At 36.8% G+C, this 144179-nt stretch overlaps 2 protein-coding genes across 6 annotated transcripts in view; both read left to right on the top strand.

Moving 5' to 3' along the window:
• Window positions 1–53724: 53724 nt before the first annotated feature.
• ITPRID2 (ITPR interacting domain containing 2) lies at window positions 53725–90953 on the top strand. Of its 4 annotated transcripts, none has more exons than XM_028122741.2 (18): window positions 53725–54062; window positions 54422–54467; window positions 57419–57468; window positions 58286–58342; window positions 60076–60115; window positions 60202–60300; window positions 61482–61690; window positions 62578–63278; window positions 70109–70181; window positions 74155–74243; window positions 75600–76811; window positions 79503–79580; window positions 79660–79787; window positions 80176–80326; window positions 81387–81452; window positions 82369–82833; window positions 89012–89129; window positions 89855–89944. In XM_028122741.2, the coding sequence occupies exons 1-17, from the start codon at window positions 53852–53854 to the stop codon at window positions 89114–89116; spliced, it is 3780 nt and encodes a 1259-aa protein (XP_027978542.1). In that variant the 5' UTR covers window positions 53725–53851; the 3' UTR covers window positions 89117–89129; window positions 89855–89944. The 4 variants fall into 4 exon arrangements, with proteins under 4 accessions (XP_027978542.1, XP_027978545.1, XP_027978561.1 ...); XM_028122744.2 differs by having other exon boundaries at window positions 53768–54062; window positions 81387–81440; XM_028122760.2 differs by lacking the exon at window positions 89012–89129 and having other exon boundaries at window positions 53768–54062; window positions 89855–90953.
• A 48773-nt stretch (window positions 90954–139726) lies between these two features.
• PPP1R1C (protein phosphatase 1 regulatory inhibitor subunit 1C) overlaps window positions 139727–144179 on the top strand; it is a 119784-nt gene continuing 115331 nt past the window's right edge. The window contains exons 1-2 of one of the 2 annotated variants that reach the window (XM_028125532.2): window positions 139727–139966; window positions 141667–141727. In XM_028125532.2, the coding sequence (XP_027981333.2) occupies window positions 139886–139966; window positions 141667–141727 (142 nt within the window). In that variant the 5' untranslated portion in view covers window positions 139727–139885. Of the gene's footprint in view, window positions 139967–141645; window positions 141728–144179 lie in introns of both variants that reach the window. The other variant, XM_088022095.1, reaches the window with a different exon arrangement.

Genomic DNA, 144179 nt, shown 5'->3' with positions numbered 1-144179 from the left:
TATCTATGACTTCTACATATTTTTGTGGAACAGTGCTGACTTTATTTAAATGCTAGTGTTTCTCATGTAAATCATTTTTCAGCATTATACTTGAATTAGAAATAGGGGTACCCAAAAGTTACTAATAAATGCCATATATCATGCTATGCTATGCTTTTGTGCTGGTAGCACTGAACTTTGAGGACTTTTTCAGAGTTATGGAAGGAAATTTACTCTGTGAGTTAGACCATCATAGAATTTGTGATAAAGAATTCACATTTCCCACTACAGTATGCAGCATTGCTTTTTTTTAAAAAAATATTTTATTTATTTATTTGACAGAGAGAGAGAGAGCACAAGTAGGCAGAATGTCAGGCAGAGGGGGAGGGAGAAGCAGGCTCTCTGCTGAGCAGGGAGCCCAACGTAGGGCTCAATCCCAGGACCCTGGGATCCTGACCTGAGCCAAAGGCAGACGCTCAACCAACTGAGCCACCCAGGCGCCCGTCAGCACTACTTTTATATTACATGTAATCTTCTGTGAAGAGAGACACCAGACTGATATTTTACAGAGTATTTCTGTTATAATCTCCAGAGTTCAGCACTTTTAAACAAATATTGTCCTTTTAAGGTTTTTTTTTGTTTGTTTGTTTTGCAGATTTCATAGGTTAATTTCCCCTGTGCCAAAATTTGTTATTTCAAGATACTGAGGCAAACAAGACTGTCAGAAATAAAAAACAAGGGTTGCACTGTCATGTACAGAGCAGATAATAGTAAATATCGACCTGAGTAGCTGAATCTAATCCCTCTGAGGAAAACTGGTTCATTTGGCCTCTTAAGTAATTTTGACTTTTTTCCTAGCAGAGAGAGGGCATGGGATTTTGATTGAGGGGAGATGCATAACAGATTTACCTCAGGTTAAACTTGCCTTTCAAACTGGAGAGGATCAGGTGGAGTCTTTATGGCCCACTCTGGCAGGACTGTGTTTACAGCAAATACTCAAAAGCATACATTTCCTCTCAAATATTAGTATTTGCAGCTACTGGTTAAAAACACATCCAAAGGAATGTCAAACACTGAAGCAAATGGTCCATACATTTTCAGAATATAAGAGGAAAGGCTTGTGAATCTTTTAATAATTGTATTGCATGTAATAAAATGTCTTGAAAAGTTCTTCAGAATTTCTGTTTCTCTATGCCTATGGTTAAACTAAGTCAATGTATTTCATGAGTGCATTTTTCATAAAGGTAAAGAAACATCTCACTTTTTAAATAAACGTGTGTTTTCTTTTATTAGTGAAAGGGCATACAACAGTCCTAAATATTAGACATATTAGATAGTAAATGAGGATTAATCTATTAAAAAGGAAAAAATAGTTTTATATTAAATGCCTCAAGAACATTTTTTTTACATTACTTCAGATTTTTACATAAGAATTATATAGGATTTTTGAACTCCTAACTTTGAAAAAGACCTTGGAAATTATTTAGTTCATGAATACTAATAACAACAACAAGGATGTTAATAACATAACTAACCTTTGAGCACTTACCATCTTCTGGCCACTGTTTTAAGAAGCTTTACATATGTAATCTTGGTCAATCCTCACAACAATCCTACTATGTGAATGTTATTAAATTCATTTGACAGAAAAGAGAACTGAGACACAAAATGTTTAACAAATCTGCCAAAGGTCATAGAGCTAGCAAGGGGAATAGTACTAAAGCTGAAGAAACACTTGTAAAATTATCCCAGCCCAGTCTATCCATGGAAAGTGAACACAGCTGTCAAGAGTATGATTTGAAGGTGCCAGAAGTTCTGCCTAAATACATCACCTTCAACAGTATACAACACTGCTTCAAAGTCCCACCAACGGAAAAGTGCTCTATGCAAAGATAATGCCTCCCAAAGGATATAGTTTAAAAATAATACCCAAAAAGAATTGCCTGTTAATGATAGCAAGATAAGGTAGACACCTTTTAGAGAGACCTGGATGATAAAAGGAGAAAAAAGAAAATAAAAGAGCTGTTGAAGTTAAACACTATAATATATACTCTTGGTCAATCCCAGCAAGGTGAAGGAGGGGGGATAAAGACAAAATTCAAGCAATTTGGCTTTGGTTGGATATGGAAATTATCCATCTTTAGCTATCTTCTCATTTGGGAAATAGAATCATACCGATAGTTAAACTTTTGCTATTTGTAATGGTAAAGTTTAAGAGCAAAAATTATCTGTGTATAACTTGTATTTTCCTCACCACTTGCCTTTTTTTTAGGAGGGGAGGGACAGAGGGCAAGGGAAAGAATCTTTTTTTTTTCCTTTCTTTAAATTTTTATTGTTATGTTAATCACCATACATTACATTATTAGTTTTTGATGTAGTGTTCCATGATTCATTGTTTGTGCATAACACCCAGTGCTCCACGCAGAACGTGCCCTCTTTAATACCTATCACCAGGCTAACCCATCCCCCCACCCCCCTCCCCTCTAGAACCCTCAGTTTGTTTTTCAGAGTCCATCATCTCTCATGGTTCTTCTCCCCCTCTGATTTACTCCCTTTCATTCTTCCCCTCCTGCTATCTTCTTCTTTTTTCTTTACATATATTGCATTATTTGTTTCAGAGGTATAGATCTGTGATTCAACAGTCTTGCACAATTCACAGCATTCACCATAGCACATACCCTCCCCACTCTCTATCAGCCAGCCACCCCATCCCTCCCACCCCCCCACCACTCCAGCAACCCTCAGTTTGTTTCCTGAGATTAACAATTCCTCATATCAGTGAGGTCATATGATACATGTCTTTCTCTGATTGACTTATTTCACTAAGCATAACACCCTCCAGTTCCATCCACGTCGTTGCAAATGGCAAGATCTCATTCCTTTTGATGGCTGCATAATATTCCATTGTGTATATATACCACATCTTCTTTATCCATTCATCTGTCGAGGGAGAGAGAGAATCTTAAGCAGATCCATGCCCAGTGCGGAGCCCAACACGGGGCTCAATCTCAAGACCATGAGATCATAGCCTGAGTGGAAATCAAGAGTTGGATGCTTAATCAACTGAGCCACTTAAGCACTTGCTTTTTTGAACAGACATTCTTACATAGGGGTCCCATATATGGATTCCTTCTGATACATGAAATTCCCAATACATATGTAAGAATGCACAGTGCCCTAAGAAGATTGTCCAAATTCTCATAAGTATATATGAACCCCTTCAAAACAGTTACTGTAGCACAAAATCAATCTAGCCCAGCTGCACTTCTTATATATCACCTAAAATTTATGCCTGCTGGGGGTGGTCTTTAACAGCTAAGAGAATATAACATACAACTGCTTTGAATTATGTATCCTAATGAACATCCGGGGCTACACTGAAGCTGGCATTTTAGAAAGTAAAATATGGTACACAAGATGAACAAGAGCAGGGTGACATTACATGCCACTGCTTTGCTAAAACTGTCTTTCCGGTTTTCATTGTGTTTCTGCAATAGCAGATGCAGCTATTCAGGATTGGGTTTTTTTTTTAATTTTATTTATTTATTTGACAGAGAGACACAGAGAGAGCAGGAACACAAGCAGGGGGAGTGGGAGAGGGAAAAGCAGGCTTCCCCCTGAGCAGGGAGCCCGATGTGGGGCTCGATCCCAGGACCCTGGGATCTATGACCTGAGCTGAAGGCAGACGCTTAACGACTGAGCCACCCAGGCGCCCAGGATTGGGGTTTTAAGTAAATAATATGCAACAAGGAAGTGAGACAGGTATGTCAATGAAAGGTCTTAGGAAAGGGTAAGGCAATTGGAATGGGCAGTCAATTAAAAATGCTTTTCAAAATGAACAAACTGATCCAACTTTCTTGGTGAGCTATTACCAAATTCTTGTGAGTTCTTAAAATATTTTCTTTACTCTGTGTTTAACAACAAATGTGGGCCAATTGCTGTGAGTTAATTGAAAAGGATTGTTTTCTAGTTGCCAAGAAACGGTGCTTTCTTACATTATGCAGGCCATTATGTGCACAGATCAAGCTTCCTGATTTTTCTTTGAGGGTTTAAGAATATAGGCTGCCGTGATTTAGTTGTCCCTTGAGGAGAGGAGCACAAATCAAGAAGGCTTTTAGGGGTGTTGTTCCATTTCAATTGACCAGGTAAGATTTGGATTTGAAAGTGCTACCTTCTTCCTAATGCTTCACTTTTCCTAAATCATTTAAATGCTTTTATGTTGAGTGAATGAGTGGATCTAAAATGATGATTTTTGATACTTGGGATAGTTTCATGTAAAATCATGCTAAGTTGATTTTCTTCCAGCTGAAGTTTCTGAGAAAAAAAAAGGTAGAAGTAATAATAGACAGCTGTGAGACTGGCTCTAGAGTTGGTTTCTTGATTTCAGAGTAGTAAATCCATGAAAACCAAGAAGTTGTGAGTGTGTTTAGGGTTGAAGTATTAAAATCATTGCTATGGCAGCGAATATCATTATCTCTGGAGAAAAGATTTCAAATCTTATTGACTTGTTTCAACTGAGAAATGGGTTTTATATTTGTTAACTTAAAAGGAAGACTTGTTGATTTTATTCATAATGTGGTTACTTGTCTCTTAAAACCACATATATGTTCATTATCCCTTTCTGTTGGCTATTTCCTTCATAATTTTGTCTTAAAGATGAAGATAAAATCAGAGTCTTTGTACTTAATACTACTACTAACAGGTTTGCTACAAACAAAAAAGTCACCCTTCTTCCTCAGGAAGGAAAATCACATTTCTTGATTCAAAGTCACTTGTTCCCAGGCTCACCAATATAGTGCTCACAGTGGGTAATAATGTGGGACAAGGGCTGGGAAAGGACTCTGGAAGTCGAGTTTCTTGGGTCAAATCATCCTCCCATTCATACTTTCATAGAGTTAGGTTGAACTCTGCAATCCCATGAGCTTACACTTAAAACTTCAGAGTTCATGTGGAACTATACATTGAAAACAAGTTGATTGGCAAATTTGCAAAGTTGAGTGCTGTTATTAATCCTTTCTTTCATCTCTCCCATGGTTCTATGTTTCCTGGGAATATATTTCCTTTACAAAGAAGATCATCAAAATGGATACAAGTCAGATCAAATATTTGTTGTCTCATTAAGTAAATTTCCATTTGTTCAGAGTTTGAAGACACCTGAGTATAAATATGACCTGTGTAATATGAACCCTAGTTGATGCTGGAAAAAAATCATTGCAGCATGCCTTTACCTGATAATATGATTTGGGTTTTCCACAACTGAACCAATACTCTGGCAAGGAAATTATTATGTGGAATAATGTCGATGAAGTGATCCTTAAATATGACATGCGATCCATCCATTTATTTTTAACTTGCCAAAATGGAGTCTCCTTTCTTGAATTCCTATACATTTTTTTTCAATTAACTAAAATAGTTACTGTATTATCAGCTATCACAAATTTTCATTACACTCTATTTTTTAATTTATATAGTAGTGAAATTGAAACAGCGCTTTAAATGCATAGTTTGCAGTTATGTATACTTGGTGTGATTTATTACCATTTTTTGTTGGAACTGCATTTGTTTTCAGGTGAGATGTAATTAAACAATTCTGTTCTAGTTTACATTCCTTTCTTTGCCTTGTCAAATAGTGCTCTGTGCCCTGAAAATACACTTTTGATATTATTGGTGCCATGGTGCTTAAAAAATCTGTACTGGTAAAGTTTTTGCTCAGTCTTTTTTTGCAATTATTGACGCAAGATGACAGGTGATTATGTGCGATGGGTGGAGTGGAGCAAAAGTCAGACTGATACAGTATCTTTTTTTTTAAGATTTTATTTATTTATTTGAGGGAGAGAGAATGAGAGAGAGCACAAGAGGGAAGAGGGTCAGAGGGAGAAGCAGACTCCCTGCTGAGCAGGGAGTCCGATGTGGGACTCGATCCCGGGACTCCAGGATCATGACCTGAGCCGAAGGCAGTCGTTTAACCAACTGAGCCACCCAGGCGCCCCTGATACAGTATCTTATGGGCAGATTTCTTCCCACATTTAGCACACCATTTGTCAGTATAACAGAGTGATTGTGATATTAATAAAGTAACTGTAAAGAAAACATTTAACAGTATAACCAAAAATCTTGACTTTATTTCTGAATGGTATTTTTAAAATTAGGCAAATATTAACGATGTTGATTTACTTCTCTGTGGATTAAGAGGGTTTTTTTTTTTGTTTTTTTTGGGATTAAGAGTTTTGCCAAAAAAATGATGTTCATCTAGGTTGGGATAGAAATCAGTCTATAAAATTTTATTCAACCTTAAATTGAGAAGACACTGAATTCAATGGTAGTTTATAGATCACAGTGACTGAAATACCACAAAATGATAGGCGTTTAAGGGCATTTATTGATTAGTGAATCTAATGGCTTTGAAACTTTATTTTTTGGACTCCTAGAGATTCCTAAAAGCATTGGATGAAAGTGTGAAGGTGGGGAGAATGGCTAGCTGATAGTGTAGGGGAAATAAACGGTCTTAGCAACCAGCCATGCTCTTCTAGTTTGTCCACAAGAATATATACGGCCTAAGACTATTTGAAACACTTCATGACAGTCATGATACACTGTATTTCTAGCATTACCCTGATGTACAAGAAACCTGGTCAAGTATGAGATTAATTTGACATATCTCATTTATAATGAACTCAAGAAAGTTTTTGGCAGCCATTTCTTCTATTGCAGGCACTTAACATTTCTTTCATTCTAGAAATATTTCAGGGATCTTTATTAATCAGCTTATCAATTTCTTTAACACTACTTGTTTTTATTTTTTGAAAACTGGGATTATTTATTTCATGGTCCTACTGTTAAACATCATTTCAAGAATTCCTAAACACATTGTGCTTTTGATTACTAATTTTCCCATACACTTATGATACGAAATTTGCCTAACTTCAGGAATTCAGAATAATACATAAAGTAGTAAAGTGCTTTCTTATTCTCTTCTTACCTAAAAATGGTCTCTTTATAATACTAGAAAATTGTTTTCAGAATGGAGAAGACACATGCAAAATATTTTAGTAATTTTAATTGTCCTACTGTTTATACATAATCAGCACCAAACTTTACCTTGCTCTCATAAGGCACTAGGAATATTCCTTTCTTTTGTCCTTAAAGTTTTTGTTAAAACAGATTTTTAACTTCTCAGCTGTAATGATATGATTTTGAACAACTCTTACAAGTTCCTTTTTTTGCTTAGAAATATTTCTAAAACCTGAGAATGCTTCCTCTCTTTTCCTTCCTTTTGAGCCGTTCTCAATTTGGCAATGTCTGAAGATATTTTTTGGTCACTGCGACAAAGGGGGTAAGGTACTCAGGATCTGGTGGATGGAGGACAAGGATGCTGCTAAACATCCTAAAATGCACAGACACTCCCTACAGCAAAGAAGTATGGGATTCCAAATGACAATAATGCTGAGATTGAGAAGCCCTGCTTTATAGGTCTCACCTACCTTATTGTGGCTAAATGCATGATGACAGGTTAGAATTTTTGTTTTCAGAACATCTTGAAATCCCATGTGCCTTCTTCATTCCTCTTATTTATCATATTGGCCTATAGGATGACACTTAATTTTTAATTGAACTTTCCGAACTCTGCTGTGTAAAGCGTAGGAATCATGATCCGACTGGATTGTCCACTTTTCTTTTCCTTTCTTATGACCAGTACCAAAATGACAATGGTCACATTATTGTTAAGCCCATGTTCTATCCACATTACTGAACTAATTAAAACTATGTTTTAATTACTTGTAGAGTATTTCCCTCATTGCTTCTACTCATGGATAAGGAAGGCTTCATTAAGGCAAGACAATAATATTTTCTGTTTACTTGCTGTGTTCCTGATTTTGTGTCCAAAGTCGCTTTTCAACAAACATCCATTCATTCTATAGATATTTATTCAGTACCTATCTTGTTCCAGAAACAGTTTTATGTTGGAAAATCAGTAGTGAATACGATACCAACCCTACTTTTGTACTTATGTTGCAGTGGATCTGAAGATCTCAAATCCCTTTTCCTTCAACCATCTTTGATCTTGGTCTGTTCTATATTAAAAAACAAAACAACAGCAGCAGAATCTGGTGCATTATAAATGGTTGTGAAAGTTTGTTCATACTTTTTTTTTTTTTTTTTTTTTGCAGGTAAACCCTGGTTCTTGGAAACTGCTAAGAACCTTTTCATTAATTTTTGAACTTCACTTTCTGGCAAATGTCTCTATTTTTAACTTGCTTGTACATTCCATAGAACACTGACTTTGAAGTAAATTTTGAATGAAGGAAAATAGAATATTTGGTGAGTTGAAATAATGTTAATGAGAATAGTCAATCTGGCATTTAGGGGGAAAAGACATAAAAATAAAGACGGAAAATTGTGAGAGGAAAGAGGCCAGTCACACCTGAAGTTTATTTTATTTGCTATGCCAAGAAAAATGGTTAAAGGAAAGAAAAGAAAAGAAAAAGAAAAACAGGAGAAAAGGAAAAGAGCAGTAATGTACCTTTCCAGTATAAATGTGACTTGGAATAATTTTTTTCTTGTGGTGAATCCTTTAGAATTCCTTACCAGTTTTATAGTTTATTCCTCAGTGGTCATTGATGAAATTATTGGTTTCTTCTTTAGATAGGGAATGAGAAGCTTCATTTAAGCAATGTAATACATTAATATTCTGATCTCAATATTTCTTTTGATTTTATTTTATAGTTTCTTTCCCTCCCTAATGCTTGTTAGCGTGTGCAAAATTATTTTCTTAGGTTTTGCAGGACTTAAAAAGTTATACTAAGTCTCATGTACTCGCTCTCTCTCATTCTCACTCTCTCAAAATAAATAAATAAATCTTTAAAAAAAGTTATACTAATATGTGAAAATGTGAAAAAAAGGATTTGATGCTCTAAAATTCTCAGACTTTGGGGGCACCTGGGTGGCTCAGTCGTTAAGCGTCTGCCTTCGGCTCAGGTCATGGTCCCAGGGTCCTGGGATCGAGCCCCACATCGGACTCCCTGCTCTGTGGGAAGCTTGCTTCTCCCTCTCCCACCCCCCCTGCTAGTGTTCCCTCTCTTGCTGTGTCTCTCTCTGTCAAATAAATAAATAAAATCTTAAAATAAAATTCTCAGACTTCGTAAACCTATCAGTTTTTAAGTAATCATTTAACTTATTAAGATGTTTACTGAGGTGCCTGGGTGGCTCAGTCCTTTAAGTGTCTGACTCTTGATTTTGGCTCAGGTCATGATTCCGGGTTCCTCAGGTACCCCCAGAGCTCAGAGGGAAGTCTGCTTGAGGATTCTCTCTCTCCGTCTGCCCTTCCCCCTGCTCATGCTCTCTGTCTCTCTCTCTCTAATAAATAATCTTTAAAAAATTATGTTTATCAAAAACTGTGATTTCTCCTTCCTCTTTCATTTAAATATAAATTGAGACCTTACCCAACTAAGGAGTTATTTGTGTAAGAAATTCTGAAGAAAAATATAGATGTGGCTACAAAAAGTGTTTTTAAATTATGTAAGTGTATTTTCTGGAGTTTACTAAAAAATGAGAGAAATTCTAATACTATGGCTTATAACTGGTTTTCTAGAATGAATTTGAGGAAAAAACTGAATTTTATCTTAATGGTACTGACCGATGGCAGTGAAATGGCCTTTGTTGTGTGAGCAAAACAAAGAGGAGTCTTTTCTTCTTTGTTCAAGGACAGGCTTTGCCATCTATCAGTGGTCTGATGCAGGCAAGTTACTTAGGCTCCAAGAACCTAGATTGCCTCAACTGTGAACTGAGTAAAAATATTGATCTCACAGTGTCATTATGGAATCCAAATGAGATAACACAGTTTAGTACTTGTCACAGAGCAATTACATAACAGTAAGCGTTCCCCCTTCTTGATCACTTCAGTCAGTCCTAGACTATCCTAATTCATTTCATAGAAAAGATTCTAATGGAATTTTAAAGATCGTCTAGTGTGCTACCCATCTGATGCTTGTTTATATAATATTCCTCTAGTCACTAGCCTATACTTTCATAATGCCAATAAAATAAGTGTTACTTCTGACAGCAATAGACAGTTATAAATGTTATGTTGAAACATATGAAATTGACACTTTTATAGGTCTGCCATAATTTGATTATGCTAGAATGTAAATGCAGTTCCATTAGCTGTTAAAAAAATTATAAAAAGACACAATTTAAAAAATAATATAATCAGTAAGAGCCTTGAACAGGGGTTGACAAACTAATCTGTGGGCCAAATCCAGCCTGTTATGTTTTTGTACTGCCCATGGGGTAAGAACTGTTTTAACATTTTTAAACAGTTGATAAAAATCAAAAGCAGGATAATACTTTGTGACTCGTGAAAATTATACTAAATTCAAATTTCAGTGACCATAAATAAAATTTTGGGGGGAACAAACCACTCTTGCCCATTTACATATTGTCTTAGGCTGCTTTTGTTCTGGAAAGACAGAGCTGAATTGTTGCAATGGCCTTCATGGCTTGGAAAACATAAAATATTTATTTATTACCTGGCCCTTTAGAGAAAAGGTTTGATGACCCCTGTCCAAGAGTCAAACTGCCTACATTTGCATGCTAGAGCCACCACTTCTTATGACTTATCTAAGTTACCTAATCTTAGTGAGCCTTAGTTTACACATTTTAAAATAGGCACGCTACTAGTATTTTTACCCCACAGGATAATTATGAGTGCCTGGTACATGATATAAATGTTATATAAATGTTAATTTTCTTCCCGGGTGCCATTGTAAATGGGAATAACAACTTACAGAAGCTTGAAAAGCACAGATGGGGGATAGTCGTTGCCTCATTATATCTTAACCTAACAACAGTCCTCAGCATTCTGTAGATGTTCATGTTAGAAAGTAACCACTTACTCATATAAATGATTTTAATATTTACATCTCCTTCATACCACATGGACCATTTCAAGTTAAAAATATTTAAGTTTCTAAATTTGCAAGTGCTAAGCTGTAAAATAGAGACTGTTTTCTCCCTGGGACAATGAACATCTGCTGAACTAATTTGTCCAACGGAGCATTTGCCTCTGCTGGCCTTTTTTTTTTTTTTTTTAATGGAAAAAAAGATCATTGTTTAACTTCAACTCTTCTCATCTTCTAAACCAAGAAACAGTTTCTCTTGGGACTAGATGTTTCTAAGATTTGGAAAAGTAAAGGGGCCTCAGCTTTTTATTTACTTCTTCCTATTTTCAAGTAAGGGTAAGTAGAATTTTACTTAGAGTGCCATATTCTTTTTTCCTTCTTATTTAAATATTGTTTGAAAGACCACAGGTTTTCTAGTTGACTTAAGATTTCTGAAGTGAATTGTGCTCTGCAGCCCTTTCTGAGAGAGACTGGGAGGTGGGGTGATGGTTATCCCTCAGCAGAGAAAGGGTCAAGTTTTAAATTAGAAAGACTTTTAAGAAATAGCTCAGATCTATTACTTTTTGTATACAAAGTCAGAAGGATCTGGAGGGAAGATGATCCAAAATCTTGGAAGAAAAATAAAATGCTCCCAAAGCTAAAATCCAATACCATCCTAGAGAGAATGGATGGTTTTAGTAGAACTGCTGATAAACTTCAAGTCTAAGACTTATCAGGCAGGTTACCTCTCCAGCTTTTCTACAGCAGTTTCCCTGGGGAAAGATGAAGAGAGGACACTTCAAACAGTCAGCTTTATAATGCTGTACTTAAGAAGTCAGTGAATAATTAGAGTTCTCTGGTTAAACCAGCTTGAATTAAAGGTGCTTCTTTTGTTTCCTTACTTTAAAGTCCTCTAGTACTCTAAAGTACTCTAGTCCCTGGGGGTTACGCCAAGAGCAATGAGTCATATCTGAAATGAGGAAGGGAAGGTGTTGTCAAATTTCATGTTGATTCATAAGAATATGCATGAAGGGTTGTTCATGTATTTCAGTGGGGCAGGAAGGCACAAGGGGTGACCAGAGAATCAAATGTTTGAGGATGGAAGAGTTTCTATTTGCTATGAAAGATTTAAGAAATTTGTTGTTTTCAAGTGGAATGGATTCTATCATATATAAATTATTCCTGATTTTTTTTGTTTTCTAATTACTATCTTTGCTTATTATATAGTCAAGTATGAGAGAGAGAAAGAGAAAGTAACTGTTCAGCTACCAAGTCAAAAATATTTTGCCACCTGCTCTGTATTTTGCCAGCCAGTTAAAATCTTTAGCATTCTTTGGTACGAAGCCTGAAGATGCTTGTGGGTGGAGGGAAATTTTCCTCTGTTGGAATCTTTTGGATGATAGTCAAATACTTCTGTAATTTCCTTCACCATTTTTAGCTACTGTTGGCATCATTTATTTCAAGTATGCCTCTGGAATGTCAAGAAGATGCCAGATATTATTTTGAATGCTGTATTTTAATATTATAAGAAGCTAAAGTTGTTCCTAGAGACTTCAGAAATAAAGGTAGGGTGCTTCTTATCTTTTAGTAAAATAGAAAACTTTAATTAAGGACCAAAGAGAACTTTTGGTCCATCTCCTACCTATGAAAGTAGATTAGAAAGGAATTTTTATCCTTTGGCTACAGGCAGTAACAGATTTACCCGTTGGGAGTTGGGGAAGGAATTGAGTGCAAGGAAAACCAGAACCTAGACTTATCACTTAAGTTATCAAATGGTCCAATGTTTGATCCAAAGCCTAATGACTTCATTTGAGTTGTTTTTCCTGGATATGGGCATTTGAACCTCCTCATTTAAACCTTTCAGAATAATGATTCTAGCAATACTCTGAAATAAACATTCTATAGTTATTTCCCCAGTTGAATAAGTCTATAATTAGAAAGCCTATCATTGCTAGCTAGTCAAATTCCTTGAAACAAGCATATGAGGTTTGTTTTGCTGGCACCAATAGGGAAAGAATGATAGAGCAGGGAGAGACCTCATGAGATCATCTAATCCATACTAAAATCATTCAAATACATGGTTCTTTAGTCAAAGGTTTCCCAGGGATTTGTTATACCAGCAATTGGAGTCTGACTAGGCCTCTAACAAGAAAGAGGCTTGCTTGCTTTTCTGATCAAGAATCATTGCAATATCAAACAAAGGATAAATTCTTTTCTAAGAAGCTTATGACTAATTCAGGTCTCTACAAGCATTCCAGGAACAAGATTCTTTTTGGTTACCAAGATCGTAAATGTGATTTTGGCCCAGAGGCTTAAAAACTAAAGCACATATGCTGTGTCTCACTTGTTCTGTGGGCCATTTTTCTTTTTATTCCTATGCCTTCATTCCTGTGATTTCCGCCGCCCCCCCCAATCCTTGTTATATTGAGAAACAAGTACAAGTATTTTTAGCTGGTTTACCTGAATTAATCTCTTATCAGGCTAACCTATTTGAACTAACAACCACAAAAAAAACAATTAACAGAGAAAACTCTATATTTTCCAGCTTCTATCCCATTATTTTTAGCTTTGTATTCTTGGGCAAGTCATTTAAATTCTCTGGGCCTCAGTTTCTTTTTCTGTATTAAATAAGAACATGAGTCTTGATTACTGAAAGAGTCTTTTAGCTCCAACACTCTATAATGCAATCTATCATAAAGCAAAATTGTGACCTTTAGCATGAAGAAAGGACAGTGGGAGGGAAACATGTTAGGAATTTTTTCTCATTTCTCCCACTCCATAAATGCTGCAAATGGCTGAAGTCAGTGACTGAAAACTTTAGTAGGTATATTAATTTGGGTAAAGTTTCACCCAAAGCTTATGTATTTAAAGCTGAGAGGAGAGAAATTCTAAACTATGATCTTTTATTTTTCCCATTTTAGATCAGTTTCAAGACATATTTCTTTTTAACACTACTTTGTTAAAATCCTCCAAAAAAAAAGTCCAAAGTACACTCTAGGAAGAAAATATTGCTAAAAATTGACTTTTAATTATTTCCTTCCATACGTACAAATAGAATCTTTTCTCTTAGAGCTAATTTTTTTTAAGATTTTATTTATTTATTTATTTTAAAAGATTTTATTTATTTATTTGAGAAAGAGAGAATGAGAGCTAGAGAGCACAAGAGGGAAGAGGGTCAGAGGGAGAAGCAGACTCCCCACTGAGCAGGGAGCCCGATGTGGGACTCGATCCCGGGACTCCAGGATCATGACCCGAGCCGAAGGCAGTTGCTTAACCAACTGAGCCACCCAGGCACCCTTAGAGCTAAAATTTTATCAATGGCTTTGAGTGTAGGGAAAAGAAGAGAATATTTTATTGATAAACCTCATATTGCTGTTTTTGAGATTTCTCCAAATGTCAGACAGAACTATGGCTATGAGATAACTATTGGAAAGTTCTGATAATAAAATACCCAATTTTGGTTAGACAATTAACAGACTAGGAAAAGGAGCTAATATAAAAGAACTAGCTATATTTCATTTCCTGAATTTTTATGTCTATAAACAAACATTTTGTCCACTTCCCATTTTGTGAAGCTATTGCAGAAATTTCCTGCCATCACAAATCTTAGAGATAGTGAGTTTTACTTAAAAGTTGTGTGTGGAAAGCCTAATAAATTTATGCTAATGTAGACTTGGTTGCATGTGAATGATCTAGGAGCACATCTTTTCTATTAGATGATGCTAGGAATCAGCCTTGGTGACACATTAAATCTCTCAAAGGTAATACTTGATTTTAACTGTCATCTACTTAGTATGTCAGGCTGATGAAGTTTAGGTTAGCTCAGTGACACCATTAAGCATTATTAACTATTACAAATAATTGTACATGGACAGATAATAGCTCCGAGAATAGCTGGTAACCAATTATAGTGTTCATGTTTGTATTTTTCTATCACTGCTGAAAAGATAAATAAATTTAAATTTTTCTACAGAATCTATTAAACCTGATTGTGCAAAGTTAAAAAGTGTATCCATATTACAGAACCAATATAATTTTATACCTTTTGTGGATAGATATACAAATTCGGAGGACATTCTAAAACAGTGTCTGTGGCTTTCAACTTTAAAAACCCCTCAATCTGCCAGTTTGTTTTTATGGTATGTTCTACTAGCTCTTATTTGAAAATTAAAAATATACTTCAGATTGTATTGATCTCAATAGGAAGAGAAAACAATCTATTTTTCATTAGAATTCCCAGGAGTAACCACAGTAAGAGCCAGTGAGTTGGTAAATACAATAATGTCTCTGTGGAAATCAGGAATGAAGAACATATTTTTAACAAGATTAACCGTGATGATAATTTCCAGGTACATCATTTATTTTTTAAATTGTCCTGCTTCAAGGAAGCCTCTCTGGAAAATAATTCAAGCAATAACAAAACAGACTTTAAAACATTAGATAAGACATTCAATATATTTTCTTCAAAATATATTTCACTGACTTGGTATATATTCCAAGTAAGAAGGCATTAGTTTTATACTTGGATTTTCGACATTTTCATTAGTTGAGAAGTCCAAATTAAGAAAAACCTATACCTTGCTGAAGTACTAAGAAGAGTCATAAGACTGAAAATTGTCCAGTATTATTTTCTACTCCAGACAATAGTATTTTGTGTGTTTCAACACTCAGCTCTTCCACCTAATTGGTACATTATACAGATAATAGGTCTTTTAATATTTTGAACCACTAGATGTATGTCAAACGTAACCTATGTTCACAAATAGGAGAATACTTTCAGTTTTGCATAGAAATGAAGGATGAGGAAATTCAGGAGTTAGATTTCTGAAAAGACCATTTAAAAGATTTTCATTGAGGTATTTACCCATGTATTAGCTGCCTGGTAGCCCTAGTCATTCAGTTTGCTCAGAGTTGTCTTGTCCTACAATAGTTGACTAGAAGTGGCCCCACTTCTGCCCCTGCCCTGGGTCTCACATATAATTTTCTGGTTTCCCCTCCTACCACCCCCACCTCCCATCCCACTTTCCAGTAGATGTGGTGAAGGTCATGGGGTACATCCTCCCTACTTTACTTCTTGTTCTCAGTTCCTACTATTGCTAGAGTATGCCTTTTACATCCTTCCTCTCCTAGCTATCTTTAAAAGAAAAAAAAAGATTTATTTGAGAGAATGAGAGTGCGTAAGCATGGGGTGGGGGAGAGGGCAGAGGGAGAGGGAGAGGGAAGAGAATCTCAAGCAGACTCCCCACTGAGCACAGAGTCCAAAATGGGGCTCCATCCTGCGACTCTGAGATCATGACCTGAGCCAAAATCAAGAGTCAGATGCTTAACCTACTGAGTTATCTGCCGACCCACCCACATACAGGTTTTATAGCACGTTCTACATTTTGAAGGCTATTCAGCCAGCAGAGTATTAAGCTCTGAAGAGCCTTGAGAAGAAACCTGGGATTTGTTCCCATGTTCTCCCTATTCCCTCCTGACCATATCCAAATCCCGAAACCTGTTGATTCTATTTAAAACACCTCACTACCCTAATTCAAACCAGCATTGATTTTGTTTTTGTTTTTACCAGATCAGTCTAATAGCCTCCTAATCTATTGTTGGGAGGAAACATTATCCTCTATCAATTTAGGTCCATGTGATTGGGGGCCTATGAATTAATTGATAATAGATTAACAGGAGAAAAATTTATTTTCACATGCATATGGGAGCACCCCACAAGAAGTGGTTCCCTGAATCGATAGGTGTAAGAGTTTATCTACCAGCTTAATAAAGGAAGGTGAGTTTAGGGCTTCAAAAGATGGAAGGTTCTGACGAGACTTGCTTACACAATTTTTTGGAATGTCCCAGTGCCCAAGGCCACTTGTCTCCCTGACTCAAGGCTTCCCTGGAGAGGAGGTTTTGGTAGCTGACTCTCATAAAGCCCTGCTTTAGTCATATAAGGGTAGTGTAGATAAGATTTCTTTGTGCAGATGTTTTCACTTTGAAGTAATCTTCATACCATCTCGGTGGGTTATTGGTCCCTACACCATGTCCCTACATTCAGTCTTGTTTCCACAAATCTGTTCTCTCCACTGTAGCCAGAATGGTATTTCTAAAATACCTGATCATGACACTCCCTTTCTTCAAAACACTTTGGTGGCTTTTCACTGCCAAGGATTATGATTTATAATCCTAGATTTACCACTTGCCTACTAAAGCTTAAAGAACAAAAGAATAAAATGGTCTAAGTCTAGGCTATGTGGTCAGAGTTTATTTACAAGGTAGGAAAGCTAAAGCAAGGTGGATGAATGATATACAAAAATATTAATCTTTAGTGCCATCCCACATTTTAGATCTATGTTTCTCAGATTTTATTTCTAAAATCAGTGCTTTAGGCAGTATGCCAGGTACCAGATCTTTTTCTCTTCCCTTCAATTTTAATTAACATTTCATTCCTTTTAGGTCCTTATTGAAATGCTTGGCTAACTAAGTTCATAAGCTTATTCTTATGAGTGTTAATAAGTTAATGCACTATGCATTTCCACATACAGTGTTTCTATTTTAATAAGTTCCTTCATGACTTATTCCACAAGATGACCTATAAAAGGCATTTCAGATCCTGAAGCAATAAGCTAGGGAGAACACTAGCAAATGGGCTTTTGAGCACCTCTTAACTCCAGATTCTTGCTCTGCCTATGAATAGAAGTGGCCCTGAAGGGAAGAATTCCATTGCCTTCGTATGATCTGCACCTGTCCGACATGGGTTTCCTGCCACTCCGTGTGACCCTATTGTGTAGCCCAACTTAAGGTGATATTTTGCTATATAGCTATGCTTCATACTTATGTTGTTGGGTTTGTTTTATTTTTGCTTTATTTAAATATAATTTACATGCCATTAAATTCACCCATTTAAAGTGTACTGTTGAGTTATTTTTAGCTATTCTAGGTTGTGCGACCATCAGCACTATCTAATTTTCAAGCATTCTCATCATCCCAAAACAAACCCTGTACATCAGGGGTCATTCCCCATTCCCATTCCCACTACCCCAACCTAGCATAAGGTAATACATAATCTATTTTCTGGCTCTATAGATTTGTGTTTTCTGGATTTTTCATACACATGGAATCATACGCTATGTGACCTTTTGTGACAGGCTTCTTTCACCTAGCATAATGTTTTCAAGATTCATGCATGTTGTAGTATGAATCTTGTAGTACTTCATTCCTTTTTATTTCTTTTTTTTTTTAAAGATTTTATTTATTTATTTGAGAGAGAGAGAATGAGAGATAGAGAGCACGAGAGGGAAGAGGGTCAGAGGGAGAAGCAGACTCCCCGCCGAGCAGGGAGCCTGATGTGGGACTCGATCCCGGGACTCCAGGATCATGACCTGGGCCGAAAGCAGTCGCTTAACCAACTGAGCCACCCAGGCTCCCCATTCCTTTTTATTTCTGAATAGTATTCCATTATGTGGATGTACCACCACTGTTTATCTATTCATCAGTTGATGAACACTTGGGTTATTTCTACTTTTTGTCTATTGTGAATACGCTGCTATGAGTATTGGCATACAAGTTTTTGTGTGGATATGTTTCAGTTTTCTTGGGTATATATCTTGTTGTGGAATTGCTGGGTCATATGGTAATTTTGGGGAACTGCCAAACTGTTTCAAAAGTGGCTTACCAGTTTATATTCCCATCAGTAATATATTAGGATTCCAATTTCTCCAGGTCTTCACCAACACTTGTTATTGCCATACTAGTGAATGTGGAGTAGTCTCTCATTATGGGTTTGATTTCCCTTTCCTTAATCACTAAAGCTGTTGATCACCCTTTCATGTGGTTATTATATATCTTCTTTAGAGAAATATCTATTCTAATCCTTTGCCTATTTTTAATTGTGTTACTTGTCTTTTTATTATTCAGTTGTAAGAGTTCTTTATATCTGGATATAAGTTTTTTGTCAGAATCATGATTTACAAATATTTTCTCCCATTCTATTGGATGTCTATTTACTTTTTTGTTGGTTTCTTTTGAAGCACAAAATTTTTTAAGTTTGAGGAAGTCCAATTTGCTTATTGTTTTGAAATTGTATCCAAGATAATATTGCCTAGCCCAAGGTGACAAAGGTTTACTTTTCTATTTTCTTCTAAGAGTTTTATAATTTTAGCTTTTAAGTGTAGGTCTAGGATCCATTTTGTTTTTGTTTTTTTTTTAAGACTTTTTTTTATTTATTCATGAGAGACAGAGGAGGAGAGAGAGAGAGGGAGAGAGAGAAGCAGAGGGAGAAGCAGGCTGCCAAGGAGCAGGGAACCCAATGCGGGACTCGATCCCAGGACCTTGGGATCATGACCTGAGCCGAAGGCAGATGCTTAACCATCTGAGCCACCCAGGCACCCCTAGGATCCATTTTGAATTAATTTTTGCAGATGGTGTGAGGTAGGTATCTAACTTTATTCTTCCTCATATAGATATCCAGTTATCATCCCAGCACCATTTGTTGAAATTGCATATGCTTTTAAACCATACCTGGTAAGCTTTTCAGTTAGCAGTTACATTACCTATCTGTCACTGAGTATCTAGTAAGCAAATTCAACCTTGAGAAGCTTCAGGTACCAGTATTTGGTTCTATAGATTTGTATACACTATACATCTCTTCTTGCTTCTGAATAATTTGTGAGTTTTGTTCTGTTGAATATTTGAGGTGTCTAGATGTATTTCTCTTTCCCAAAGTAAATATATCATTTACTACATTTAAGGTTAAAGTGAGTGTGAACAGTTACAAGTAATTAAACTTGACCTACAAAGAGCTAGCAATTATCCATTCATTTCCTCATGAAAAATTTATTGAGTACCTACTATACTATGTGCCATGGATATAATGCTGGGAATATAGTAATGAACAAAACATAGTCCTTGTCCTTAAGGAACATATTTTAGGGAGAAGAAGCAAAAAAAAAAAAAAAGTTACACTGCTAGATATATAACATGTGAGCTGTTGACACATGTTTAGGAGAACATTAAATTAAAAATATATTAAAAAATTAAAAGTATAAGCAAAGAAAGAGGGAGAGAGTGATGCATAAAGAGGTTGCTAGTTTATAAAGAGTGGTCAGAGGTCTCTTTGATTAAAGCAACATTTCATCAGAACCCAGAAGGTTGCAAGGAGCCCTTTATGCAGATTGCTAAGCAAGAGTGTTCTCCGCAGTGGGAATAGCAAGTGCAAGTGACCTGAGGGGGAACATGGTTGGCTGAGCTCAAATTCTTCCTGTGCCTCTGTATTTCTAGTGCAAACAGCATTATTTCTGTACATATCCCACTTGCACCATACTTTCTTTTCTAAAAATAATTTGCCACCAAGGATTGTACATTATACCATACCTAAGACGATTCAGTTTGAACAATGTTTCAAAACTAGATAAATTTAAGAGTAAGGCAAAAACAACAAAGGAAACAAAGCATTTTCCTACATTACATTTTGCCACCTGCTGAAACACTATTTCTGATGTTGAAACTTCGTTTCAATTCAACAAACTTAACTGGATCCCTGTGGTGATGTTTCCCAAATCATGATTTGTTTGGGCCATATTTGTGGTTCAGAGCTTTCACTAGGGACTTGACAATGGGTTCGAGCAGTTAAAGACAGTCAGGCCTTAGTAATGTATGGTAACATGTTTGCATTCTGACAATCCAGAATGTAATGAATGCCACTGGGATGACTCAAGTCCAAGGAGCTGTATGTTGAAGAATCTGTAGGGCTTATGAACAGCCCACCTTCAGCGTCATTGTCTATGACACACTGGGTGTGTATCATGGGTCAGTCCATCACTTATGCCACATATAACTAGGATAATTCAATGACTCACTGGAGTTAATATTAGAAAATCAGTTGTTGTTGCCTATATATTATGTTCCCACTAAATATCAATATCCAAAGAAGATATACTTGCCATGAAAATTTCAATGCATTTTACAACCAATTACTTTTCTTTAAAAGTCATCCCTTTTCAGGAGTAATGCCCTGAAAATTAATGCCCCAGCCTTACTGTATTCCTCCTTGCCCATTTTTGTGATCTCTGTTTCAGATCACCCTAGGCAGTTTGCAAATCTTAAGTGGACTGGATATGTGAAAGCAAGATGCTTTAATACCTTCAATATTTAAACTTGTAATATTCTAGAAGGCTCCAAATTAAATTAAAAAGCAATCAGGAAATGCCCTTTTGTCTTTTCACAAAATATATTCAATTCCTACCCACTGCCTAAGGTAAAATAATCCTTCTTGCCCCTGAACTCACATTAAAACCTTTTTCTCTTGCTTAGCATTTCTTATGTCTTATTTTGCACACTGTATTATACATACATCCCTAGACTACCATCACCTCGGAGCATATCCTAGGGTTGTAGAGAATTCTTAATAAATATTTAGTATTTATTACTAAGTACTACTTATCTCCTTATCTCCCTAAGTATTAGGGAGAGAAGTATTCAGAGTGATCCCATGGTGTTCAACTTTGTTTTTATTTTGGTTTTTTAATTTTGTTTGTTTAGTTTGTGTGACTTTGGTTTAAAAAAAAAATCAGGAGAGGAAGAGTGGGAAGAAAAGTTTAAAGTGTATTATTCCTTTAGGGATATTTTTTTCTTTGGTTTTACCTACCCTGTGGTCAGAAATAGAATACAACCTTAAAAAAAAGTTTATATTGAGTTCTAATGGCTATTTCTTTTAAATGTGGCTGGAATGATGGCCTTTAAAGGGTGTTACCAGATTAAATCTGCCAAGTAAGGAAGGTGGAGCTGTGTGGGAAAGAGGCTTTGTTTAATCAGGTTGTATAATGTTTTGCTGAGACATGTTGGGAAAAGCAATCCAAGGTAATGTGGACTTAGTAAGAAATCACAGTCTGAAGCACACCTTATAAAATTTAGGGATCTTTTGCCATCCTCTTGGAAATTCATATACCAGAAATGCTAGGGAAAATTAACACTATTTAATATATACATACAGTCCCTTCCCTAACATTTGTGGGATTTGAAAAAGAGTGTAAGTAGAAGCCCATGTACAACATATCCAGTTATAAATTGTGGTGATATCTGTAAGTAAAGTGTGTTCTATCCTCCCACCTTAAAAAATATACCTTCAGGCGAAGTTCAAACTTAAAACTGTTGGAAACCTTTGAGTTTCATGTTTAAATAGTGGAACTCCTGGGAGAGTCTGCTTGAAAGCCCACAGCCCAGTCTCCCTTCTCTTCCCATTCCCAGCTCCATCCCACAAGATGAGAGGTCTGAAGACAAGGCTAGAGATCTCAAGATTATGCACATGCCCAGATCAACCCACATATCCATGTCTGATCCGCTACAAACGGCTGCTGCTTGGGCTTCCCTCAAGCCTTGGGGTGTTTCATACAGATGGAACAATCCATGCATGGAAACAGTCCTGGGGTTAGAAGCTGAAGCAGGCTTATGGCCATTTGGGTGGGAAGTTCTGGTCTTGTGCAAAGATCTATAGTTAGAAGATGTGCAGAGAGGTTCTCTGAAGCCCCAGGCCCAGAGAACAGAAACCCCTCTTGCTGTATGTGTGTATGTGTGTATGTATATATGTGTTGCCTATATATTTTTAAAGATATAGAAAATACAACATGCAATCATGTATCCATTATCTAAGAGAGAGGTATAACTCTGTGGACGATCTAAAAGGATGAGCAATATATCATTTGTCACTGGTGCACTACAGTGATTAGTAAACTATGGATATCTACATACTTCAAATAAATCATTCCAATTATAAATTAATGAGATTGCAGTCCCTCTTAGAAGGGCCTGGGAAACTGTCAAGTTTCCTTCATCTATGTATTGAAGGATCAACTTCATTTCACTCCTTACTAAGCTGCTCTGCACTGTGGGAAAATGAAGAATATTATCTCCTGCTGAGCAGAGCCTAGCAGGGGGCTGACATGGGGATGCTTCCTTCATTTAAGTGTCTCCTACCCTCATTGGTGGTTTCACATTTCTTCCTTTGAGTGCCCTCGCTCTTCTTGTTTGCATTTTGGAAGGGGTTTTTCTTGAAACTTTATAACCCTTTAACCTGTGAGATGCCAGTTATCTTTGGCAATGAGAGAAATGAAGCTCAATCTTTAGCCTTTGAACAAAAAGTATTGAAGTCCTAACTATATTTACTTTTGTGATACAGTGATATTTGAAAGGAGATAATTAAGAAAATGTAGCATACAAATAAGAAAAAATTACTTTTTATGTGTAATTGTGGCTTTTAATTTTTTAAAAAGATTCTGTTCCAGCTAGCATCTGTATTTTGGAAGTAGAGAAGTCAAAGACTTGAGTGTAGGTAATAGGAGAAGCCATGAAGGAATCCAAGATGCAGTTAAGTATTTCTTAGTAAAATGAATCAGGTGTTTGAGCAGATATTATAAATACATGTATGTGAACTATTTAGGTTGTATACTACATTTAATAGTGTTGGATAACTTGAAGTGGTAAATTTAATTTGTAGTGATCTCATTCTCCAGAATCTGTGATGAGTCAAGATATTTTACTGATATTTTAAGGGATCCACACCTTGGATCATGATCATTGTAACCGTTTGTGGGTTTCCTTATTACCCAACTATGTTCCCCAACATTTTATTACTTTGGGAAGAAGAAAGTGGGTAATTGGCATATGTAAACAAACAAAGGAAACAAGCAAGAGTGCCAGCTCCTTGGGGACAAGAACATCTCACTGGCTCACCACCCTGTTTCCAGAACCTAGAATCCAGAATGGCCCATAGCAGTGTCCTCAGTAAGTTTTTGTTGGCTGACAAAAGAATAAGTGAATTAATGGAAGTCATTTATATCAAGCCCAGGGATTAGTGTTTTGTATATAGTATGGCATTAAATCTGCTGTTACAGGCAAATAAAATGTGAATCGATGAGATAACAAGATAACACAGCTTGTGAAATGATGGACTCACCTACCAACAACTGACATTTTATTATTTCTATTCCCTCATAATATTTGTGTGTATCATAAATTTAAATCTTGTTAGCTTTAATGCATAAAGAGAATATAATACATATATATAGTCAGTAGCCTCCTTTCAAGATTACCAGCATAGTTTAAAATATAGAAGTCAGTCATCTATGACCTAAAATGGCAAAAATCTGCACCAAGTGATCCTGGTTCCTCTGCTTCACTGAGAAGCAGAATTCCCAGGCTGACTTCTGACCTCTCTCTGGTAACAATCAACAACAGGGCCTGTCATGGCCACACAGAGCAGCAAGAACAAAGTGTTACCTGTTCTTCAGAATCTTTCTTTCCAATTTGCTCTGACTTCCCGGACTCTGGGCCTTGGTTACCTAGAATGATGGCCTTTGCCAGCTGTGCTTGGCCTTACCTGACTTCCCTGGACTCCAGCCTAAAATATAACAACTCTGTGCCCCTCCCAGCTTTGTGTCTACCTCCCATGGCCTTCCTGAAGCTCTCAAACTATGGTAGCTGCCAAAATCTACCTGGCTAGTTAGACTCCTCTGCGTATTCTCTTCGCTTGCATAACCTCATAACCACCCAAGCATTGAACTGCAGAAAACCTTAGGAGTCCTAAAAAATAATTAGAAAATAAATTAGCTCTTATTCTAAATGGTCTTCTCTGTTATTGTATTATAATACTTAAGTGGGTCTTCCCTTTGTTTAGATAGGCCTGAGAGAAGAACCTTCAGGAAGAGTATCAGGAGACCATTTTCTTTTATCTACAGGTGTCTGACATTTGCAAAGGGTTTGGTGTGTGTATGTGTGTACGTGTGTAATGTATATCAGATCAACTTTGGGTTGTTTTGCTAAGGTGTTGTTAAATGTTAGTTTGAACTGATACCAAATGGTCCTGTGAAAAACAAAACGAAATCTGAACTGATGAAAACCAAACAAACCCAAATCAGATACTCTTCCTTCTATTAGCAATAAGCATCTTTACATGGGATGAGATAGTGATGGCCACAGTTTAAAGAGCACAGTTTTTTTTTAAAGAAAAGTCACATTTTTAATGTCTTTAAGGACTGGTTTTATTTGTCAAGGACAGAGATAGGGAGAAAATATTAACAGGCTTTCCCTAACAAAAACTTTTGAGCTAATGGTATCTAGACTGTCTCACTGTAAAAGGAGGTATACTCAAAAAATATTGATTCTTAAAGATGAATTGTATTAATCATTGAAACCATGTCAAAGTCCTTATGGGAAAGATAAAATATTTTCTAATTTTTAACCTGTGAAACCAAACATCAGGCAGGTAAAATCAGAGAAGTTGTTCAACAGATCTAATTAGTTTTAATCACTGGTTATTAAATACTTGATTAAAATTTTGCTTACCAAGACTCAGTTTGGAATAGTAGAAAATGTTAATTTCAGAATGTCTTAGATTTGGGGCACCTGGGTGGCTCAGTGGGTTAAGCGTCTGCCTTTGGCTCAGATCATGATCTCTGGGTCCTGGGATCTAGCCTCATGTTGGGCTCTCTCCCTGTAGGCAGTCTGCTTCTCCCTCTCAGTCTCCCCTCACCCCCTGCTTGTGCTCTCTCTCTCTCTCTCTCAAATAGATAAATAAAATCTTAAAAAAAAAAGTCTCAGATACTACTTGCATGTTGTAACCAGATTGGTTTACACAGAAAAAACATAGTTTTAGAACATATCACAGCTAAAATGGCATTTGGGAGTTTTGTGAATTCGGGTGAAGGTGGTATGGCTTATAAAATAAGCAGGGCACTGGGAACAAGAATGACACTTGATTTCTGGTTCTAGCTTTGCCAGTAATTAGTTTGGTGAGCTTGGGCAGGTCTTTTGACCTCCTTTGGCCTTAAATGTTTTTCACTGTAAAGGAGGAGCTAGGCTCTGATTCCTAAGGTTCATTAAAGCTATGAAATCATGTGATTTTTTTCTAGAAGTTTCTAACAAAATACACATTGCTTTTTTACTTATTTCTGGGCCCATCGTAAAGGTATTACTGGACCTTATCCAGTCACAGCTTCGGCAAACAATACAGCCACAGAAAAGCTACTTGCGTCACTTGATTTTATTTTTTAATGTTCAAACAATACCTGGCAAATAAAGAAAGGTTCTTGAATTGTGGCTGGCACAACGATACATGGCTAGCTGCACAGAGAATTTAAGCAAACTATACATATTGTCAGGGTGTAGATCGTAGGTAAGGGCTGATCTGCAATTACCTGCATTTGTGAACCAAACAAATGTTGTAAATTGTGGGTGTGGGGCATATGCAAAAAGCCCAACTGTATAAAACAGTTTCTTTATGCATATATCCAGTTTTGTTATTTTAGCACAGTTTCCACTCTCCTACTCATTGGCTTTTCCGCTAGAATGCACACATACTCAGCAACTTTTTCTAGCCTTCCCCACTCCTAGTCTTCTATTGCATTTACCACCACAGTCTACACTTTATTCTTTACACTCTTTCATTTCTGTGGCATTACCCAACCTTGTACCTTGGCTTTCACTCTTCTCTCCACATTAAATTTAGGTGTAATATGAGATATATTCCCAGACCCTCTGCTCTTCTGTATTGGGTCTTGCTCCCTTAGAGTTTTCTTGACTAATTGTCACTAATGTGTGGACAGCTCCAAAATAAACATCTTTATTTTTTTATCACTTTTGTACAGTTTAAAACTAACTGCCCACTGACTATATTCTCATATATTCATTCTCTAGACAGAGTACATACAATGAGAGGACTATTTTAGGGCCATTGGAGTATTTGAGAAATCATTTTTTAAATATGTCCTTTCTAGGAAGAAGTGTTACAATGATATGTCTCAATACTTACTTGGTATTTTTAAAAGAATTCTCCATTTTTTATAGAACTAAATTAGATGTCCTATTTTTAAAGAGTTAATGACTCATGTTTTTGATGATTTAGAAATTACTTAGGAGAAAAATAATTTTAATAAGAGGTTTTTAGACTGTATTAATTTTCTTTTTTTAAAATTTAATTTAATTTTTATTTATTTATTTGACAGAGAGCACGCACAAGCGGGGGGAGCAGCAGAGGCAGAGGGAGAAGTAGGCCCCCCTCTGAGCAGGGAGCCCAATGTGGGGCTTGATCCCAGGACCCTGGGATCATGACCTGAGCTGAAGGCAGATGCTTAACTGACTGAGCCACCCAGGCGTCCCAAGACTGTATTAATTTTCAACTCAATCTTGCTTTTGTCTGAAAAATCAAAGATACAGATATAGCGCCATTATATGAAACACATCTGCAGTCGGATTACTCGCTTCTGTCTTCTTTTCTTGTCCAGCACCCTGAACCACTTTTCATGCCTGCTGCCCAAATCAGCTCTCCCCATCTCTGTTTATATTATCTTTTGGTCACTCAGCCTTAAAGCAGAGAAAAGATGGCTTTTTCCTTTCCCTCCTGCCTGGACTCCTGTATCCTGTCAGGTTGTACGTGGATTCTTCACCCTATTTTTCAAAAGCGCCCCTCTGCATTCCCTCTGCCCCTCTGCAAGTGAGAAACCTACATATGCCATGTTGCAACAGTCGTAAGTTCAGCCTCAATTCCTAAGTCCCTTCCAAGTCCCTCCTGACCCCTGCCAGCTGAATCTTTGTGAAGTGTTTTACAACATACTGTTCTATCATAAGTAGCTCTCCAATGACTACAGCATGACCTCTCCAATGACCTTCACATTCAAGACCACAACTGTCTGATCTCTTTAAGAAAAGTTGAACTGCCATTTTGAAAGGAAGAGGGGTTGTTTAGAACTGAGAACTTTAATGTAAGGGGAGTTTGGATTCTTAGCACAGTTTGTATGTTTGTTTAATCTCCTATCTGCAGGTCTGTTGGGAGATAATCTCTCTCTGCAAACAGAAATAAGAATCAACAACTGTGGAAATAGATTTTTAGAACAAATACATTGACAAAAGGAATAATAAGAGCAGAAAGTAGAGGGATTTGGCTTCCTGCCTGAGTGAGCCTGGGGCCTCCTAGACATACTAGGATAATTTGGGAGCCTAAGGGGATAATAATTTAAATGAGAACATTTAGTATCAAGGTCCAACTAGAAGTAAAGCAAGAATTTAATGCATTTGTATATTAAGGCCTATGATAAAAACTAATGGGTTAAGAAAACTGCGATTATTCTAAATATTTGATATTGCTCTTCAAATTGGAATAAAATACACATTTTAAGAAAGAATTGTTCTAATTACAATCCTTTCTGAATTTACACAATTTTCTTTAAATAGAAAACAAAAGTACTGCCTTGTGAGACTTGCTGAAAGTTGAAAATACATGAAGATCATCAAAATACAATATCCTTATATGTAGTAGAACTAGAAACAAAGTGAAATGCAGTTTAGAATGAATGAGTGCTCTGGAGTCAGACTGCCCAGGTTCAAATCCTGGTTATGCTCTTATTCTGAGTATTTGTGGGCAAGTTACTTAATCTTTCTATGTTTCAGTTTCTTTAACTGTAAAATATGAATGATAACATTACTTGCCTCATAGGGTTGTACAGAGGAATAAATGATAATACATGTAAAGTGCTTACAAAAGGTATCAATTTGAGCACTTCCTAACAACCCTGCAAAGTATTACATGTATTTATAGATGATGAAACTGAACCATAGAGAGATTGATACCTGCTGAAAGTAACGCTGCTACCAAGCCCTACAGCCTTAGCAAGTCCAAGATCTTCACTCTATCTCCAGAATGCCTTCTTGCTTTTGTGTTGCTGGAGATATGATAATGGATACTGGCCCCGTCTTCAAGATAACACTTTAAATAGAAAAACAAGAAGTGAATGGACAATTCTGCAAAGCTGATCCGGAAGCATGGGTAAAAGGGTATTTAATGAGCCTGGAAGGGCTGGGGATGCCTCCCATAGAAGGTTACTAGCTAAACCAGGTCTTGAAGTGTGGGCGAGAATCAGATCAGGGCTTGGGTGTGCTAAGCAAAGGAAACAACAGGCAAAAGAGTGGAGAGGATGTTCTGCATGCAAGGACACAGAACGTTTGGTATTTACAGGAGGTCAGGTAGGCTGGAATGTAGAACCTGGGGTAGAGCAGGGGCCTGATTTTAAGGGAATAAAGTTGAAGCAGTTCTCTTCTACTAGCCATGAAAATACAAGTCAAGAAGAGGCTGCACAAATGCTTGTACACAATGATGTACACACTGGCCCCAAATAATCAGTATCCTTAGATGTATAAGCTGGTACTCATTAACTGTGAGGCATAGGTCCAAGTCCTCTTAAATATAATGTATGCCCCAGGCCTGGGGAGGTCAGATGTGCCTATAGGTAGTGCATACTTTTAAGGAAAATCACCTCATTAACAATTGAGAGAAATCACCCCTCCTTCCTTCTTCCAGGTATTCTTTCTTAAGGAAACTTATGTATATTAGAATTATATGTTCAAATTCCTTTGTTTCTAATGGGAAACCATCTCCCCAACATCCTGCTTAAAAAATAATATTTTTAGTGTTTTAATCTAACCATTTTCACGGCAGTAGATAATCTATAGGTTACATTCAATGCCTTGTGGGTAAGCTACAGAGAAGTGTTGGTTTAAGGGCCTCCTTACACTCTATTCCTAACTAGATTATCTCAAGATAATAGTGGGTTTCAATAGTGCAAGCTTATTACTTAAAACCATTTATCGGGCGCCTGGGTGGCTCAGTTGGTTAAGCGACTGCCTTCGGCTCAGGTCATGATCCTGGAGTCCCGGAATCGAGTCCCGCAATGGGCTCCTTGCTCAGCAGTGAGTCTGCTTCTCCCTCGGACCCTCCCCCCTCTCATGCTCTCTCTCTCTATCTCATTCTCTCTCTCAAATAAATAAATAAAATCTTTAAAAAAAAAACCACTTATGAAGAAGTAATTAAAATATAAGCTAGCTGAGCACCCTAGGAAATTTTAGCACAGTACCTTCCTTATGCTAAAAGACAATTTTGTCCTTCTCTTGCCTCGCTGGATAGTTTCTAGAAAAGTTATTTGTATGGTGCCACCATGTTGAGAAACCATATATCTTAACAAGGTTAATATCAGTGACAGTAGAACTCCTTTCAGTGTAGTCTTTAATGCAATTTAACCAGTAAAGTATGAGGACATGCCAGGTACTGCATTAAGCACTAGGAATTACTGTGAGTATTCATTTTATATGTATAAAAATATAGTTTCCATGATGTAATATGATAAGTACTAATTTAGAAGTATGCATCATATCCATATCAGATTTGAGAATCAAGAGGGAATATCCCCAGACCTGGAGAAAAAAATGAACCAATTTGGTAATATTTTTTTTTCTCTAGAACCTGGGTGTGGACGGTTAATTCAATTTATATAGGTCAGAAAAACATCTCATTAGTACTAACTTGTCTAGTGTTCATAATTCAAATGAGTGATAATGTTACTGGAATTGCTAGTTCCCTTATCTTTCAAAACACCCGGTCTCCCTTGTAAGTGTTCTAAAAATGCAAATTATGTAACATGTACCTGCTTAACTAGAATTATTTCCCTATATTATGTAATATATCATAAAATATTTTTAAAGTCAAGTCACTACCTAGTGACTTGATAGTCAATACCTAGATAGTATTTCTAAGAACACTTAATGTGGCTATCACAATTTATATAAATTAAAATACTTTTGAGACTGAAAGCTGCAAAAAATATTTCTCTAAAACAAGTACTTTTTTGTTACCTATGAAGCAGAAAAGTTTTAGTGTGAATCTGAACTATTTGTCACTGTAATTTGAATTATTTAATCTATTATGGATAACTTATTATGGATACCTCACAATTCTTTTAATTAATTAATTAATTAATTTTTTTGATGTAGTGTTCCATGATTCATTGTTTGCGTATAACACCCAGTGCTCCATTCAATACATGCCCTCTTTAATACCCATCACCAGGCTAACCCATCCCCCTCCCCCCCTCCCCTCTAGAACCCTCAGTTTGTTTCTCAGAGTCCATAGTCTCTCATGGTTCATCTCCCCCTCCGATTTCCCCTCCTTCATTTTTCCCTTCCTACTATCTTCTTTTTCTTTTTAACATATAATGTATTATTTGTTTCAGAGGTACAGGTCTGTGGTTCAACAGGCTTACACAATTCACAGTGCTCACCATAGCACATACCCTCCCCAATGTCTATCACCCAGCCACCGCATCCCTCCCACCCCCCACCACTCCAGCAACCCTGTTTCCTGAGATTAAGAATTCCTCATATCAGTGAGGTCATATGATACATGTCTTTCTCTGATTGACTTATTTCACTTAGCATAATACCCTCTAGTTACATCTATGTCATTGCAAATGGCAAGATTTCGTGTTTTTTTGATGGCTGCATAATATTCCATTGTGTATATATATATATATATATATATATATATATATATATATATATATCACAGCTTCTTTATCCATTCATCTGTTGATGGACATCTTGGCTCTTTCCATAGTTTAGCTATTGTGGACATTGCTGGTATAAACTGTGGGGTGCACATATCCCTTCGGATCACTACATTTGATACCTCACAATTCTTAATCTGAACAGTCTTCACATTAAAATAATTTAAAGGAACGTCCTTTGTCTAGCCTGTGTTAGAACTCACATTTCCCAATTTACTAGGAGAATTTCGGTTTTAGTATTTTCTCAGCTTTTTCATGTGAAGGTAACATGAGCTTCCATTGTCAGCCATGTTGTTACTGTCACTCCTTTAACTCATTTCTTCCTTTCCTAACATCCTTAACCCAATAATCACATGGCAGTGACTCTGATTTTATAGTAAATTAGTGAGATTGTTGGATATTTAAAAAATTAGCACCTTCCTATTTTTCATGTGTAGAGGAAAATAAATGATATTGGCTTCATGTATTTGAAAATATACCAATTAGTTTCAAACAAATTTCCTATTTATGATAGAATAAACTATACAGAAGAGCATAAATAATAATAAATATTTTATGTTTTATATTATTATATATTTATTACATTTATTAGATACAATATTATAATATTGAGATATTTCCAAATCTCACATTAGAAACATGAAATAATTTTTACCCACTGTAATATTAGAAAGGCATCCTGATACATTTGAAGGTAGATAATACCCATTTTAGCTGTGAATAGTTTAACATCTCAGTTTATAGTCCTACTGCCTTTCACTTACAGATAGAAATACTTCTAGTTTTCCCCCCAGCTTTATTGAGATATAGTTGGCATATAACATGTATAAGTTTAAGGTGTAAGACATGTTGAATTGAAATATTTATACATTGCAAAATGATTACCACCAGTGGTGTTAGCTAACACCTCCATCACATCACATAATTACCATTTCTTTTTTGTGGTAAAAACATGTAAGATCTACTCACTTAGCAGCTTGCAAGTATAATACAGAATTATAAGCTGTAATCATCATGCTATAAAATAATTTCCAGAACTTATCCATCTTTAACTGGAAGTTTGTACCCTTTAACCAATACTTCTAGTTTTTAAAGTGCTTTCCCGTGTATCTGATCCTCAAAAATCTCAACATATAAAAATATGTTATATGTAACATATAACATATTAATAACAACCATATATACAATTACAATACATATAATATATAATATCTAGAGAGAGTGGGAAATGTAGTTCAAAATCATCTTCGTTAAACAGAGAAAATGTAAAAAGTTCATATGTTCTACAACTAGTCAGTAAACTATGGCCCAGAGGCCAAATCTGACCTACCACCTATTCTTGAAAATAAAGTTTTATTGAAAGATAGCACTACTCATTCATTTACGTATTGCTATGGCTGTTTTTGTGATACATGGCAGAATTAAGTAGTGACAGACCATTAGGCTCAAAAAGCCTAAAACATTTACTAATCTGGCCTCTTAACAACAACAAAAAGTCTGACCCTGTTGTGCAGTAATTTGTCCTTAAAAACCATAAAGAACTAATTTTAAACTGTTTTTCTCATTTTATGATGTCAAATTTAATAGTATGTAATACATCATATGTACATTTTCTGTGAGAAATCTGAGTACCATGAGAGGTGAAATATAGAATTTCACAGCATTTAGTGTTACTATTTTGTTTTATAATATAGGAAGGAGCATATCAAAATATTTATTCTTACAGTAAAGTAGTAGGGAAGTTTTGTTTTATTGATGTGACTAGCATGAATTCAGAAAGGAACAAAAAGTCTCCTCTTAAAGTAGAACTAATATAGTTCTAATTTAGTATAACATGCAGTTCCATTCCTACCAACATTTAAGATTAGCTTGTACTTAGCTAGCTCTTAATAGAAGCAAATACTAAATAATTCTTAAAGCCTTAAAATATGCACTAAGGCTTATTGAACCTTACTTTTGAACATTATTTCCTATTAGGGAGTTTTACACTTGAGTACAAATATCTGGCTCTTTTCTTTAGAAACATCCTCCTTGGACAAGATGTGCTATAATTCTATTATATGTAATATAAAATTGTACCAATGATAATAGATTCTCACCAGTTCTACATACAGGTGAATTAAATATAGATTTTCTGGAAGACATACATAACTTCAAACTATTGCCTGCCCCTTGATTTTCTACTCTTAAGATATTTGACTTTAGAGAAACTAAAACCCAGACTTCCCTTTATTAGTGCTAGAAATTTTAGGGCAATTTAATTTGGAGAATAAAATAAAGAACTGATGTAGATAAATGAAACACAAATGTATAGTAAATTTAGAGATTGTTTTTTTAAAATGAAACTATATTTTAACTGTCAGAATGCTTTGCTTTTAGTTTTTATTTTGAAGTATTTGAACTATTGAAAAATAATGAGATCTTTTCCTTAAAGACCCCAAATTCAACATTTTTCTAAAAAGGCTTATGCAACCAACTTTCAAGTGTCTTTTTATGACCGTACTATAATTCTTGCAGGCCTTATCAATAGTAAGAGCTTAATGGGTGGCTTCTAGCCCAAAAACTCATTCTATATCTTCTGAGCATTACCTTTATTTACTCATTTTTCCTTATTTTGCTTAATTAAACCAAATAAAAACATTGATGACCTACTAAATTCAAGGCATGAATACAGTTTGAAAGAAAATCTTACTTGACATTCTCCGTTAGTTTGGTGCTAGACACTTTTTCCTCAAAATCTGGTCAATAGGGACAAGGTTGAATAGAGCCAAGATAAAGAATTGTAGTTTATTTGTCCAGTTTCTTCTTCTACATCAGTGGTTTCAATAGCTTTCTAGCAAGTTCCCTTTAAGAAGAAACACAGTGTCATAATAGACATAAAATCTCAATTGCTAAGTATTCGATAAATGTTCCTTTTTTTATTTTTCCCTTATCTTACTTCTTTATCCTTCCCTTCTACTTCAGGCTTTCTCAAATCAAAATCACTATTCTCACCCTTGCCAGGCTTCCCCCCTCCCCCAATAATAGTGCTTTTAAAGCTGGCTGATGTTGGTTCTGCAGAAGGAGGGAAACAAAGTATGACTAGGAGTCTCTCACTGCTTCTCCAGGCAAAAAAAAATTCTCCTTTGATTCATCTCAGACCTCATTTGCTTTTTGACATTTCTTTAAGTGGTATGTTAAAACACTGGCTGGTGTCAGGCGCCTGGGTGGCTCAGTTGGTTAAGCGACTGCCTTCAGCTCAGGTCATGATCCTGGAGTCCCGGGATCGAGTCCCACCTCGGGCTTCCTGCTCAGCAGGGAGTCTGCTTCTCCCTCTGACCCTCTTCCCTCTCATGCTTCTATCTCTCATTCTCTCTCTCTCTCAAATAAATAAATAAAATCTTAAAAAAAAAAAACACTGGCTGGTGTCACTAAAATGATAATTATACTGTAGTTCCACATTATGATCTTCATTAGTTTACAAGTTCCTGAGTATCAGAAACAAAATCTCAGTACTCAATTCCTATCTGGGTCAGAGTACAACATAACTATTTATTGAATGAATAAAAAGGTGCATGGACTGAATGATTCTTTTTTTTTTTTTAAAGATTTTATTTATTTGACAGAGACACAGCAAGAGAGGGAACACAAGCAGGGGGAGTGGGAGAGGGAGAAGCAGGTTTCCCGCGGAGCGGGAAGCCCCATGCGGGGCTCAATCCCAGGACCCTGGGATCATGCCGAAGACAGACGCTTAACAAATGAGCCACCCAGGTGCCCCCGACTGAATGATTCTTGATTTAACTGTATTTAAAATTTTATGTAACGTTTTAGTAATGAGGGCACTGTGGTAAAAACAAACTAAATTTTCAATAACTTGTCTAAATATACTACCTTTATTTGCAAAGTTTAATTCACTAGAACTAACTTTATTTAACAATATTTCTAAAATTATATGTCTATATACATACATATACACATACACACATACACATGAGTTAAATGGGTTTTTTTAATTGAGATTTTCATGTTATAAATCTAATTTGTAAAATGAAAAATTTTGGCAGAAAGATTAGTAGCATCAAAAACTGTTTTGATTAAGCCAAACTGACAGGTAAGGGACTTTTATGTTGATAGCTGAGTCAAGTTTATCTGCTGGGGAAGCCAGGAGTTCTTAAAAAATTATAGACAGCAGTTAGATTTAAGTACTCTGCAGTTAAAAGCAGCCACAGTTTATTTAACAGGTTGCTTGGAATCAAATAGTACTTACTGTTTTGGTATTTTGCCTGACTTTTTCCATTTATGAATGAATCAGTGCCTCATAGAAATAGTTTTAAAATATAGTCAAAATAAAATGTCCCAAGTTCACCAATATATTTTATTAACTAGAATGATAGTACTCTTTAATGGTATTTTCCTGATACTGAGTTTGTGTATTTCTTCACACATTCTGTAAATGAACACCCATCAAAACAAATATCTATGATATTTATACCAGATTGTTTCTGCGTAGGAACACTATGTTACACTGCTTGCTTTCTTGAAGGAAACAAAAGATTAGAAGTTGTGAATGTTGAATACAAACTTTGGTTTCTTTTTTTGAAATGCTACCTCAAACTAGAATTTTCAAAAGTGAAATTTACTGATAATAATACAAAGCAGAATCTAGGTAAACCAAAAAAAAAAAAAAAAGTTCAAATCTATAACCAACCTTCAGTACTAATTTTTATCAAACATCAACCAATTTTTATCCTAAGAAAATATCTAAAAGTATGACCCAATACAACAATAGAACACCAAAATAGGCATGAATTTTTTTTCATTTGTTTTGAGTGTGGTGCTTTGTAATTTCTATGAATGGTCTCTGAAGATCAAGTTCATTGTTTTTGTTTTTAAAGATTTTATTTATTTATTTGACAGAGAGAGACACAGTGAGAGAGGGAACACAAGCAGGGAGAGTGGGAGAGGGAGAAGCAGGCTTCCCCCTGAGCAGGGAGCCCTATACAGGGCTAGATCCCAGGACCCTGGGATCATGACCTGAGCCTACGGCCAACACTTAACGACTGAGCCACCCAGGTGCCCCGATCAAGTTCACTGTTTTTAAGGTTGAGGAAAGGACTTGCTAAAGCTGAACAGAGACAAGATGGCAGAGCCAAGGCCAGGGTTTCTGCAGTTTCTACAAAGGGCCTCCAGAGTTTCTCCAAGGAGCCACAAGAGCCACTGGTGAGGCTGTGGAAGGGTTAGGCAGGTAGTACACTCAAGTTCCCCTTACACACTGCAATCTCTTTAACAAGAGTTGCTCAGTTAGCATCTCTTTGACATATTTGAAATTCTGGGTAAGAATGAGATTAAAAAGAAAAGAAGAATTCTGTTCCTAAAAAAATAAATGTGAAAACCACTGTATTATCTCATGCACCACGGGAAGAAAAGAGGGGGCATATTATGGGGACCCAAATTTGAAATGATGTCCCTGTTAGTAACTACTGTGAGAAACACCTAGAAATTGCATTTCAAAATAAGGGAAAAGGGGTTCTGAATATAGTTTCTGTACAATAAAACTTTTATTATTTTTCTTTTTTTATATACCTTGGTTATTGACATGATGGTTCTAGAAGTTTGCATCCTACAGAAATGAACAATGAATAAACAAAGTTTGGTAGAGGAACTTCCAATGTGTTTCAGAATACAAGGGCAGGTGGAACCTACAGAAAAACATAAGAATAAGCTAACAGAAATCAGAATGATGAAATGCTGTATGGACATATTGACAGTAAGAGCACCATATGGGCAAAACACTCAAAAAAGTTTTCTGGAAATGAGGTGCTCAAGTAAGAGTAGAGATAAAGGAAATGACATTCCTGGTGCAGGGAACAACAGAGCTGAGGAGGGGAAAGCATGTTTATTGAAGAGAAAGATCCAAATGGAGAGGAGTGTTTGTGTCCGTGATATATAAGCTTGAATTGGTAAAATGGGGTTATTTTGAAGAAGTACTTTGAAGGCAATAGAAGAGGACACTGAATTTAAAGTATGCAAAAGCGGCAATGGGTACTACCTTTGGTACTCAACAAGTGTTTTAGAGCTAATAAGCTGGCAATGTATTCGGCAAGGCACTTTTCTGTAGTGTCTTAAATTACTGGTGGTGGAAGTATCAAAAGATGCTAGACTGTCTTCATAGATTTATTTTAAAGATTTATTTATTTGAGAGAGAGAGTTTGTGTGTGTGCATGCAAGGGGAGGAGGGGCAAAAGGAGAAAATCTTCAAGCTGACTCACCGGTCAGTGTAGAGCTCCACCCAGGGTTTGATCTCATGACTCATGAGGTCATGACCTGAGCCGAAACCAAGAGTTGGACACTTAACTGACTGAGCTACCTAGGCACTCCTGTGTTCATAGATTAAAATCACATACGCAACAATGGACACACACAGACATTTTATACTTTTGCAATTGTGCTGGCAAAAAAAAAATAAAAAGTAACTTAGGCATACACCATGACCTAATCTACCTCTTGTGCATCAGATTTATATATGACATATAGTTTTTAGTTTTTATCATACTTTTTTTTTTTGAGAGAGAGTGCACATGATCAGGTGGGGGAGGGAGGGGAAGAACAGAGGGAGAGGGAGAAAGAATCCCAAGCAGACTCCATGCCCATGCAGGGCTGGATCCCACGACCCTGAGATCATGACCTGAGCTGAAATCAAGAGTCAGATGCTTAACCGACTGTGCCACCAGGGCGCCCCTATCATCCCCCCTCTTTTTAAAGATTTTATTTATTTGAGAGAGAGTGAGAGAGTGAGCATAAGCAGGAGTGGGGGAGAGGCAGAGGGAGAGGGAGAAGCAGACTCCCCCCTGAGCAGGATGCACAATGTGGGGCTCAATCACAGGACCCTGAGATCATGACCTGAGCTGAAGGCAGCCACTCAACCAACTGAGTCACCTAGGCACCCCCCTATCATCCCTTTTTAAAGCATCTGGAAAATAAGAAATTTTGCTTGATAGTAAATGCTCTGGGTTTGAGAAATATTTGAAATAGTCTCTCCTAGGGTAGTGTAGAAATATTTGTATACATTAGAAAAATAATGGATATTATTAGACAATTAAAATTGAGGAAAGAACGTTCTTAGGAAAATTTGAATTAAACGACTCTGGAGAGGGCGCCTGCGTGGCTCAGTTGGTTAAGCGACTGCCTCCGGCTCAGGTCATGATCCTGGAGTCCTGGGATCGAGTCCCACATCGGGCTCCCCCTGCTCTATGGGGAGCCTGCTTCTCCCTCTGCCTCTGCCTGCCACTCCCCCTGCTTGTGCTCACTCTGTCTCTCCCTCTCTATGTCAAATAAATAAATAAAATATTAAAAAAAAATGACTCTGGAGAAGTGTTCTTTTCCATTTATAGCTTTTCTTTCTGTTTCTTCACTATGCAAGATGTGGAGACAAAATTTTACCTAGTATATTAAAATAAGTAATATAAAAAAGTAATCAATGAACTGGAAACATCCTTCCAAAGTCAACTCAATAAATGGTCTTTAGAAAGAGTTTATAGTATGATTATTAATTTTTAGGGGAAAACATAAACCATTTTTTAAAGTAATACATCCTAAAAAAATAAAAAGAATAAAAGTAATATATCCTGTATATACATAAAATAAATCTCAAATGAAAATTATCTCACAAAAAAAGATTTTTAAACTTCTAAATATGTTTTTTCAATCTCTAGTGTCTTCAGACCACCCAGCTGAAATGTTACATGTTTCCTCCCCTCCTTTCTTTTTCTTTTCCCAAGTTCATTGTGGAGGTCTATGGCTATGCATGCACACACATGCCATGGTTTTCCTTTCTAAAATCTGGTACAGAGAAAAAAAATTTTTTTAAAGATTTTGTTTATTTGACAGAGAGAGAGAATGAGAGAGAGAAAGAGCACATGAGAGCGGGGAGGGCCAGAGGGAGAAGCAGACTCACTGCTGAGCAGGGAGCCCGATCTCCGGGACTCGATCCCGGGACTCCAGGATCATGACCTGAGCCGAAGGAAGCCGCTTAACTGACTGAGCCACCCAGGTGCCCCGAAAATTATTTTTTTAAGGAGCAAATTTTTTTCCTTCTTGGGAGTTACCTGTTTTTGCTGGATAAATACTGTGATATGCTTGTTGAGAGGTGTGCATAGGAAGTCTGTCAGTAGATATGCTTGAGTGAGAATACTGGTAACTGGACAGTATTCTAAAATGAATGGCTTCTATAACTGCAGTGTTTTTGTTTTTCTTAGAAAGCAGGCTTGCAAGGAGAGCTGAACTGCATTTGAATAAGACTCTTAGGAGAGGGAGGAGAGGAGAGTGGTGAGATGGCTGGTTTCAGATCAGAACATAGTTTTGAAGAGTACTGATATGCCAGATAATGTTGATTATAAAGGTTTCAGTAACCTCATTCCATTTCCCAGCTCTGAAAACTGACTTCTGCTGCTCTGGTCTTGTGCAGCTAGATCTGTCTTGTGCATGAGCATGGGGAAAAAGCAAAGGCTTCTTGATCTAATAACCTCTGGATCACTCACAGGCAGAAGTGTGCACACACTCGTAGAACTGTGCACACATGCACACAAATATATATCACCACATACCAGGGTTCTTGTCTGTTAGCATAAGCCATTTTCCCATTGACCAGGGGCGGTCAGTTCATGTAAAGATCACTCCGTTCTCCAATCACTGTGGTTACACTCATGGTAAAAAAAAAAAAAAAACAATTTTAAGAGCATGCACAAACTGATTCAGACCTCTGATAAGCCACTGGAAACAGATGGAAAATACCAGCTTTTGGTGCTTCTAGGACCACACAGCCTGTGAATATAATCATTTAGAAATTTTCCATCATTTATCTTGTTTTCTTTTGCCCAAGATTACTTTGTACTTTTAGGATATTAAGAATTAAAGCTATATATTTATATGGATAAAAGACTTCATTCTAATTTCTCTTTGTAACTCAAGAAATATCACATCAAAATTGTTTTATTACTGTTTTTCATTATGGTGGTATTATGAATATAATTCTGCTAATTCTTAAAACAAATAACTGCTGTCAGAAGAAGCCCTTTGTTACATAATTAACTTTAACACTAGATAATTTTTGTTGTATGGCCTTATTGTCAGGTGCCTATCTTTATTTCACATCTACTTTTGTTCTAATAACTAATATTTTCTGAACTAGAATAGATCTTAGAGATTATCTAATCCAGCTAAACTGTGCAGAGAAAGACGTTTCGTGTTATACATTTCACGAAAATAACTTTTATGAAGTACTACACAAAGATGGAAAACTTTGAATTCTGAAAACATAGATGTATTTCATACTAAAAGAACTTTCACAAAGAAACCTTTTGAAAATACTAATTAGAATTTGTAAGTTGATACTTAGGGATGAACAATATGTGTATTGACTTGCTCAATGAGAGGGCTGACAAAACTGCATTAGTTAGGATGCCTTTGGCTGTAAGTAACAGAAAATGCAATAAGAACTGGCTTAACACTAAGGAAGATTTATCTGATACTAAAATGTTTTGAGTTAAGGTGGTCACAGAGTTGGCTAATTCAGCAGCTCAATTACTTCATCAATGACAGGATCTAACTTTCCATTTTGTCATCCTGAGTATCTAGGGTTGTGAGATTAAATACAGGACATCAAGTTAAATCTGAATTTTAGTTAAATGATATATATCCCTTGTGATATTATTCATTATCTGAAATCTCATATTTAGCTGGGTCCCTGCATTCCTGTTTCCTAAATCTGGGAAACTTATTAGCATCTTGGTTTTTCTTTCTAGGCTAGCTCCACTTATGGTCACAAGATGGCTGCCTTATCTCTTGGTGTCATATGTAGATGCCACTATCCAGTGGCATAATAAGGATTCTGTTGGTAAGGAAGGTGGAGGAGTGGTGGTTTGGTAGGTAACCAGCAATATAGGTCTCCAAGGGCAAATCTGAATTTTTGTTGATTGAAACATAATTTCCTCTAATATTAAGTAGTTAATTATATCATAGTACTAATTCAGCCTGCCTTCTGGTTCAGGGGTTAGGATTTCTTTTCTGTAAACATTTATTTTTTGTCTTTGAGTCTCTTTGTTGGAACTGGGAAAGCCCCTATCACTGCATCTAAAATAACAAATTTTATTGAGTATTCTGAACTAAGGGAGGAGTATGGCTCATTTGCACATTTCCCCTTTCCACATGCCACTATTCCTAGGGCACATGTAAGAGGTTCTCCATGTTCATGGTTGCTGGTTCTTTCCTCCTCCTCTATGTCAGTTGATCACAGTATGCATGGCCAAATTATATCTCGGTTTCCTATGTTCTCTTCCTCCTTCCACTTTCCCACCTTTGAAAACTTAAAATATCCATAGGGCCATATTTGTACTTAAATGATAATGCTTTTATATGGGCTAGATAAACTAATCTGTGTTAATATTTACTTTACTAATGTGTTGGACCTCTGAGGTAACTTAAAGCTTTAATCATTTCAACAGTTCAACCTCTTTAAAAAGCTCTTCAGGAAAGCTGCCAATTTAGGCATCTTAGTGCCATGGCACTTTTGGCTTCCCTATCACACTCCCAGAGGCAGGTGGCTACAGGAAAGGTTGGCCTATATGACTGTACTTCTTGGAGTATGTTCATTTTGTCTGTCTGATCTCTCTTATGCCATCTTTCATTCTCTCAACACATTCACATTGCAATCCACTGGTTTCTGCAGCCGTTTTCTCCACCCCATTTCCTGTCTCATCTTGAGTGATTCATAAGTGACTTCAGTATTTATAGATGTGCCCCACCCAACACCCTAGACTCATCATTTCTTGACCTCTTCTGCTGCACAGGCCTTTAACTTATTTGGATTTCAGTGATCTCCTACCAGTGCCATACTCCAATGCTACCTACCCCTCCCCAGCAACTCTTTACCCTTCTTAATGACACTTCACAATGTTATTCTCTTATTCTGAGTTCCTGCTGTTTTCAATGATCCCTCTTCCTTATTTCTATCAAACTATTTGATTTCAAAGGAGCCTAAACCTTAAGAATATAACAAAGATTCAAGTCCCTGAACCCCTACATGACCTGGATTCTTTCCCTCCTGCCCTATGTCTTCCATCTAACCCTGCATCCTATGGCTTATCTCATCAACTAATCTCAACTTCCATTACACTCAACCTCTGAGCTCCTATCCTGCATGGGTGTAAAGTTTTGTCTTTTGAAATTCAACACCTATGTACCTAAACCTGCTAAGTGAAGTTAGGCCACTGCCATCAATCAGCACTGTAAAGGAGTTAAGAGCATGGACTCTGGAGCTAGACCACAGAAGCTCAGTTTCAGGATCCTCCACTTACTGGCTGGGTACCCTTAGAAAAATAGCATAATCACTTTGCGCCTCATTTTCTTCATCTGCAAAGACGGAATAATAGTCAAGCATATCTCACAGACATATAATGAATAAATGAGCTGATATTTATAAGGTGCTTAGAGGGGTATATAATGATTAAATAAATATTTTACTTCTCCCCTATAGTATTGTTTCCATTTTTAATAACAACTATGCCAAACCTTTACTCTTTTAAATTCTCCAACCAGCTCATGATCCTTTTCTTCAGCGATGATCTGGCCTAATTCTCAGAGCATATGTAGGACATCAGGTGTGAATTCCTTTAAATTATCTTCCCCTGGGGTGCCTGGGTTGTTCAGTTGGTTAAGCGTCTGCCTTTGGCTCAGGTCATGATCCCAGGGTCCTGGAATTGAGTCCTACATCAGGCTCCCTGCTCAGCGTGGAGTCTGTTTCTCCCTCTCCCTCTGCCTGCCTCTCCCCCTGCTTGTGTTCTCTCTCTGTCAAATAAATAAAATCTTTAAAAAAATTATCTTACCCTGAAAATTTAACTACATTGGTACATTGTATCTCTTTCCAATCTAAAATTAAGAAATGACCTAAATGAAATAAATTTTCCTCCTTCTCAAGATCTTATCCCTCAAATACCTAACCTTTTCTGTGTATATTTAACCTTTTTCTGTCTACTTGCTCTTGTCTTTAACCAATAAACATGGTTTATTCCTCAAAAAAATAACCAGAAATCCTTCTTCAACTCTGTATTTCCTTTTAGCTATTTTCCTATCTTTATCGTTCTCTTCATTAGATGTCCATATTTACTGTTTCTATCTTTACCTCTCTCATGACTTGACAAATGACAGTAATTATAAGAAGGTCTAATATTAAAATTAAGTGGAAATAAACTCAGAGGGGTCAAAGCTTTAGAAACTGATTTTTCCCCAACCTTTTCCAGACACAGATAATCATGATCTTGAATGGTCATATATCTATATAGTGGTTTTCTTGCTCTTTTGTTCTATCTTAACCAATTAATTGTTTTAGTTTGACTGCCCCTGCTGTTTCCTGTTTCCCTCTTCTAAAAAGAAACCGGCCCCGGAGAGTCCTACTACAATCAAGGCTTCACTGTTCACCATTCCACTGCAATTATTATCAAGGGCAGCAATAACATCTGTACTGCCAGACCCAGAGGTCAATTCTCAGTCTTCATCTTAATCAACTTCTCAGGAAGTTGGTAGAGTTGATCATTTCCTCCTCTTTTGAACCCTTTTTTCAGTAGCCTTCAAGATACCACTTCTCTTAGTTCTCTTCCCACTTTGCTGGTTGCACTAATTGATCTTTCTTAGCCTCTTTTGCGGATTCTCCTCATTTATTTGTCTTCAAAATGTGGAAAACTCCAAGCACTATCCTCAGACATCTCTTCTTACCATTCTTCACCAATTCCCCCCTGCTGGCCCCAATTAGTTTTTTAGCTGTAGATACTATTTATATGCTGATGACTCTTAAATTTATATTCCAGTCCAGATTTTTCCCTTGAATTCTATATTCATGTATCTAAATGCCTGCACAACATATCCCCTTGGATGTCTACCAGGCTTTCAAACTTAGTACATTTGACAAACTTTTGTTTCTCCCCAAACTTCTCCACTCTTAGTCTTCTCCACCTCAGCCAGGGAGAGTGTGTAAACTTAAGAGGGAAACTCTCAAGAACACAACAATAAAGCTGGTAAAAGAATGAAAACCAGTGAAGGGGACTGAGAAGTAGAAGAGGAAACTGTAAGATCAAGAAAGAAATGAGAGGAATAGTCAGTCCTGCAAAAGCTATAAAGATAACTATAAATTGAGTGCTGAAAAGGATCCAGAGGATTTAGCATTTTAGAAGTCATTGACGACTACTGCTTTGAGATATTGGGAATAGTTTACTTGGGAAATAGAAACATGGCTGTCTAGTGTTAGTGAGTCCAAGCACACACATACCTTATAATATTTAAGCCAAACTTTCATCCAGAGTTTCAGCTCTGTACTGTATTTTTGAATGCTTGGGGCTACATTTCCATCAGTATGATTTATAAGAACCTCATATCTAATATGTCCTATAATGAACTCATTTCCTTTCCTCTCTCTTGTTTTCCTTACTCCTAAACAAATTAATGCCAAATACCAAATTTTCCTAAATTCTCTATCATGTCAAATAACACCAATACCTATCCATGCACCTACAAGTAGAAAAAACCTTGAAGATCATTCTGTTTCTTTCTTCCCACCCCTTTCCAATTTGTCAAATCTGATTGCAGCCCCTATTTCCACCAGTCTAACTTGAGTCTGTATTAACCTCTGTATCCCCAAGCCCCATACTAATAAGCCTCCTAACTGGTCCTTTGCCTAACAACTTCCCATGTCTGACTCTTTCAGCTAGATAGTTACTAGTTATCTTTCAATAAAGCACTTTAGTTAAAAACTGAAAGGTGCCTCTAACTTCCCACTTGCAATAACACAATTTTAGGATAGCACATCAAGGCCTTTGAAATTTGGCTCTTACCTACCATTTCCAACCTCACTTTATGACAGTTCCTCACTTGACTTAACATAATCAAACTGAAGTACATTGTGGGGGGTTTGCAAATATTTCCCATACTTCTATCTCTGAAGTAAATAGCTAGAGTTTTCAAAGTTCAAATAACTTTTTCTCCCTAAATTGTAAATGCAATTTCAAAAAGTTTGGAAAATAAAAGAAAAAGCATAATATTGTCGTTGTAATGGAACAGCTTTATTTCCCTCCTAATATTCCTCTATGGATATATATGTTTAGTAAACATAATTTTGCATAATATTCTTACATATTTAGCTATTCCTTGTCATAGTGCAGAAAAAGAATATAAAAAATTATATTATTTTGAGAAAAGAAAAAAATAGAAGAAGAAGAAAAAAAAGGGTGGGGACAAAACAGAGCTATGAATAAGGTTTAGGATGCATACCATGATGACCTACTCATCTACCATGGCTGAGCCACACATTTGGCTTTCAATTTTCTAGTAACCAATGTTAAAAACAGAAACTTTGTTAGTTATCCAAATCCCAGTGCCCAGGAGATTAGAATAAAATGTCCCAGTAATTTCAACTCATCTTGGAACAAATATTGTAAAAAGATATTTCTTCTAAGTTTCTCCTAAAGAGAACACAGGGTGATGTACTTAACAACTTCTGGGAAGACTCCTTATTAGAAAAAATGCATCTCGTTTCACATCATTGCTCATATTGACAATCAATATAGACAGATGCCATTTTACAAATCAGAGAGATTTTCTAAAAACCATCTTTTTGGAAATCATTTGGTACTACTGAGGCAGCCAGGTCTTTGCTGGTCTGCTTTAAAGAATGGCTAAATATTAACATATTGAAATACTCACATATAATATATATTAGTCACAGTAGTGGCGGAATTTTACCCTTCAGAAAAACTTTCTGAATATTGTTTCTCTTTAAAATAGAATTTTAAATAGTTCTTAGGTAAGAGGTGAAATCTTAAAACTTCAGGTCTCCTATTAGGCAATTAAGGCTTACTTGGAAGACCAGATTTTAGGTTAAGAAGCAACAATTCTCTCTTCTTGATCAAGAGTGTGATGCCCCCTGGGAAAGTTCTCTGAGTACAAGAATGTGGCTGGGCCAGGGATGCTACAGTCTTGGGTTTTTGTATCTAACAGAATACAGGATGTTATCCTAGAAGGACTCAAAAATTAGTTGAATAATATACTCAAGTTTGCAGAGATTCTCACTGTCCCCAACCTTGAGTCCTCTCCAGAAAGATGGCTAGGTGCAGCTACAAATTTTGGGCCAGAAGTATCACCTTTACTGATAAATTGTAATATTACATCCCCTTAGAAGCCTAGATACTAAAATTTTTGTTTTTATATTCTCCAAGTTTTTCAGAACATTTGATAAGACAAAAGCAGTTTTTCTACCTTTACCTTTATCAATGGCTTTGAGATCTGGATCTTTGTCCCTAATTAATTCTGTCACTAACTAGATAGCCAACCTTGAGCAGTCTACTTAAAGTTTCTGAGCTTAGTTTCCCTCCCTTTGTAAAATGAGGGAGTTGTAGTAGGTAATTGGCTCCCTAGGATTCCTTCCAGTTCTGAGTCACACTGACCCTCTGCCCATCAGCTATACGTGAAGAACCTCCTCAGTCTGAAGAGAGCAAGTGATTACTAATGTTTCTCTAACAGTGGATCTGGAGTACCAGGAGACAGTCACACGTCTTAGGTGAGAGCGTAGACTTTGCAGGGGAAAAGTCCTGGTTCCACTCTGCCACTTATTAGTCCATGGCCTGGGGCAAGTATTAACCTCTCTGAAGCTCAGCTTCCCTAACTATAGAGTTGTTGTATTAAATGAGACACTGTAAATCCAATCCTAAGTACAGTGTCTGGCACAAAGCAAGTGCTCAATCAAAAGTATCCATTTTCAACGTTGTTATTTCCTTGGGTCCCCTGAAATAATTGTTCTTCTACCACCACTTCTCCAAATTAAATATCAGCACTATTAGAATAATTACAGTAGTTAAAGGTTTTAAGGTGCCAACTTGGCTGACTAGTAAAAAAAAACTGGAAAGACACAGGCTCAGGGGATTTTTAAAAAATTAACCAAAACAACCTGTGTGTTGACCTTTACCCTGTAGTTCTTTTATATAATAACAGTCTATTAATAAACAGAACTTTAAGCTGTTTGATTTAGTGCTAATGTAATCCAGGCCAAATATGCTACCTTTCTTGCCTGCTCCAGAGAAATTTTAATGGAGGTTTGTTTCATTTTTCTGTTGGATTTGAAATAAGATTGTGGGGAAGTTCTTAGTTTTGGGTTCCCATCAATAGATATTTAGTCCCTTTAACTTTTGATCATTTGTTGATTATATTTAAATACAACTAAATGTGATAAAATCATTCTTAGATAGTTGAGATAAGCTTTGAAGGCTGTATAAGTACTTATTTTATAATTTAGAAACAATTGCCTAACCATGAAAGAAAAGGAAAAAATTCCCCAAATGTGGGAAACCAGAGTTCTTGGCTATGCTCTTAAACTACAGCAGGAAATATGTGTTTGTTTATTATGACCCTAGTGCTTTCATAGCCAGATTAACTTTCACAGAGTTTTCATTCCATTTAACCAATAATTGTCACCCTGACTTGTGGAAACTGACAATTTGCAGGGAGTTCAAGGAGAACATTTGCATAGTTCCATCTAGTAGAACCTGGCTTGTCCCCGCAGCTATGAGGCAGATCCTTTGTGAGCAATTCTAACTGTAGGGCCGCCTACAGGGTGTGTCAATTACCACACAGTAACTTGCTGGGTCAACCTGTGTTAAAGGTGGCTTTCATGGCCTATTAAATTTTATAGCAAAGGATTTCTGAATTATCATTATATGTTTAAGAATCTCTCTTTATTGATTTTTTCTAGGTTTCTCCTCATTCATGAGATGTGAGCCTCAACTGATTTGTACCAAGTTGTGGAACAGTAATTCCTTGTATTTCTGCTAAAAAGTTCTCTGCAGGATAAAGGGTGAGTAATATGTTATATAGATAGATAAAGAAGAATCTACACTGATTCATAAATCTTGAATACCTGATTGTTAAATGTCTAAAATGTATCAAGCCATTGTATAGACTTTCATTATATTAATTCAATTTCAAAAGTTTTTTAGGAATTAGCTTATTATTTTCTGTCTCTATAGCTCTATTTCCTTTAATATTTTATTGTTTAACTCTCATGGAACTTCTCTTATTTTAAAAGCAATTTTAAAGACCTGTATACTAAATTTATATACAACTTTCTAAAAAATGCCTATAGTTATTATTAATTTGTCAAAATTGATTTAATTAGCATAAAGAGATTATTCAGTGGATACATCTTATAGCTTCTGAATTTAAGAATGACAAAAAGGGGGACTTAACTGATGCTAAGATATAAGGGATCTGCTGGTTCTACTCAGTATCACAGTGGTGGTTGAATTGAAGTGTCCTTATTTTGATGTCCCACCTGCTCAATCTTAGATTTTTTGGTCAGTGATGGTAAGAAAAATTGGTAGAGTTAAATGTAAGGAATAGACAAAAATGGTTTAGCAAAATCCTGTCTGAGTCTGGCAGAAACCCTGCTCTCTCCCCATTTTGTCCACCCTCAAACTTGCCAAGCCTTGTTCACTTTGGCTTTATTTTAAAAATGCATTTCTGGTGAGTGAGGAAAGGTTTTGTACTGTGTTTTCAATGACTCACCCAAAATAACTCCATTGAACTTGTAAATGGTCCTGTTCTGAATGCAGATTGTGTTTGTTCTGAGATGGGCACGAAGGAGCTGCAGAAAGGAGATTAGAGAAGGGAAATGTGGTGGGAGAGGCAGTGCAGTTTATATTTATTCAGGTTCAGGCACACATAAGAATTATTTTTAAAAAAGACATTGTGTGCGCGCGCGCACGCGCGTGTGTGTGTGTTAAAGAACTGTCTATGAGGTCAGTACCATTTAAAGCTTTTAAAGATACATCTGTATTAGATATGGTTCATCTAGTCACCAACCTCTTCTGATTCTCATAAAATGAGGTAGGAAGATTTACATGTTTATAATTCCAAATATATGCATTATAAAACTTTTTAAAGTGCTAAATGGCTTCAAATAGGAAATATGTGTGACATGAGCTAGAAATTAAAATAGGAAGAAAATGTCTATCAATACATTGATCATATAATAGGACAGTATTAAAACTGGGAAATGCAATAATGACATCCTCTTGTTTTGTTGTGTACCACATAAAAATGTTCAATATCTGAGTATTTAATATCGATAGATGTACCTCTTCAAAAGCTTTTATGATTCAAAATGTCAGAGATCTTTAAAAACAATATTTTAGGGTAGGACTGAAAAGAAAAAGAAAAAAGGACTGATCTAAACTTTCATGAATTCATGAAACAGACCAAATAAAGCTTATTCTGTTACATAATCTTGCCTCAGTCAATTGTTGATGTAGAATAGATGAGTTATTCTTACCTGTTGCTCAGAAACACCAAAGAATTGAGTCACTGAAAAGAAAACAAGCTATCTACAAGGTTTTACCATGGAGAGGGGAAATTTAGCATTATGTGGCAAACTGAAGAACTTGTGATCGGAGGACAGTGAAATGGATGATAAAATGACAAGTCTTCAACATGCACAAATTAGAAAATATGTAAATTTACCCAGATTATGTACATAATCGGCAAGGCAAAGTTCCAGTGGTATTAACACCTGCTTCTCCTTCTGATGTATACATGAGAAAATAAGGGAAATCAAAATAGCAGATTGTTATGCTATATTAATGCTTACTTAAGAGGACAATGAACTAGTATAATACTCCCCAAATTTTTGCTAATGTGGAAAAACCCTAAGAATAAGTCACAGGTTCAAGTTATAGACTATATAGATGAATTTTATTACTTTAAAATATATACAACTAAAAATACTTTCATGATTAATAATGACTTAAAGAAATATATCAGAAAAAAATCTTAAGTCAGACTAACCACCTTTCATTATTCATTTATATGGTTTGTAAATAAACCTTAAAAGTTTTCAAAGAATTCATTTGTTGAATAATATGTTCCTTTCATCCTCTTTTATCTTGTTGCAAATTATTCCACTGGTATCCCTGTAAATGTTAGTAGCTATATTGAGTTGGCCCAAAAGATTTCATGTTCAAATGAATTTTAGAAATATGGGGTAAAATGAAGTTAACCAGTTTTCTTCTTCTTTTTTTTTCCAATAAATCTTGAGAATTTACTTCTCAAGTCTCTTACATTCATTGTGACTGGATTGGGGTGGGAGAGGTGGGGACATAATATATCGTGTTTTCCAAACTTATTTCATACAGAATTCTTTTCTCAGGCAATCTTATTGAAATATAAAACGCTGCTCTGTTTATTTAATCTGCAATTCTACTTAACTTATACCTCCCACCGTCCTTTGGTCTTAACAAGGGGTGAAAATGTGGTAAACTGCAATGCTACCACTTTCTGATCAGTCTGTATTATTAAGATTTTGATGCATAAAATAAAATTTTGATTACATAAATATTATTGGACAAACAATGCAATAACTAGAACAAAATGCCTTAACTTACTCAATAGTAAAACTTGTTTAGTAATTTTGAGGCATTTGTTAAGGTCTGGAAAAGTAGAAAATAAAGTAATTAAACTGAGCATAATGTTTCATTTCTGATTAAGCTTTTCCATTTAAAACTGTCTAACCAGAGTATGTTTTCTTTCCTAGCCTGAATTTATGCCATTGAAAAAATTCATCTGCATAAGCACGTAGATGTCACTTACCAGTATGAGAACAATCCCCCTATTATAAAATTGATTTTTGCCTTCTGCAATATAACAATTCCAGCAGCTAGCCTGAGCACCTACTTCCATGTGATTCCATGTGATGCTCACATCAGTTTGGGAAGGTTGTTATCATGATTGCTATTTCAGATGAGGAATGTGATGATGAGATAATAGCTGTCTTGCCTTAGGCCATAAAACTAGAAAGACACATAAACAGATTTCAAACTTCAGTCTGACACCAAAGACCTTACTGTTTCCACTACAACTTGCTGGATGGAATTATCCACATCTAATATAAATTTGTTTGTTCCTCTGTGTTGTAAGCATAGGTGAATCAGACATTATTCCTTACGCAGAGCTTCTGCAGTATGGATTTGCAGTTGGTCCACAATACTTTTTGGGGAAAAAAAATCCTTGAAGAAGCAAATAACTAGACTCTCTTCATGTGTGATATGGCATTCAATACTAAATAAATGAAACAGCTTGGGCATTCTTTAAAAAATTTCAAAGTTGAGAATGCAATTAAAACCCTTTACATTTCTAAATAGCTTGCTCTTTCAAGGATTTCCTTCCCTACTATTTCTGTACCCTCAACATTTTGCATTAAAAATTATCATGTAGAAGAAAACATACAATTGTGCTATTGGAGATTCAACAGTTTCTATATTCTATTCTAATATTACCACCTGCTGGCATTCAACCCCCCCTTCTTTATAGCTTGACTCTGGTGATTGGTTTTTAAATATAAAATATGGTTCACTGTTGCCTTTCCCAAAAATTCTTTGTTGTCTAAAAGTATTTAAACAACAAAACTAAATAATAAATAATAGGCCTTAGAGGGGTACCCCTTAGAGGGGCTCAGTTAAGTGCCAGACTCTTAATTTCTGCTCAGGTCATGATCTCAGGGTGGTGAGATCCAGCCCCAAGGGGTTCTGAGCTGGGGGCGGAGCCTGCTTAAGACTCTCACTCTCCCTCTGACCCTCCCCCCACTCACGCTGGCATGTGTGCTCTCTCTCTAATAAATCTTTAAAAAAAAAATAGGCCTTAGAGAAACAACATAAAGCAAATACTTTATCCATTTGTCCATCCTGAAGAACATAAAGAGCAGAAAATTTACCTCAACAGAAGTCATGTTCCTGGTGGGATTAGCACCATACTAAAAGTGTAAGGGGAACAAGAAGAATACAGAATAATGTTCTTTTAATTTCTCACAGTTTACAGTGTGGCTGGGAAGTCAAACATACCCTCAGAGGCCAGTCATATTATTTACTGCACAATTCAGTCTCAACATAAGAGACCTAGCCATTCAGTTGTGTATCAGGGAATTGTGGGAGAGATGTGACCAGAAGTGGTGGAAAGATGTGGTTGAGGAAAAGTTCCGACTCAGATGGATCTTGAAATTCATGAAGGTATTGGACAGAAGGAACAGCAATAAACTGAGATGCGAGGACACAGAGACAGCAACAGCGTGTGGAGAAAATGGAGCTGAAGCCAGGAGCCCCAGATGAGTAGGGCGGGGTCTGTCAGGGCCCAGAATGAAACTGTGAAGACAGCACATTTTGTTCTGTGTGGCTTTTGACCACCCCTTTCAGAGCCTCTTCTCCAGCTACTTCCCTCACGCTCTTACCCTTCCTCCAGGGAACTAGGCTCTAGCCTGTTCTGAAGGACCACTAAATTGTTAGCTGCATTTTCCTATAGGACTCTTGGAGGCTGAAAAGTCTTTTAAGATTCAAAAAAAGAATAAAGTGAAATTTCAAGCCAACGAGAAGCTAGTATCAATGTTCTAGCAGCCCTTCTATTTTCACAGTACATATACATAGGCCCAGAATATAATGGTGGTTCTGGAAAGCTAGTCTGTATTTTTGATATGATCTTGTAGATACTGGTAAACCATCAGAAGTTGGTGTGTGATTTTGAATAGGATTTTATAGTCTTTACACTAAATGAGATTTAAAAAGTGGGGGGGGGGCGGATGCCCAAACGCATTTTTATAATAGTTCTGAACCCTGACATCATTTGTTTCTTGCAGCATCCTGTAAACACCAAAATCCAAGCAAATATTTCTATACTTTCCTAGCCGTTCCTTGCTCCTATTTTCCTTCGTTTCTCTATGTCCAACTTCAATGTGGAATTTACAGATTAAACATTCTTTCTCAATTCATTTTCATACATAACAAAACCACGATAAGTAACTTTCTTAAGCATAAAAGTAGCACTTCACGAAGTTTGGTCTTCTCCAGTTTTGACATTTTGACAAATACCAATTACGCGCCTTTCTTTCATCTTCGTCCTCAACTCTTTGGACTTCAGTAAGTCCGCGAGCCCAAGCCGACACTTGTTTTGACGTGGTGAAGAGAGGCACTGGGCCTTTCCACAGTTTTTCTGTGAGAGAAGTTGACAGGAAACAAACATCGCTAACAAACACGCAAACAAATCTCGCCCGCTCCGCAGGCCAAGGCGAGGGGTACCCGGCGCCCCACTCCGCGCGCGCCGAGCCACGCTCCGCCCGCGCGCCCCCGGCCGGAAGGGGGCGTGGGACGCCGCCGAGGGAGGGGCGCGCAGACGCGCCGCGGCCGGCCGGGCCCCTGGCGCGTCGGGCGGAGGCGGGAGGCGGGAGGCGGGAGGCGGAGGCCTGGGGGCGGGGAGCGGAGCCCGGGGGCCGGCCGGCGCTTGTTCTCTGCCGCGCTAGCTCGGGCTACTCGCGCTCCCGCGCCGCGCCGCGCCGGCTTCATGTGAAGCGCCGGCCCTCTGCCCCCTCCCTCCCCTTCCTTCCCTCCCTCCCTCCCGTCCCCTCCTCCTCCTCCTCCTCCTCCTCCTCCTTCTTCTCCTCCTCCTCCGCCCCCTCCCGCGCCCGCTCCCGCTCCCCGGGGCCCCCAGCCCGGCTGGGCGCTGACAGCAGGGGCGGGGGTCCCCGCCGCCGCCGTGTCTCACGCAGGCTACGGCTGGGGCAGCGGAGCCCCCGGTGCGGCCATGGACCGGCCTCTGGTGGCGTCGGCGGAGGCGGAGGAGGAACTGGAGTGGCAAGTGGCGAGTCGCAGGAGGAAGGCCTGGGCCAAGTGCCGCGGCTCCTGGCAGGCATCGGAAACGGAGGACCTGTCCACAGAAGCGACGACGCAGGACGAGGACGAGGACGACGAGGACGACCTCCCGGGCGGGAAGCTGCCGGCGGCGGCGGGGAGAGGTCTGTGCGCCCGGCCGAGCCGTGGCGGGCGGGGGACTCGGGGAAGTGCAGGCTGGCGGGGGAAAGTCTCGTGCGCCCTGGGCGACTGCTGTGAGTTCTGGAAGATCCTCCAGGGCTTGCTAAGCCGGGGGAGAGGGGACACATTGGACCTTTAAATGCGCGCGCTTGGCGAGGCGTCTCCAGAGTCAACATAGACACCCCGGTGCCATCTCGTTTCCTTTCAGATGGACACTAAGACATGTTGCTTAGGCTGCATTTTACCCCCAGTAGATTTTCCTACATGGGGGTGTCCAGGTTGACCGAGCGGTCGGAGTCCGCCTGGGGTCGGTAACGAGCTGTCCCCTCACTCTGCCCCGCAGGAAACGTGCCCAACGAGAAGATCGCGATATGGCTCAAGGATTGCCGGTGAGTCCTCGCTTTCGCCGCTAGCGTCCCAGAGGGAGATCCGCGGAGATGGCACTGCGGAGCCGGAGTCACTAGGGCCGCAGTCCCACTGGGTCCCGTGGCCGTTGTGAGCTATAAGCCGGAAAGTGAGCCGGCGGATAGTTTCCTCCTCTAGAAGATTAGAAATGGAAGTGCTGTGACCGCTGATTATTTGGTGGCCGTGTTTACTTTACAGTTGTTAGGACTTCAGTCCCTGTGCATGATGTTAGCATCAGAGATCAGAGACCTAAAACAAATAATCATGCAGTGTTGTTATTCTTGCCTTGTTTTTATTCGAAAGGATTTTCACATTTCACACTATTTTATTTTGCTTTTGTTTTGACGTCTGTATATCTGGCATGGAATGATTTCCCTTTCAAATATGTTTTAGATGAATTTAATTTACTTAACAACACGAACTGGGCTTTAATTTTAGCTTTGAGCCTTAATTCTATTTGGACAGCTATAAAACCAGCTAACTTTGTTCTTGTAGTTTACTCCTTGGACATGCATTTGTCAGATGGCACTGGAATGCGCAAAGGGAAATAGAGCTTTGAAGGCATTCAAATGGCATAAATCTAATTGCATGCTTTGGCAACTGGTACAACTCTTCGATAAAGTGCAAGAGGAGATGAATCATATTGCACGTAAATCTTACTACAGTAAAAAAGGGCTTGTTTTATATTTTTTTTCCAGTTTATTTTCTAGTTGTAAAATCTCATATGAAGAATGTTACTTTTTAATGCGGCTACGGTGTTTGCTTCTGCACATATTTGCCATCTCATTTTGGGCTTTTCTTAATCTTTTGTTCAAGTACCAGAGGTAAGGAAGTATTTTTTGGAGCAAGGAGAAGTGATTTTCATATATGCCAGCTTATTTTTCTAACCTAAACACAGATAAAGTATTGGCTACTACATTGATTTCCTGTTTTGATGAATTACCTGGATTTTTTGGTAATTTTGATCAATTACTAAGCACTCTTCACTGCAGAACTCCTTAACCTTTACTGGGGGTGTCATAGACCCTTTGAGATATGAAGAAGTATATGGACCTTCTCTCTAAAGGTGCATCAAAAATAATGTTTAACAGCAAGAGAAAAATCATATTGTGTTTACTTTATGATGTATAGGAATTAAGATTATATGCGATCATATCAAGTAGACAGTACGTTTATCTTGTAAGATAAATGCAGTAGGCAAATGTTACTCATCAGACATATCACTTCTGAAAATTCCAAAAGTTTTGTTGGTAATCTTACGTAGGCAGATTCTATAGTCTGTTGCTCCTTCCCTCATAGGATTCCTGCATAGATTTCCTTCTTGTTCCTTACAGTTGCACCTATTTTGTACAAAAGGGGCATTCATTTGTACCTGGGAAAGCTAAAACAAATAGTCTTGTCATGTTAGCTGTATTATCACAGATTTCACTGCTAGGATATATGCAACTGTAGTTTTTTTTATTTTTTAAACAGTTTAGGATCCTTCTCAGAGTTAGGCATCTACCTACTTTGTACATTATAAGTGATCTAAAGCTAGCTTTTTCCTCTTGATACATTCTCATTTTTTTTCTTATTGATGTCCATATCCTGAATAAAGATACCATTTGTCATTCCTTTGGGGGGGGGGGTCCTTTATTTTGATAATCACTTTTTTAACTAAGTGGAAATAAATTGCTTGAATTAACATCTAAGAAAGGATAGTTTTTGAGAGAATTTGGAAGAGAGCCGTTGTAAGAGTGAGAAACTTGTTTCTGAAGGAGAATGGCAGTTATATTCTCTTTATTTGCCACTTTTGTTAGTGCACCCACGCATAGAGACATCTGCAGGAGTAAAACAGTGTTTTGTCCTAAGAAAGTAGCCCAGGGAAGAAGAAGGACTTTATAAAGGCATAAATTCCAGTTTTATTAAAATACATGCAAAAATTTAGCTCAAAGTTTTTACTGTTTTTATGGTAGTTGTGATTCTTTTACATTTTTCAAAAGCACTAATTTTCAAAGAACTGCCACTGCTTTTATATTTGCTTGCAGAAAGTTTTAACATTAAATTGTCATTTCAATAATATTTTTTGAGCCTGATATTTTTATGATCTCATATTTGATGTGAATTTGTAACAGGTATAAACTGTTACTGATGAAAAATTCAAATCACAAAACAGAACTTTCAAAATAAAACAGTGTTTCTTAATATAATTTAGTTTTGAGAAAGAAATGAAAAACATTTTCATTTTCACATTAAAAAAAGATTTCTAAGTTATCTCTGAACGGGAAGAATGTGAAAGAATTTTAGCAATGGCTGGTTCTTAAGGTTGATTCTCAAGCCAACTTTTTAGTTTTTAGAGTTAAATGAAGATACATGTATTTCATAGTTTAAAAACAGAAAAAAAAAAAATCTTAAGCTTCTTCATTTAGACCAAAAAAGATAGTTGGGGTAAGGGAGGCACTGAGTGATGCTCTTAAAATGCTGGTGATAGGTCTGACAGATGAGGTTTAAAAAAAGTGTTGAGGCTTATTTCTAATTAGACTCTGACTTTTAAATTTTATTAAAGATTTGTTTTCTTTTAATTCTGTTTCCTGTTTCTAGGAAGGGGATTGAGGGCAGCCGACATTTTCTTAATGCCTGCTGACATTCTCTTTTTCTGTTTTTGTAAAGAAAATGCTAATTAATATCATTTGTAATTACAATTCTTGCTCTTAATTGCTGGCAGATCAGATGTGTGATTAAGTCATTCCTGGTGAACTGACTTGAGGATAGGTGTTTGCTTAGTTAGTAGGATATTACTTATGTAATACACTTGCATTCCTTTTGTGTTTGGGGAGGAGAGTTAAACTGTGATTAGAAGCTTGCTTGGCTGTGATCCTTTAAATGTAAAGTTGTGCAGTAACAACTCTCCAGATAGCTTTTTAAGACTAAGGTTTATATATTTATGTGGTTTCAGTACCCCTTTGGGAGCCTCACTGGATGAGCAAAGCAGTAATACGCTCAAGGGTAAGAGAAAGTTGCTTTTCTAAATTTCTTCTTTATGAGAGCCCTACTTAAGAGTGAATGTATACATATGTAAATTATAAAAGTAATGTTCATTTTACAAAATACGCCATTCTGAGAGAAAAGCCAAAAGAAAGAAACCTTGTCATAAACCATAAAACAGTGAAGAGTTCAAGCAAATTACTAAACCTTTCCACAGTGTGAAACTCTTATTTTTGTCTAGTTAGAGATTACGAAGATTAATTAAATGTACAAATATGATATGTAAACATAAGGAAAATACTGAGTGAACTGGGTCAGCTTTAGTGCAGCATTTCTTTGCTTACATTAACTGAAATTGCCATACCTGAAATTTTACCACCTGTGCAAGACAGAATTCTCAAGTTCAAAGTACAACAAGAATGTGCAGGTAGTGGCAAGGCATATAAAAAACATTTATAGTATTAGAAAAGTCTAGCTTGAGCTCCTGACTGTTAAGGGAGGTAAAAGGAATGATTGCTCTGGTATCTGATTTTCCATGAAACTCTTGGATAAGATGTTAGCTAAATGAATATCTTCAAAGACATAGTTAGTATAAAGTAGCTTATATCGGGGCTTTTAACAACTTTACCTGGCTGCAAATCGTGGTTTGTTTGTGATAAAGTAAAGCTTATATTGCTTTTTGACATGATATAATCAGAATAATGAGTACATTCAGGTTTGAAATACTTTATTGTATCTTATTTTTTGGTTGGTCAATTTGCTTTAGCTAAAACTATGATTTAATATGGGGGTCCAGAAGAACAGAATGCCATGATGAGTCTTCTAATGTTTCTTTCAGGTGTGCTTGTGAGAAATGGAGGCAGTTTTGAAGATGATTTGTCTTTGGGAGCTGAAGGTACATTTGTTTGGAAGAACTGTATTTTTATACAGGTTTAAGATAAAAAAAAAAGTTGAGTGCTTTCAGGTGTACAGTCCTTAGAGCCAAAGTTAAAAGTCTTGAAAATGGCTCAGACGCACTTTATAGAACTTTTATGTGTTAATGATCTAGTCAGAGCTTGTAGGATACATGTAGAAATGGCTCTGAAAACCATTGTGAAATGTCCATGTCTTCCTTGGACTTAATTGCTTAAAGGAACTGTTTAGGGGCAAACAATGGTCATAGAACTGAGGGAAGAATTGCCCCGCCAGAAGGAAGGAAACTTAAATATTTATACAGGAGAAGACTAAATTGAAGCTTATTTTTAGTGTGAGGTAGCCTTATGTCAGACACAGCTGCGGCTTGTCTTTCTCTTTGCATTCAAGTGTCTCCTGTCTTTTCCCCTTCCTCTTTTTCCAGATTTTTAGAACACTTAAAGGACAAAAACAAAGTAGAGTTATTAGAATTTAATTAGAAATCATTATGCTGATGTCTATTCCAGACTGCATTAATATTTTAAAAGTGCATTGTGCCATGTTTAAATTTTCACAGATGTTATTATCTAGTCAGTGGATTTATAGTAAAGTTTTCCACAATGTAGAATTAAACATTTTTATTATTTTTTTATTTTACTGGTATTGGGAGATTATTAGTAGCTGTATAGCTGGGTTATGAATGTGTGCTTTTTATCAAAAAGAATTAAGGATTTTATTAGATCTTTTCAAATTAAATAATTAAAAATTTTATTAAATCTTTTCAAATTATAAAAGATTTAAAATGTAAATCTTTTCAAATTATAAAAAATTTAAAATGTAAATCTTTTAAATTATAATGATGAATGGTGAATTTATCCATTGAATGTAGTATCCTTGATCTTTTACTGTTTTAAGTCAGACTCTATGGTAGATTACTTACGTAGCACCTTCTAATCTTCTAACTCTAGAATATGTGAATATATGAGGTTTTATTATTTCAGTTAATGTGCTTTCAAGGAATAAACTCTGTAAAGAGGTTAAACTTACTACTTCCCAATTAGTACAGTTGAGCATACTGTCCACCCTTACTAAAATGCATTTCAGTGTTACTGTAAATAGCACTTTTGATATCTGCCTTAATTTCACAATATGGAATTTTTTAGACTTTGTTTTTTTTAGAGCAGGGTTAAGTTCACAAAATTGAGGGGAAGGTATAGAGATTTTCCCTGTACTTCCTGCTTTACCAGCATCCCCCCATTATCAATGTCCCCCACCAGAGTCGTGTGATGAACCTGTAACAAGGCATCATTACCCAAAGTCCATAGATTACATTGGGGTTCACTCTTGGTCGTACATTCTGTGGTTTAGACAAGTGTATAATGACATGTATCTATCATTATGATATCATAAGTGGATTTTCACTGCCCTAAAAATCATTTCTGTTCTGCCTGTTCATCCATATTGAGTGAGTTTATTGGAAACCAGAACCTAAAAGGAAGTTCCAGAAAAGAATGGAAATATTATGTTGTTTTACTGAAAAATTTTCAAGATTATTTTCATTCATTCAGTAAATATTTATTGAATGCTATGTGTTAGGCACCTTTCTGAGTGGATGTATAAAGAAATCTAACAAATTGCCATGACTTTGTAGTCATGTAATATCTGCTTTCTTGATGACTGTATCACAGTAGTTAGTGTTCTGACAGTTCTGCTCTGCATTTGTTCTTTTACCTGTAGCCAACCACCTCCATGAAACAGATACTCAAACTGAAAACTGGTACGTAGCTATGCTCTTTGTTCTCTTTTAAAAAATGAAGAACATTTATGAAAATAAAGTTTCATATAATCTAATGTTGTTTATAGCAATAATATCTTGGCCAAAGAGAGAAGACTACAGTTTCATCAGAAAGGGAGAAGTATGAATTCCACTGGATCTGGGAAAAGTAGTGGGACAGTTTCAAGGTAACTTATTCTGAAATTAATACTGCAGTTACATTGTGTTATAGATGACCTACTCACACTTTTTCAGTCTTGGATTTGGCTTGATAGTATGAAATCAAAAAGGATCCAAAATGTTTCATTCATTGCTTTTTTAAAAAAATTAAGATTAAATAAAAAGCAAATGTGTTTATAATGTTGCTGGAATTCCTATTATAATGAGTATTTTGAGCCCTATCAACAACTTGAAAGAGGAAGTCCGTAGTGGAATAACTTCTTCCAAAATTCTCCATTTTTTTTAGGGTCTTGAGTTACTCTAACAAGAAATCAGAATAAACCTTTCTAATATAAAGTTTGATATTTAAGCATAGATTTATCTTCAACATATTAAATCAAAGTTCTTCAAAATATATATTAAAATAGACAAGTACGTGAGCCTGTGGGACCAGTTTAAATTGTTACTCAGATTATTGTACTGGAATCTGAGCATTTTCTCTGAAACAAATTGAAATTTTCTTCAGTTCAAGTTTCATCTCCAACATTTTCCTCAGTGAATCTCCAAAGGTGGATTATCACTGATATGAGGAAGAAGAGATAAGAAATGTTTAATTCCCAAGAGAATCAGAGCAAGAACTTACCTTTGGAGTAACCCATTCTCTCCATACCTTACTCCTCCTACTTCCTAAGTGAAAGTGGTTAGAGAAAATTTGAAAGTAGGCCCCTCCCTCCCTTTCTGAGTTCAGCTTATTACCTGTATTGCATCTTCAGTGACAGCCAAGATAGCAGAAAACCTCAAGTTCTGTAGCATGTCCTGTGCTACCAAATTACTTGTGTGTTTTTTCCTTTTCATTTCTTTCTTAATCTGTTTATTCCTTATTCTACCTCAGCTGTCCTCTAATTGTTTTAGCTGCTTTACTGGGACTCTTTTAAAATGACAAAAAAAATAAGGTGAGGAATCATTTTGGGAGTCTTGCTGAGTATCTGCTCAGGGACTAGCTCTTTTTTCCAGTCCTAACAGTTTGAAAGAATGGACCTTTTTTTTTTTGAATGGACTCTTTTTAAGAGTTATATATCACATTTAGTCCACAGTATATAAGGATGCTGAAATAAATAATGGTGTAAAGAACAGAAGCTCTTTTTTATAATGTGATTTGACTATAAACTTATTTTATATCTTGATGTTTCTTTTTTTTTTTTTTTGGTAGTGTTTCAGAATTGTTGGAACTTTATGAGGAAGATCCTGAAGAAATTCTTTATAATCTTGGATTTGGACGAGATGAACCAGATATTGCTTCTAAAATTCCTTCCAGATTTTTTAATTCATCATCATTTGCCAGAGGGATAGATATTAAAGTATTTTTGAGTGCTCAAATGCAACGGATGGAAGTAGAAAACCCAAATTATGCTTTAACAAGTAAGGTTTTTAAATATTAGCATCCACAGTGAGATGGTCTTATTTTTTACAGCCTTAGTAATTTTTAGGAATAGCACTGGAAACTTAATTATTGAAGTTAACACAATAGCTATTTTACTTACTCTGAATTTTTATTATTCTATTTATAGAAGTTAACTTTCCCCTCTCCTCATTCTTAAGTATTACTATAACTGACACGTAGAACCTTGTGCTTATCTTAAACTTATCCCCAAATTGCTGATGTTCTAAAAGGAAAGAAGTAGGGGAGCAGCTTGTTACTATTAAATAAAGTCAGTCAATTTTAGGTGTTTTTCTATAAATCTAAAATAGCATGGCTAATTTGATATTTTTTATTTATATTATATCTTATTTTTCTCTGTTGCACAGAAGTTCCAAAAAATGGGATCCTAGGTGGTCCTTAGAACAGCTTTAAGAGATCTATAAATCCAATCCTACCTCCTCCCTTCCCCACAGTTAGGTATAAAATACAAACTTATGTTCATTTTCTTGGGAGAACATTTATTTGCAAGAGTCTTAATGGAGTCAAAGACATAAAAATATAATTACAGCTGTAGATCAATAGCCAGTCCTTTCTGTTTAATTCAGAGTTGTCATGCTTTATGCTTCTTTCTGCTTTTAAATTGTAAAACATAAATTCTTAATTCTTAAAACATAAATTCTAGTGCTTAGAGTGAAAAATTTTCGTCCCTCTTCCCAGTAAATGTAGAGAACTTTTAAATGTTGGATCAGGAAAAAAGTTGTGGTTTTATAATCTTTGTGATCTAAGTTCAATTATTGGCATTCTGAAAAGTACTAATAGTTTAATATATGTATAAATATATAAACAGATAAATATATATATAATTAACATTGTTTCCTTTTTGTAGGTCGTTTTCGTCAAATTGAAGTGCTTACTACTGTGGCCAATGCATTTTCTTCTTTATATTCTCAAGTCTCTGGGACTCCCCTCCAGAGAATTGGAAGTATGTCTTCAGTGACTTCTAACAAGGAGACAGACTCACCTCCACCTTTAACCCGAAGTAACACTGCAAATCGTTTAATGAAAACACTATCAAAACTAAATTTATGTGTTGATAAAACAGATAAAGGAGAAGGTAGTAGTCCTTCCCTAGCAACTGAAAAAGGAAAGATCCTGAATGTTTCAGTGATGGAAGAAAGTGGCAATAAAAATGATCAAAAGTCTCAAAAAATTGTAAAGAAGAAAGACTCATCTTCTATGTTGGCTACAGTTAAAGAAGAAGTATCAGGTAGTTCAGCAGCTGTTATGGAGAATGCTGACCTTGATAGACTTTGTGATGAAGCAAATAGTAATTTTAACCAAAAAACTGAAAGTGAACAAAGTAAAGAAACACAAAGTCATGCGAATAAACTGGGTGAGGAATCTGGTATTATGGAATCTGATTTAGGTAACGATTTCAACATGTCCAGGCATGGTGAGCCGGAAAATGGCAACGAGGTGAAAAGTGTCCATGTGTTCACACCTGAAAAAGAGCCATGTGCACCGCTCACGATCCCATCCATAAGAAATATAATGGCACAGCAGAAGGACTCCTTTGAAATGGAAGAGGTGGGTAAAATATTACTGAGACCTGTTTCAAATAATGAGTTAGGAAAAAAATACCAAAAAGATGTTCATAAAACAAAGGTAGCTAACAGATTTATACTAGAAGAAAATCATCCTAATTTTGACTTTTCAAGTTTTAGTTCTGTGTTTCACCAACCAAGAATTGGTCACAGGAATGTGCATCGCCAGGGTAATGTGAGGGTTCATCAGCTCCTCTAGATCCTCTGTCATTCACTGATGATACTTGAACTTTAACACCCTTTCTCTCTCAGTTTAAGATTTTGATGCCCTGAGAAAGCCCTGAGAGAGTATATTTAAATTAAAATCAATATTGCATAATAGTTAAAAACACAGCCTCTGAAATCAAATAGAAGTTTGAGTTCTTTTTTGCCACTAAATTGCTATGTGCCTTTGGGCACACTTTTCTCAAAGTGTCTTAGTGGAAAGGATAAGTTAAGTATGGATAAGGCTTTGAAAAGGACAGGTTTTGGCATGGGACTGGAAAGAACCTGAAGATACTATGTTTCTGAAGGGGGAGGGTAGGGAACCTCAAGGAAGAAGGTTTGAAACACCACTGAATATGGTTTCTGCAAGCCCAAAAGACCAATGTTTGGTTATTTTTTATTCCTACCTAGAGATATTACTTCATTTACATAAATTTCAAATTGGGCAAGATAAAGAGATGCATTTCGATGAGGTAAACTAAAACTACTTTTGAATGGCCAGAGCTAATACTTATGATTGGCACTGTATAGTTGGAGACAGGAAACTGAAGTTTATCAAGACCTACCTTGTGGCAGGCACTTGTACCAGGCCCTTACTTTTTTCTTTAGTCTGTGAGGCAGGCAGTGCTGGTCTTATTTTACACATGAGGAAACTGAGGCACATGAATACTCTTGAGTTATGGCTGGAAATTACATAATGTGCAATTTTCTTTTTAAAATTTATTACAGAATAGCATTAGTAATAGAGTAGTTACTCCCAGTAATTTTAGAATCACATGGCAAATTTTTAGGGAGTTGGAAAATGGGATAATTGATTCTGCCCATAAATGTCCTCTTGGTAAGTACTTATCTCTCACATTAGTGAAGATTTTTCATTTATTGCAAATTTCTGTTGCTGATATAGCTATTTATTTTTTTTGTGGTCTTTGAATTTATCTTTTAATATTTTAATTCTAACTAAAAAATGAAAAGGGAGAGGAGCGGCCCTTTGAAATAGTTTATTTGTAAGCTTCTTTTCCCCTTATTTCTTTACATATTCTTTCTATCTCTCCAATTTAATTTCTAATATATTTCTCATTATAATGAGTTCATAAGATGACTACATAAATTAAAGCCTCTTTTTGTTCTATTTCACTATTTGATTCCTTTTTGACTTTGTTTTCATCTGAACATGTCCTGCCATTAAGAATTAAAGTGTAACTACTTGCCCTTCATTAGGGCCCCTCTTCTGTGACAGTCAGATATGTCAGTGGGTTTCCTTGTTTTAATTTAATAGCAGAGTATGAAAATTTAAACAAATTATGTTAGATATTTGCAAATCTGATACTGGTGACTCGGATGAGAAGACACTCTTACACGTTGCTTTTTATTTCCTAGAATTCCTGAATTTTAAACCATATATTTTTAAAATTATTGCTGTCATACACAGAAGGTCATGATCCCAGGGTCCTGGGATCGAGCCCCACGTCGGGCTCCCTGCTCCGCAGAGAGTCTGCTTCTCCCTCTCCCACTCCCCCTGCTTGTGTTCCCTCTCTCACTGTCTGTCTGTCAAATAAATACATAAAATCTTTAAAAAAAATAATAAAGTAAAACATTTGTAAAGTACTAGAGAGATCTGCTTTGGTGGCAGGTTAACATTTAATTTAATGTATGGGGTGTTTTTTTTTGTTGTTGTTTTTGCTCCCTCTACTGGCAAAAGCAATTAATGAAGAAAGTAATGTCAAATGGAGGTGAACTTCCTTTTTTTTAAGTACAAAATTACAGGCATTGGTGGTTGAAGAATAATAGATTTTTGTTTTCAGAAAAAGAATATATGGATATGATCAACCATGGCTGCATTGTAAATATGGGGAATTTTAAGGATAATGAATCCTTGTTCTTCAGATATATTTAAAACATGGATAAAAACCTCCTAGAACTGTGTTTTTATCCCTTTGGGAACTTTAAAGAGAGCTTGTAGAACAATGGGTAAAGAAAGGAAATAATGTGTTTCTTTAATTTCCTCTCCTCCCAAGTGTGACTTGAATTATACTGACAAATGAAGAGAACAGTCTTACTGAAGCAAACTTTTAGATCCCACTCAAAGTAGGTTGTTGCTGTTTTTCTTTTAGACTCCTTTCCCTTGAGGTTTGATTCCTATTGGGAACTTTCTTCCTGTAAAAACAGCAAATAAATGTAAGTTAGAGGACACTCCCTTTCTCTCTGTCAGCCAGTTCTCAAACAGATTAACTGAATGCCTGCTGCTTTGGGTAGCTAGGTAGGAGAAAATGTTGCAGACCTGACTATGCATGAAGCTGCCTAATCCCTCTGAGGCAAAGGTAAGCTCTGACAGTCACCAGGAGCAAAGACAGGAAATATTTCAACGTAAGGGGAATTAAATAGATGACAAGAATGACTCAGTCCTTGGAGAGTGAGAGTGATTATTTCTTATGTTAAGAAAAAATAAATAAAGGCCAGACTATTTTCAATTAGAAGTCAGTTTGCCTTATAAAAAAAATGTTTTGTAGACTATTTAAAATGTTCGAGTGTGTCTAAAAGTTGTAAAACCCTCCTCTCGAGTTTTCTAATTCTTAATGACTTTCCTAGATAATTCTTGTGTTCTTTTCAAAATAGCTTATTTTTAATAAATACATCATGGTAACAGTCTAGAGTCATAGATTTATACTATGAAGGATCCACAGTTAAACCAAAATGATCCTACTCAGTAAGCAATTATCCATCTTTTAGATGTAAAGGAAAAATTTCTCATACTTAAATGTTAAAAGAAAGAACTTTTAGCTGTTTATTTCTGTAAATGGGTTCTGTGTCTTACTCTACAAATAAATTTATATTCAAATAGAGGTATTATTACTGGAAGTGTATATAATTTTTTAAGCTACTGAAGTTTTAGTGTTTCTAATTCTGTCTCTACACTGATTGTTGATTTAACTACTATATCTCCTTATTTTTAGTTATAGAGTTTCAGAATTCTTTTTTGTTTTATTTATTGGCCTGAGTTAAAATAATCTGAAATTGATCAGATACTTGACAGATAGTTAAGTTGTTCCTTTGGCCTTTCAAATTTGACTGTGTTTTGAAGACCATCATTGTGTCTTAGAATAGAATGCAATAGGATATGAACTCTAACACATGGTACGTGTACCCATGTCTCTTTGAAGTCCAATTAACCACAAAATTTTATTTGACATTTATCTAAAAGACTTAAATTTTGTTATATAAGTATTTACCTGACAGTAGAAAGTAAACCTTGTAAGTAAAACCTGAAAGGTTTTTTTTAAATAAAAATTTGCAACAAATACAGAATAATAAACTAGCACAGAAAGAGATCTTTGAATTCATTCTCCAGTTTCCTCCTTTTACAGATGAGGAAGCATTTTTCCTCCTCTAACATTTGATATTACTTGACAGCAGTGGTTTTCTGTCATCTTTCTGAGGGATATAGTAATGTTCCCTTTGATATCTGTGTCTTATTTGGGGGAGGGCTAAGGGGATGTCAGGGTAGGGAGTCCCTGGATGATAGCAGAGAGAGATCTGTTGTAAATCATTACCACTTTACTGTTGCAAAATATTTGATCATCCTAAGGACCTGTGAGGTAGGAGTTTTAGTCTTTATTTTTCAGTTTAAAAGAAACTGACATAATTGTCCCAGATAATTCTGATAACTATCTGAAGCCATTTAGCCAATAAGTGGCATGAATAAAACTTGAATTCGGGTCTTTGTATAAACTTGCTACTTTTGACTACACCATACCACTTGGTAAAGGTCAGACTCGCTGATAGTGTCAGACATTGGACAAGAACTCAAGTCATCTGGTGCCATACTACTTCTTTAGAAAAATAATGCTTTCATTTGAGTTTTTTGAGATGTCCTTAAAAATTAGAATTTCTAAAACTCCAGTTTTGATTTTCTTTTTTTAAAAAAACTGCTATGCATATCTGTTTAAACCTTAGAGGAAGGGTTATTTGAGTTAGAACATTCCATGTATTGCTGCTCCATATAACAGCACAATAGTGTTGTGCCTGGAAGATGTATATTAGGATAAATGTGACATGTTAAAAAAAACAAAAACAAAACCCACCAAAGTAAGGTGCCTGCCGTGGTAGCAGTGGTAGCAGGACATTGATTCACAAAGATACAGTTTTAATAAATGTTTTGTTAAAACATTTTTTAAAATGAAATAACTCTATTTTAAATACGGGGTTACTTTAAAGCTATTTTCATACAGTTTTAAATCTCAAAACACTGAGACCAAGCAGTTTTATCATTTTGGTTAGGATGGTGGTTTTGTTGTGGTGGTTTGTTTTTTTTTTTTGTAATTTTTATTATGAAAAGTTTCAAATTTAACCCAGAGATCAAAGAAAATTGTATAGTGAACACCCACTTTCCATTACTCAATTCCGTTATCAATATTTAGCTATAGTTAATTTAATGAAAGGCAATCTGTAGCAAATGACGAGAACACAACTGAGGATTTGGAACTGTTGAGTATCCTGCCACATAAATAAATCTAAGTTTTATTTGCTTCATAATTTTCTGTGCTGTACTCCATCTCAAATTTGACTGCTTTCCTTCACACAACTGTGACCAGTAATAACACATACTAAGCTATGAAATTTAACTGTTACCACTAGCATGTCTTTTTGTTTTCTGTCTTCAAGTGATTAATGATTTTATTGAGTAAGGGGGAAGAAGAATCCTGACGTTAGTAATTTTATTAGTAAAAGATGATCCTCTCAGCTTTTCTTTAAGGGCCCTTTTCTTTGAACTAATTATAGAGTTTGTAGTTTTTGTAGTTTTTTATTTTTGTTTTTGTTTTGTTTTGCCATAGAGTAGCATCTTGAAAGATAGTATATTGAAAATACATACTCATTAAAGTCATATTATTTTGTGACTAATTTTATAAATCTAAGGAATAGAATATGTGATAATTCTACATTTAAAAAGAGAGTATAGTTTGGTGTATCATAATGCCCTGCCTAAACTGAGATTTCTAGAATATAATTAAAAAGGCATTTGGATTTCTGTTATACTTCTTTGGTCTGTTTGATATTTACTTTAACACAAAACTCTTTGAAGTAGGGTAGGCTTGAAGAGAGACTAATAATAGACCTTTTGTTGAATATAAAAAGAAAATGCATTTTGTTTCCTTGCATGCATAACAATGGTTTTCCTGTTGAACTTATGTCTGCTGCTTTGAAAAATATATATATAATTTTTCAGTAATAACAAAGAGGTTAGAAATTATTTTACATAATAATTTATAGGTGGTGATTTTAAATGACCAGTGTGTTTTAGTTCTCAAAAGATTCATAAACCTTGGATTTGTGGAATGTATAAAACAAAGATACCACAAATCAGAGCAGTTTTTAAATTAGGTAATAATATCTTTAACCTTTGAGATTTTTTTCATGTTTGTCATTCCACTCTCATTCCTACGTGGAATATTTCTTATTTATGGATGGGTTCATAGCTCAAAACTACCAGGGTTCTACCTAAAACCTGTTTGCTAATTGCTTTCTCATTTGTTCAGGTTGAAAACCTTGTTTGGCTAGTTTGCCTACTTTACTGGGATGCTATTTGTTATTTTAAGTAATAATCATTACCGAGTAGTGTTAGGAATTAGTGTCTCTCCCTCCCCAAATGTTTAATCTCAATTTAGAGTTAGTTACATTTGAGTATTTGGGGAATGAGATGGGTGTGGTGAGTAAAGAATCTGAAAATTCCTAAATTATGTAGTTGTGCAGGTGGGGGGAAAATATCATAAAAAAAAACTTTTTTTGGGTTCGATAAGTTCTCTGAATATGGATTTCAGGGAGGATTTATGGTTAAGATCTTTCAACATTTTAGTTCTGTGATGAAACATGCTTTCCTATGTACAACTCCCAAGTTATGTCTTAAAAGACCACTTATATTAGGACGAAGCATTCTTAATACAAGTGTGGTTTTTGAGATACTCAAAATTTTGGGGATTTTATAAAATTTTGTAATGGGAGCATGATATACAATTTTTTAAAGACACAAGACTCGTAATTGCCTGAACTGTGTGTCAATCATGATCTGCTGCAAAGTCATGGCATTTATCCTTGGATTGGCCTTAACACTTTGAATTTTAACATTTATAGAACTTTTTCTTAGGAATCTATTTTTCATTTAATAGCACCTTTTTTTTTAAGATTTTATTTATTTGAGAGAGTGCTAAAGTGAGAGAGATCACAGAGGGAGAGGGGGAAGCAGACTCCCCACTGAGCAGAGAGCCAGATGTGGGATTCCATCCCATGACCCTGGGATCATGACCTGATGAAGGCAGACACTTAACCGACTGAGCCACCCAGGCACTCCAGCAACTTTTGTTTTTAATGAAGTAGTTTATACATGTAGTCACTTTTCGTTGCTAGCTACAAACTTGCAGTCCTATCATTAACTGGAAAATAGGTTATAAAATAAAGATGTGGGACGCTCTCACAATTTTGAGATAAGATGCTTTGCATTTTTTAAATATAAAGCTTTGGTGTACCTACTTTTAGTTATGTTGATTTGTTTAATAATTATCAGGAGGTATTCTTTGCCATATATTTTTCAAGTTTTAACTACTTAAAACCATTCTTTAGGTTCAAAGTACAGAGGGAGAAGCTCCTCACGTTCCAGCTGCTTACCAGCTAGGTCTCACGAAGTCAAAAAGAGGTAAGTAGACTAATAGTTCCCAAGCACATTATCAAGTGTCATTAGTTGATTTGGAAAAGGTGTTTATCTATCAGTATTTGAGTACGTATAAGTGTAAAAAGAAGGTTAAGGACACAGGTATGCATGCTTCATTATACTTTGTTTATAGAATTTTTTTGTACCCTCTTGAAGACTTTTGTGTTCATAACATAATTTTAGTTTGCTTATCCTGAAATGCAGTTCTTTGTACTCTTAATTATTTTCAACTCTGCATAAGGGCTGGATGGGAAGCGATAGAACAACATATTGAGGCCTACTTTTTACATGGTTATTATTAAAATACACACTTGGTTGTTTTTTTTTTTAAAGGATTTTATTTATTTTTTGTGAGTGCATGTGCAAGCAAGGTGGGGAGGGGCAGAGGGAGAGAGAGAGAGAATCTTCAGCAGGCTTCACACCCCATGCGGAATCTGAGGCAGGCTCTGATCTCACAACCCTGAGATCATGACCTGAGCCGAAATCAAGAGTTGGCCACTTAACCGACTGAACCACCCACGCGCCCAGAATACACACTTGTATTATCCACCTCTGCTTTTCATTATTTAAACATGTCTCCTAAGTACATACATGAATATGCCTCTAGCAAAAAATATCAATCTCTTAATACTGGTTAAAGCTAGTTAAATTCAAACTATGGATCAAAGGTGAGTGGCTGTAGATACCATTCTACTCTTGAATTATTAATTATTGACCAAAGAACTTTTGAATCCATTTCTTTCACTTTTAATTTGCAACAAGAAAATCATGTCTGATGTTTAAAGTCAGAAAGCATTTGAGATTTAGAGAAAAGGAGAGAGGAAGTAAAGAAGTTAAAGTGACCATTGAAGGTAGGACTGTTTATTTTTAAAGGTTACGCATGCTGAACCACCCTGGTTTTTTTAAAACAAGGATTCATATGTATGTTCTTAGAATAGGAAATTGCATGTTCTCCTCTGATCTCCGAAATGACTTCATAAGAACAATTTGCATGTAATTTTTCTTTTATTGCATTGTGGTACTAAGAAACAAGATAGAGAAACTTGTTTCTCTAAGAAAAACTCAGAAACAGAACTGGTCAGACACAAAAAGAACTTTCCTGTTTAATTTTCTTCCCCTTTTTAAGTCCATAAATATATGCATGTGTTTCTGAGCTATAAGAACAGTTCACAGTCATCAAGGAATTTTTTCCTTTAGTTTGGTTGACATGGGATACATTGGAAAAAGCAGCTTGCCCTGCATCAAAAAAAGGATTAAAAACGGTATATAAGTACTTCAGGATCTTTCAAGAGCAGGCTCCTTGTGGTAGAAAAGACAGAATGTGGTTTGAATTCATATCTGAATTTCTCCCTCTTACCAATAAGAAGTCTCTTACTTCTGGTGGTATAAGTAAAAATGTTAACATTTTTATGAATCACATTTGTATAAATTAACAATAAAATGGTTTTATATTGCATGAGAGGGAGAGGGAACAATATAGTGTTTTCATCATTTTTTAATATAGCCTATCAAATTTTGATAATGTGATATGAAAATAGATTAGTTAATGATTATAGAATTAGAATCTCTGGTAAAATATTCATTTCACAAGTTTAGTAAAAATGCATATAGTACATGCATAAAAATATTTTGCACTTTAGTCATAGGACTTTCGAAGTTACAGTAATCTTAATCTCATATCCAGTCCTGGGATTTAATACTGAAGCCTACTGGTGCCTGGGTGTCTCAGTTGTTTGAGCATCTGACTCTTGATTTCGGCTCAGGTCATGATCTCAGGGTGGTGAGATTGAGCCCCATATTGACCTCTACGCTGGGTGTGGAGCCTGCTTAAGATTCTGTCTCCGTCTCTTCAGAATCCCCCCCCACCCCTGTTCTCTCCCCCTAAAAAAAAAAAAATTCTGAAGCCTTGAGAGGTTTAGTGACTCAAGTTTTGTCACAACTGACATTCAGTAAGCTATACTGAGAGAACAATCAGACATTTTCCTTATTAGAGATGTACAAATTTTCTTTAATCTTGTAGAGTATACAAGTGTTCTGTTTGTTTATGATACTGGACAAATACAAATTCTGTTTTGTTCTAACTTTAATGTTTTGCTCTAACTTCCTGGTTTTTTATTAGAAATAATGTTTAATCTCTTCAGCTAGCACAGAGGTCTGATTGTTTTTAATTCCACCTTTTTCTGCGGAGAACTGTGTTTTTTGTGAAATGTGTGACTAAAGAACAGAGATTGTGATTTACAGTTTACAGAATAGTTTCACTTACACCCTATTTAGTTCCTGAAGTAACCCTGTGAGATAGAAGAATTTTCTGTTTTGTGGAGGAGAGAAGTTACTGCTTATTGTGATAAAGTAGGAGCTTGAACCCAGGCTTCCTTGTTCTTTCTACTGCCCAACACGTGCTTTGAAGCCTGAGTAGTCTACAATCAGACCTAGTGTGTGTGAACTCAGGGCTAACCCCAGAGGTGAGCTCAGCACAGACTGTAGTCCACTGCAGATAGAACAGGACTCGCAGAGAGAACCTGAGCCAGCTGGTCATTCATTTCCCCAGGCCCTCCAGCATTTGCCCTTTGCCCAACCAGATAGGCAGTTTCACTTCTAAATCCTTCAAGTGACTGTTTAATTTTATTGTCGCTTTAAGGAGAAAGTTATCATTGATTCATTCAGCAAATATTTTTTATGGTTCAGTTCTAGGTACTGGGATATAAAATAGAATAAATGAGGTTTCTCTCTTAGAAGACTCATTGTCTTAAAAAAGAAGATACGCAAACACATAATTATGGTGATAATTGCTCTGATGTAAGATGTTAATCATTTTCTCAGTTGATATGCGTAATTAGTACCTATGATAACAGCTTATTCCAGTTCAGTTTCACAACTGTTCCAGTTTACCTAGACTTATCAAAGGTATGGATCAGTTTCTTACATCTCATTATGCATTTTCTTAACTTCAAAACAATATTACAGAATTATTCTAAATTATGATGAGAAAAAATGATGCTATTCTGTGATGCTGTACATTGAACCTGAGGCTACAGTGGGATAGTTTTCAAAGTCAGGTGAATTTTAATTGATTTTGGATTTTATTCATACATATTATCAGGTTCTGTCATTCAAATCTTGAATGTAGATTTGGTAAACACACTTTATTTAGCGTGGTGCTTTTGAAGTTCTACAGAACTTGACCTCATGAAGCTTCTCCCCTAGTAAATGTAATAGCTGTAAAGTCTCTCTTCTACTTACAGTGTGGATGGGCATGTGATCATTCTTGCTGTGCCTAGGTGGCCTTTTTACTTTAAAAAGTGTTTTTAGGTTATACTAACCAGGAATTAGAGTTTTCAAGCCAAAAACCAGACAGGGTTTTTATAAGATTAACAATATTCTGTGCTGGTTGAATGTATTTGAATTTCATGCAGTTGTTAGGAAATCATTGTTTCATGACTTAAAAATGTTTGCATCATTTGGAATATCAGAAACATTTAAGTACTCTGGCATGCAAATTCGTTAATTTATTGGCACCTTAGTTATATTTTTATTTTCTTATTAGGAAAATAATAGAACTTTTTACACACTACATTTAAACTTCTAATTTCATCTGCTGAATATCTTTACATATCTACTAATGGAAGTGGTTTACTTTGGGATTTCTATTTTTATTAGCATGATTCTTTATTTCAGCCAGTTGTCCTCCAAAGATAAGACATTAATTGGATTTACCAAAATATATTAACACTGGAACTTAATTAGCACTGAACGTTGAGAATTTTTGATAGACCTGATTCCGTTTTGGGATGAATTCGAGTTAACCTCCCGTGCTTTGAAGCCACACTTTGCATAAGTGATGCATATTTTTCTAAGAAGAAATCAATATGTATATCTGTTAGGAATCATGTATCTGTAATATTTTCTTTTCAGTGTGGTCATATTTAGCAGTTTTGCCTAACTACATTTCTTTTGGTAGATCATCTATTACGTACTGCAAGTCAGCATTCTGATAGCAGTGGTTTTGCTGAAGATTCGACAGACTGCCTCTCCCTTAATCATCTTCAGGTAAAAATTTCTATTGTAGTAGGCACTGTGATTAACTTCATATTTTGGTGATTTTTCAGTAACTATATATTTCAAGACTGAATCTGTCTAATCTTTATTTTTCAAATGGCAGAATAAAAATGGCAGGATGTAGATGTTATCTAAGCATTTGACTACAGGTTTCAGTTTTCACTAATTATACATCTCTCTCTGACTGAACATTAGAAACAAAGAGAGTTTCTCCTTTATTTTTGGGCTTTCAGTAAACGGGTTGTTTTGATCACTATTCTGTTTGGCATTTTTCTTCTGTTTTCCCATAATTGTTTCTGTATTTTACCATAATTGTTTATTTAATAACTAACAATAATTGTGTTACATAGCTTGCTGAATATTATGTGACTTTTATGCTAGAGTGTGTTAGATAACCCAGATAACAGGCACATCTTTATCCTTAAGGAGTTTATGTGGAACCCTTGTATGCAAAGATACACAAGTATCTTGAAAGTGTTTAAAATATCTATAAGCAAATTTTAAACAGAAGTGGAATAAGAGAAAAAGAGAACCCCAAAGAGCCTGTAGGAACATCGTACTTGAGGGTACACGGACAAGAGAAAGAGACTCAGAAAGAATAATCCAGTGGGCAGAAGAACTGGGAGTTGGAGAGCCTTTTTTTTAAAGGAAATCTGTGGACATGAGCCTGGAAAGATAAGAATTGGGCTTTTTGGAAAGTGAGTGTTTGAGTGGTTCTGAGGGAGTAAATGAGGCAGAAGCATGAATGGAGATTAAATAATGATAAGGAAGAGGTGATAGGAATGTTGACTCCTTTTTCAAATAAGGGTGATAGGTCTTTGTGCCTTTCTCATATGGGAATGACTCAGGGAAGTTGCTTGGCTAAGGGAAAGAGCTCTAAGAGGACAGTCTGCCTCTAAGAGGCAGAAAAATCCGGGATGAAATTGTGAAGTGATACCTAGTCCTGGAGAGGATGTGATTGGACGCACAGATTGGAGGATTAGCTTTGAAAAAAAAAGGACAGTTTTCTTTCAGAACAGAGAGGAGTGGGGAGAGGTATAGGAACATTTGTAGGTGTTAGGGAAGAAAGTTAAGAAACGTTTGTCCATCTTCTCAGTGATTCAGTGTCATGTGTTGGAAGAAAAGAAAATGGGGACCTATGGAAAATAGTAAAGTTCGGGAATAATCTTTGTGGGAAAGTGGAGGGGTTGCCAATTAGGGGCAGTGAAAAGCAGTTTTGATTAGTACCAGGGCCCTGACCAAGGTGGGAGACCCTGAAAATACAGAGGGATCACATCAGTTTGGTATTTTTGTTAATGATACTTATCATTTGAGTTCTTCATCTTCCTACATGTTTTCCCTTCACAGGTTCCCGAGTCCTTGCAGGCCATGGGGAGTAGCGCTGATAGCTGTGATAGTGAGACAACAGTCACGTCATTTGGTGAAGACCTTGTCACACCAACAGCACAAGATCAGCCTTATTTTAATGAATCAGAGGAGGAGTCTCTCGTCCCTCTCCCAAAGGGAAGAGAGAAGGCAGCAACAGCTGCTGCTAAGAAAAGGCCAGATAGCCAGGATTTCCCCCAATGTGAGACTGTGGAGAATGCAGGAAACACACAAGTCACCTGCAGCACAGGAGATCACGTTACTGAAATTACTGAATCGAGTGAGGATTTGTCTCCAGCACAGCCAGGGGACCTGCTGAGGGAAGCAAGTGCTGAAAGTGATGTGGATAAAAGCAGTGAATGTGAATTTGCCCACTATACCACACACCATATTCTGAAGTCACTGGCTTCTATCGAAGCTAAAGGCAGTGAGAAGGGCTCAGAAAATACAACTGGGCCTCCCTCTTCTGTGGACAGAGTTAATACAGCTTTGCAAAGAGCTCAAATGAAGGTTTGCAGTCTGTCTCATCAAAGAGTAGGGCGTAGCTTGATAAAATCGAAAGATCTCTTAAAACAGAGGTACTTGTTTGCAAAAGCTGGCTATCCTCTAAGAAGGTCTCAGTCTTTACCAACCACCTTACTGAGCCCAGTAAGAGTTGTATCCTCTGTCAATGTCCGGTTGTCCCCAGGAAAGGAGACCAGATGCAGTCCACCTTCCTTCACCTATAAGTACACACCTGAAGAGGAACAGGAATTAGGAAAAGAGGTGATCGAGCACAATGGTCAGTCTTTAGTTAAATCCACTATTTTCATCTCTCCATTACCTGTGAAGAAAGAAGCAGCCCCTCAGAGCGAGGTGAACAGGCCGGAGGAATGCCATCATCGAAAGACTCCTGCCTGTTCGCTGTATGCTCCAGCACCTGTATCTCAGTCCGCCTGTTCTCTTCACTCTGGCCATTCTGAGTGGCAGGAGAGGCCCCTGTGTGAGCACATGAGAACTCTGAGCACTCACAGTGTTCCCAGCATATCAGGCACCACCTGTAGTGCCTTCACCGCCCCTTTCGGGTGTCCTAACTCGCATAGACATGCTGCCTACCCTTACCGAGCGTGCTCTGTGAACCCTCCTTCTGCCATCGAAATGCAGTTGCGAAGAGTATTGCATGATATTAGAAACTCACTGCAGAACCTTTCACAGGTATGAGAAAAAAATATCTTTTTTTTTTCTTTTATTGCTCTGAGCACCTCTTAATTCACTGAGAAACTAAGTCCCATCAGGCATGATCCACTTCAGCTTCATTTTCTTACATGCCTAAACTTATGTGTACCTGCTCTCCTCCTATACTCTGCCCTCCTGTCTCGAGGGAGTAGCTGTAATTAGTCCTGAACAAGGTTGATTTCTCTGTTTGTAATCTCTCTCCCTTCTAGAGAAGAGATTTTGCTCATTAGATAGCCTCCCTTCTTTAGCCTCTTCTCCATGGTCTTTTTCTTAGGTTGTCCCTATTATTAAAAAAATCTTCACTCTCAAATACTTTCTCTCCTTTTCTCTGCCATTTGACTGTGTTTACCGCCTCTTTCCTTTCTAAGCTTCCCTCCCCTCAGCTTCTGTGTCGCCGTGCGTTCTCCTGGTTCTGCTCATAGCTCTCTGACTAAGCTTTCCCCTCCATCTCCTGACTCCTGGTGCTGGTCTCCTGGCACAGAACGAGTCTGCTTCCACTGGGTTCAGAGACTGGAACTACCCCAGAAAAGAAAAAAAATCAGGTAAAGTGTGAATTTGAATAAGGATAGTCTGTGTGTATTGTCACTTAAAATTATTGCTCTCAGATACGTTAAGTGGGCTGGAAATAATTCCCCAAAAAAGCTTTGAAAATAACTAAATTGTCCTTAGGTTTGCATTTCACATTTCCTTCCTAAATCTCTCTCCAAGCTACTTGTGTTTAGACAGTTGAGGAAATGAAAATGACAATGTAATGTAATGATCACAGTGTTCTGCTAGGAATCAGGAGGCTTAGAATGTATGTAATAGATCTCTTACGATGACATAATAGACAGGAAACCACTAGGAAAGTAAAAATGAAAGTTGCAACTTCTTTTTTTTTTTGAGAGGGAGGGAGGAGAGGGGCAGAGGGAGAAGGAGAGAGAATATTAGTCAGGCTCCACACAGAGCACAGAGCCTGATGCGGGGCTCGATCTCAAGATCCTGAGATCACAACCTGAGCCAAAATCAAGAGCCACACTCTTAACTGACTGAGCCACCTAGGCTCCCCGAAAGTTGCAGCCTTTTTTTTTTTTTTTAAGATTTTATTGAGAGAGAAAGAGCATGAGTGGGGGTGAGGGGCAGAGGGAGAGGGAGAAGCAGACTCCCCGTTGAGCAGGGAGCCCGATGCGGAGCCCGATCCCAGGACCCTGGGATCACGACCTGAGCCGAAGGCAGACACTTAACTGACTGAGCCACCCAGGCGCCCCAAGTTGCAACTTCTTAAGTTATGTAGTAAAGTATACCTTCTTTTAAATATTTATTTTTCAGAGAGAGAGCGAGATTGAGCATGGGGGGAGTGGCAGAAGGGCAGGGAGGAGGAGGGAGGAGGAAAGAATCTCAAGCAGACTCGCACGGACCCCAATGTGGGGCTCGATCTCAGGACCCTGACATCATGACTTAAGCCAAAACCAAGAGCCTGACACTTAACAGACTGAGCCACAGAGGCGCCCCAAGTATGCCTTCTTTTAAATATAGATTTTATCCTCATGGCAACTGTCTCCTAATGATTTCTGCTCTAACCAAAATGTGGGTATTTCTTCTTCCTCCTTATAAATCGTAGTTAGTTTTATCTGTGAGGGAGATACCCAACTTTTCAGCTGTAATTATGTGAAACACGGGGTTTCCAGGGCTCTGTCCTGCTACACCCTCATGGTGCACCTTTCTAGACCAGCTTGTTACTCTGCTCTGGATGTGGTCATCTCCTCTTGGATGTCCCATCAGTAACTCAGCTAATTAATCTTCTCACCACTCCCCAACCCCGAGGAGACAGATGCTCTTCTTGACCTGGTCTCTGCCTGTCTCTCCAGTCTCATTCTTTGTGTGTGTGCACCAGCTGTGTTGGACTGCATGCAGGCCTCTAAATAGGTGTGTGTTCCTAGGTCTCTGTTTTTACAAATGCCACTGTTTTTGTTTTTGTTTTTGTTTTTGAACCTGGAATGCCCTGCCCTTGTCTTTCTTTGCCTAACTAGGTGCTGTTTACTGTTAAGGCTCAGCTCAGGTGTCACTAGTGCTGGGATCATTTATTCACCTAATTGAGATTTTGGTTTGTTTCGTCATAGCACTCCCCTCCCCCACCCCAACATTGTAAGTTTTTCCTCACTTCTCTTTTTTTTTTCTTACACCATGAGAACACTTAAAGGCTAGGAATGCCTTTTGTCTTCCTTTTGTCTTTTTTCTTCACTGTCTAAAATAGTGACATATAGTGGATGCCTAAATGTCTATGAATAAGTATAACTGCTTGCTACTCTCTCCAGCCAACTCAGTAATTTCTTGTAATCTCAGAATTTGCTATCACTTCTGTATTTTTGAGTTTTGTTTTCGTTTTCTACTTTCTCAAGGCAAGAGGGAAGTTCTGTAAGGCATAGATTTAAATGATACATGTTCCATATAGGCTCACTTATACCTGAAACAGATAGGGGTAATCTAGGTGGCATTGGGGACTGATTTGGTTCCTGCTTACAAAATAAAGTGGGATTTTTTGGTTGTTGTTGGTTATTTTTTGTTCTGTTTTGTTTTTTGCCTTATATAGAAAACTATATAGGTCCCAAATTCCACCTTTTTAACACTGTAGATAATTTGGAAATAACCACTTTAACATTGATTTGTAATCATACTTTCACTTTTTTAAAGTACCCTATGACGAGAGGACCTGATCTTGCTGCTGCTGTGTATAGTACTCAGAAATCATCTGTTCTACCTCTATATGAAGTAAGTTCTTACTTAGATCTTTGTGTTACAAAGTAGTTTATGTGATTTAGAAGTATAATTTTGTCATATTGTATTTTAGAATACTTTTCAGGAACTCCAGGTAATGAGGCGGAGTCTGAATTTATTTAGAACGCAAATGATGGATTTAGAGTTGGCAATGCTGCGTCAGCAAACCATGGTTTATCATCATATGACCGAGGAGGAAAGGTAAAAGTTCATTTTGTCTTAATGTAACTCAAAATATTTTTCATTCCAAAAAAGCGTCGTTGCCTTTTTGGTTTTATGTCTAGTGCTGTGTACCTTTTATTTTGTGAATCACTGTAAATAAACTTAGGCATAGTGTTTTACCAATTAAACTGCTTTCACTGTATTAAGGAAGACAGCAGTTGTAATCTGTTTTTTAGTCTGGAATATTTGGGAGAGAGGGTAGAGGAAGAAAGACCATTTGTCCTGTTGGTCACACCTGCGGCAGTTGCTGTCGTGCTGATTTTTAGAACTGGCCAGCTCAGTTCCTTCTAACGGCTTGTGAGGGAGTGGTGAATGTGAAGTCTCCAGACCACTTTTTTCAACCTTGTGCCTGTCATCACACCGATAGGTATGAAGTCGATCAGCTTCAGAGTTTGAGAAACTCGGTCCGCATGGAACTTCAGGACCTGGAACTGCAGCTGGAGGAGCGCCTGCTGGCCCTGGAGGAGCAGTTCCGCGCCGTGCGCATGCCTTCTCCCTTCCGCTCCTCAGCCTTCGTGGTATGGCGCCTTGGGGCTTGTCAGCGGTTGTCACTTAGGATTTACGTATCGTGTTCCACATCATTCAGAACCAGTGCCTTAATTTTAAAACATTTTAATGGCATTGAGGCAAGCAGAATGTTTAAGGAACCTTTCCCACAGATCAGCTGAATGTGCAAGTTGTGATTCTTTTCTTCTTTAGTATATTTAGAAAAATACTGAAAAATCTTAATCATATTTTTTTCATAAAGAATAAGGAGCAATACAAAATTTTAGGAGTTTTAAAGGAAAAACGATAGTGGGTTAATATGTGACTAATTTAGATTTTAATCACTGCCTGTAACTAACTGCCAAGAACATAAATATATATTTCACTCAGTCTTTTTTCCCCTTCTTGCCTTTGAATAAATAACTATTCCTTTTAAATTTTTCCTTTATTTTGGATTCTTTGCCAGTCTTTATATTTTTTTGAGGAATCAAATGAGATCTTTTTTAAAGGCAGAAAACATGTATACAGCCAAGAGAATAAAATACTTTGTTTTGTATCACTTCTCAAACTTCTGATGTTTCTTTGAGTGAAATGTAAACTTCAGCAGTTGATTATTTTTTGGTATTATCTTTGCAGTCATGAAATATAGTTTTGAAATGTTAAAATAGTGAACTTTCCTGTTACTTGAACCACATACTTGATGTTGTTAACAATAGATGACTCCGTACACATATATATGTGCACCCATAAGGAGTAGAATCAGTAGAATAAGAATGTGTATTACACACATAAATATATGTGTCGCATAGAGTGAGACTATCACTTATCACCGGTGAATATCTTTTTCCGTAAAAGGTTTCAATCGTTATTTTGAGAAATGCGTGTTGGTGACAGCAGAGAATCAACATCTCCTGTGAACCTTCAGTCAGAATTAACACATTTTATAGGATCCCGTGACAGTTGAGAGTGACCTTTGTGACATAAAAGAATGTTTTAGGGCAATAAATAGCCAATTCATTTTATTGTGAAACACCTGCATTTTGAAGAAATATTTTATACATACATACATATATATTGTTCTTATTTTTTCAGGGAATGTGTGGCAGTAGAAGCGCTGATAACTTGTCATGCCCTTCTCCATTGAATGTAATGGAACCAGTAAGCCTCTCTCCTTTCAAATCACTGGGGAAGGGAATGATAATAACATTTCATAAACACACAATTTTCCCAGTGTAGAAGAAATGTTTTTGTTTTTAAATACAGAATTTGATGGTAGCTAACGTGATTGGAAGTGAATTTGGCACTTCTGAAAGTCTTTTGCCATCTTAGGCCACCAGAAAGCCAGTTAATTGCAGTGGTGATTTATCTTTATGGTGTAAAGGATGTAATGCATTATGAAAAGTATTTATGATCCAGAGGAAATATGCTTTCACAGTCTATTTCCAGGTCCTTTAGGTAGTTGGATTTGTAAGGTGACTACTTTTTGAACAAGAGGCTGATTTTTATTATATTTTAAAGAAAGTGGTTAATCTGGGTGCCAAAGCATTATGATTAGCTATTTTGTTTTTCACTAGTTACTATTCCTTAACAAATAATTTGGACACCCATGCAGTAACAAGTAAAATTTTGTCCAACCATATGGTCTAGTTATGTATTTTATGGCTTTGTCTCACCATGAATTTACATTTTCCTACGTTTTTGCAAATGAAATTGAGTAGTTACTAAATGAATGAATTAGAATCATTCTAATTTTTGGCAGTAATCACAACTAGAATTTTATTTTATTTATTTATTTTTTTATTTTTTTAAAGATTTTTATTTATTTATTTGAGAGAGAGAGAGAATGAGAGATAGAGAGCACAAGAGTGAAGATGGTCAAAGGGAGAAGCAGACTCCCTGCCAAGCAGGGAGCCCGATGCGGGACTTGATCCTGGGATTCCAGGATCATGACCTGAGCCGAAGGCAGTCGCTTAACCAACTGAGCCACCCAGGCACCCCACAACTAGAATTTTAATCTTCTTTTAACTACCAGTCTTAATTTCAAGAGAAGAATTGCAATTTTTCTGACTTCCAGGTCACTGAACTGATGCGGGAACAGTCCTATCTGAAGTCTGAATTGGGCATGGGACTTGGAGAAATGGGATTTGAAATTCCTCCTGGAGAAAGCTCAGAATCCGTGTTCTCCCAAGCAACATCAGAGTCATCTTCTGTATGTTCTGGTCCATCTCATGCTAACAGAAGAACTGGAGTACCTTCTGGTGACTCAGTGGGCAAACCCAAGACCCATCTGGTACCAAGCAAGAAAGTATTCCGAGCATCAGTGGCCCTAACACCCACTGCTCCTTCTAGAATGGGCTCTGTGCAGACACCTCCAGATATGGAAAGTTCTGAGGAAGTTGGAGCAGCTGAAGAAGTTTTGGAGGCTGTGGGACCTAAATCTGAAGTGGAAGAAGGGAATGGAAAAATCCCATTAATGCCAGCTGCTGGAGAAATGCATAAAAATGTGGAGCAAGATGAGTTGCAGCAAGTCATACGGGAGGTGAGTGAAATCTATGCTTAATTTATTTGGCAGTATGTGTTGGAGGAGGTTTTATTTGAACATTATTTATAAGATAATCCTTTGATTCACTGTATTCAGTAATTTTCAGAGAGCATTTAAATTTTCAGAGAGCTAGCTCATGTCTATTAGGATATGTTTCTAATGGCATTTCTGCAAATTTTATACTCCAGTGTGAAATAATAAGTATAAAGAATTTGATCTTAGTGGGTAGTGGAGATATATGGAAGATACATGAGTTGTTCAAAGATAGAAATACAGAATGAACAAAAGGTTTACCCTGCGTGATAGCAATGTGTAAACCGGAAGCATTTAACCATAGTTCTGGGTTACCAAAAGGACTGCAAAAAATTAAGAAGATTAGTAGTCAACAGGTCAAAAGTTAATTGAGAAAATTAGTAAAATAGCTGTTTAGGACACTAGGATCAGGCAATAAGAAGGAATAATAATATATATATCATTTAAAAAGTGAGAGTACAGATCAAAATTTTTGATGGCTTTTAATTTTTTCCTTTTCTTCCCAAATCACACTTTGTCTCGGTACAAAATGTAATAGACTGCACAGGATAAAAATTACACATGTTGAATATATTTTTTTTTCAATCTATTCTCTTAAGAGTAACTAAGGAAGAACCATAATTATCCATAGTTCTTTCCCACTGATACTAAAACCCATGATGAGAAAGGATCTTTCCATTGGTTAAAAAGGGGGATATCCTATACATTAAAAAAAAAAAAATCACTTCATAAGAGTCTTAATGAGTGTGATGCTCTGTAAGGGATAAAAGAAAAATATATATAAGATGTGAAATCCTTAAGCTTAAAGACTAGTAGAGGGGCACCTGGGTGGCTCAGTCATTAAGCATCTGCCTTCGGCTCAGGTCATGGTCCCAGGGTCCTGGGACTGAGCCCCGCATCGGGCTCCCCGCATCGGGCTCCCTGCTCAGCGCGAAGCCTGCTTCTCCCTCTCCCACTCCCCCTGCTTGTGTTCCCTCTCTCGCTGTGTCTCTCTCTGTCGAATAAATAAATAAAATCTTAAAAAAAAGTAGAAAGGTAAATAAGACTAATTCAGGAAACAAAAAATTACCCAGAAAAACATGTAATATAATGTATTAAAGAATTTAGAAATAGAAAAGGTCAAAATAGGCCAGAGAAATTAGGGTCAGTGGCTCCCTATTTTTAATCTGCATATTTCCAGTAAATTCAGCAGTATGAACCTCTAATGTATTTTTGAAATTAATTTATGAGTAACATAGAACAAATTTGTAGTGGTTATAGGTCAAGAATGGTGGCAGCAGGCCAGAATCTTCTCTCAAATGGGCTATTGATCCTCTGGGTCCAGAGATTAGTTCATGTGTATGAGGTGCCATCATTCATAGCTGCATAATAGTAGCTTGAGAAGTACTGTAAAAATAAATGCAGTTTTACTATGATATATATATACATTCCTAAAAATTGTTGGAATTTTTAGTTTATAGTAACTGTGGTTATTACTGCACCACTGTGGGGAAAATAGGATTAGAAGCATAACCAAAACTTTGTGACATATTTAAAAGAGGATAGAAACCTAACAAAAATAGCACAATTTTATACCTGTTAAATGGTTAAGAAATACATAAATACTGCAATAAATATGGTACTTAATCTTGAAAAATACCTGAGATTTGCTTGTGGAACTGGGCTTTGGAAGGGTTACAGCTTGTGAGGTATTGCAAGGTAACAGAGGAGAGTAAGATGGAATCCAGCAGAAAGTTTTAATACCAGATGTAAGTACGTATGGCTCATGACACAGTGAACTGAGATAACTGGTAGATATTTAATGTATATGTATTTTGTGTACTGTGTTCCTAGGTTCAGCTGAACGCAGTTATCTGTATTCACCCAGTATTTCTTATAGATGAAACTGCACATAAGCAGACGTGAAAATATATTATACTCAAGTTGTTTCCTAATATTTCAATCATGTTGAGACAAATTTACATTTTCAAAACCAGCATTATAGCAGAAGAGACTGCATGTTTATAATTTTTCACTTGAATTACCAGCTTAAAGTTTAAAAGGTCTTAATTCTATAAATTTATTTGTTCTACAAATGTAATTTTTATAAGTTGATTGTATCCAGCGGGCTACTGTATAGCAGGCTTGGTACATCCATCTTGCTCAGTTAGGTGCAGATGATTATAATCCATTTTTATGTTTCATATCAAAGATTAATTGTTGCATGAAATTAAGTAATTATTTTTCTCCACACTATATTTATATATTAAGAAGTAAGTTTTAAGGTACATTTTCTTCCCCTAGAAATAATGGTGTTCCCTTTAGCTTGCTTTAGTTTGAAAGTTTTCCTTGAAAACTTGACATAATTTTGCTTGTTTGGCATAAATATTCCGTTAATGCATACTTGAGTCCGCATTTTTAAAGTTGTTAATAGGCGGTCTGATTTGTGCTGTGAGTAATTTCCAAGGAGTAAAGCATTCCTAGACCAGAACATTTTTATTCTTTGGCTGATAGAACATAGCATATAGAAAAAAGATGGTTGTTTCTTGGTCCTAGAGAAGTATTTGATCATTTATATAGAACCTCCCATAAAACAAGAAAGATTTTATAATTTCAAAGACATTTAAACTGACATGCAAGGCAAATGTTTGAGGAATTTTTCAGAATTTGTAACTAAACCTGTTTATTAGAAACTCCCTAATTCAACATTTGGCAGTTTGGAGGAAGTTGGGCTTAACATTTACCTTTTGCTGTTTACAGATAAGGACTTACCAAGCAGAATATATAGGTGAAACAAGGTGTTAAGAGGAATTTTGATGTACTTAAGAAAATAAACTATTTTGAAGCACTTAAAAAATACACATTATTAGATGAGTTAGTACAATGCCAATTATAATTTTAAAAAATAATGTGTTGATACTATCTTAGCTCAGTTATAAGGGTGTTCTGTTAAACTTAAGTTTATAATATATATAAAATTCAGGTTAGTCTTGATGCCATTCATTTCAAATCCATAATCTTTTTGCTTAAATACACATGGTACTGAATAGCTTATTAAAGCTATTATATCAGCTACCAAGAAAATTAAACTAGACTCTGCCTTTCCAGTAAATTCTGTGCCCCTGACACCATTAACAAAGCCACTCCTCAGGACGGCAGGATTTAAGCTTGGGTTGAATGTTTTGCAGGTGAGGATTAAGCATGTTTGGCAGACACGTTCAGGGGAGTTTTCTTAACTGCACTCATGGGTGCATGGAAACAATGACGTCTGTCAGGTTTTTGTTTTCATCATTTCACCATATGTGAAGTTTTGAAAAAGTATGCTTTCATTATAGTGTGTTAATACAGTAGAATTCTTTTGAAGGAGAACTCTGGAAGTCCTTTCAGACAAATGTTTAGTATACTCATTCAATAACAAAGCTTTTGTCAGATTAAAGGTAACCCACTTTTGCACAGATTGTATATGTTGTAGTGGGGAAAAATTACACTCTTAGAATTTGCCCAGGTGGTCTGTGATGTATGTAATCAGTGGCCTGAAACTGTTTACAATTACTTAAAAAGATTACTTAATAGAATAAATGAGCAAGTGCCATAGAAGCAAATCAACAGAATTAAACATCAAAGAATAAACATAGATTGCTTTTGTCTTTTAAAGAGTTCTTTTTTGTTTAATGAATTTTCTAGGCTTGGTTCATGCCTTTTAGTATCTTTATTACAGTCCATCTGACATGCTTTAAACATGTGTTTTGGTAAATACATAGCTTGTCTGTGTTCTTAGTACAGTTTCTTTCAGCGATCGCTTGATCTAATGGCTGCCACAAAGTCACGACCCAGTAGATGCCTGTTAGCCCACACTTCAGACTTGGAACAGAATAGAAGAACTGTTTCTATTGCCAAAGAACATTCTTTTCTTAATTTCACTCAAGTCTGTGTTCAGCCTGTACCCCGTTTTGGAAACTCTGCTCATAAGGGCAGTTTTCCCATCCATCCCAATAGAGTTTTCTCACTCCTAATCCCTCCCTCCTCCCTGTAGCATGTGAGACCTGGGAGCTCACGTATTTGTCCATACGTTTATTCCTTCAACAAATTATTAAAGGCATTTTATTGTTTTCAGTTCTAGTCTGTCTATAATCCTTTGTTTTTCTACCTTCTGTGTCAGATATTGTCTCTCTCTCCCTCTCATGCCTTCGCTCTGTGTCGCTTCTCTCTCTCTCTCATCAGAGCAAGCATTCAGACATTTATCAAGCACTTTATGCCAGGATACGTTGATAAGTGAGACCCACTTCTCTCCCTGAAGTAGCTCACAGCGCAACACTCTCCATTTGACCTCACCCTTCCTAGTCCAGGCTCCTTCTCCCTGGTGGGAACCATCTGTTGGTGACACTCCTTCTTGCTCCCCTCTCCTCTGAGGTGCTCTTGCTGCAGTTTTCTCTCACTGGGACCTGAAGTTGCCCTTATTTTTCATGACCTACTATCTTAAGGTCTGTCATTCTCTGAGAAGTTTTTACTTTTTCCTTTTGTAGCCCATACTGGTCTCTTATTCTCTGTTCTTATGTTTTAGTGAATTAATACATTATTTTTCCTCTTAATATTCTATGAAACAATATTCATTTTGTGCCCGTCTAGATTATAACATCCTCCTTGGCCATGCTTCTTTTATGCTTTATTCCAGTAATGTTCGTACCCTCAAAAAATGTTGGCACCCATTTTTGGTTTGTAGAGAATACTTTTTGGCTTCTGTTTTATTTTTTGAATGATAAAGAATGATGGAAGTTAATAAAATTGCCACATTGCATGGAATAACAGGACTGGGAAGACTATACTACTCATTGTCTTGTAAATAACAGATTTGCAAAGGTTCTGATTCAACACATTGTATTTGTGCTTTAATACATTGTGGCTATGAGATTCTGGTTTTCATAATATTTGTATCCAACACATACTCACTTAAAAATAAATCTGAAGTACTATGAAAGTCAAAAACTTTTCCTGATGTTTAAAATTTAGAAATATTGGTAGAAGATAAAAGGAGAAGTTTGTATTTATTTAAATATATTCCAGTATAGCTAGTAGGTAGCTAAGAAGCATTTGTTTCTGTGAATACTTCTGTATAAATCTATGTATTATGTACCGGTTTTGCATGACAGATTACTACAGAGCCATTTTTGGAAAGACTTCAATTGAGATGTGTTCAGGATGTACTTAGGAACATTTTAGGAAATAGATCAGGCTGACAGGAAACTGTGGAAATGTAGAATTTTTAAAAGCTGCTTGAAAGTGTCTCAAGTTCTAATTTGGGAAGACATTATCAGTTTATTTCAGGAAATCCACATTTAAAGCCTTCACAAAGAGCTATTTGGAGGTGATGCTGTATCATTAGAAAAAGGCATGGATAGGCATGTGTAGTGTCTGGGCATCTGGAAAAGAAAATCTTGATGGAATTATCATTGCCCCTAAGTCTGTTTGCCTTTTCCAACAATAAAGTAAGATTATATATCTTTATCTGAAGCAAATTTTCAGACAGGTGACAAGCCTTTACCATACAACTAAAGAAAAACTTATTTCTTTAGAGTCTGTGGTGGTTTAGAGGATATTTTTCATGTTTTAAAATATACTAAATTATTTTTTCTTTCCACTTAAAATGTGCCTGTTAGGTTCAAACAATATACAACTTCTTTAGATACTTTGTTTTCAGTTGGTATAAACAGGCAATATACCAGTATACTAGTTTGCCACTAATGAGTTTTCTTAACAATGAGAACACTAAGTATACTGTTGATGACCATACAAAAATAGACATTAATAAAAAACATGAAAGTGAATCTAACATTTGGTCACTTCTTCTTGGTTACTTTGTGTCATGGAGCAAATGAAGTTTTTTAATCTATAAAATAACATTTTTGATGTTCTGAACTTAAGAATTGTGATGTTATTTTATAATGGAATTATCTGAGTTACACCAGACCACACACTGACCTGGGTTTGAGGATAGATGGACCTGATTCCTCACTACCTCTCTATATTTCATGAAGGTTTACAAGAGGGTTTCTCAATGGCTTAGCTGATTGTAGGAATTAAATGCTATTGTTGTTTTTCTGAAAACAGAAAAAGTAAGATTATAATCCTATTGTTAAATTCTTATTTTTCTCTTTTTCCATTCTAGATTAAAGAGTCTATTGTTGGTGAAATCAGACGGGAAATTGTAAGTGGACTTTTGGCAGCAGTATCTTCAAGTAAAGCATCTAATTCTAAGCAAGATAGTCATTAAATGGAATTTATAGGTAAATTTTACTTAGTTTTTAATGCTTTGTTTTCTTAGTTACCCAGGACTGTTTCTCTGGCTCATTTTTAATTTTTAGAATATATATAATAGGTTACCCTGCAGTGTGAAAAACTCATACAGCCCCATTGGAAATGCAAGCAAGTCAGATCTCATAATATTCACCTCTAGGGGATATCGATAGTGTGTTATTTTACTGAAATTTCATTATAGTAGATAAATACTGGAATTGAAGGAATCAGAACTTGCAAACCAAACATTATTTTGATACCATTGGACCAAGATTGAGAATTAATCACAAATTATTAGTATCTTTCTTAATTTTTTTGTCTTTTAAAGAAAAGTATCCCAGGGTGCCTAGGTAGCTCAGTCAGTTAAGTGTCTGCCTTTGGCTCAGGTCATGATCCCAGCGTCCTGGGATCAAGCCCCGCATCTGGCCCCCTGCTCAGCAGGGAGTCTGTTTCTCCTTCCCGGTGCTCTTGTGCTCTCACTTTCTCTCTCTCTCTCCCTCTCAAATAAATAAAATCTTTAAAAAAATAAAGTATTCTATAGGTCCATATGTAATCATATCACAATTTATAAAAAAGGATGTTATATATATACACACACACACATACATATGTGTATATATATATATTTAGAGAAGATTCTCATCCTCCTTTTAAAGAATGTTTTAACACTAATATTTGAAAAATGTTTAATGCTCACTTCTCTTTCTTTTTTAAGGTTGGCATGGATCCTATTGGCTGTGCGATGTTGGAGTTCTCGATGATATACACTGGTGGAGGTGTTATTTGTGCTTCAGAAGATACTTGCTGCTGAGCTGGGCTACTGTATACAGTGTACAATGTTTATTTCTTCTATGCATATCTTTTTTAGAAACGTACATAGAAACTTAGGCACTTTGCTGACTTTCTTTCTTTTCTAAACTACCAAAACTGTAGCCATTTGAAAAGCCTAATATTTATTTGTATGTCAATATTTTCCAATTGATTCCCTATATAGAATTAATTTTAAAACTTGAAAACTTCCAGACTTAACCAACTTATAAATAACATATTTCTTCAGACTAGCTTCTTAAAACACTGACCTCTATGAGGTATTTACTGTGCAATAACTGATTCATTTTTTGAGCTTGAAGCAACCAATGATTTTCCCTCCACTGCTATTAATCAGTGTCACTTCCAAGAAGAAAAACTGTTCTGTTGTAAAAATTGCTCTTAATTCTTGAGGAGGTTACTAATAGCAGTAGGATAGAATTGTATGAGGTTACCTACAACTACTTAATGTTCTTACACTGTAAGCATTGTTACTTTACCAAGACAAATGTAATTTTATTATAGCTTATGTAGTATTTTTCTTTTGGAAATAAGCCTTATGTTAAACACTATACTTTTTGCATTGTCCAGACTTCTTATAAGGAGATGTTTCTTCTTCTTTTAGACTAAACAGTAGAGAGTATTGCCAAAATAATGGGACCTCTGACTTGAATGGATAGAAAAGAATAAGCTGGTTTTGTTTTTCAAAATGGAAGTAATTTAGATTTGTCTTCTCCTCATAATAGATGGTTTTAATTCCGTTTTAACCAGTGAGAACTTTTTGTTTTTAGGGGGAAAAAACAAGAAGGTGGTTTCCTATTTGGTTTTGTATGTATTAAATAAATGTGTAAAGTAACAACCAAATTTATTAGAATTATTCCTTTAGCATTTATAATTTTCAACTCTTATTATATTTCTTTGTGTGAAATTTTAATCAAAGGTGGTTGAGATGTTAACAATATTCTTTGAAAGAATATCTAAAAGGTTTATAAATGTTTGAATTATCACACAAAGGCTGATTTCTAAAAATAAAACAATAAAGTATTTATTTTGCCTAACATCTTTTTAATAGTTTCTTTTCTTTACAATGTGAAGAATTTGGATTAGATTTGATGAGTAACAAATAAGGTCCAAAAGAATTGGATATAACCTAATAGGTTGATATTCCCTTTTCCTCAAGAGGCTTCTATGGTGCTTTGAAAAATACAGTTAAGACCAGACCACCCTGGAGAAAGAGCTTGTACTGATGCCTCTTGGTCTCATCTAGTTTTGTGGTCCTAATGATTACCATCTGAAGCCAAATAAAACTTTCCTTTAAAATGTACTATTAAACTCCAAAGAACAGACATTAAAGTATCATTTTATTCTCTGGTCAAATTACTCAGTTTAGTTGATTCTAATATAATAGCAATGATACACATAAACCAGGCACTCCATATTAAAAGTAATACAGGCATTGGTGATTTCAACTGTTCAGCTTTGTAGCCACTTACAGTTCATTTCTGACAATACAAGATACCCAGAGTTTGATAATCAAAATTAGAGATGTAACAATTGCAGTGATAGACAAAACCAATGGTCAAATCATTTCTCTAGTGTATAAATGAAATAAAGTGAACTTCACTATTAGAGTTTCATCCTTCTCTCCATTTTAAATCTTTGTGTTTAAAAGCCACCATGCTAGCTCCTGTTATGTAGAAATGAATGAGAGAGAGAAGAAGGCATCTTTTTTTATATGGGTAAGTTTACAAGTACCAAATGAAAAAATATGAAGAAGAATCATAAAAAGAACTTGAGAGAGTGTAGCCTGGGTGGTCAGAGAAGTCTTTACCAAGAAGATGTAGTTTGTGTAAAGTCTTAAAAAATGGGAAGTGGAAAGGATGGGGTTCAAATAGTCAAGAATATTAGTAAAGGTTATTCAGAATGTATAGAGTTTGAGTTCCTACGTGCATGATGAACTGTTTTTAAGAACCCAAGTTGTCTGTAGCTTGCACATGTGCTCAGAGCCTGAAGAAAGAAGGCAAAGAAGAAAAAGAATCTTGAAATGGTGGTTTGGAATTTGGGAGTCACCGTGAGTGATATACCATGGACAAAACTGGGCAGCTACTAAGACTTGAGTACATATTGTTCCTCTATGAACGTTCAATTGAATTTCAGTAACATTTAAAATATGCATTACATCAGTTAAGACTATTTGCTCAGCTGGCCATCTTCGACTTTCTAAAAAAAACACTTCATGTTTTTAGAGCAGTTTTAGGTTTATAATACGCTTCAACTTTTTTAGAGGACAATAAGGATGCAGTGAAGTACATGTAAAATAATGTAAAGAAAAAGTCTGTTTGGGGGATTCCTGAAGAGATGGTCTACTGCCCATGCTCCTCACTCGTCCACATGGGAGTGTGGTGCTACTGAAAGAATAATACAAAACCAAAGCATAGGTTCTCCTTTTTTCTGTTTTCCTCTCCTGGAAAGGAAGAATTGATAGCTTCCAAGAAGTGGGAAGAGGAAATATTCTTTCTTGTAGTTAAAGCTGAAGCTCTAAGTTGTAATAAGTTATGTATGACTGATTAGTAGAATCTTTTATAAATGTTGAAGTAATTAGCACTTATCCTGGCTGCATTCTAAATGGAGAAAATTAAGATGTCATATCTAATTAATAGTTCCTCTCCTATATGTTTTTTTATTTATTACTGTTAAATCCGGCCCTTTACCTTATTCACTTTGTTCTCATTTTCACACCTGATGCTCTTTCTCACTGAATAATAGCTTACATACAGAATGTCAGTGTGCTTAGCAATAAATTAGAAATGTACTCAAAGAAACATGAAACAAATAGTATCCATTTCTTCACAAGGGTCTTTTCGGATACTCCAAAGGAGACTCAATCTTGTGAACAATGATTTGGCATACTTAGAGGGTTGACTCACTTAATAAAAGTTTGTTGGAGGGGCACCTGGGTGGCTCAGGGGGTTAAGCATCTGACTTTGGCTCAGGTCATGATCTCGGGGTCCTGGGATCACCCTTTAGTCTGCTGGGCTCCATGCTCAGCGGGGAGTCAGCTCCCTCTCCCTCTCCCTCTGCCCCTCCCCTGACTCATGAGCTCTCACATGTGCTCTCTCGCAAAATAAAATATTAAAAAAAAAAGTTTGCTGGAGATTACCCTTTACAAGGCTCTGAGCTGATGAAGATGGATATATAAAGAATGAATAAGAGCACATTCTAAAGACAAGTAACAGTACATTGTTTAGACCTTTGAAGGAATCAGTACATTTAGGAATTAGATTGTCTCTTTGTCCATTTTTTAAAAAAATCCAATGGGTTCTTCAAATGGATAGAAAAGCATATTAAGGATATTGTAGGTAATGCGAGTTGGAATGATATGAAAGGTAATGCATTTTGAAGAATGACTTAGAACTGAAACTGAGAAAAGAATGTGGCTTTATTTTATTTTATTTTATTTTTATTTTTTTTTAAAGATTTTATTTATTTATTTGACAGAGAGAGACAACAGCGAGAGAGGGAACACAAGCAGGCGGAGTGGGAGAGGGAGAAGCAGGCTTCCCGCTGAGCAGAGAGCCCGATGTGGGGCTCGATCCCAGGACCCTGGGATCATGACCTGAGCTGAAGGCAGACGCTTAACGACTGAGCCACCCAGGCGCCCAAGAATGTTGCTTTATTTTAGAAATAAAAATATTTGAACTAGTGATGAAATATTTTAAGAAAAATAACTGGTTTATCTGTAAGCTAAGGAGAAGAGGAAACTTGAGAAGTTACTTACACTATACTACTTGCATGAGGAACATAAAACTATAGAGAAAATGTACTTTGTAAATATTTGTATGTTCTTGTGGTTTTAGAAAACCTACATTCTGTTGTTTTGATGCTCATATTGATTTAGATTTCTAAAAATATTCCTTGAATCAATCTTGATGTCATAAATACATTTTTATGGAATCAATAAAAATAGTATCGAATGACAAGTGTACTCAACTTGGACACTCAAAGGGTAGGTACAGCATCAACAATGATAAGAATGTTTTAAAGCAGAGATTAATGTTTTACGCTAAATTATTTTCTGTTCTTAATTCTAATGTGCATAAATCTCATAGTTTTCCTAAAAAAGCAATTTAGCAGGGTATGATTTTCTGCCTTTAAAAATAGTGAATCACAGACCTGTACCTCTGAAACAAATAATACATTCCATGTTTAAAAAAAAAAAAAGTAGGAAGGGAAAAATGAAGGGGGGGAATCAGAGGGGGAGACGAACCATGAGAGACTATGGACTCTGAGAAACAAACAGAATTCTAGAGGGGAGGGGGTGGGGGTATGGGTTAGCCTGGTGATGGGTATTAAAGAGGGCACATTCTGCGTGGAGCACTGGGTGTTATACGCAAACAAGGAATCATGGAACACTACGTCAAAAACTAATGATATATGGTGATTAACAAAATAAAATTTAAAAAAAATAGTGTTAAATGTCATCTCTTTTGCTTCACATGATATTGGAATGTAAATGCTACTTTTTTTTTCAAAACAAATGCACATATTAATAAAACACCTACTTTTTTCCGGTGTAATTAAGCTTACAGCTAGTCCTAAGGAGTGTTTGAGGGTTTTTGTTAAAAGTGGTTAAACATCATATTTCTACAGGTACTTCCTCAGAAAACAAGTTACTAGATTACCAGAAAAGGTAACAAAATGTTTTAAGCAAGAGGACTTAGTATATATGAGATTCAAGTCATCATTGACTTAAGTATGTGCTCCTTTCTAGTGGTTAAGACTCAAGCTGGCTTCAAATCTCTGCTACATAGAACTGGGATGGTGATACTAGTGCCTCTTTTATAGACTTGTTAGACAAATGTCAATGCACTTAGCACAGTCCTTGGCACAACTCAATAAGGTTTGTGGTGGTGGTCATGATGGGTAGAAATAGGGTGACAGGCAAAGAGTTTTCGCAAATTAAGCTTTATATGGAAGGGAGAACATGAATTTATAGAGCCAAGCCTGAATTTTTCATCTTCACCATGTTCTTTCAGGCAGTAGAACCGGGGATGGGCAAAAGACCCCTGATTCTCCTACTTTGTGAAGGGTGAACATTATTGTGTTCAAAACAATAAAAAAGACATTTTGTTCTTTGGGGCAAAAATTTTTGCTCATGGAATACCTCTTAGAGCAATGCTTTGCAAACTTTAACATGCATAGAAATCAAATCACCGCAGATCTTGTAGACTCACGTGAAGGTTCTGATTAAGTAGGCCTTGGTCCTCTTTCCGGGGTCTAAATTTTTGTGTTTCTAGAAGCTCCCAAGGTGAGATTGATGCTGCTAGTCTATGAACTGTACTTTTAGTAGCAAGGATTTAGATTAGTAGGTCTCACTGCCTGTATGCCAGATGCTTCGAAGGCAGAAATCTGATAAGCAGGAAAAGGCCTTTTTTTATCTCCAAGGAGATGGCACCTTAGACCCTCCCTTCAGGAAACTTTTCAGTACAGCCCAAAGTTCAAAATTGAGAACAAAGATAAGCACAGCACATAAAGAGGAAACTATGAGGGGAACTACCTAAGGCCATGTGCAAATGTACAATTGTCAAGACAGGCCTGTTGGCAACAATAACAGCATAAGCTAAGAGCTATTTTGCTGTTAACGATAGCAGGTGATAAGTCTTTATACTGTGTTGACTGGACATTGAGAAAATGCAGACAGTCTGAGTGCTTCTGAATTCAACCACTCAAGAGCCAGGATGAGACCCAAAAAGGAATGAACTAGCTCCGGAGATGCTGTAGAAAGAGGAAATCAGCTCTAGAGTATGAAATTTGTGCCATTCGGTGGTGTTTGGAGAAATTTACCATTCCTTTTGGGAAGGGATTAGTGAATAAAAACAATTACACCTGTGTCAAACACATTGTAATATGTTATTCATGTTCCTGAGTTAATTGTTTAGTATATTCATCCACAGATGATTCATGGTTTTGTTTGGTACATCTCAAGTAATTCCTTTTATTATTTCTTCAGTCCTGAGGTAAAAAAAAAAAATCCCTTAAGGTATTGTAAAGCAATTATTATATCATGTCATATTATATTTATTATATTATATTAATTATATTATATTAATGTTATGTTATATATTGTATTACCCAGGCCTCCTTGGTCTATGAGGACAAATGGGATTGTATTAATGATGATAGCCTTTTTTTTTTCTTTTATCTTTTTCCATCACCTCCTCAGGACTGCTGAAGAATAGCCTCTTCCTAGAAGAGTGTTTACTTGGAAAGTCCTCAAGAGTTATTCATATACCTTCACAAAGGTCCTTATCTATCGATTCCAAGTGATCTCTTCTCTTTATTGGAGGCTGCAGTGCTCCCCGGCTCTTCTACGGGGGTCCTCCACTGGCCAAAGTTGTGATGATACCACGCCGCACTGAAGAGGGGTGGGAGCCTCTCTTGCTGTATCATTGCTTACTCCATTGGCAGCAAAGCCGCAAAGCTCATGACCCAGCCTTCTCACGTGAATCCCTTGTGAGTGTATCTTTGATTGTTTATGCTTCACTACCATCTCTAAGATGCTTGTCCATAGGTGAGAAGCACTTAAGACAGACACTTTGCTGTCCTCCCATCCCCTGTTCTCCTCTGGTGCTGGCAAGCTCTCTTGCTGTCTGCCAAAACACCAAACTGACCATGGCTGAATCTGAGGCATGAAGACAAATTAGTGTGTATAGGTACAGACTGGTTCTCTTTTGGACGCAGACAAGCATTTAATGACAAATGTTGAACATTCATATTTTTATTATTTTCTGAAATCTCATCATAAATTCATTTAACAGTGAATAACTGTGGAGGACAAGGCACTAGTAACAAAGCTGATTTTTATATGGCCTTATTTTGCTATTCGTTAATTTGCTAACTTTGCTAGCATTTGAATCGAGTTTCTCAAGATTCACAAAGGAGAATTTTTATTTTGGTAAAATTTTTTTTGTTGTTGTTGTTATCTTTCATTGCTGTATAAGAAGCCAAAAGCAGAACATAAATATCATAATAACATAATAATATCACAATCAGTCAGGTGTAATCCTAACCCATTTTTTAGAGTAGATATTAATTTCCCAGAAGAGTCTTCGCTTGGTTCATTCTGCCTGTAATGCCATAATGGGAAAGGGAAATGAATGAAACAGCTCATCTCTTGTGAAACGTTCTCCCTTTTTAGACTCTAGATACACAGTTGGCAGAAATTATTTGTAAAAAGGCACAACAGCTGGGTTATGAGCAGTGCTGCTTTGCTGCCAATGGAGTAAGCGATGATATAGCAAGAGAGGCTCCCGCCCCTCTTCAGTGCGGCGTGGTATCATCACAACTTTGGCCAGTGGAGGACCCCCGTAGAAGAGCCGGGGAGCACTGCAGCCTCTAATAAAGAGAAGAGATCACTTGGAATCGATAGATAAGGACCTTTGTGAAGATATATGAAAGGAAGGAAACTTCATCCATTATCAGAAATTATGTGAGTTATAGAACACACTTGTAATTATCACTCATGATTCTGGGGACAGTTTTTCAAAATAGGTTTAACCTTCCAAAGGTTCTGGGTTTGTGTCTGCCCCTAGATAAGTTATTTATTTTTTTTCTTTTTTAAGAAATCCGAGTAACAGAATGCCTGGCTTCATTAAAACCAACCTGGAACTCAATATGGAACATCAGCAAAACTGTTAACAGTCCACTTACACTATCTCGTAGTTTATGAATTAGCTGAATTATATAGCAAGGCAGCAACAAAGCAAATTTCTTTGTATTCTCCAATTAATAACAAAAATAAAGGGAACAGAGGAGGAGAGAGTTGGGGGGAATTAGTAATAGCCTGAGTTTAAGTCATTTGGTGAGGAAATACTTCTATGCTGGAAAAATCCTAACCACAGATACCTATTGAGAAATAGAGATTTCTTTTATAGTATGTTCTCAATTTGAGGATTTCCTTTCTGCTTTTTTCTTCTTCTATCACCTCTTTCCCTTCAACACCTAGAAATTATTTCCTTACTAGGAGATTTCTTGAACCCTACTTTTCTGCTCTGAGAACACTGTTTCCTTCTTCAAACCTGTGCATTATGGTATCTGATAGAACTGGATTAAATATCACGTTTTGCCAGTACATTTTTCAGTATCATTCTAGTCTGAACACTGAGTTTGAGATTTGCTAAAAATCACAGACATTTATATTCATTTATTTTTCAAGAAAATATTGCTAAAAATGTACATGACTAAAGCGAGTAGAAGAACATAAGCATTAAGAGGTCCAACCTAGAGGCAGACAGGCCTCAGTCTGGCTTAGCTCTACTGCTTTCCTACTTGCTCTAGCTTTACTCTCCTGAAAATAACATTAGCACCTACATCTTTGGTTTATCAGGGGAGATTAATAAAGTATAATAACATAAGGATATTTAGCATACTGCCTAGCATATGGTAAGAGCTCAAAAAATAGTAACTTTTAGCAAGAGGTAGTAATGATAATATTAGAAGAGAAAGTAAAAAATAGCAGTGTATTAAGATATCAAGATGATATACTGTCTTGTCTTAATCAACTGAGTGAAAATACAGCTGAAGTTATTCCAACTTTATGTTAAATAAACCACTACAAACATTGTGTGATTTGTTATGCCTAAGTTTTATTTAATTCAGGAAAAGCTCAGTGTTAGATACGTTTGTCACAAGTTTATCTTTTCTGTTATTTTTAATACACTCGGCACAGCAATAAATGGTCAATTAGGATAATTGCCAATGGTGAGATGCTTTACCCTGTATCATTTATTTAAAGGATTTGGGGCCTCGGAAAATTGGAATCCTTAGTTTTGGCTATTTGTAGCCCTTTATTGTTTTCTTATGAATGCCCTTGACAACATTCTCTTAGCATAATCCTCCTGTTTCTTTTCTGTTTTTCATTTTTTAAGATGAATAATGAACAACTGAGTTAAGCTTTTAAAAACCCTCTAAGCATAGCAATTCTTAGCTGGGCAAGAGTAATTACAGAATATATGTTGTGTGTGTACATGTGTGCTTTTTTGCACACATGCATGGGCATGTTGTTTTTATTGTTTTATAATTTTGTATTTGGAGGAATATTCCTTTGAAATACAAGCTACAGAAAACACAACCTTCTGAAATCTTCTGAAAGGGCGCGGTATGGGTTTCAAAAAGTTGAGAAAAACTAACAAATTAAGCTAATTTACTATCAATGTAGGAATATTACAAATAAAATGTACTATACCCAGAGTGCATTCTGATGATTTACTTTTGAGAAGCTCTACTATTCAGAATATTATAATTCTAATTGATATGTAACAGCTAAGAGATTTTCAAGTTGATATAATTCTGAAGGTCATACAATTTAAAGTTTAATAAATACAACTGGTAGAAACTGCAAACAATTTTGACAATTTTTAAAGTCATTACAATGGAAGAGTTGGCATCTTCTATCTAGATGGGAGAATTTACAGCTCTGGGTCACAAGAATTGCTAAGGGAGGAAGAGTTACTTCACCATGACTTGTATATCTTAGAGACTAAAGATCAGGAAGTGTGAACATCAGTATTTCATGACCTTGATATCTCATGACAGGCAAGAAAAAGAAGAGGCACTTTTGAGAAGTTATGGCTACTGCCAACTTCCTGGTTTCTCCTTTAAACAAGGAATATTTAGATATCTCCAGAAGATTCTGATACAATACTAGAAAAAATAGTATATGCAGCAGGTTGCTTCTTCCCCACCAACCTATTTTGATGGTTGTTGGGACAAAAGGCCATAATTATTTCTCAAAGATTCTGGGACTTCTAATTAACAACGATGATGTACAAAGTAACTATAGAAGAACTCCACAGTATAAGTCCCTGGTTATGTACTTATTAAAATACATATTTGGCTTCTTCTTGGAAGAAATGTATAAGCGAGCCCACATTTACAAAGCATGAGCCATCTCAGATTACTTTTTGTTTTCCCCTTGTTGAAATAGCTAAGGAAAAGGCCCACCAAGTTCCAGTTCCACTTACCAAATATAAGTTGTTTTTGTTTGCCAGGTACCTTGCTTCGTCACAAGTCCTGAGCATCTAACTCCTTTGTACCCAGTCATCTCCACTGCTCATACCTCAGTTCCGGCCCTCTTGCTTCTTAGGCCCTTTTGCAATTATGGCACTAATTGCCACCTAGGCCTTTCTGCCTACAGTAGTTCATCTGCCGCCCATATTCCTCCACACTACTAGAGTGATTGTTCTAAATGCAAATATGATTCTATCACCTCTTTGCCCTTATTGCTCAAAGACTCTCAACGATGCCCTGCTCTTTTTCAGTTAACGTCCGAATGCACCTTTTTTTTGTATCTTCAAGCCTATTTCTCGAAAGCCCACAATATGCAGCTGTGCCTCAGCCATTCCCAACTGTGCTGCTCCATCCTTCCCTGTATTTGCATGTTCCGTTCTCTGCTTGGAAGTCCTTTCCTTCTTCTCCAAAGTCACCCATTTTAAGCATCTCTTGCTCCAAGAAACTCTCCGTGGTCTACCAAGCAGAGATCACTATTTTGTCTATGCCTCCCCTCTATGGAGTACATACCTTTATGTTTGAGTGTGTGTGTGGATCAGCTTTATTGAAACATAATTCGCATACCATACAGTTTACCTATTTAATGTGCAAATTCCATGGTTTTTAATATATCTACAAAGTTGTGCAACCATCATCAGAGTTAATTTTAGAACATTTTTATCACCCCCAAAAAACCCAGTACCTATTAGCTGTCACTCCCCAGTCTTCCTCAACCCACCCCCATCCTAGGCAACTATCATTTACTTTCTGTCTCTATGGATTTGCTTATTCTGGGGGAGTCTGGGTGGTTCAGTCTGTTAAGCGTCCAACTCTTGATTTCGGCTCAGATCATGATCTCAGGGTTGTGAGTCCATCCCCGTATAGGCTCCACGTTGGGCACGGAGCCTGCTTAAGATTCTCTCTCTCCCTCTCCCTGTGACCCTCCCCCACCTCTCTCTCTCTTAAAAAAAACCAAACAAACAACCCAAAGATTTGCTTATTCTGGGCATCTCATATAAATGGAATAATATAATATGTAAGCTTGTGTGACTGACTTCTTTCACAATATTTTCAAAGTTCATCCACGTTGTAGCATGTATCAGTACGTCATTCCTTTTTACTGCTGAATAATATTCCACTGTATGAATGTACCACATTTTCTTTATTCATTCATCGTTTGAAGGACACTGGGCTATTTTCACTTTTTGTCTATTCTGAATAATGCTGCTAAGTAATTTCATGTACAAGTTTTTGTATGGACATATATTTTTATTTATCTTGGGTAGAAGTGAATTTTCTGGGGCATATGGTAACCATATGTTTAACCTCTGAGGATCTGCTAGGCTATTTTCCAAAGTAGCTGGCTAAACATAGAGTTACCAAAGATTAAACAGAGTTATTATATGAACTGTTTTAAATCCCTACTAGCAGTGTATGAGGATTCCAATTTCTCTACAGCCTCCACATGTCTTTTGTTATTATTATTATTCTAGCCATCCTAATGAGTGGGTGGTAGTATCTCATTGTGGTTTTGATGAGCATTTTTCTGAATGATATCAAGCATCTTTTCAGGTGCTTATTAACCATTTATATATCTTCCTTGGAGAAATGTCTATTCAGATCCTTTGGCCATTTTAAAAATTGAGTCATTTTTCTATTACTGAGTTTTAAGAGTTCTTTTTATGTTCTAGATGGGGCCTTTATCAGATATATGATTTACATATGATTTGCAAAATTTTCCTCTTATTTTGTGTCCTGTCTTTTTACTTTCTTGATGATGCCTTGAAGCACAAAAATTTTTAATTTGAATAAAATCATCACCTAATCCAAGGTCAGAGATTTACTGTTGTCTTTCAGGAGTTTTATACTTCAAGTTCATATATTTAGATTTTTATGGATTTTGAGTTTTAATTTTTATACATGTGAGGTAGGGATTCAACTTCATTAATTTTCATGGAGATATAGTACAGAACTTTATTATTTTTTCATTTATCTTACTATGGTATAATTAACTAGTGTATGTCTTTCAAACTACAGTAAGACAGGAACATGTCTTATTTACCATAGTATACCTAGAACAGTGCTTGGCATGTAGTTGTTCAATACATACTTATTAAATGGAACTTAACTGGGTGGAAAATATTGATCATTTTTATTGTTACCATAAAATGAAGTTATTTTATTGAAATGTGCAAATTAGTTAATTTTTTTAGGATAGTAACATTTTACAAGGATATGTCTATTTTAGATGAACATAAAAAGATTCCTAAACTGGGTTAGATCTATAATCCATCTTAACAGATATTGTTTACTTTCAGAGAAATGAGAGCTATATTATAAAATGTTTAATTCTTCTCCATAATTCTGGTGTCGGTGATAAGACACATTACCCTCCCCCATATTAATTCCTTATGCAGTCTTTTTTAAAGATGGGTCCAATAATATCATCCTGTTCCACTTAGTCTTCTAAAATTTTGCCACTTCCCCATCAAGAGCTGGAGTCTCTATCCCTTCCCTTTGCAACTGGCTGAAACTTTAAGACTGCTTCGAACAACAGAGTGTAGTAGAAGTGACCTGACTTTCAAGGTTAGGACATAAAAAATGTCATGCACTGACATTTGGTCCTCTCAGGATGCTTGATCTTCAGACCCAGCCACCATGCTGTTAGGAAGGCCAGAACATCTAGGAAGAGGCCAACGTAAAGAACAGAAGCTCTGGCCTTTGGCCTTGACTGAACTCCCAGCCAACAGACAGTACCAAACTGCCAACCACATGAATGAGTTACCTTGGTAGTAGATTCTTTCGTTGCCAGTTGTGCCACCCCAGATGATGTCACATAGGGCTGAGACAAATGGTCCCTGCTAAGCTTGTTCAAATTGTAGATTCATCAACAAAATAATTAATAGATGTTGCTTTAAGCCACTAAGTTTTAAGGATAGTTTATGCATCAACAGGTAATTGCTACTAATTTTGGAGCCTAGAAATGGGATGCTGCTATAACAAAAACCTAAAATGTGGCACTGACTTTGGAATTGTACTGTGGGAAGAAGTTGAAATGTTCTTGAGGAGGCTGTTAGTGAAATCCAAAGGGTCTCGAGTGTTAGTGGAGGCCTAAAAGGCCTTGGAGCAAAACCTTAAAGGAAATAGAGGAAAAGATTATTGGAAGCTGAGGGAAAGGGAACCCTTGTTAGGTGATCACAGAGTTTGCCAACATGGTCGTTTGTGATAATGTGGCAAAGAGGAAATGTACCTTTAATAAACTCAAAGATCTAGCTAGGAGATTTCCAAGCAGAATATTCAAAATGCCATCTGATTTTTTTCATTGCCTATGACAAAATGTGAGAAGAGATGAGCTAAAGAATAATTTATAGAAAAGAGTCAGAACTTGCTGGATTTGAAATAAAATTGTTTCTCATATCCAGATTCTTTAAAAACAAGTTGAAACAATGGCTTCTGGAAAAGATCAAATCCAGTATAAGTCTGTAAGATCCTTGTTAATATCTCAGAAGGATTTAAGACAGTTACTCATAGAACATTTCAAACAGAAGAAAGGTCCTTTCAGGATCTCTCTCTCTCTCTTTTTTTTTTAAAGATTTTATTTATTCATTTGAAGTGCGGGGTGGGGGGAGAGCACGAGCGCACGAAAAGGCAGAGAGAGAGGGAGAAGCAGACTCCCCACTGAGCAGGGAGCCCTAGGAAGGGCTTGATCTCAGGACCCTGAGACCATGACCTGAGCCCTGAGTGGAAGGCAGATGCTTAAAGGACTGAGCCACTCAGCTGCCCCTCCTTTCAGGATCTTAATGCCTGCCTGGCCACATCATTTCAGTTCAATAATAGGGCTTCTAAGATTGTTAATGGTGTTCTCCCACAGCAGTCTCAAAAAAGGCCTAACTATACAACTTTATCTTGAGGAGCTTTGTGAATCTGGCTTTTGTCTAATGAAATTGGTTATAAATGAATACTTAAGAAACCCACAAAGATTTTTAAAGAATTATACCACCTTCCACTGAAAACAATATAAAATAAAGAGGGCTTTCGATCCCCAAACTTTTAGAGGCAGGGGGCAGGCCTTTTCAATTCACACTACCTTTGTGCTACATCAGGTTATTCATTGCCTTGCTTGGGTGATGTATTATTTTCTTTTACGTGTCTTAAATTTTCAGATTTCTAAAGACATTTTCTTATCTCTAATATTACTGGAATCTGAAGAACAAGATGTTGTCCCTATTTTATTAATTTAATAAATTTTGGAGGCTTCAAATAAACCATCACACAGAGTTTAAGACTGAAAAACACTACAATTTGATATTTTTCTCTCATAATGTAGCTTCCTCACACCCACTACCCACCATCTACATTCCTTCAAAAGTTTGTTTCCCTTTTATCTATTTTCTGCCTTTACTCTTTCTTAAAGTATATTGGCCAGAACTATACTTGATGTTTCAGAGCAGATGATATGCTGCTTTTGTCAAAGGTCAGGACAAGGTTGTATCTTTTTTTTTTTTTTACCACAATACTCTTCTTGGTGACCATGGAGATGATATCTGTCTTATTAAATCTGGTGTGATTGAAAATTTTCTTAAACCTCTTTAGCCATAAATCCCAGAGCAAGAAGATTGCGTTGTCAACTGCCTCTATGAGAAGCAGTTCATGGCTTATGGGAAATAAAGTAGGAAGCAAATATCATCTCAAAAGTGGTCAGTAGAAATAGTAAATATTGGCAGAATCCTGTTTAAACAGTGAGAAAAGATTATTCCGTGTGTTTCTTTTTACTCACTTCAATTATGTTAAGTTTAAGGAGGTGAATTCAAGTTTAAATATATCTGAAATACTTCCCTTTGCATTTGGCATTTTGGCACTGGAAGCCAGTGTTGCAGCAGGTACATATTTGGAATTGTCTCAGACCCTCTGTGAAGAATGTCCTTCCTTGTGCAGCACACATTTGCAATGTCAACAGTAGCTAAGTACCAGTTGAGCTGCATTCCTTGTAAAGCAATCTAATTATGGCAAACTCAAAGACCTTAGCTCTGGTGATAATTTCCAGAATGAAATGTTCACAAGATGAAATGGAAAAGCATCAGCAGCTCATCCTTTCTCTGTCATCCTTGTTTATGGAAACCTAAAAATGTGAATGAGCTTCCCTCTTTTGTGTTTGCCCAGCTTTATAGAGACATATACAGAATTTGGCCCAGTGAGTTAGCATTTCTATGTAATTTCCATACAAATTGCTTTCTACCTTTTGAACAACTAGTCACTTCTTCTGGATCTAAAGTCATTTACTTACAAAGAAAGAAACCCAATTTTATCAAATTATTAATTTAAGACCGAATGTTGAGTAATGGTGGAATCTCACTTTTTAGTTTTGTTATTTGATTAATCCAGGTTTTTTTTTTTACAGTTTAACAGAGTCATTGTCTGTCAGATCTTTATTCCTGATTTACTCTGACAGGATAATGTTTTCCTATTAATTTATGCATATTTCCTTAGTATTCTTCTCATTCCAATTAGAAGATAGTAGCCAAGATTTATAATCCCTTGCTTCACTGTTGTGATGCAGGGCTGATTCTCCAACACTAAAGGACAGTCTGCTGTCATGGATTCTGCTCTTAAGAGGACTCCACTTCGGCTCTTATCTTTTGACTGCTTTGGAGAAAACCCACCACCAACACAAGACAGCAACTACAACCCTTCCATAGCAGGGTCCCTGGAGAAGTGGGTATGGTGCAGGCCGGGTATTCTCAGACCACTTCTTCAACTCTGATGACTTATATAGAACATAGGCTTTTATAGGACTTCTTATAGAAAGAAGCCCATATCCTTTGTTTAAGATTATTTTCAGCAACTCTGTGAACTTCAAAGTTCATATAAGGGTAAATAATCTTGACTCTTAATTTTGGCTCAGGTCATGATCTCAGGGTCCTGGGATCAAGCCCCGCCTCGGGCTACATACATGCTCAGTGGGGAGTCTGCTCAAGATTCTCTTTCTCCCTCTGCCCCTGCCCCCCACCCCATGCTCTCTCTCTCTCTCTCGAATAAATAATTCTTAAAAAAAATTAAGCTTGCTCACCATCTCTTTGCATTTGATACTCATCAAAATATAATTTTCAAAATAATTAAAAACATGGCTCTTCTACAAATATAAAATTAGCAAGTGTCAAAGATTGATTTCATTCATTACTGAGAGAACTAGAGGGATAATAAAGCTAATTGGAAAATGTACTGGACAGGCAGAAATATTATAATTGAAAAAAAAGAATATAGAAAAAAACTGTTAAACTGATTTTTATTTTTTTTTAAAGATTTTATTTATTTATTTCAGAGAGAGTACAAGCAGGGGGAAGGGGCAGAGGAAGAGGGAGAAGCAGGCTCCCCACTGAGCAGGGAGCCCGATGTGGGGCTCGATCCCAGGACCCTGGGATCATGACTTGAGCCAAAGGCAGATGCTTAACGACTGAGCCACCCAGGCTCCCCATTAAACTGATTTTTTAAAACCTGTTTTATTTCTACCATATAGAAACCATTTACATATCTATACATGCAAATTCATTTGCAATGCTACTGGGCAAAAATAATTTGAATGTTATCAGTTTTTCTATAACAACATTTATAGGGCGCCGGGGTGGCTCAGTCCATTACGCATCTGCCTTCGGCTCAGGTCATGATCGCAGGGTCCTGGGATCAAGACCCATATCTGGCTCCTTGCTCAGCAGGGAGCCTGCTTCTCCCTCTCCCACTCCCCCTGCTTGTAATCTCTCTCTCTCCCTCTGTCAAATAAATAAAACCTTTAAAAAAAACAACATTTACTTCTTTACAGTTTGTAAGTTACCCTAATTAATGGAAATATCAAGACAAATCTACATACCCTTAAAGAGTCAATCTTTTTCCTCTTCCCCCTTTGGCATTTTTCTTTTTACTGTGCTGATACAATTAATTATATTTTCTCTCAAAATGAGAAATACAGAGCAATTTCTACTGAGTTGTTATTCTAATAAGGGAGTGAAATTATGATACAAATACGTTGGTATTTATTTTTCATAAAATTAAAAACCAATATCTATGTCATTTTTTTAATTTTGAAAGTGTGTTCAGAAGTCAAAATAGTTAATGAAACTAAATGCTTATAAATTTAAATACAAACTTCATGAAAAAATTACAAATCACAAATTTAAAAATAAATGCCAAAGAATATAGTCAATGATACTGTAATAATATAGCTACACTTGTGCTGGGCATAGCATAAAGTATAAACTTGTGGAATCACCATATTGCACACCTGAAAGTAATGTAGCATTGTGTGTCAATTATACTCCAATTATAAAAAATAAATAAATAAAAATAAATGCATAAAAATGTAAATGTCAAAAATTTTCTCACTCTATTCTAAATTAACAGATAAAAATGTAAAAAGAATAAAAATATTAAGTCAAGGATTCATAAAATGCTGAGTGCTTAATTAATCATTAGAAATAATATTATTTGGTTTTTAATTACAAGTAAAGAAAAAAATGCCCTTGAATACTGGTGTAGTTAGATGACAGGTTGCTTTTGTGTAAATTGTTACAGATACTGAAAAAGTTTTTTTTGACTTTTATTGAAGGTCATATGAAGTATAACTTCAAATTGAGAATTGTGGTGGTATAATAGGATGCTTTCTAAATGAGGGCACCATTGTTTAATGTAAGATTTCAAAGGAGTATAATGATTCTCTGGGAATATCTCAACATATAAATCATACCAATTCCAGCCCTTACTCCTCAACACTGGCTGCTTTTAAGATTTTCCCTTTAATACTAGTTTTCAGCAATCTGATTATGGTTTGCCCTGGGTGGTTTGAGTTTCTTGGATGAGATTCTTGGATCTGTGGGTTTATATTTTCATCAAATTTGGAAATTTCTTAGTCAGTTTTTTTCAAATTTTTTTTTCTGTCCTCCTACCCTTCCTTTTCTTCTGGGACTGCAACTACATGTATGTTAAACTTCTGATATTGTTCCTCAGGTCACTGTGGTTCTGTTCTTCCCACCGTCACCATACTACCAACCCACCACCACCCCACTCCAATACCCGACCCCCCCCCAAGCCTCCCTCCATGCTTCATTTTGGATATTTCAATTTCTATATTTCAGTTGCTAAGTCTTCAAGTTCATGGATTTTTTTCTGTAGTATCTAATGTTATTAATGTCATTCAACGAAATATTCAATTATAATATTATATTTTCATCTCTAGAAGTTCCATCTGGTTCTTTTTATATCTCCCATTTCTCTCATCATGTTTTTCGTGATGCTAATTCCATCATGTCTGTCATTTTGGGAACTGTTTATATTAACTGACTTATCTCTTGGTTGTAGAGCACATGTCCCTGCTTCTTCACATGACTAGTAACAATTTTATTTTTTTTTTTAAAGATTTTATTTATTTATTTGAGAGAGAGAATGAGAGATAGAAAGCACGAGAAGGAAGAGGGTCAGAGGGAGAAGCAGACTCCCTGCTGAGCAGGGAGCCCAATGCGGGACTCGATCCCGGGACTCCAGGATCATGACCTGAGCCGAAGGCAGTCGCTTAACCAACTGAGCCACCCAGGTGCCCAGGACTAGTAACAATTTTAATAGATGCTGGACATCGTGATTTTATGCCACGGAGTGCTGGATTTTGTGGTCTTCCTTTAAAGAGTGTCAGATATTGCTCTGGCAGGGTAAGTGACTTGCAGATCAGCTTGATTCATTCAAAGCTTGCCTTTCAGTTTTTCATAGAGGCCTATAGTAGCCTTTAAATCCACTACTACCCCTGAACCTTCTGGTTTCGCTAATGAAATGCCATGTATTTGACAACATTTCTCCACTCACATTGATGCAAACTCAAATGGTTCCCAGGTTTACGTAAATTCTGAGGATAGTTTAGTTTACAAGCTCCCCAGTAATGATCTTCTCCCAGCAGTTGTTTCTTGGCTGGCAATATTGAATTTCACCTCACCCACCAAAGACCTTTATGCAGATTTCTAGGGCTCATTCTTTGCATAGTTCCCTCATCTCTGGTAATTCTCCCTGCATATTCTAGCTGCCTCAGCCTCCCTCATCTCTAAGCTCTGTTTTCTGAACCCATTATAACCACCAGCTTCTGTTTGGGTTTATCCTCCCCGTACTGCAGTCCAGAGATTGCTGGAGCAACCACAGGGTTCACCTTAGTTAGTTCCCTTCTCTCAGAAAGTACAGTTATTCAATGTATAAAAACAGTTGTTTCATCCACTTTGTCCAGTTTTGTAGTTGTTTGTAGTAGGAGGTTAAGCTCTGTGAGCAGTTGTGCTTTGGTATAAGGATGCACCAATTTAAAAAAAAATTCCAGAACGACACTATGCTAATAAAAATAAGTGTTTTCTTACTAAAATATAGCATGATATATTGGAGTAGTAGAATGCCAACAAATGGTAGCAGCCACTGAGTCTGGAGGAAATAGACCAAACTCCATTGCTGACTAGAGCCTATTTCAGCTTTGTTAGTATTTCAGGTCCAGTGAAATCTTCTTATTCCCATTCAGTGTCTGGTTTAGGGGACTCCTTACAGCCTTCTGCTAAAGGTTACAGCAACTCTAACTTGAGCATGTGTAAATGTCCGCAGATGAAGATGAAGGTGCTGCACACAGGGTGGTGCTCTCATAGGTCTTCTCAGTCTAAATATTCCTGATTGCCCTTTACTTTATGAAACCCATGGCAATTTGGCATAGAACACTCTTTGAGGCTGCCTCCAATCAGAATTCCAGGCCCAAAACAAATCAAAGTCCTTTTTGCTCATAGAACTGAGATATTTGAGAGTGTTCTGCCAGCTAGTTTATTGTCTAACCCACCCTCCTCTTCACCTGGGGAGGAGGCAGGGCAGGGGACTCTCTGGAAACTTATCTATGATTCACTTACATGCTTTACGCATCCTGACGATCCATTCCACATGCTTTGGACTGAATTGTGTCCCCCCAAAATTTATATGTTGAAATCCTAACCCGCAGACTGGCTGCATTTGGAGTAAGGAAATAATTAGGGTTGAAAGAGGTCATAAGAGTAGAGCCCTGATTCAATATGATTAGTGTCTTTATAAGAGGAGATACCATACACTTGCTCTCTCTCTCTCTGCCAATGAGGTCACAGAGAAAAGGTGACAATCTACAAGCCAGGAGGAGGATCTTCACAAGGAACTGGATAGGCTAGCACCTAAATCTTGGACTTCCCAGCCTCAGAACCATGAGAAATAAATTCCTATTGTTTAGCTACCCAGTCTGTGATATTTCACTACAGCAGCCCCCAAGACCACACCTAAGGGAGGTTTTGTTATTTTTTTTTCCTTTCTTTGGGATAGAAAACTGCTTTTCTGAGATCTCCTCTATTTTTCATATTTAAAGGTTTTTAGTAAAAACTCTTTTCTCAGCCTTCCAGGATTTATTTCTTGACATTTAAAGGAAAGATTATGGAGTTAAAAACAAACAAACAAAAAACACACAAAGAACAAAAACTTTGTCTATCTCAATCTTTTGCCTGGCTCTTGAAATTGAAACCCAAATTCAAGACTGTCCTTACTGAAATTGATTTTAGGAACCTAATTCTGCAAGCCAAAAGCCAAACTCTGATTACTGACTCTTTTTCCTTTTCCATGATAACAATCTTAATCCTCTCAGAGGTAATGAATAGCTCCAGTTGAATAGGTGTAAGATTAAGCAACAACAACAAATACAAGGAAGTGCCAAAAAGAAAAGCATAGTAATATATTTCAAAACATTATTTCATTGCACAAATGTAAGATTTTTACCCACGCATAAAAAATAATTGAGAACTAGGTAACAACAATGGTTAAAAAAAAAAAAAGCATTACTCTTTTCTAAGCTATTTCTCTTACCTCTCTTGATCTCTTGGTATTGCTAGAACTCCTATGACAAAGTTCTCTTCTCTGGGTTCTTCAGGGTTTCTGGTATAGAGTTCTTACCGGTAGTACATGCATGGGCCCCACACTAGTCTCAGGACTGCTGCCTGTCTGACATTTTCCGTCTTACCCTGGAGTGTGACACAGGGTTGGCTGAGGTCTCCCTGTCCTGGGTTCTGCTGTGCAGGGGCTCCTTTAGATGAGCCTACTAATGGTGATAGAAAGTATAATCCCCCCACCAATATTATTAATGTATGTAGTTTCCACGTAGAGTAGACTTTTTAATTTTCAGGTCCTATTTGTATTACCAGGTATTACATATTTCCTGATATCCTCTTCAATTTCTTGAGAGATTTAGATCTAACTCTTCATTGGCAGAGTTAGAGGACAACCCATAGGGGATCCCATGAGGTTACCTGGAAATATCACCTTTTACTCTAAATTGAGCCATTTCTTATGATTCAGTTCAAGCACCTTCCTATGTTTTGTACATATCTGCTATATTCATTGAGAAGTAAGATTGCTTTTATCCTCTTTTTGGAAAGATTTAGTTCTTCTTTTTTTTTTTTTTGGTAGAGTTCATTTACAATGTCCTCTAGGGAATATCAGAAATTTTGCAAATATACTTACTGACATTTTGTCCTCACATGTTAGAATTTTGGGTGAATATACAAATTAGGTCTTTCTGGAATCCAATCCAAACTGGTTAAAATGATAGGATTTGTGACTCATATAACTGGCAGTTGACATATAAGTTGGCTTTAGGGTTGGTTTGTCAGCTGCCTCAATCATGTCTTCAAGATTCAGTTTCCTTTTATCTCTCCTTTGTCTCATGCAGGTTCAGCTTCTTCTTAAGCCTGGTTCTACTTTGTTGTCACAAGATGGTTGTGACAACTTCCATGGGAATGTGCTTCTCCAGGCACATCTATGGAGATAGAGGGGATCGTTTTCAAGAGTGTTCTCAGAAAAGGGAGGACACCATTCTTCTAGAAACCGTCAGAAAACCTGTCCTTTGATTTGGTCAGCCTGAGATCAGTCATTCTGGAACAAATGACTGTGACCAGGGAGAGGAATTGTGTATGAACAATTGTGTGTGAGATGTTCAGGGGAGGTGGAGGTATCTGAATGAAAATGTGGATAGTGACTAAGGAAGAGGGACAGTAATGTTGGAAAACTAACCACAATGTCCAGAATATCTAACTCCTCAGAAGAGAATAAATGTCTTGAAAGGGAAGAAAAACATGCTAAGTATTCACTTAGGCTAGACCTCGTGCCAGGCAATACATGTATTTCTGACACGGTTAGGGAGTGTCTACCCAGCCTATTACCTCCTTTCTCTAAGAATTTCCCTGCCTTCGGGGAGAGGCTCTGATAACCTGTTTATTGGACAAAGGTGGCTGAATCAGGGATAGACACCTGGTCCAGACTAGGCCAGTTATCTTTCTTCTCTAGGAATTTTGACATGGTATTCAAACTAATTAGTCTCTGCTGGTATGTGGGAGCAAACATAACATTGGAAGCTGTGGGTTAGCTGTTTTTGTATGTGCATAGAGAAACAAAGACAGTTTAGAGAGATCATGAGCAAGGAGAAGCAGAATTAAGGTTTGACTCTAGAGAGAGAAAGAGAAAAGTTTCCGTGGTGCCTAATGACTTTCACATGCATGGTTTAGTTACTGCTTAAGCCTACTATCTATGTAACAGACTGTTAAAATGGAACTCAAAGAAAAAGAACAATGTAGTAGATTCCAAGGAATAATTCTCTCCCCCCACCTAATGCCCCAGATACTAAAGTAAAAAGTGCTGAACCGCCTTTGCATAATACACTAAGGGATAATGAGATGTCCCTGCCAGCTTGATCATACCTTGCAGTTGATATAATAGAAAAAAGTTGGAGATCAGAAAGATGTCTTTGTGTGGTATTATTCTCTGCTCCCTCCTCATGAGAATAGGACGCTTTACTTTCATGACAAGCTGATGAGTGAAGACTCTAGGAGATTTTGGTATCTGTGTCCTGTGTCTATCTCCTGAGGGAGATAGACAATGGTGTTTGACTTAAGACTGTGAAGTCTAAAGTCAAGAGGTGTATAGCAAATCCACTGGGGTAGTATGCACTTCCACTCAATTTGGCTTGTGGGGACAAAATGAGACCCCTTCCAAAAGTGAGTTGACCTGGGTCATCTTAAAAGAGAATCTCTTCCAAAAGGATAGCCTCAGGGGTTTACGATACACAAAGAAATGGTGAGTTGCTGAATGCTCAGAAGAGAGCTACCCAGAAGAGGGCACACCAAGGGAGTTTCATTGGTGATCTTGAGTGAGAATCTCCAAAGAGCAAAACTGTCCATCAGAGGAAAAGTCAGCAATGTTTCTTCAGTCCAGAGGGCACCGAGGTCAGACTCCATTACACCAACCATGTAACCTGCCCCCATTCCTCTAGTCCCTCTCTTCCTAGGGTGACTTTGGAGACACCAGAACTGTGGCCTGCACAGTGAGAGAGAAGGCAGTGGAGCAACTGCTTAAAAAGCCAACCATCCCCACCTCCCCTCCTTGCTGTGAGGAGGAAAGCTTGACACTGAGTAAGAGTTTAGGTATTTTCTTTATAGGATGCCCGTTTTGTAATTATTAGACTAGACTGGAATTTTCAATGCCAGAACATTATCTAAGAGTGAGGATAAAAGCTATGGACATACTAAAGTTTTACCTTTAACAGTGAGAAATAGTGTGTTTATTTTCTTGTTATATCTTATCACTAACTGAGGTGTCACATGATCATTTTAATGACTCTGCCAGGTAGTTATTATGATCCCAGTAGAAATTATTTTCTCCACTCTGTAACTGAGGAAAACTGAGATTCGAAGAGACTTATGGAAGGGGAGTGACTCATGAAATGGACTGTAAAGGATGAACAGGTTTCCATAAGCAGAGAGGAGAGAAAGGGAATTCCAGGAGAGAAAAACATGGCGAAGTGGAGGCTGGTGAGTGAGGGTGTATCCAGGAACTGTGGCAGTCTAATTTGCGTACAGTAGAAGGTCTGAACAGGCTGAGGGCAAAGTAAGTCTGCAAACATGTTAGAGTAAGAAGTGGCAGTTCTTGACCATAACTTTCCCCTCATCCCTCCTCTACAGCTGCCTCTTTCCCATTCTCTGAAGAAAAATGAAGGTATTCTTTCCATTTGATCATGTGAGAAGGTACAATTCGGAAAGTAGGGATTATATGCTAGAATCCCACAAGGTAGAAGGGAAAACTGCAAGAGATTGTGGGATAGATAGACCTCGTTTCGAATCCAGTACTATTGTAAAAACATAATATTTCTGAAACTCAGTTTCCTTGTCTGCAGAGCAAGGAGATTTCGACAGGTACTGTGAGGGATACCTAAGATGAAAATGAAGTAGATAAATAAAATAACTGTGTGACCTGAAGTAAATCACAAAAGTCTTCAGTCAAGGTCCCTCAGGGTACCCATCCCATTGCATTGTCAATGACACTTCATGTCAGTCAAGGTGGTTTTTTTTTCTTTTTCCAGGCAAAACAAGGTAATGTTTTCTTATAAATGCTCAATAAATGTCAAGCCTAACTTTTTATGTGTACAAAAGTAAACCTTTTGTTTTTGTTATATAAGGAAGGTCCTTTTGGTGAGGGTAAAAAGGACATATAAACTGAAAGTTATATATACTGGGCCTGAAAACTTTTAATGGCTCTATTTAAAATGAATAGAAAGGTACTTAAGGAAGGTAGCAGCTGTAGGCTTTGTTTTCTTAGGAAATCAATACTCATAAAACTCAAGGATGGAATTGAGAATTAAAAACCACAGTGAGTTTATTTTAAAACATGTAGTCTGTCATCTTTATTTTCCCTTTGGATAACACAGGGTTTATGCCCTGACGTCTATTTATGTTGCTGCAACTCTTTTGCTGACTTTGAAGGTGAACTTCATATGGTGCTAGAATCAGAACCATAGGACTTCAAGATCACTAAGTCCAACCCCCTCATTTAAAAAGAGTAAATTGAGGTCAGGGAGGAAAGTGAACTGCCTGACCCCTTCTCCTGTTTCCCCCGAGTTGTAGGAGTTGTATGGTGGAACCTCCTGCTGTTCTGAGCCGCCAGGCCCTACTGTGGGAGGGCACGAATTGTCCCTCCCCATCTCATCCTCTACCACGGGGCTGGATCTTCTGCTAAACTGAGACGGTGCCTGGCACTTGGCAGGCACTCTATCTATCGGTTTGTTTGTTTGTTTGGTTTTTTTTTAAGGAATTGTATTTAACTCTGAACACAGTATTCTGTCCTCACTAGAGTCTAATTAGAAACTCTCTACCATTTTTGGTGTGGCTTAGGAGAATCACCAATCAATCACTGGTTAAAGAAAACAAATCCCTGCCGCTCTTCTCCCACATACATGCTTCATGGAGTTGCCTGTGTGAGAAACAGTTCCGTCGCCAATCCACGCCTCCAACTGAAACATCCTCCTCTATGCCTTCTCATCTACAGATTCATTTAAAACCACCATTCCCTCTGTCCAGGGCACCTTACTTCATCCAGCACCTTTCATCCAACTGGCAAGCACACAGATTTGTTCAGACTACCTAGTTCTTTGGGATGTCCCTTCAGGGTCCCAGAAAACAAATTTCACTTCTGCTTGTATTTTAAATCTGACTGAACCAAAGTTTTAGTATTTAAAAAAAAAATCTGTTTATATCTTTTTGTGTGATTCAGATACAGAGACGGATTTTATTTGTACAGTTATTGAGGTTATGTGGATTGGAGAATGAGTCATAGAAAATGCAAAAGTAAAACACTGAGGAGAACAAACCAACTTAGAGGGTTTGTAATTTTGGAGGTTTTTGTCTAAAACCTGATACAGCAACAGGCTGCTTGTATGTACTGTGTAGGAGAGATCGGCTGTTCTCCTCTTTACTGGGGGAGCACAACAGTAATTAGACTTAAAGGGCAGCAATACGCATTTTTATTAGAAACAGGTAATCTTCTGGAGTTCCTACAATGAGAGAAAGATAACTCCATAGAGTCCTTTGCACCTGTTTTCAAATTCCTCCAGTGCCAGTTCTGCTGTTGACTCCACCTGGTTCACACATGATCTAGAGCCTTGGGTCCCAAGCTGAGCCCAGGTGCTCAGAGGCCTCTTACGAGGAACTTGCAGGAGCCCCGCCGGAGTGTAACTGTCAGGGGAAAACACAGTGCCATCTGTCAGGACATCATACCAACTACTGTTATTAAGATGCTCCAATGTAACTACTTAATAAATGGAACTGTTAGGTATTTTTTTTTAATTTTGATTCCAATGTAGTTAACATACAGTGTTTTGTTGCTTGTTTCAGGTGTACAGTATGGTGATTCAACAATTCTCTACATTACTCAGTGCTTATCAAGATATGCTCTTAATTCCGATCACCTATTTCATTCATCCCCCCCCACCTCCCTCCCTCCTCCATAGTTAAGAGTCTATTTTTTTGGCTTGTCTCTTTATTTTTTCTTTCTTTCTTTGTTTCTTAAACTCCACATATGAATAGAATTATATGGTATCTACCTTTCTCTGACTGACTTATTTCGCTTAGCATTATACTCTCTAGATCCATCCATGTTGTTGCAAATAACAAGATTTCATTCCTTTTTCTATAGCTGAATAATATTCTACTGTATACATGCCACATTTTCTTTATCCATTCATCTATTGATGGACACTTGGGCTACTTCCATGATTTGTCTATAAAACATGCTGCAATAAACAAAGAGATGCACATTTCCTTTTGAATTAGTGTTTTCATATTCTTTGGGTAAGTACCTAGTAGTGCAATTACTGGATCATATGGTAGGTAGTCTTATTTTTAATTTTTTGAGGACCCTCCGTACAGTTTTCCGCAGTGGCCGCACCAGTTTGCATTCCCACCAACAATGCACGAGGGTTCCTTTTTTTCCACATCCTCCCCAGCACTTGTTGTTTCTTGTGTTTTTTATTTTAGCCATTCTGACAGGTATGAGGGGGTATCTCATTGCCGCTTTGATTTGCATTTCCCTGATGATGAGTAATGTTGAGCATCTTCTCATGTGTCTGTTGGCCATCTGTATGTCTTCTTTGGAGAAATGTCTGTTCACGTCTTCTGCCCTTTTTTAAATTGGATTATTTGTGGTTTCTTGGTGTTGAGTGGTATACTATTAGGCATTTCTTTTGGCCTACAAGCAGGGTGAAAAATTTACTGAGACCTCAGGGAAACATGAACCAAAAACTTTGGGAACCTCTAAAGGGTTAAGAAACATCAGAAAGATCACAATTGAGAAAGGAGTTAGCAAAAAAAAAAAAAAAAAAAAAAAATCCCGAACATTCTATCTATTTATTACCTATTGCCTATAGACTTTCTCATTCCTTTCTCAACTCCGTAAACAAAGGCAGACATCTGTGGTCAGGAGGCAGGCTCCAACTTCTCTGCCTGTTATCAGTTTACTGCTACTTTACTGGTTATGAATCCTTTCTATGTATATCTTTGTATCTGTAACTACAGATAGTTAATATTTGTCTGTGTATATGTGTATAGAGAGAAGCTTTTCTCCTAGAGATGTCTCCTTAAAAAATTACTTCTGAAAATTTAAAGACATAGGTTTCATGTTACAGAATGTGCTAGTGTGGAAGCTGCGGGGTTCTCAAATCCTAATAGAGGCCATTACGGAGGGAACTGTTGATAAGGAATCAATCTCATTGTAGGTGACCTTTGTCAACTTCACAAGCTCTTTGATGACTTATTATCCATTTATAAAACAAAGAATATAACGCAGATGTTGTTGAGGTTTTGTGTTTATAAAATAGTCTAAGATGTTCAGATGAAAGGTGTGACTCACAGGAAATGCCAAGTATGAAATAAACCATCCCACAGATTCACAGCTGATCCCTTTCAATGTGATGGAAACTTGAGATTTAAAAACTGCCTTGATAAGAATCCTGTTCTCATCAGCTGTGCCTTTTCTCTGAAATTTGTTCCATTTTTCTTTCTCCTTTACCATACCTTCAAGTTGGTTGATATTTATAACCTGCAAGGGAGTCACTGAGCATTTACTTAAGGGAGCCCTGCACAAATATAGTTTCTTTTCCACCAGGTAAAGGTCACTGTGTGTATGTCTGAATGTGTTTATCCCTTCACTTACAGTATTTGTCCATCAAGGAAACAGATGTTAGGAAAATGTCTGATTGTTTAATCTCACCACTACCAACAGTTCTATTTTGGTCTGTAACACTCCCTTATTTTAGAATATTTCCTAGGCAGTGTATAGTAATTCAAAGAAATCAAAGTGAATCACTCTACTTAATTCACACAAGCCTTTATAATAACGTACCTTCGTATAACAAGCCCATGCTCAGATGACATTCATCCACTAAGCCATTGTTTGAGGGAACTTTGAATTGGAGGGAGGATCTTATATATTATCTTTTTCATAAACAACACTTTTCCTGATGAAGGAAACAGAATGATCCTCAATCATTTTAGCATATAGAAATAAACACTACTGAATTGTTGGTATGCTTCAGTCTAGCCTTTTGTCTATGCACATTTTTATGTTATACACATTTTTTTTTGTTTTGTCTTATTCACCTCATTTTGTGTCAGTTTCTTTTGGTAATTTTGACTACCATTTATTCCAATTAAGGCAATCATGCAATATTTATCACCTTTCTTTTTTGCACAAGCTGTTTAAAAAGGTCAATTTAAGATTATTTTAGATACAAGTACATTGAAATTGGGAAATACAGATTTAAAATACATCATTTTTGAAATTTCCATCTGAAATGCTACATAATTTTATATTTACTGACTCACTCTGTAATTAATTATAAAGCTCATATCACCAGCTGTTCATATTATTAAACCCTAAAATGGATTTTGGGCAAAAAAATATTTGATCAGCTGTTTTAATTGGAATAAGTAGTATTAATGTGCTTTCCCACTGGAAAACTATACTAACTCTTAATGAAGCAAGCTCCTAAACTCTCACTCAATTCATGAAGTCATCTGGGTTTCATGTGGGACTGGTAGTAATTTCCCTATTCTCAACCACTTAAAAATAGTGTAAGTCCCTCTGGCTTATTAAATCATAACATGCATTCATTCCTTTGGTTATACATAGAATTAATAATCATTAATCAGTTCAGGATTAGTCCTACATAAAACTCATGAAATCGAATCTTCTGTTCAAAACTCTTTCTGTTTTGAGTCTTCTTTCTTCCTTTCCTGTGGCCAGGTGATCAAAATCTGGCCTAAGGAATGTGTCCCTCATGCCCTAATCAGTTCCCCTTTCCAGGCGAGGCTTGTGCTTCGGACCTTTTCTGAACATTGTTTCTTGCCCCCATAATCACAGCCTCTGGTGGATCTCCTGGTGGCTGAGGGCCTTGTCAGATGACTGCTTTGCTAATCTTACCGCATTTTGCTAAAATGCAAGTCATTGATAGATGTTTCATAAACATGCCTCCCAGATTGTGTCTCCATTCAGTAAGTGGAAGCCTTTCAAGACCTTAATCCCTAAAAGGAACTGTTTGGGGTATAAATTCTAGGCCATAAGAAAAATAGTGGTAAGTATTTTGAAGGGCAGTAGGGGAAAGAAAGCTACATCCATATGATACTGGATTTCCAATATGGCCACTTTGGGTCTGATTCTCATTAGGTCTGATTCTCAGAGGATGACTTTGACAAAAGAATTTGTGAGCATGAGATTTATTAAGGCAGTACTTCCAGAAAAAGCCAACAGAGGCACAGGGGAAGCCAGACAGGAAAGGGAAAGAAGTTAAGGAAGGGAGCAGTTTTAGGTCAAGTCCTAGCCTCAGCCTGATCCTACAGGGAGCTATGGCAGAGGACATTATATTTCAGAGTTTATCTTATCTTGAGGGAAAGGAACGGGGCTTTCACTATTCCTCACCAGTCATTGACCATAACCTGCCCGGTGGGAGAAACAAGCTCCCTGGCACCTCCAGCTCTATACAGGTATGACCAAAGGGGCCCCAGTAACCCAAGAGCAGTCTTCTGAAGATTACAGCTGTGTGCTGTCAAAAGTGCAACATACAGAAGCTGAGGGACTCACAAGGAAGCACAAGACTAAGGAAGATCCAAAAGGATATGAGTGGAGATCCTACTATACCTGCTATAATGACATAAACTTGAGAGGGAGCACAGTGGGTGAATAGTGCCTATGCATCCAGATCTTGGGCAGTTGGAGCCTTCTTTCTAGAGGTTAATTTCAACTCCAGGTCAAGATATGGAGTAATAAAAGCACCCCAGAAGTCTTCCTTGTGCCTACTCCCAATCAATAGACCCTTTGAAAAGGTAACCAGTCCTCTGATTATAGTTAGTTTTGCTTGCCTTTTTTTTTTTTTTTTTTTTTTACCCTTTTATAAATGAATCTTACAGTATATACTCTTCTGTGTCTGGCTTTTTTATTCAACTTATTGTGAGATTCACCCATGTTGCAGCATCTAGAGGCGGTTCACTCTTTTTCATTGCTTTGCAGTATTCCATTATATGGCTGTTTCACAATTTATTCTACTGTTGCTGGGCATTTAGATTCTTTCCGTGTCACATACTTTGTATGTAAAATCCTACTCATAAAAGAGAATAAACTTAAGAGTAAGACAAAAGGAAATCACAGTACCAATGTGAACTTTTGTAGTAGTTGTTCGTCAACACCTGCCACAGGACTTAAAGTGCCCCTCTAGATCAGCTACACTAGTTGGCCAACATTTACAGAAAGACTTTGGTGAGACCCCACGGATTCAGGCATAACCATTACACCCAGCTACACGGACCCCCTCAAAGAAGCAGCTGCCTAGCAGCAGCTCAAAGACCAGCATGCTCTGTGTGTGGAGATGTTGTTCCAGCCAGACTGCTGGAGGCTCTGTCAGCCCAGAAGGCAACCTGACTGCAATCCAGGCCAATGCCTGTCACAGGACCACATCTGTGCCTCGCGGCTGGCACTGTGATGCCTGCTTCCCATATCTTCTTCCGAGTGCTTCGTTGATTCCCACTTCTAACTTTCTTTGTGACTAACTTGTGTGATAAAGTTGTACAATAAACAGAGTGATTCATGAATTTAATAATGGTGCTACATGGTTCTTTGAAACATATCTCAATTTCATGATTCTTACCTGGTCTTGCATTTGCCCTGCTTCATTCCAAATTGGGGCTATTATAAGTGATGCTAATATAAATTTCTTGGGAGTGTAGTTTGAGGCCCAAATGTTTGCATTTCTGGGAGGTATGTGGATAAATACCTAAGAACAGAGTTGACTGCATTGACTGTGTATATATTAAGCCTTAGTAGATACTGCCATTATGCCGTTTTAGCTCTCACTAGCACTGCGTAAGAATTTCAGTTGCTCTGCATCCTCAGCATTTTTAATTTTAGTATTTAAATTTTTAATTTTAATTAATTTAATATTAATTTTAATATTTTGTTTATTTATTTCAGGGAGAGGGAGAGAGAGATCACGAGCAGGGGGGAGTGGGAGAGGGAGAAACAGACTCCACACTGAGCAGGGAGCCTGATGGAGGACTTGATCCCAGGACCCTGGGATCATGACCTGAGCTGAAGGCAGACGCTTAACCGACTGAGCCACCCAGGTGCCCCTCTGCATTCTCAGCATTACTCAGTCATCTCACTCTGTAACTTCTAACCATTTTGGGTATGTGGATTGTTTTTTAAACTGTGATTAAACTGAAAACTCACAATTAAAATTTTTGTAGAAACTTTCTTGAATACAGCAACCTCATTTTGAGAAATGCTAATATTGGTGAATAATTTCTCTCCTCACACAAAAAATGGGTGCTAAATATTTATTTATTCAACCGTTATTTTTTTTAATTTTTAAGTCAACAAGATCTCTCTTACATTGTGCATTATAGAAATCAAGGGTTATGTCTGTTTGAATTTGCTCTGTATCAAGGAAATATTAATGCTATCAACTACTGAACACGTATCTTTTACAAAAAAAATATTTTATGCTGACTAGTCTTCACCCTAGAACTTTCTAGCTCCAATTTAAGACTGAAGAATCCTGGCAGAAGTATGTGGAAATATTTTGACATCTGTGTGGATGTAAAGAATCAGATACAAGTCATTTTAGCTTCAACTGGGAAAAAAAACTACATTTTCAGTGAAGAAGTGTAAGACTATTAAAAAAAAAGTTAGGGGCACCTGGGTGGCTCAGTCAGTTGACCTTCCGACTCTTGGTTTGGCTTAGGTCATGATCTCAGCACTGTGGGATGGAGCCCCACGTCAGACTCTGTACACAGTGCAGAGTCTGAAATATTCTCTCTCTCTCTCCCCCTACCCATTCCCCCGCTCATGCTCTCTCTTTCTCTAAAAATAATAAATACATAAATAAAAAAATCTTAAAAAAAAAGTTATGATTTGCTATAGACCGAAACTTGATAGTGAGGCAAGAGAGAGGTGGCTGGCTGATCCTGGAGTAGAATTTGAGAAGGTGCTCAGGAGTATGCCTGTGCTTATATATCAGTATCACTGTATATCATTTTACTAGTATGACTTTATCTTTTTAAGCATCTTAGAACTTCTGCAATAAGCAATTATGTTTTTAATTTAGGTAATCATGCCATAGAATCAGGAGCCATTGCAGGAGGCTCCAATGATCTAAATATATATATACATGTATGTGTGTGTGTATCTTTATCTTTGTATGTTTATCTTTATCTTTGATGGCAAATTTGTTCAACCACATGATTTATATGTTACTTTTTCTCCTTACAACTGAAAAAAATTTTGAAAAATAAAAAATAATGTTTTTAATTAAATGCTGCCTCAAGAAACTGTATATAACTCTATAAAGCATCTGCTCTCAGCCCTTACCGGCTAATACTTTCCTTATCAGTTAATGCCTTATCAGAGATTTGCAGAATAAGCCACAAAGTATATCACTGGGAAATGGTGGCTGAAAGGGAAAATTTTGTTTTTAAATGTTTTATTTATTTATTCATGAGAGTCAGAGAGAGAGAGAGAGAGAGAGAGGCAGAGGCAGAGGGAGAGGGAGAAGCTGGCTCCCCGCAGAGCAGGGAGCCCAATGCGAGACTCGATCCCAGGACCCTGGGATCATGACCTGAGCTGAAGGCAGACGCTTAACCATCCGAGCCACCCAGGCGCCCTGAAAGAGGGAAAATTAAGGATAGTAGTGGAGAAGTGTCTGAAAGGAAAAGAGAGCTGCTTGTAAATCACAGAAAAGAGTAAGTTCTTCATTATTTTACCGAAGCTTGGTCCTGCTCATTTTAGGATGAGTGCACACCATATGGTTTCTATCTGGAGGGTGCTGGGGGGAGATCGGCCGTCTGGTAAAGTCTATTGCGTTCTAATATCTAATTCATAGAATCACACAATGATTAAACAGGAAAATAATCTTAGCCATCTTATAGCTATGTTCTTTTTCCCAAACAGGAAAGCTGAGGCTCAGAAAAGGATTAAGAATAATCTAAATGCCACATAAAAAATAGTCTTCCATTATTCTAGAGTTTTGTTTGCTCCAAATACACCCCTCTCCCTTCTATCATTCCCAGCAGTTTCTATTGTTTTCCATTAACAGAAAAAAATCAAAATTCTCTCTTCCATGAACACTTGTGTTTTTTTATTTCTGTGCTCTTGTTCATGCAGCCTCTCTACTTACAGACACCTGGACTGGGCACTGCGGATGACTGTGCTGCCATCCAGGAGTCATTTTCCAGCAGAGGAGACTTACATGAACAGAGAACAATTACCCCAGTGTACAGTGCAATACATTTGTGAAAGTAAAGAACCAAAACGTGCTCTAGCTTCCTTGGAATTGCAGAAACTCTACCAAAATACATAGAAGTTACAGAAAATATTTTACTAGATAATACATCCATAATACACCCTAAGCAAAAAAAAAAAAAAAAAAGATAAACTCAGTACACCAGAAATTTTGAAGAATTTCTTGATGGGAAAGAGCAGATAGGACCATCTAGCTGGAGAAACCATAAAAGAGAACTAAAAAATAAAGGCTGTAGCCGGAGAAATCTCTACACTATTTTAGCACTTCTTTTTTTTTTTTAAAGATTTTATTTATTTGACAGAGAGAGACACAGCGAGAGAGGGAACACAAGCAGGGGGAGTGGGAGAGGGAGAAGCAGGTCCCCCGAAGCGGGGCTCGATCCTAGGACCCTGGGATCATGACCTGAGCGGAAGGCAGATGCTTAATGACTGAGCCACCCAGGTGCCCCTATTTTAGCATTTCTTAAAGAAACCAGGGGAAATATCACACTCAGATTGAACAAATTAGAGAGAGAGGGGCCCCTGAGGGCAGTTAGGGCAATTAATTAAAGACTTTATTTGGATAGTCTGTGCCAGCGGGCTGCCCCCTCCCCACCCTCCAAAAGCAGTTGGCAGCAGCTGTGTTTGCCCCAGGATAAAGCCTAGGGGACTGTTTCATATACAGAGTGAGTTACCTCCTTAGGAGAGTACCTTGTATGAAGGTTGGGGTCGGAGATGAAGGAAAGTAGAGCCTGAACTAACTTGGAACTTCCAAATCCAGAGCAAAGATGGGGAAGGAAGGAGAACCACTCACTCCCTTTGTCCACAGGAAAAAGTTGGGAATGGGACACTCTGAAATGGGAGTTCTGACACAGGACACTCCCAGGGTAGTGCGCCAGATATGGTGTAACAACCAGCAGGACTGAAGAGCCCTCACACCCTACATCAAAGTTATTTGTACACCTTGCAAATTTTCCGAGCCCGACCCTCCTCCCAAACATCCAAGGCAGTCTTCTGTATTCAGAATTTAATGTCGCTTACTGCAAAAGAGGTTCTCATTTGATCTGATAAAACACATTCCAACAATCCTATTATGATAAAAATAGTCAACCATAAATATAAATACCAACCCCAAACTACAAACTAATTGAAGAAACTTAACCATGCAAGTGAGTCATTCAAAATATTGAAAGGATCCAAAAAGTTTCTGAGTAGCATGAATAAAAAGCCTCTACCCACATTTTGACACACCCTAATGTAGTTTTAGAAAGCTAAACATAAAGATAAAATCCTTAAAGTTTCTCAAGAGAAAAAATCAGATTGCCTATGAAAGAGCTTTCTTTTAATTAAAATCAGCAATACTGGATACAAGTTGACAACAGAGAAATATCATCAAAGTTCTGAAAGAAAAAAACATTAACCTGCAGTTCTTTACCCAGCCAAACCACCTCATGTGGGAGGGCAAAATAAAGATTTGCATTTTTAGATATGCAAAGACTTAGAGAATTTACTACCTATGAATCATTTCTAAAAAAATTACTGAAGAACACAGTTCAGCAAAACAGAGAATGAATCCAAGATGAAGTGGGATATAGGACCAATGTGGGCAAATAAACCAATAGAATGAAATAGCCAAAATATACTGTAAAGAAAAAAACCCTGAAGTTAAAAATAAAAGATCCTTTCACCATCTCAGGTTGTGTGAAGACTGGGAAAAGGGACATGCTAAGCCTCTTGTTTGTTTGGGGGTGTATGCTGACAGTGAATGTTATTTATCTGTTACATTAATTATTAGTATAATTAATTTTTAATAGAGCAGAAAACAATGTATGAACCATGCCTTGTGAAAGCCCAGATGATTCTGGGAAGACATTTCAGAAGAGGGGGCATTTGAACACAATCCTATAGGAAGAGGTATTTTGTCAAGTAACAGATATGGTGAAGAAGGATTTTTTTTTTTTTTTTTCCTAGAGGTGAGGAGAGGGAGTAGGGGAAGGGGGAGAGGGAAAGAGAGAATCTTAAACAGGTTCCATGATCAGCACAGAGTCCGACACGGGGCTGGATCCCACAACCCTGAGCTCATGACCTGAGCCAAAATCAAGAGTCAAAGGCTTAACTGACTGAGCCACCCAGGTGCCCCTGGGGTAGAAGGATGTTCTGAACAAAGTATCCACATGTACAAAGGGTGCAGCATTGTATAAGGGTTTGGGTTATTCAAGAAAGAATAAGAAGTTCAGTGGTAGCTATAAGGTGTGTGGCCTGAGATGTGTCTAGAAAATAAGATTTTTTAATTTTTTTTTTCTTCTCTAAAGGGCCAGATGATGATCTAAGTTGACTTCCTTATTGTACTTTCTTAATTATCTACTCTTGTCATCCATTTTGATCTATGACTCATTATTTGCGCTGGAAAATAAGGCTCAGCACATTACAACCTGCTAGAAATTTCATGTTCTTTCTGGGGCGCCTGGGTGGCTCAGTCAGTTAAGCGTCTGCCTTCGGCTCAGGTCATGGTCCCAGGGTCCTGGGATCAAGCCCCACATCGGGCTCCCTGCTCCGCGGGAAGCCTGCTTCTCCCTCTCCTACTCTCCCTGCCTGTGTTCCCTCTCTCGCTGTCTCTCTCTCTCTCTCTCTCTCTCTCTCTCTGTCAAATAAATAAATAAATAAAATTAAAAAAAAAAAGAAATTTCATGTTCTTTCTGAATCAAGAATGATCTCTTTGCTTCCAAAATCATTATGCATATATTACACAAACAGTATAATGAGTCATATGCTCTTAAAACTAAGTGGATAGGAATCATAAAAAAGGTTTATAATATTTTAAATTCTCAAGAAACAGAGATTATGGGATAGCACTGATCATCCCCACAGCAGGTTGCTATGAAATAAATGTGATCAATAAGCAATTCTAATTTACGGACCAACTGTTTCCAGTCACTACAGATCAACATGACCAAGAAACAATGTCAAACACCTTCAGATATTTAATATAGCTTTCGTGTTCTTACTAAGAGGTTTGCTTTTACTAGAAGTGACTAATCCTAATCAGTAAATTATTCTATTGTTTTAATGTTCCATTAGTTCAGATTATTTGTGGAAATGAATAAGCATATGTTGCTTGTGGAAACATAGGCAAACACTCAAGAACGGCTATCGGGTTCCTTTTTAGAGTCCATGCAGAACCAGAAGATTGCTAAATTGCAACAATATGAAGCCAAAATTCGCAATCGTCTTAAAAAGAATTTATTTTTGTTTAAATGGAAGTTAGAACAAAGAGAACATATACAAAGTACTAAATGTGTAAATAATATTTAGGTAGTAGGAATGTAGATGCACAAAAAGACAGAAGAGAGTGTTTATCAAGTTTTATATTGATAATTTAAAAAAGGCAAAATGATAAGTGTTAATGTACCAACTTAAAGTAATCATTTCTTGAGGTGTAATTCAGAAGAAAAGGGATTTTTGTTGAAGTAGATCTTTCTTTGAAAACGAGAGCACAGAAAACAACTGGCTTCCTTTCACAGAGATGTTCTAAACAAATATATTTTTTTTAAAAGTGAAAACATACTCAATATGAACATTCATTCACATAATACCATGGCCTCACTGACATCTATATTATTTGAAACTTTGAAATCACATATATACTTAATTTACATCTTGTTTTCTTTAAAAAAAATTGAGAAGCCTATCAATTCAATTACTATTAGCATTAGCTTTCTGTTTCTGGAGACTGATGAATTAATTTGTGGCTTATGCAGACTTACGCCTCCAGTCTTATCTTCCCTGTATCCTGCCTTTTAAGCAATCTCCTAAGTATTAGCATTTTACCCGAGGCGGGAAGATTTAGGGATAAGAGATGAAATTTAAGTCAGTCAATTATGCCACCTTGGAGTATTTCTAACACAAGGTTTACATATACATGCATAGAGAGAGTTTTAGGTTTGAAAAAACCATTAAGGAAAGAAAATTGGAACCAATATCTAGAGTTGATTTAAATTTCTTATGTGCTGTTCGTCATGCTTTCCCACAATAATCCAAGAGACGGTTGTACATATTAATTAAAGTAACATAGGGTATTATACCCTGAGACTGTTTCTTACTTGACAGGTGTCTCAGTGTTACATACATTTCAAATTGGATTTTATACAGTATTTGCAGGTACAAATGAGGCGAGCAGAGATGCTATTAAAACACTTCACAGAACAACCAAAAATTCAATGGAAAAGTCTTACCTGCTTTTTTGTCATCCCAGAACTTAGATTCTATTTTTGTCATAAATTGTAACTGGGAAAGACTGTGGTCATACCCCTTCTATAAAGATTTAGTATCCACTCTGAGATGGGATTTTTCTAGAATTAAGATAAACCTGAAGCATCTCAATCACAACCTTACACACAGGATGGGTCTTTCCTGGAATTCCTCTGGAGAACACAGGTTTTCTCATTGTGTCCCAGGGTTGTAAGAGACTATCTGAGACTGTCCAACCATGAAGGGGTGAGGGTGGGGCGGGGGAACGGAAGCAACTGAAGATGAACCAAAGGTCAGGTTTGGGTTTAAGAAGCCCCTGCACTGAAAACCGTAAATCAGAACCCTCACTGGTCCCCAGAAGTCATAATTAGGTTGGCGGCAGCAGCTGGCTGGGATCTACCTGATCATTCACTAACTATACCTGGGTACCCTTTAAAAGATTATATACTTTTTGGGCACCTGGGTGGCTCAGTTGGTTAAGCGACTGCCTTCGGCTCAGGCCATGATCCTGGAGTCCTGGGATCGAGTCCCGCATCAGGCTCCCTGCTCGGCGGGGAGTCCACTTCGCCCTCTGACCCTCCCCCCTCTCATGTGCTCTCTCTCATTCTCTCTCTCTCTCAAATAAATAAAATCTTTAAAAAAAATAAAAGATTATATACTTTTTTTAAAGATTTATATATTTGAGAGAGAGAGAGGAGAGAGAGTGAGCACGGGGTGGGGGAGGGGCAGAGGAAGAGGGAGAAAGAATCTTAAGCAAACTCTGCTCTAAGCCTGACATAGGGCTTGATCTCGCAACTCTGAGATCATGACCTGAGCTGAAACCAAGAGTCGGACACTCAACTGACTGCACCACCCAGACACCCCAAAAGAGTACATACATTTTAAAGTAAAGTGTCTCACCATCTCAGGAGTGCAGTCTTTTCTTCTTTAATCATTTCAAAACAATCTCTCGGTAATATACAGCATACTTTTCCTGATGCCTGTAAAATGAATGAACGGATATAAGAGTCCACCAAAAATTTGATGACAATCAAGACTATGCCTGGCATCAGTCATATGAAGTTACAAGACACTTAGGTGACTCACAAAATCCTGCTTTGAAAAATTACGAATCTAAAATATTTGTAGTAATTGATATTGATCGCTCTCTAGCTGGCATTTGATGGCATGTTTTAAAAAACTAAACTGAAGATAGTATATTAGCTGGGGAGTTACTTGTTGCCTATTTTGTTTTCTTCAGAACGTTTTGTCCATTCAAGTCTCTCTTTTTTGAAAGATACCTTAAAAAGTAGGACTGTCAGGACTTTGAGAAAACTGTTCCTTCAAACTTCTCTGACTGATAAATATTACCTGAATATATTTCACACCTTGCCTGATCATATTTTGAACATTCCTTTGCGGTAGAAGACTTGAAGTTCCTTAAAGTTTAAGGAGCTACATTTTCTTCTCTTAATTCTCTCATTGATTCATTCATACTATCTTAATTATGCAACAGTAAAAGTAAGGATATGTTCCATTTGTTACCCACAGCTTAGAGAAAGAACTAAACTAAGCTAGACAAGAAAATAATATTGTTCCTCAAGAAAATTATAAGAAAATAAATTTCGGGAAAACATCCCGATTTTATTGTAGCTCATAGGCACTATATTGCATATATCAGCAAATGTATTAAAAGGCCCTTTGTGTACCTGCGTCTTTTCTGAAATATTGCTCTTATATATGAGTTTTTTTACATTTTTATTTAAGTTGCAGTTAACATACAGTGTAATATTGGTTTCGTAGAATTTAGAGAAGAGTAGAATTTAGTGATTCATCACTTACATATAACACCTAGTGTTCATCACAAGTACCCTTCTTAATACCCATCATCCATTTAGCCCCTCTTCCTCCCACCTCCCCTCCAGCAACCCTCAGTTAGTTCTCTATAGTTAGGAACCTCTTATGGTTTGCCTCCCTCTCTCTTTTTTTTCCCCCTTCCCCTATGTTCATCTGTTTTGTTTCTTAAATTCACATATGAGTGAAATCATACGGTATTTGTCTTTCTCTGATTTATTTCACTTAGCATAATACACTCTAGCTCCATCCACGTTGTTGCAAATGGCAAGATTTCATTATTTTGGTGTCTGAGTAATATTTCATTGTATATATATATACCACATCTTCTTTATCCATTCATCAGTTGATGGACATTTGGGCTCTTTCCATAATTTGGCTATTGTTGATAATGCTGCTATAAACGTTGTGGTACATGTGCCCCTTTGTATCAGTATTTTTGTGTCCTTTGGGTAAGGTAAAAATGAGTATTAAGAACAGTGTTCTTTTTATTGAATAGGTGAGGTAAATTCAATATGCTTATGGAAATAATGATCTCATCTGAAGCAGTCTGTCCTTAAACGACAAAATATGTTTTTTTAAAAACTATTTTAATTTCTCTGATTTAAGGGAGAGTGTAAAAATAATCTTAATCATGAAAATTAAGACCTTTTAAAGAAAGTATTATTTTAAAAATTATTTTTATTATGAAAGCTAATCTTTTATTACACAATTAATACCTGACCATTATATAAAAAGGCATAAAGAACAAAGATAGATCTATAATCCCATCATCCAGAAAAAAATCCCTAGTAACATATCAGAACAGGTTATTCCAAACATTTTTCTCACATCACACACGAAAATATAAATATGTGTATATGTATATGTTCATATGTATTTTATGCATGACTACATGTGTGTGGTGTATGTGTATATATTCATATAAATATGTAATGGAATTAGATTAGACATACTGTTTAAGAACTTTTTTTTACTTAACTGTAGTTAACAATACACCTTGAAAAAAATTTAATTATTGAAAACTATACCAACAATCAGAAGTGAGATTTGAGAAGTTATTCCAAATTCAAACCCAACACAACGCCATTATAATATCATTTTATCCCACTGTATTATCAGAAATTGATAAAAGGTGAAGAACTTTATAAATGGACTATCTGTTCATTTATTTCTTTATTTGAGAAGTGCATCTTATGGCCTCATAGAAAAAAAACTGGCCTACTATTTAGGACTGGCCTACTATTTAGGAATCTGGAGTAGTAATTCCAGCACAGAAAAGAGATGTGTAATCTGAAATAGATCTGAAATAAATTGCCTACATTTTATTCTCTTCAACTTAAAAAAAATTGTATTTGCATTTCTTTTTACAAGTTCTCCCCTCTCTCTTCTATATGTTCAACCTCTTTATTGGCCACCTCCTTACAGCACAGGACATACTTGAGACTTGTTCATATATAAAGCAGACCTAAAAATCCCATTCTTGCTCTTGCTGTCTACTGCAAGGTCCTGTGTTTGAAGGAGACTTTTTTTTAATTGCCAAGATTTTTTTTTTTTACCAGTTTCAATTTTTGTTTTATGTATCTCTCACTTTCTCCCTCATCCTAGTTACTAAAATTCAACAGATATTTTTGAACGATCATAATTACATTCTCTAGTTATTTTTTAGTGTGGATTACAGTGCTCCTAAATAAACTGTTTTCAACTTTGATTTCCATGTTACGATTCTTCCCTGATCTTACCTCTCTAATTTTTGTTTCCATTCTGTCTTTTCTTTTCTCCCTAACCTTTGGGATTCTCAAAATTCTTAATTTCCTTCTCTTTGCATTCTACATACTGCCTGGATTACTTTACTTCCATGTAAAAATAATCTTAATCATGAAAATTAAGACATATGAAAAAGGCTTATTTGACAATCACTCATATATTTATATGTATATCTTTATTCAGACAGACTTCACTTCTGAGTTATAAACACATTTTTAATAGTCAGCTGTAAAAAGAAAATAATAGTGACTTTAAAAGTAGCCAACAATTACTGAGTTTTGACTATATATCCCTGTTCCAAACTTAGTGCTATAAACATCAATTTTTTTTTAAAGATTTTATTTATTTATTTGAGAGAGAGAGAGTGAGCCCAAGAGGGGGAGGGTCAGAGGGAGAAGCAGACTCCCTGCTGAGCAGGGAGCCCGATGCGGGACTCGATCCCAGGACTCTAGGATCATGACCTGAGCCGCAGGCAGTCACTTAACCAACTGAGCCACCCAGGCGCCCAAACAACTATCAGTTTACATCCAGATTTATAGGTCAAGAATTCAGATAGGGTAAAGTGAGGAAAGTTTGTCTCTGCTCCAAGATGTATGGGGGTCTCAGCTGGAACACACAAACAGCTGGAGGTAACTCATGGTTAGAGGCTGGAATTATCTGGTGACTTCTTCATTCAATGTCTCATGGGATGGCTGTGGTGATTCAAAGGCTGGTCTTCACTGAGGCAACTGACTGGAGTCAATACGTGATATGGCTTGGGCTTCTCACTGCATACCACCTGGGTTCTGAAAGAAAATGTCCCAAGATGGAGCATCTGGAGTGTAGACAGACAAAGCACAACTGGAGTGCTTTCTTTGTACCTGATGTCATCAGCTCTGAAGACTCAAACAGCTGGGATGACTTGAGCAGCTGGGGACTAGAATACTCTGGAGGCTTATTAACTCCCATGTCTGACACTGTGGCAGGAAGGACTTGAAGGCTAGGCTCATTTGGGGCTGTTGACCAGAGTGCTTACATGTATCCTTCATGTGTATCCTCCATCTTTCACAATATGCTGGCTGGTTTCTTTTTCTTTTTTTTTTAAAAAAATATTTTATTTATTTATTTTGACAGAGAGAGAAAGAGAGACAGTGAGCGAGGGAACATAAGCAGGGGGAGTGGGAGAGGGAGAAGCAGGCTTCCCACTGAGCAGGGAGCCTGATGTGGGGCTCGATCCCAGGACCCTGGGATCATGACCTGAGCCGAAGGCAGACGCTTAACAACTGAGCCACCCAGGCGCCCCTGATGGCTGGTTTCTAAGAGGGAGCATTCCCAGATGGAGGGACTAGAAAGTAAGTGTTAGAAGAGAACTAAGTGGAACTAGTATGTTCTTTTATGACCTAGCCTCTGCAGTCATGCAGCATCACTTCCTTTGCATTCTGTTTGTTACAGACAAGTCACTAAGGTTGGTGGATTCAAGGGCAGGGGAATTTGACTCCACCTTTTTTTTTTTTTTAAACATTATTTATTTATTTATTTATTTATTTGACAGAGATACAGCGAGAGAGGGAACACAAGCAGGGGGAGTGGGAGAGGGAGAAACAGGCTTCCCACTGAGCAGGGAGCCTAATGTGGGGCTTGATCCCAGGACACTGGGACAATGACCTGAGCTGAAGGCAGATGCTTAATGACTGAGCCCCCCAGGCGCCCCTTGACTCCACCTCTTAATAAGGGAGCAGTAAGGGCACACTGCAGAAGAATATGTAGAATGTTGCAACCATCCACATATTAATGAGTGATATTCCTATATGCCAAGCTGCTGAATGTGAAATCTTGGATTCATTCTTCCATTTCTCTTTTCCCCATCACCATCCAATTCCATTAAATAACCACATTCTGTCCACCTCTCTCTCCATCTTCACTACTATTTCTTTAGTTAAGGCTTTTGTCATCTCTTGAGTAGAATATTATAATATCCTCAGATTTTTTCACCTTTGGTCTTGACCCCTTCCAATCTATCCCCTACACAGACACCACAGTGACCATTCTAAGACTCAGATCAGATTATGACACTCTCTTACTTAAATCTCTCTAGTTATACTTGTTGCCTTCACAGTAAATCCCACATTTCTTTGCATTGTATATAATGTTGTCATGCCTATCTTCCTCTCCTCTAGCTCAGGGGCTGGCTGAAGCTAGCTGGGTTATGTAGTAATACCATGCATACACTGTGTTAGAGTGATTTGCAGTGTAGAAATCATTGCCATGTTTACAAAAGGTAGCTTTATGTCACTGGAGTTGATTGTGACCTTGTAGACATGAGAGCCCAGCTTTCCAGACCTTCTATTTTATTAAGAGAAGCTGGATATCTTTTATTTTTGTCTTAAAATGTCATCTCAATTTAAAAAAATACCGTGTAGGCAAACATAAACTTTCTGTGACCCAGCATCACCCATCACATTCCTACCCAGGTCCCCTTTCTATTTCCTATTACCACTTTCTATCATAGCATCTTTAGCTCAATGCTGCTCACTCATTCAGGATTTTGCCTTCTTCTCTTAACTATAAGTTCCTTATCTTGTTCATGTCCCAATGATGTGGCATTGAAGTGGATGCTCAATACATATTTGTTGGATGAATGAATGATATTTATGAAAGTATTTTATAAACTAATACACTTTTATGTAGACTCAAGAATTACAATTTCTATAGTTCATGTAATAATCATCTCCTCCAAATAAAAGGAAGGAAAGGCAGGAAAGACTAAAAGTAAGCTATGGAAATGAATGAAAGTGAAAGTTACCAAAACAAATGAAAAAGGGGTTGGGTAAGGAGAGAGTAAGATTGGATTCCCACTCTTCTTCCCATTACTCCTGTGCCTTTGCTGGATCTGAGCTGAAAGTCGTCTTTATAGTTCACCTGGCCTAATATTTCAAAGGTCCCCTGGTCCACATCAGGCTTTGATTGACTCTGTCTCCCCATAAAGTTCCTTTGCCTGAGCTGTCCAGTGAATTGCTTCCCCAAGGGTGGTGTCAATAAAATTGCATAATGCCTTGGGTCTCTCAAATGAGGCCCAGCTTTACAAATCCCTAGAGTTCCCTCTCTCTGAGGTGAACTTATTGCTCTAGCCGCATGGCTGATATAGACTTACTGAAAACCCTTCATGGGTTTCTGATTTTCTTTAGTGAACCTGCCTCAACAAGAATAAAGATGAAATGATTGAGTAATATCATTACTCAATAAATTATAATATAAAATATTATACATTAAGCAAAATGACATGTCCATAGTTAAAAGGAAAAAATAACTTGAGCATTTATATAACATAGTAGTAATTCTTCAATTCAACACATATTGTAAACACTGCATTAGTCAATATGGGGATCCTAGAGTAAATCAAAATTGTTAAAGTGAAGACAAAAATATGCAATCATAAAGCATTTAAGGAACAATTTTAAGGAATATGTCAGGCACTAAATAAATGAATGAATGAATCAATGATGTCAGCTTTTAAGCATTAAGAGTGATTACAAGTACGCTTTTATACTTAAGTACTGTGGGGGTTCAGATTTTATTATAAGATTATAAAATAGCGAGCTTAAGCCAAGAAGTCTTCTTATAAGTGTAGAATTTGAAAAAAATATAAGATTTAAAATAGCATTGGGGTGCCTGGGTGGCTCAGTCGGTTGAGTGTCCGACTCGATTTCATGATCTCAGGGTCATGAGACTGAGCCCCGCATTGGGCTCTGTCCTCAGTCTAGACCCTTCTTAAGATGCTCTCTCTCCCTCCCCCTCTGCCCCTCCTCCTGCTTGCTCTCTCCCACTCAATAAATAAAATCTTTAAAAAAAATAAAAAAGAAATAAAATAAAATGGATGCAATTAGAAGATGTTCTGAAGGAATTCATATGATTAATGATTTCCCTGGGAGAAATTTAATTTAAATAGGTACTGGGAGCTAGTGACCCACTTCATTTATATTAGTAGTATTTGACCACATTTTACAGATACACTTATTTGTCCCAATTAGGTATTGGTGCTTTACTAGTAATTTGCTAATATTAATATTGGAAGTTTTGGAATTCTCCAACTATTTGCATTAAAAATAACTGAGATTATTCTACATAATCCCAGTTATAATGTCATTCTTGCTTGCATTATGATGGGCTTTCCTTAATGAAAGAAATGAAGTTATAGCTAGAACTAAAGGAGGAGACTTAGAAGGGAATGCATCTCAAATATGTCTGCCATCATCAGAATGTTGAAAACATGCAGTTGAAAACCATCGTATTAGGGTTAGAAATCTTTTCAAGAGATATGTATCTAGACACTATCATATGTTGTCTGCTTTTGTTCATTATGGTGTTTTCAGCATTTAATGTAATCCTACATAATTATAAACATGTTTAATAAATATTTGCTTTTATTTTGGTGATATTCAATGAGCTAACCAAATGTTAAACAAAATAATACCTCATGATATTCAGGATACCGAAAAACCTTGTTTCCTGACAGTATCAGATAGGTGATCCCTAGGTGGAATTATCTGGTAAGACTAGATGGCCAACGTTATGCTTGTTCTGTATATATTTAGGATAGGACAGAAAAGGATTTCCAGTCTAGGAAGGGAGGCTGAAGGAACATATAAGACGTTGTTATAGAATAACATAAAACTACATATAATTAAATACCAGGAGAGGAACAAAAAGAGCGATGCATCTTATCTGGAGAATCTGAGGATAACTTACTAAGAAGTGGGATTAGAGGATGAATCCAATTTGGATAAAAGGAGGGAGGGCAGGAAAGCTTCCTGGGAAGGTAGGGGAGGCCATAGAAAGGTTGGCTGTGGTTAAAGTGTGGCCTATAGGAGAGTCTTGAAGAGCTGTGGAAATAGGGTCAGATATTATAAAGAAAATCAGGAAGGCCTAATGGACTACCTTCTTTATTCACAGTATCACTTACCTTGAAGAGACACTATAGTTATTGCTTATTCTAGAGGCATTTTTAATCTTTAATGATAGAATCCATTACTTTAAAAAAAAGAGAAAGTAAAATTGCCTTCTTTCAAGTCAGCTTGGTGACTTAACACCCAGCTCTAGAGTCTCCATTTTATTCTGATATCTAATTTGAAATGTAAAATCTTCTTGGTTATTAGTATCCTATAATCTGCTACTTTCTTTCCTTTTATTCATATGCCACTTCATCTTAAGATCTTTTACCATAGAACTCGAATGGTTAGAACATCTAACCATTGTAGGTTCTGGTGCCTTTCACCAACTTCTCTGTAGGCCCTTATGTGCTATAAGCCATCTAATTAAAGCCCAGGCTCTAGGCAATAACACGAGCATTTGAATCCTGTTTCTACCTAACCTATTAGCTGGGTAACCTTGGGCAAATTACCTAAATTCTTTGGTTCTGTTTCTTCATTGTAAATTAAAAATGAGGAGAGCATTAGTATTTACCTCAAGGGGTTATTATGAATATTAAATAAATTAATGCAGATAAAGCACTTAAAACAGCACTGGTAACATGGTAAGTGATATATAAGTGTTAGCTGTTACTATTATTTCTAATGGGGAGAAAAAATGTACATCTGATATTTAGTATAACTATACTGCCCATGTAAGCACATTAAAATTTTTGATTATTTCAAATTTAAGTTGCATTTTAAGTGATTCTTGGAATAAAATTTAGCTTGGAAAAGACCTCAAACATCTTTCTCTTCCAGTGCCATAGCAAAAGGCCTGGCATGGAGTAGATGTATTACCCATTCAATAAATACGCACTATGTGAATGAGTGACATTGCAAAACAGAAAAGACAAATGGGTAGTTATTATACTAGGTAGAAGTATGCTGGGTGCTTCGGGAGCACAGAAAAGGTGAGTCTAAATCCTCTATAGATAGAAGTAAATCTATAAAATCTACCTAGAGGGCACAAAACTCAGCTGAATCTGAACGATGCACAGGAGCTGATCTGGTGAAGAAGAAATTTAATGGGTCTAGATAGTTCTTTTATGATACGATTCTGGTCAAATTATTCAAAATAGGGCAATTAGTAAATGGGAATTATTTTATTGCTATTTATATCATAACATGGGCTGGAATTGCAATTTATCAACCAGTGTTCTAACTGGTATCAAATTATTCCAAACAGGCAGTGTTTCCTAGTAATTCATATTAAAAATGTATAGGGGCGCCTGGGTGGCTCAGATGGTTAAGCATCTCCCTTCGGCTCAGGTCAGGATCCCAGGGTTCTGGGATCGAGTCCTGCATCAGGCTCCCTGATCCTTGGGAGCCTGCTTCTCTCTCTCTCTCTTTCTCTGTCTCTCATGAATAAATAAAATCTTTAAAAAAAATGTGTATGTTTAGGCCTTTTGAAAAGTCTAGTTGAAAGAAAAATAATAGTTATCTTTTACTGGGTAGTTATCATGTACTGGCCTTATAATGAACTCATAAAGAATTAATTCATCTAAACCTCACAAGAATAAAGTTCTCTTACTGCCAACTGATAAAGTGATCAAGTAGAAGTCAGAGTTTGAACTCAAGGCTGCCAAGTGCATGCTCTAAATTACTACACTAAGCGAAATTTTGGATTGATCACTCACTAGAAATGCTGTCTTGTTTTCCTTTTGTATAATTTGAAGAAATGTTCAGAAAAATTACTACATTAATGATACTGATTCAGGATTCATGCTGGGACTTTTGTAAACTGTTACGCAAAATGTAATTTATAAGTTTCCCTTCAACACTACAAGGATGAGCACATCACAAGATGTCTTGCTTGTCAGCACTATTCTCCAGCTGAAAGTGCTTCCACATCCACATCCACATCTTCATTTGCTTTTTCCCCTAGTGGGTATAGAAAACTACTTGAATAATGCATATTACTTTCCATATTCTTCCAACAGAACATTGCATACTGAAATCATTAAGATGGATTCCTGGTATGGACTCAGAATTTAAACAAAAGAAAGAAAACCTCATTTGTAAATACCTGGAATAATATTCAGTACCTAAATGTATTCTATAAATTCAAAAACATATCAAAAACCTAGTATTCTTCAAACAAAGCCTTTCAAATAAGAAAGCACAGCACTCAAATTCTTTCTCCCATTAAACAGCTTCATTTTCAGGCTTCCTTCACAAAAGGAGCTGAATGAAGGAAGGCCATTTTAGCTCTGCTGTTGCATCCCCTTAGATTTTAACAGATGTGGAGATCAGGTCACTCTCTCCCTCTACCTTCACCACTAGCCAATATGACCATCCTCCTCCATCATTCTGGAGATAACCCCTTTTATGCTTTTTCCCCCCCCAAGTCCTTTACTGTGTGTATATCCCCACTACTGACAATAAACCGCAATGTTGGATATCATTAAGTTTCACTAATGTTTTCTAGTCACTTCTGTATTCTTCCAAATCAGACGATATAACTGGCTCTACCAGGACATGAAATAGAGGTCATTACAGCAGCAGTGACTTTCAAGCTGTTTGCTAAATTTAGCTGTCCAATACTTTCCACTCTAATGAAAACTGTGAACTACGATTATAGAATGCTGGAACAGAACATGATCTTAAAGGTCACCGAGTCCAATCCCATAGTGTTTCTGATGAAGGTATGGGGGCCTAGATACAGTTTGAGATTTTCCTGAGGACACAGAGCTTGTTAATGGTAGAGATGCAGCTTGAACTAAAATCTGCTCAGTCCGGGGCAGCGGTGTCCTTATTACACCACGGATGCTCTGCTTCCCATGGTCCGTCTTACCTAACTAGATCTTGCAGCAGAAATATAGTTGATATTATTGGTTGTGGCTTACCTTCTGCGGCCATTCATCAATTTGGTGGCTGGTGTGAAATGGCAAAGGTGTCTGACTTACAAGTTGCTACAAGAGAAATGAAATTATTTCATACCCAAACCCTGCCCCCAACTCTAAAAACTTCCTGCTTTATGTTCATCAATAATGAATGGCCCATCCCTGCAATACTCAGAGGGAGCTTACATTGCACTTTTGAGCAGCCGGTTAGTAATGTACAGTGGATAGAGCCTTTCTTTCAAATCCCAGGGCAGCGGGTCCTTCAAGGCAAGCATTGCATTTTCAATTAGCTGCTGAGTGAATGCCTGGCATGTGTATTAGTGAAGAAGCACACAATTAGCTTATTGTTCCTTTCTGTATTGTGCTGAGACGTTCTAAGAGATTGGTGGAGGAACAGACAAGCCAGGCATCACTGTGGAGTTGAAGAAGGGATTCACTCAGACCTCGGCATCTTCACTTGCTCGCTCTGGAATTACAGCTATTTATTACGAAGTGCCCTGTGTGGCTGGGTGGAGTGTGCCTGAGGAAACACATCCCAGACACCACCTGGGGTTAGTCTTTCTGAGACCTTCCAGTCTCTGACTAATTCTCATCATTATCATGGAGCCCAACAGTCCCAAAAAGATACAATTTGCTGTGCCTTTATTCCAGAGTCAGATTGCACCTGAAGCAGCAGAGCAGGTAGGTGGAATTGGGTGGGGATCAGTTCCTGTATATAAAGTAATATGGACATACATTCTTATTAACTGAAAGCTTCTCTACCTCTTGAATTTGCCTAACTTTGTGACTTTCCAGGATGTGTGAATAAAAAATAAGTTGGTTTCCATATGGCACTTGTATCTGAGTTGCACTGGGTGATCTATTGACTAAAATGTAGCATTTCATGTGACAAAAAAATTGCACCTGTTAGAGAAAAAAAATGGTTATATTAGTGATTCAGATTTGGATCCAAAAATCTGTTTGCTTTTGCTTACTAAATTAACAAGTTCAACATTTAGAGAAACCTTAAACAATTCTCAGAATTAGCAACCTTTTATTTCATTATTTATAAAATAAAAAAGATTCATTTAACAATGAAAGCATTAAACTCTGAAATAATTTCAGATTATAGGGTTAATATTTTTTTAATGTTTTTCATCATATATTCTAAGCAGTAGTTATAAGTATGTATAATATATGACAGGATTTGTAGGTGGTATGTATAATTTAAAAGACATTTTATTCAAAAAAAATAAAAGACATTTTATTCAGATATTAAAATAGTATTAAACATTTCCTGGATTCCTTTTCTATGTCTAATATATCTATATATCTACATTTCTGTCTCTCTCTTTCATGTAAAATTGGTTTACATCTGTATCACCTTTCATATTCAGATTTATTTAGACTCCTGATGCAATGGAATCCCTTAAAAGACCATTTGTGGTAAAATTACAACAGTGGGGAGGCAAAAGCAGAAAAAATTTATGGGGTCATCAATCTAATTCATTAATTTCTTACAACCTCAATTATCATTGAATCCTTTTCCAAATATTTTACACAAAGTCTTTAAAAATAATTACTGAATCTGAGACTCATAAAACTTTCTAGGATGTTTTGATAATCTGAAATAGATCCTCCCAGACTCAGGCCAGATAAATATAGCCTTGAACTTCATATATCTATATTGGATGGAACATTGGTTCTGTCCTGGACAAAATGTCATTGGTAAATTTTATCTTCTATCCTACAGACATATATTTTAAGAATTTACCTATATATTTAAGAAATCAAGAACACTTTAGAAAGTCTAAACATAATATGCTCCTGTAACTCTTAAAATAAGAAAAAAAAACCCCACATCAGACCTATTTTAAGTGAATTACTCTCCTAAAATCCATACTCATTCTTTATTTGTCCTAAATATGTTACTAGAAAATAAGAAAACCTTGAAACATTAATTGAAATTAATAATTCTTGTTGTTAAATTTAACCTGCTAGAAATTTTAAGTTTTCTGAGCTTCTCTTAACCTGCTTAGAAATAAGGATAATGGATCTTGAAAGCATCATCATGATGGGGCTCCAAGAGAGCCATTAAAACTAGCAAGGCATCCTTGTACCTATGCTGCATATTATTTCAGCAGCATCATTTGATTACACACAACTATTTCTTTTCTGTGGAAAGGTAGCTTTTTTTGGTCAAAGAAGGTGATACTAATATCTGGAAGTTCTACTCTCTGGCTTTCCATAATTCAAAATAGTGAGCACCTACTGTGTGCCCTCCAGAAATTTGCTTTTTTATGTCGGGAAAAGATGAGAATGGAACAGTTCTGCAAGCTGTAGAGTAACCCGGGACAGCGTCTGACTCTCACTGACCTTAGCTGGGCCTTTGTTGTTCACAGATCAGAAAAAGAAGACCTACACCAGCATCGCTTGTGATTCTCAACGAACATAATCCCCCAGGTAAAGAGGCATGATGTCTGCACTGATGGAACAGAACAGAATTGTTTGAAGAACATCAGAGAGTATGTCATTGCCAAAAGGTTTCAATTTAGGATTTCAGTCAGTCCTAATCTAACAAGCTAGTCTATAAAAATGAATCATAAACAAAATCAGAAATATAGAAACTGTGTCAGTCAACAGTCTGCTTTTCCTCTAGAATGACACATCGGTGATGATACGCTACAAAATGGTTTCTTGTTTGTATAGAGTCCGGTTCAGTGCTTATTAATGAGCATGGTGGAAAGTTGTTGAATTAGGTTCCAAACCTCAAATTACAGTCTAAGAGATGCTTATATCTCTATAGAGTAGGGTTTTTTTATTTATGAAAGCTTGTCATGGGGTGGGCAATGAGCTAGCACTGGCCACAGCTTTGCTGCTGATGTCATGTCTGAATAATGCAATTGACAAGTAACCAGATCAATTTTCAGCACTGCCCATTTAGGAGTCATTCTGAAAGGTTGCATCCATTTGTTGAGGTTTTACTTTCCATTTCCTGTAAAAAGTAAAGCTGCCTTATTCCTGATAAATGACTGTGATCTGCAATACACAAACATTATTTACTTATTGAATGGAGGCGATTTTTATCTCACATTTAAGTGCTGTTTCTAGAAATACAAAAAAGACAGCAAAGGTCACGGCATTAATTTGCACACAGGCAGGACTTGGTGTTGGGTTTTTTACAGGTCTAAACAATATGAGTGGACAAAAGGAGTTTGAATAACAGAAACATAATAAGTCTAAGTACAGGCTGTAGTGAATAATCTGTTTTAAGAATACCAAGGCAAAATAGTTTTTGATTTTTTTTTCAAATTCCTTTCTAATTAGAGAAGTATACATAAGAAAGTAAAATTCTAATAGAATATTCATCATTGAGTCTAAATCCAGGAAGGTGTTCAGCTGATGGGAAACCAAAGCAAATTTATTCCTGATGAAAATAGGGTTTGTTTCTATTTCTATTTCTTTAAAGTGCTATAGCATTTGAAAATCATTTTCAAATGTATTATCTCAATAAATTTTAACTTATTTTGGTTTAATAAGAAGTGCAAATGGTATGCACTTACAATTTACAAATAAACATAAAACTAAAATCTTCTGGGGCGCCTGGGTGGCTCAGTTGGTTAAGCATCTGACTCATGATTTTGGCTCAGGTCATGGTCTCAGGGTCGTGAGATGGAGCCGTGTGGCGGGCTCCATGCTAGGTGTGGAGCCTGCTTAAAATTCTCTCTCTCCTTCTCCCTCTGCCCCTCTCTCTCAAATAAATAAATAAATAAATAACATAGAAAAATAAAATCTTCTCAGATTGGAAGTCATTTTACAGCACTTTTCCATCACTGTCTTTGCTCACAGCAGCAACTTTTCTACAATGTCCTAGAATTTACCTCCCCCTAAGCCAACCTTATAAAGTATTGCCCAACTTGATTTCTAAGTGTCCTACTACAGGTATTATTACTGTTTGAACATAGTGGAGCTATGTAAATGACCTTTGTGGCTCTCATTCAAGCCCCCAAAATAGTAACTAATGTTTTTTGAAAACCAAATATGTGCCATTTATAGATGAGGGAAATAAGTATCAGAGTGGTGAAGTAATTTTTGTGGAAGTTACTCCACTATAAGTGACAGATTATACAGACAAACTCAGATAAGTCTGATTCTAAAGCCCATGCATTTTCTACTGCACGATGCTGGCCCTCCAAATTTCAGTTTGCATTACATAGTGAATTCTCTGTAAATGGGATTAGACTTTCAGGCCCTATTGACAAGCAAATCCGAACCTTAAATAAATCTTTTGCCTAGACCACTAAAATTAGTAGATTAGGAATTATACTTAAGTATCCCTGTGAATCAAATTTAGATTTTCTCTAGAAATCTTTTTCTTACCAGACTTCCTAATCACTAGAGATGGCATTGTTCTATTTCCCTTATTGACTCCATACTTCTGTTTTTAATCACCACTGGAGAGAATTTAGATGCAAATAGCATCTCACAGAGAACTGTGTCATTTTAGTAATGGCATCTCCCTGCATCTTCATCCTCTTTTTGGAAACTAGAATAGTTTAAAAGGGACTGATTAGCCCTTGCCTGTACATAGTAATGTGTATGACAACCAGAGATTTCTGGACTAACGGTGGGTTCCTGCAGCAAAAAAAATCAAACACTACATAGCTTCCCCAATAAAAATGATCTATAACCATGATTACTGGAGAAAAAAATGTAAGAACCAAACAAACAAACCAAACAAACAGCAACAAAAGAACAAACACCACATTGAACCAAACGAAACCTAGATACTAATCTTCACTATCAATGTGGTCTTGGTTGGGTAAGGGACAACATCTCCAAGCTTTATTTTCTCATCTATAATGTAGAGATAATGTCCATCCTTTCTACTTCACAAGGTTGTTGCAATGATTGA

The sequence above is a fragment of the Eumetopias jubatus genome, unplaced genomic scaffold (genome assembly GCF_037043125.1).
Source record: "Eumetopias jubatus isolate StellerSeaLion01/CBP00866 unplaced genomic scaffold, mEumJub1_p1.0 scaffold_3, whole genome shotgun sequence".
Classification (NCBI taxonomy): domain Eukaryota; kingdom Metazoa; phylum Chordata; class Mammalia; order Carnivora; family Otariidae; genus Eumetopias; species Eumetopias jubatus.
This window is presented reverse-complemented; position numbering and strand designations above follow the sequence as displayed.

Bases quoted from the DNA above. Each gene is read 5' to 3' on its own strand.
- ITPRID2 (XM_028122741.2), top strand. From the start codon at position 53,852: ATGGACCGGCCTCTGGTGGCGTCGGCGGAGGCGGAGGAGGAACTGGAG. The intron at 57,469-58,285 runs GTAAGAGAAAGT...TGTTTCTTTCAG, and splicing joins AAGCAGTAATACGCTCAAGG to GTGTGCTTGTGAGAAATGGA. The intron at 58,343-60,075 runs GTACATTTGTTT...TTTTACCTGTAG, and splicing joins TTTGTCTTTGGGAGCTGAAG to CCAACCACCTCCATGAAACA.